Source organism: Anser cygnoides, chromosome Z (assembly GCF_040182565.1).
Source record: "Anser cygnoides isolate HZ-2024a breed goose chromosome Z, Taihu_goose_T2T_genome, whole genome shotgun sequence".
NCBI classification, from domain to species: Eukaryota; Metazoa; Chordata; class Aves; order Anseriformes; family Anatidae; genus Anser; species Anser cygnoides.
Window position 1 is genome coordinate 31,227,931 of NC_089912.1, and position 144,179 is coordinate 31,372,109.

The following is a 144,179-nucleotide window of genomic DNA, read 5'->3' on the forward strand; positions in this document are numbered from 1 at the left end:
GATGATGGGAACAGGAGAGCTAAGAAGACAAGAATAGTTATAAAAGGAGAAGGAGGAAAGCTGAGACCAGTTACAATTTTTCTAGGTCTTTCTTACGATTAGAAGTTATGTAATAAATGCTGGTGAAATGTCAGGGCACACTTTTATTTCGTGGTTATACAGTACTGGTATTCAGTTATGCATCTTGCAGTAGTAATGATTCATTGAGCCTGGTAGTCCCTTGCAGCAAGCATGCAAACAAACAAGCAAACTGAAAGGTCACCAGTTGCAGAGTTCTAAAACAGGTAAAATAGTATACTGAACAGTAATATAAAAGATGGAGCTAGGGGACATTCCATAATTTTATGGCTATATTACATTATGCTATGTATTAATTTCATTAAAAAAATATATATATCCTACTATGAACTGGTCTGCTATGGGCCTTCAATATGCAAGAGACTAGATGGAAGCTGATTTTCCACTGGGTAACTCAAGAGCAGTAGCTAGCCAGTGAAATGCTATCATGCAATATAGAATGCATGAAGTAAAAAGCATATGTGTAATGTAAACAACTCTCTAAGCCATTCTGAAGAGAGCAATTCCAGACACAGTTTGGTTTCATATTAGTTTCATCATATTAGCATTAGCACATATGAGCCTATTATACCGTTTTGGGTTGGGAAGTCATTTCTTAATACCATTCTTTCTACAGCACTGATCTTTATCCCATATTTGAAAAGAAGAGTAAAGCAACTTATTAAAAACACGCTGTAGATTACCTTGCTCCTAAAGGAAGCTTCAACATTAGCTGAGGAAATTACTTGTAGGTTATATGTGTGCATATGCACATACACAGTATTATTATGCATTTATTATATGTATATATTAGGCAATAAAGCCATAGAAAAACATTGGGGACTGAGGTACCATATTTGTGAATAACCACCAATAATCATCTATTGACCAGATGAATTTAGATGGGCAAGTAAACTTTAGATTTAGACTACATCAATGTTATTATTTCCTTAAGATATCAAAGATAAAACATTTCTAATATGTATACATACTTTTTAACGGAAAAAAAAACAAAAAAACAAAAAACAAAAACACCATAAAACAACAAGTTATCCAAAAGATTTGCCACTGGAAGTATAAACCCCTACATCCAAGAGCTTGTTAACACAAGTGGAAACTCTCACTGATTTTCCAGCAATGGAGTGTTATTCCAGTGATCTGCCACTGCCTCCCAGTCAGGCACCCTCACTGGTAGAACCCCTGAGCAGAGCTCTGAACGGCATTCCTCCTTCAGAATACCCTTCAAGAGGGTAAAGATGACAGTTGCCTTAGCAGGCTTCCACATCCTTCTGAAACACAGGATTCTGGCAACAGGGAAGAGCAGATTTTGGCATCTATTAAGATGACACATCTCGAGGAACAGCTTCCACCATGTCATAAATAACTGCTCTTTGAGAGGGTTTAAATGGATTCCTCTGCTGCTGACTAGCAAGCAGTTGTCTTCATGCCCAAAAGTGAGATGCGAAAGTCACACATAGAAAACAGCTGTAGGATCCAAAAAAAGCGAGATGCCAAAGATAACTATTTAGTTAATACTCTATGAAAACTGACCTTCTATATAAGATTTTGAGCATACTTTAAAGGTGTAGACGAGAGGACTAAACACTGAAGGTATAACCCCATGGAAGCCAAAACTTCCCTGTATTTCTGAAAGGAAATGTGGACAAACTTTAGGAGATTTCTATCAGACTTCTGTTAAAGAGGGAAAGATAAATGGCAACTCTACTGCAGCCAAAAGAATTATGATTTTTTTTCCAGTGTGTTAAATCAGGTCTAAATCAGATTCAGAAGATTCTGTCTATGAGACAACAGCAATTTTGCTATGCTTTGTTGCCATCCAGAGACTTGTTTCACAAAAGTCAGTACAAGTGTCTCCTTTGGTTTTCCAGAAAAGACTGTGACAGACATAGCACAAAAACAAAACGTCTAGATGAGTTTCTTGGGAAAAAAAAAAATCAATCCAGGAATGCAAGAATTCTTCCATCCTTTGAGCTCAAGCACACATTTTCAAATATGACAGCAGGATGGGGAGAGAAAGTAAAATTTCAAATGTGAATTAAGTCTCAAAGCTTTCACACAGGATAAATAATCCTGTCCATTTGCTTCAATGTCAAGCACTAGAGCAGATACACATGCAAGTGAAAGATATACTGTAATAGGAATATTTTAGCAAACACACCAGCAAAAAATTTCTCTGCAGAAACATTAATCAACACAGTCAGTGTCTTTTTGAACTTATGACTAAGGTGGATCAAAAGAGTAACGATTGTACAGTCAGGATATCCATAGAGTTCACTATTATGATATTTAGTTCACTAAATGAAAAAACTAACAAAAACAAAACAAAAAAAAACCACTAAAAGTCATAAAATCAAATCTGAAGCTATTTCACGTCTTTTTTATGAGCTTGGAAATTCTCCAGTACTGAGCATACACTGATACCATTGAATTTGAACTGCATTTGGTAGTCTGAGATTTTGGCTGTTTGTGCAAAATAGCATAAAGAATGGAAGCAGTATTTTCTATGCAGTTGGCAATTCTTGAGAAGTTTAACCTTACTTGAGAAAAGTAGATTTAAGATATTAGATATTAATATACGTACTACTGAGATGGCAAACATTTGAACATTTATAATCTAATGTAAATAATAATATATAATTCGCTCACAGAATGCTGTGGTAAAATGAAGAAATAAAGCAAAAATTCCTCTGCAACCATGAGCTCAGTTAACAGCAATATGTCAATGTATTTTAGAATCTTGTTTCTTAACTGAGGAGATCAGGATGTAGTTTTCTCTCATTTACACCAGATTTGAAGGATAGGTTAAACATATGATGGGAGAGTCTTTCTGCTCTTTGATAAATCTAAAAAACATGAACATTCCCAGGTATTCAATACTCAGTCTTTCCAGAGATTAATTTGATGTGTAGTTTGATGTACGCTACAGATTTAATTTACAAGTAATTATCTCAGCAGATACAATTTTGGTATTTATCAAGAACACTATGTTTACACTTCATTGATAATGAAATAGTTGAGGAGGAAGCACAGTTATATACATAGAAATCATATGAAAAAGGAGAAATATCAAATAGGTCTATATAATGAACTTCAAGATTGTAATTAGGCTTTCCAATCCATTAGACCACCACAAAATCTGTAAATCTCTGAGTGACAACATGAGAGAGGAGTTTAGGAGTTTAGGATATAATCTCTGTAGATATCACTGTTCGGAATAAGCCTTGATCAGCCAGATGTGGCAGTTCAGGTGAGAGAACAGCAACAATATTCTCAGAAGTTTGTAAACACTCTACAGTGTCGACTTATTAGCACAGATGATGATGACTCTAAGTATCCAGAATCTCTGTTTGTGCAGAAATCCCAGGTTTAACCCAACGACGGACACTTACTGACTGCAGCACTAATCTCCCAGCTCACAAACCCAAAGATAGATTGCTTGCCTAATTTTGTTCAAGTGGTTAAATAAGGTAGAGTAGAAAAGAAGCAAATTTCCCCCGTCTTTTGGGAGAAAAAAAAAAGGGATAAGAAGCATACAGCATTTGACTTTTTTTTTCCTTGAAACACACACACACATACACACAAAGCTCTGAAAGCACAAAGTCACAAAGACCCCACCAACAGCTTTGAGGAAAGTTACTAATTATCTTTTTAAAATCATTAGTACACCACTGGAATTTTCTGGAGAGGGAAAGCCTCTGTATCATAAAAAGGTGCACTGTTTGAAATCTGTAGCACTGCAGCTTAATGTAGTAAAGAAAAAAGAATGTATCTATTGATGATAATATAGATTGGCCTGACTTTCTCCTCTCTGTTTTTATCTACCTACCTCCTTTGTTTTCAGGCTTCCTTTAATCTTTCTGACTTTAGTCTTACCAATTAACATTTCTCCTCATGCCAAATCATTCAGTTCCTTAGGGATAAGCTAACTGAATTGAAGGAATGAATTTATTTTCCTCTAGTTTATCTGGGTTTGCAATACAATACTCCAACGTGTCAAGGTCTTCAGAGGGACTGTAACTTACACAGCATCATACATCTTGGGATGTGAAGACCAACACTTTGATCAATTTGGGGTGAGGATTAATTAAAATACTATTAATTGCAGTATATTATTAGCATGTAATGACTGAAATGTTGTTGCTTAATCTCAAGATCTATTAAAGTGTACATAAATGGGAAACTGTAAACTTCTGTTTCATTTAGAAAATAATGGTATTGTTGAGTTTGATAAAGGGACAGTGGGGAATGAAAAACCTTTAAATCACAGCACAAACATTAACTGTTTATATCAAGAGAGTTGCAAACAGGTAGAAGCTATTGTCCTCTGTATGCACTAGGCAGTAGAGGAGGATGTGACACTTTGCTGAGTATGTTATACAGGTGTTCGTGAGTTCAGTGTTCAGACCTGGAATTCTGGGTTTTTGAATTAAGCCTGTTCTTTTATTCTGAAAGTGCTTATCCCTAATTGAATATCTCCAAACTGCAATATTACGTACCTCCGCCAGGTTTTGTTTCTTGTTACTGACACTTAAAGATGTTTTGTCTGTGTTGATGGGTTATGGCGTGGCTAAAGCAGGAATTTGCAGCACCTGGCTATATATAAGGAAGTGAAAATATTGTCCAAGGGCTGTGTAGGAAGTAGAAAATACAGTGAACAATCTGTTCTGGTTTTGGTAGCCCTTGTGGTGCAGAAACTGCTTAAGGACTTTGAATACTCAGAAGCACAGGGTAGATCCAGCTTTTTATACCATTCCGGCTGCCAACAAGGTTTCGTCTTCAGCATTTTTTTCTGAACCAGATGTTGTTTTTGTATACTTTTCTGAACCTCTGACAGATTTAGCTTCCATAAATTTGTTCAACCTTTCTTTGAACCCTTGTCAGCTTAGCATCTGCAATACGTTTTGGCCAATATTTCCACAAATCTACTTCCTCCTATGTGAAAAACATATCCTCTCATTTATTTTTAACCAGGCTCTTTCTGTCTTCATGCGCCCTTAGAAGTAGCTGAACTGTTTTCAAACGAAAATTTTCACAAGTAATTTCAGCTAGGGCAAAGAAAAAATGTAGGATATGCTCTGAAAGCAGTGTACTGTGTTAACTTTGGAAATATTACAGCACTTGTTGGTAGAGTCTAATGGAGCGGCAGTAGAAATTCAACTATAATAAGTCAGAAGTTAGCAATAGTTAACTGTCAAATATTTGTCCTAACTCTTATTTTTCATTTGAAACTTGGATCTGTGCTGCTTCTAGTATCTGTCCTTTTAACTCAGTCTCATAGAACTATTCATACAGTGCTACCCAAGCTTAAATATCTCCAAGGTAATGGCAAAGGCATAAGTTAACAAAAACCAAAAATTTACTATGAAAGCGTTAATCTTCATCTTCCTGTGTATTTTTTCCTCCCTCTAGCCTGCACTAAAAGTGTTGGCATCATAAGCAGCCTGAATGCATATATCAGAGGCAGACAGAGCAGCTATTAGCCTGTGGGCTAGTACAGCCATCATCAGATAAAACATGGTATGCTACTTTCAAACCATTGATTGGCCCATTATGCTCCTTTACCTGAGCTTTCAGATGAGAGAAAAGTAGTTATCACATTACAATCGAGTCATTAACTATGATGGATTCCTGGTCTCTATATTATATCAGCATAGCTTTGCTGCAAGTAGGGAATAGAGAATAGGGTAGGAGACTTTAATGGGAAGATTTATGCTCATCTTTGATAATTTTAAAGAAAATTGTAGCAGGTGTCTTGGAATAGATGGATACAATGCTCATTTTGAAGGAGCTGAGACCTGTGAAAATTTATAGTAAGGGGTGAAAAGGATGGAGGGTATAATGGGAGATGGAGGGACAAGACCTGTAGGAATAACACTTGAAAACAGGTAAAACAGGATGTTTACTAGAAGTCTGTTCCCAGATGACATGTAATACCTTAGAATCTGGTGAGAGCTGTGTCATGCTACTTTGTTATTAGTAGTATATTATGGAAAATAAGCTCTTAGTATCCTGTAAAGTATATTCTTCAGTGGCATATTAAATCAGAAACTATTTTAAATGAAATAAAAACACCTTTTGCATACAAACATGATAGGCCCAGCTGAAAATTCCATTATGTAGTGGGTTTACGTGGCAAGGTTTTGGTAGTGGGGGGCTGCAGGGGTGGCTTCTGTGAAAAGAATCCAGCAGCTGCCCCATGTTACATAAGGGCCAGTTTCAGCCAGCTCCAAAGGGACCTGCTGCTGGACAGTCAAGCCAATAAGTGAGGTTGTTTGCACCTCTATGAGAGAAAATTTAAGAAAGGGGAAAAAAAAATTGCCAGGCAACAGCTGATGGGAGAGCGAGGATTGAGAAAGTGTGGGAGAAGCAGCCCTGCAGCCCCCCGATGAGTGCAGCAGGAGGGCAGGAGGTGCTCCAGGCAGGCAGCAGCAGTTCCCCTGTGGCCTGTGCAGGGAGAGGCCCCTGGTGTACCAGGCTGTGCCCCTGCAGCCCATGGGTCCCACACGGAGCAGATCTCCACGCTGCAGCCCCCCCGTGGAGGTGCCCCCGGTGGAGCAGGTGGATGTGGCCTGGAGGAGGCTGCGGCCCATGGAGAGCCCCCGCAGGAGCAGGCCCCGGGCCGGAGCTGCAGCCCGTGGACAGGAGCCCACGCAGGAGCAGGGGGTCTGGGGGGAGCTGCCGCCCACCCGTGGGGGACCCGTGCTGGAGCAGTTTGCTCCTGGGGGATGGATGGACCCCGTGGTACGGAGCCATGTGGGAGCAGGTCTTGAAGAGCTGCTGCCTGCGGGCAGCCCCCGCAGGCTCAGTTCGGGAAGGACGGCATCCCGTGGGAGGGACCGCACGGGGAGCGGGGGCAGAGAGGGACCGTGAGGGAGCGGTGGGGACTAAGTGCTAGATAGACTGACTGCAGCCCCCATTCCCTGTTGCCCTGTGCTGCTCAGGAGGAGGAGAGTGGATGGGGGGAAGGGGTTTTTAGTTTGCTTTCAGTTTCTCAGTGCTCTAGTCTGCTAGTGATAGGCAATAAAGTACATAAATCTTCCTATGCTGAGTCTGTTTTGCCCATCAAGGCACAGCAGATGAAAGCACCTGGGTAATGCCCGTAACTGGGCTGCAAGTTTGCAAGTTGCATATGGCAGGGGCATTGGTGTGGGAGAGCCTCCCTGCCAAAGCACAAAGGAAAAGGTGTGTGGCAGCTCCTGAGGCAACTCTCTGAGGAGTCCAGTTGTGTCTCTCATGGCAGGAGCACCACCACCCGCCTCCTGAGTGGCCTAGGCCACCTGCCTGCCCCACGGCTGCTGGCTCTATATGTCCCTACAGCCTTTTCAGAGGGTCTGCTATCCTACAGCAATGGGCATGAAACGGTGGGTAGCACCTGCCAGTGCCCAGAATGGCAGCCGCCCTGTGGAGCTAGGTGAAGGCCTTCACCACAGATGTCTGATGTGAGGGGCTGCGGGCGAGGGCTAGTGAAGAAATAAGTGCTGGCCACCACCGAAGTGAGCAGAGTGGAGTCTGCACATGCTGTCTGAACACAAACAGTTAAAAGATGTGTGCCCAAGCAAAGATCTGAAAAAAATCTCCAAATTCCTGTTTCAGTGCCTCAACCACATCCACTTTCCTGTCCCAGAGAGAAAAACGTGATAAACAGAAAGACAGATAGAGCACAAAGTTGTTCTGTGGTTTAGAAAATGGCAAGGATATTTTGGAGGCTTAGTACAAATTTTTAATATTCTCCTAAAGTGTACACCTAAGGTATACATATTTCCACCCTGGATAGCACTGCTTTCTACAGAGGTAACAAATGAATAAGTAAATATTTTAAGAAGATTATTAAGAATTTCCTTCCAAATCACCTTTCAGATGGGACTTGCCTGAAGAATAACAGAAAAATAAGAAGAAATAGTTGCCAAATAAAATGAGGCAGAGAGATATTTTTACTGCTGACTGAAATAATTCTGGAATAAGATAGCAGTAGCTTGTGCATTGGTTAGGTTTTTGGTGTTCTAAAGCCCTAAAGCAAGCATTGCTCCCCTTGTCATGATGATTACCCGTTTCTAAAGCACATGGGCAACATCTAGTGTTAGCTGATGGATACTGCACATTCCGGTGTCCATGAATGGTTAAATATTTGAATCTTGCATAGCCAATGTCTATGAAAGAGTTTCTGTGAAAATCAGGCCCTCTTACCCCATGTCAAGATGGTATCCCAGAGATCAGTCAGACATTACTACAAAAGGCATGCTGTATATTTACTTGCTTTTTCTCAAAGCCTGAATTCTGGTAGCGGTCAGTTCTATTGGCATCCTGTTCAGACCTAGTAGTAAGTAAACAATCAGAAGCCTTGGGAAAACAGGTCAAAGGAACAGGATCAACTCAAAATGGATCTGTTTTAGATGAACAAATTTCTTATCCACACAAGTAATACCATGTTGGATAAGCTAGAATAAATGGCAAAGATACTGTCATTCAATCTTCAAATTCTAGAAAGTCTAGGTAGAGGCATGCCTCCTGCCTTGCTGGAGGGGGTTAGCATTGGCCATATCCCAGTCTGCTATCCAGTGTGGGTCCAGCCTTTTCTGGTGTTCCAGAACAATCTGTTGTCTAAGATTGTGAGAAATTCTCCCTTGCCCCGGCTGGGGGCAAAGAAATAAGACTAGGGGAAATATTTGGGACTCCAAAACTTTTACCCAGGCCTCAATACTGAGACAATCTGTTCTCTCAACAGGACATTATACTGCCAGTGCTGACCCAACAATCCAGTCAGGCCAAACACCTTGTTTGCTAGTTTTATATCGCAGCTCTCTACGCAAATAGAGAAACACATGATCTTTGCTGTTTGTTTCCAGGAGAAAATTACTGGGGATGGAGGAGGCAGGATGTGATCAGTTGGTACAATTTTCCCCAGCAACAAAATGTGTTGGTATGGCCGGAGACTAACAGGTCCTGAAGTCCATGATGTATGGAGATGCCTGCTTCCAGATCTATCTTGTGCCCTGCACTTTGCTCTTGCTGTGGCACAAATACAAACTGCTAGCATAAAAATCACTTGTCAGACTGTCATCTGTCATTCTGTCTAGAGAATATCCTGTGTAGTAGGTGTTATATGTGTATGTGGAAGAATGTCTCTCTGCTTCATGAATGTCACCTGGTTAGGGACCTTTTCACTGCAAAAGAGGTAGTAATTAAAAGGGGAAGTGATAAGTAAGAACACACAAAGACACAAACCTAGTAGGCAACACATAAAAGAGGTGATACCAGTGATCAAAAGTATCCAGTTACTAATTGATGGACAGTTGAAAGAAACTCCAGAGACAGTTTTGGAGAGAGCCACCTGGACTTTGTAACAGATAAGAGAGGGAAAACAAGAGAAACATGAAGATTTGGGGGATTCTGTAGGACTATGCAAAATTTGCAGAGGAACATTTGGCAGAAAGGGACTGGGGAAGAACAAAAGAGGAGATACGCATAAAAGGGGATAGTCACTTGAAAAGCATTGCCAACCATTATGCTTGTCTGACTGAACCCTGTGCCCAGTCACTGCATTCTGTCCGATCTCATTAAATCCTTTCATGACAATTTCTCCGCATGATCTTACTCTTACCTCGTGTGTGTACATGTGTTGCAAGGACTAAATGTAAGCTGCTGGAGAGACCATGGTGAGTGGAGGCAAGGCATCTGAGGGGGACAGGCCAGTCTGTGGTGCCAGAGACTGAGCAAGTGGGAGTGAAAGCTACTGGAATGGTTGGGGGTCGTGTCCACCAGCCACTGGGATGAGAACAGCATGTGTGTCCTGAAAACCAGATACCAGGAGGGACTGGGGAGAAGGAAGCAAGCAAGGGACTCATCTCCAGAGGCTGGAATGGACTGAGCATCACAGGTAAACATGCCTTGTACCAGCTGCTGTGAAATAAGTAGAATGTCTGTACCATCCTCACCAAAACTGGTGTGTGGGTGTGTGAGTATGTGTATGCAATTTGCTGGCAAATTTCAGGCTGGATCAGCTGATGAGTGGGAGGTCCTGGTTCTGGGCAGAGGTACCAAAAAGGCAGAGGGTCCCTGCCTGAGTGCTGGATCTGCTTGCTAGCCATCTGTTTGACCAGCCATGTCAATATACTGTGGGTATCTGTGTGTGTGTATTTGGCGTAGGAGCTCAGCTTCTCTACTGGTTGAACCCGCAAATGAGAAAGCAGCAGCTGTGTCCATCGGGCTGGGACAGAGACCCCGAACCAGGCTCCAGCTGCCAGGCAGGAGGAACCTCCAGGTTCTGGATCTTCTAGAGGTAGCGGCCACTCATAATACCCTTTAATGCGTGTCAGTAGGATTTAAGCCTAAATTCTTAACCCACCTCTTTATTTGCCCACTTGAAGGCTGATCTCATCATATGAAAAGAAATAAAACTCACTGAAACTTCCTTGATCTTTAATTTGCTAGTCCACCAATCAGTCTGGATTGAACACTCGTTGCATATAGGAGGGGTCATGGAGTAATAGTTTCCCCAGTGAGATCTGGCAGGATATCTGCAGCAAGACACAGGTGTTTGTATGCATTATATTTCACTTAATAATAATGCATCATATTTTACCTCTAATGAATTAAATTTTACCACATAAAGAGCTCACTGTCTTTAAACATCTTGGGTTCTACAGTACACTTATTCTGAATTAGAAATCAGAACCGATGTATCAAGAAATGCAATCCCCAAATTGCAAGAATAAAGAAATTTCAAAACAAATTTGAGTTTTAATGAAATTCAGGTGTAGGAAACTGAGTCAGATCTTGAAAAAATTACCAAAGGAAATGGCCGAGACTAAACAGATAACAAATTCATTAACGAACTGGATATCTGGAGAATATTTAGCATGTTGCAACTAATCACCACTGGAATTTTGGAAAGGATACTAGTCTTTTTTTTTTTTTTAAAAAAGTTGTAAACCAATCTCTATATGTAGTTCATCATGACACAGGTTCTTGAAAAGATTACTGTGTATTTCTTCACTGTAATACACCCAACATTTCCCTGGATTACCTGTGCCTACTCCTGTGTCCCAGGTACTGAACTGTTGAGACAGAGTTGTCTGTTCTTCTGTGAACAGCTTCATTTGCCTAATTTTCTCAATACCTATTGAGCTCTTAGGCTGATCATAAGCAATGTTTTCAGTATGCTTAACACAACTGATTTTCCTCAAATCTGAGTTTGTAAAACAATACCAGGATTATGGCTTTATCTCCCAGGCAGATAATGGACAACCGCATTCACCATAAATGAGAAATGTTGTGAGTGCAGTTAAATGGAGTACTTTTATTCTGTTTAAACCCCACACATCTGAGCAATTCAAGCTTCAAGCTTGAAGAAACCCAATTGAACTTGAAGAGGTTCTCCTGCTATGCATTTTTTGACAGACTGTCAAAAAATGTGAATGGATCCTAAATCATGTTTGGCAATTTTGGGTGGCAAAGACTTCATATTTTCTTGCATCATTATGAATATGAAGAAACTTCTCACTGGTCCTATGTCATCTTCTGGGGAACAGTATCTCTGCAAAGCTGTGTAATAATGATCATATTCCAATGTCGCAAGCAGCACAGCTGTGCCAGTGAGCCATGTAATCTAAAGAGGGAGTACACACCACTGCAGAGAAGTAACAGGAAGTGCTGGATGATATTTATGGGAGTAACATTTCAGCATTCAGTCTAACATGTGGGGAAAACAGCCTGTGGACATGCATGTCTCACAGTAGCCTGCATATGGGTTGTCTTCAGTGGAAATTCCTGAGTACCTCAGAGTGTGTGGGCGGTTTGCACAGTAGCAAAGTGGTTAAAAACTTTACAGACCCATGACAGATGGCTGTTTTACATGCCCTGCTAAATTACAGATGTGTAACATCTTTTCACCTTTCATGAGAGGGTTGGAGCCTGATATTCAAGATTCTTGTTTCTCACAGCATTTCTGCTCCAGTTCTTTACAAGCCATTGTCAGTTTGATCCACTTAGCATAAAAGCTTATCTTCTTGAACGTTTGCTTGCAGATAATTACCCAGTATGTTCCCAATGTACAGCACAAAGCTGAACATACCGTTTAATCTTCCATGTGGAGCTGAGGCCTTGTACCCACCATCAGAAGGTCTAAGAAAGTTGCCTTACCTCCTAGCAAGCTCTGGGATGTGCCACTAGTTCATAATAATTTGTAATATTACACTGTGTTCAAATCAGATGTACAAAATGCATCTCCTGCTATGTTTTCAAATACCATGTTCCAGATGGACTTGGCAGGTCAGCACAATAACACAATGTGTGCCTGCATGCAGCAGCACATCTATTGCAATGTAACCTGAAAAGACAGGGGCATATTTTCTTCTGTTGCTCACCTAAACATAACCAAAATATGCAATTTCTTCCATTTCTTTAGTAGAGACTGCCTCCTCTCACTGAACTCTATACAAATGTTGATAAGACTATAGTCAATACTCACTAAACTAATCAGGGGCTTTAAATATGCATTCAAAGCTTTGGTTTCTAGAAGGTGGAAGAAGGAGATAAGCACTTTGTGATATTTTTTTTTTGACATGTTCAGTACAGCCTTGTTAAGAGCACTATTTCCCCATTAATCACAGGGCCAGAGCTGCTTTTCTGTCTGTCTGTGTCTGTAACACCTGGTGCAATTCCACAAAGGAAGCACTAGCACTTAGTCCTCAAGGAGTCTAGCTCCACCAGCAGCCTTCAGCCCCTGTCTGTACATCCCACTGTGCTGTCCTGAGAAGATGTACAGTCAGCAGAACCACCTCAGACAGAGCAGATACTCCACAATGTGTGCTGTGTCGTGTGTGCTAGTCCTGAACACTAGTCACTGTGAGTATGCAAGGTTTCAGTCATTCAGAGGGCTGATTGTCTGTATTGCATGCATCTTTTGAGATACTCTGCCACCACCTGATAGCCTCAAACATGTCTCAGGAATGTTTACATGTTGGATCCAATGGCTATCAAACACACAGTACAGAAATGGCCGCAGGAAGGCGCCCATCCCGCAGTTGGGTCAGCTGTCCCAGGCAGATGCTGGTAACCACAGTGCTCATAAGTCCTGTTTGCCCTTTGCTTACAAAGTATTTAAATATTCCATGCACCCTAAACAGGAAAGGAGTACCTCCTCTCATTTAATTTCTCACTGGGTGCTAGGCCCTGGATGAGCTGTGGCTTCAAATCACTTCCAGGAGAGAGCTGAAAAGGAGTACTCTTAACTCCAGAGCTATCTGGCAGCAAAAGGGTGCTAGCTCTGCTTCTTGTTTTTGGGGGACCCCAGAAGTAGCTCCCACAATGGGTGCCTACATCTAGAAGGCAGTTGCCCTGACCTTCTGCTGAAACTGACTAAAATTGCACAAACTAATTCAGAGCTGGAGTGGGGGAGGGAGGGACTGGCAGAGGGAAGAAGAGGAGGATTAAAGAGAAACAAGACGTTGCACATACAGTGACATTTGTCAGGAAACAAAGGCAAAATACATTTTGTTGTTGTTGTTGTTGTCAGCTGCATAAACATATAGTGACTTGAAGGGAACAGTGCTAAAACAAAAAGATGAGGAGATAATGCACAAACCACCTGTAGTCATTTGTCACAAGCATCAGACGGGAAGCTGTGACCGCACCGTATTTGTCATCCCGGCTATTCAATTACTTATTCACCTACTGACAAATGATATGAAGACACACACAAACAACATTTTAAAATTCAAAGCTCTGCTTTTGTTTTGTTTTACTTTGATTTTCAGCGTAGAAGGAGGGAATTAACTCTTCAGGTTTTTGTTTGTTTGTTTTTTTGACCTGTAGGATTAAGTGACTTCAGATACAAGTTGTATGATCGAAGGTAATTTACCCATAATTTTACCGATAGCCAAACAAAGCGTTTGTAGGTTGGAGGCTTTCTGAACTGTCTGATGCCCAGTTGCCCGGACACTAACAGGGGACACTAAACAGCTACTTGCCTGAGCTCAGGAAAACCTAGCTCTTCAGTAAGGTATGGCTGAACAGTGGTGAAAATAATATGCATACAGAAAGACACACATCAGAAAGATTCAGGGCACGAGAGGCTGGAGCCGCAATTCTCTGTCTAGACCACAGGTATCTTCTGAGCAGTCTTCAGAGAATAAATGCTGAATGGCTGTTACTAACCTGAAGCACAGGAAGTGCCCAGCAACACCATATGCTTCTAATTTTACTCCATTTATCCCACTAGGTATAGCTGTGGCCTGCTTGTGAGCAGGAGTGTTATCACATTGTGTTAGAGCCTTTTTCCAACCCTTAGTGATACGCACAGTCTTCTCCAGTAAGGACAAACCTGCACCACAAAAGGACTGTGTTCCTGAAAGTTACATTAATTGCAGCACAAGACCTCACCTGAATAAACCTCACATACATTCATTGGTGGTTACAGGACAGACATCTGGATAGAGCAGGGTAGAAGGGTAGAATATGTTAGTCAGCTCCACCACAGATATAGCAAATTCACCTTTGCTTTTATTAATTTACATGGATTAGGTATTTTATTGTGATAAAGCCAGGTAAGGGTAAGTGACACGAGTTGTCTGAAATTTCTAGAGAACAAGCTGCTAGAGAAATAACATCTTCTAAAGAACATTCCTTGGTTATTCAAGTAAGAGATGTCAGCATGATTTCTACACACTGTGTCACAGCATTTTAAATAACTGATTAAAAAGGGCTACAACAACCCATTGAACTATGCCAGTTATTCATGGAATAATGTCAATTTAAACTCTACACAGAACAGACCAGTCGTAAAACTACCCTAGTGTTTGAAGACAAGTTTCTTCTCTTGTAGTGCCCTGCTCTTATTCCCCGATTGAGGAGCACTGTATCTTCCCCTTAAGTTCTGTTGCAGAGGGTACAGAAGAAGCACAGAGAAGAAAATAATAATAATAATGCTTAGATTTATTCATTTCTATTTATTTACCCACATTCTGTAATCCCTGTACTTTTTCCCCTGATCAGTTTTGGAAGTATGATTTTGCTATAGTAATGGTTTCAAACCGGAAAAAAAAACAAACAGCAACAACAAAAAAAAACAAGCAAGCAAACAAAACAAACAAACAAACAAAAATCCCAATCACCACCACCACCAAAAAACTTTTTAAAGTTTCAGTGAAAAGAGAAATGTGAATCACTGAACAAGGTGTTTTTTTCTTTGTTATTGGTTTTTTTTTCCCATTAATTTGCGATCTTCTATGCCACCGCGCCTTTAAAATAACAAAACCATGCAAGATTCTTAAGGAGTGTCAGAGGTTAGAGTGAGGTAATCCGCACAGCTCATACATCTCCTCTCACATTGTTAACATTAGCACCTAGGAGTGATGTGTACAGTATTTTTAGACCCTATCTGACGAACAATAATTTCATCTCTTTTATTTCAGTAATTTTATTTTTCAAGTCCTACTCTGAAAGGGTATGAAAATAAACTAGCACCGGATCCCCAGCTCGCTAAGGGGCATTCACAGTTCAGAGAAAAGCTGTGTCATAAAGGAGCACATTAATTTTTAAGAAAGTGCACTGGGTGAAGTCCTGCCTCCCACAATGCTTCACAAGAAGTCCAAGTTGCTAATCAAATATCATACCAGAAAATAAAGTCTCAATGTGTTAAAAGCTACAAGGAGCAGAAAAGAAAAGCTGTGAAATTGCAGGAGGTGGCTGTTGGAAGGTGAACGAAGTTCAGAACAAATGGTGTTTAACACATGGTCCATTTCACCAAAAAGTAGAGATAAAGTGCAAAGTCCAACTAAGGAAACACAAGAATTTATGAGCAAGGCCTTTTCCCAAAGGGGATATTTGTCTGCCTTTTTCTCCTAGCTATGTACGTAAAAGTGAAGTTTTATAATGATTAAATAGCATACCCATCATAGCAAAGTAGTCCATTAGCAAAGCTTAGTCAAGCAACAAATATTCACAAGAAATCACAGTATGCTGCTGAACATCAGTGATGATTATAACTTCTTAGGAGCACGGCAACTGCCAAAATAAAGAGAAACCCTGTATTTGCCAAGGCTACAATTTAATCCAGAGGGAAATATATTATCAAACCAGTACATTTTGAACTGAGTGGCTTTTCAAATTCTGTTAATAACTTTGCAGATACCAACCTCCCAGCTGACAAAGAAATCTTGACCACAAGGAACCCATGGCAACAGTCCCCGTCACCTAAAAACAGCTTCGGGAAGGAAGGAAAGATCAGAGTGCACAGGTTAATTACTAAGTACAAAGGAAAGCAAATGGGAAAGGGAGAGTTGGATGTTCAGACACAAGAAAGTACACTTAGAAGATGTGGAAGCATGTAATAGTTAGGAGACAGCAGATTTCACCCCGTACTGAAGAAGGATGTACTTGTAGTTTCACAGTGATTTCTGAATCAAGTCTGCTACTCCAAATAATCCTGAAAGAGTCCCAGGAGAAACTGAAAGGCAACCAAAGCCACCTTGGCTGGTTTGGAGGGACAGACAGTAAAGTTGTCTGGGGACACGATGGGAATGCTTGCTTTCCTAATGCTGTGTTGTCCAGAGAAAGTTGGTAACTTATCAGGCCTTGGCCATTAGGATGACAGCTCGGGCTGTTCCAACTTCTAGAAAACTTTTCTCATTTTGGAACTAGAGCGAAACAGCTGGAGTCAAACCCAGCACTCCACAGTGGCCACTGTTAGCAGCTGAGTAGCACCGTACAGTCAGTCTGCTCTCCACGCCTGTCACAGTTTCAAGACTTCAGTCAGCAACGACTGGTCTGGAAGAAAAGGTGAGGGCTATGAACCACTAATCGAGACCACAGGTGTCAAATCAAGCCCGTAGGACCCTCAAAAATACTTTGAATGAATTTGGTTGCTTTGCAGAAAGACTATTATGTTGCAGCCTTTGTAAGCAAGCAGTCTGCCACAGTTTAAGGATATCTCTATTTTTCTGACATTGAGGCACTTGGAAGCAAGCTACAGACGAGTGACACCACCAGGGCTGAGTCATCCACAGTAGTAGTTCAGGTCTTTGTTATTCCCGGGTGTTTTATAGTTACCCCTCTCTCATGCCAACATAAGAGAAGTGATGGTGGCTGTTTCGCTCAGCACAGAAGAGCAGCTCAGGAGCAACTGTGGAGGAGGAAAGAAAGGGAAGAGTCAGCCTATGACTGTTTTACAAAGAGCAGCCATTGTCTGGTAATGGAGAAAGGACAGAGAAGCTTTCCCTCAGTCCCTTCTTCAAGTGCTTCCAGAGCACTTTGAATATGTGTCCCACCTCATCGTGCACTTCTGAAGGATGAAGGACAGAGGGAGGAGAAGCAAAACCAATGAATGGGCTAGCACATTGCAGAACAAACTCTCACGTAATGTTTTTGGTGGCCCCTCAGATACACTGGTAAATACACAAGTATTTGCTCAGTTTGTTGGGCTTACATTGCATTGTTGTAATTAGATTATCCCCACTCTGATCTGGTCTGCTCAGCCCAAGGGAAATAGGTCTGGACCAACCAATTCTCTGAGAATTTACACCACTGGAAGATCAGCCAGAGAGACAGAGGAGCATATCACCAGCCTGGCTGCTTTGTAATGCCAAGGAAACCAGAATGTCTCTAGGATCCTGAGGTTTTGTAGTATTTCCTATAAGAAGGAGTATGCAACGAGTTGGTGCTGTCTGCTACTCAAGCCCAGATAAACTTACTTCCCCACAGTGCTGCTGCGAACTGCAATAGCACTGCTTTTCTCTGCTTCTTCTGTTTTTCTCTGTTGCCTCAGAAAACTGAGGTTTTGTTTAGGTCCAGTCCTCCTGGAGGTGGACTGGAATTTGAGATCTGGGGATGAAAAGTCTGTTAAGAAAGGCAGAACTTTTTTTACTCCTCCAGTGCATGCAGAAGGATGAGGAAAAGAGGTGCTTCTTATGGGCAATTAAAATTAGTGAAGCACTTGTACGTGCATTGGAAGAGAAACCTGAAAAAATCATATCCTTTGTTGTCTCACTGGGGCAGGTGACTCTTGTGCATGCAAGACACTAGACTCAAATTTGCTCAAAGCCCTTTTTACATCGTGGGTGACGTAAAAAATCTCATGAGACCTTCCCAGGCTATGAAACCCTCCTAAAAAGAGGGAGAGATATGTTGCTCATAGAATCATGGTCACAAGAAAATGTCCTGTACAGAGACAGAATAACATACATCACTACTTCCAAAGCTCCTAGAACCAAGAGTCAATGGTATGCCCTTTGCAAATAGACAGCAGAAGACTTAAAACAATTTCAGAAGTCTGACAACAGAGATTTCCATTTTAATCAGTAGAAAATTTTCTGGAGTGCAGTCTAACTGTGCAGAAAAGTAGTATAAAGGATTTTTTTTTTTCCTGAAGAAAGTGAATCCAACCATAAAATAACAATATAATCTCGATTTAGAAAGATAGGGGAAACCTGAATCTGGTGTTCTCAAATCACCTCTTGAGAATTTCTTATGTTGGAAGCAAACAACTGTTTGCAGATTGTGAAGATCCCCAGGAAATTATTTTTCCATATATATACATTAGTGCTTCAGAGACTTGTCTGGCCATTGGAGGTTCAGGTGTACCCATCTTATAACAGCACTAAACAGAAACAGCAGAAACATTCTGTTCACAAGTCTTTACTGTTTTATTCTATTGTAGAAGGTGTTGTCATGAACCTCTATATATAATCTGGAGCCCTAATAAGCAAGAATTAAAAGCGTTACCAGTAGAGACATAAAATACCAAACTTTCTCCCAGCTGTGCTCATATGACCAAAATACACCATTCTAATAAACAAGTTAGTGGTGTGTAAATCTTCACACAAGGCAACAAAGGTGAAAAAACTGTAATTCAGTTGGGCTCATACAGCTAAACAACAGCTATGTTATAGCGACATTATAAACTTCCCCAAAGCATTATGGGATAACATGAAATCATTCTTCTGCAAGAGAAGGATAAATAACACTTCCATTAAAATACCTTCTCCTGTATTGGGCAGGTCAAACCAGTTAACAGTGTTAATGATCCAGACTCAGGAAAAGGAGGCAGTACAAGAACACCCCAAAGAACAGGCGTCCCTCTCAGAGAGTCTTTTATGTTTATTTTGCCACAAAAGTTCCTTTTCTGCTTCCTAAGGTGAGAGCCCTGCCGCTCGGCTCCCCCTGCGTCTCAATGCAGCCTTATCATATGCACAGCCAAAGTCAGTAGCAAGGCCAAGAGAGGGCAGAAAAGACAGTGAGCGCCGCTGGTGTCCGTGCGAGCGTGGCTAAACCGTCCGTGGCCCCGGGGCTGGGGTTCGACGGTGATGTACCCGTTGATGATGCGGATCCGCGGAGGAGGGTCGGTAGCACTGCAAGGCAAGCAGAGAAGGACGTCAGCCCAGGTTCAGCCCAGAAATGGCTGGTGCCCACAGAGCAGGATATCTCCAGCCTCTGTTCCCCAACGCCCATCTTCTGGCACCCTGAGACAGCAGGCATAGTCTCTTGTACTGTCTCCATGCTCACCAAAGGACTGTGTCACCCAGTGTCAGAGCGCTGCCTCATCAGGTGGTGATGCACCCACAGTCATCAGGTGAGTGAGCACCCCTAGCACCCTGCAGCCTGCCTCTCAGCTAAGCAGAAAGGAAGAACAAAAGCACCTGTGCGGCAAAGCTGTGTCACTGCAGCAGCGCTTTCTCAACAAGGCTCTACAGGAGGAGGCACCTGCCTTCAGCTGAATCCATCTTTCCCAGTCATACTTCTGTACATGCAGCTTAACCTGGACCAAACTGGCTCCTATGCTGCCTGTTCCCTTCCACGGGTCAGGAATTACAAAGGGTTTAAATGACATGTTTTAAGGAGAGGAGGAGTCACTGCCGGAAGCACTCCCTAGAGACCAAGACAGAAAAGTCACAGGGAAAAAAAGATCTCTGCACCCCCAAGCATCTCTGGGAGTACTGAGGGCTCTGAGGTGGTAGTGAACAAGAAACTGCATTCTTGTTCAAACCCTACGTAATGCTACATTCCCACCATGACAGCACATGGTGGAGGAGGAGGATTTTACACTTCATGCTGCTAATACCAACTGCCTTGAGCCAGGTGAGCTCCGACAGTGTTGCACTGCAGGTCAAGATTCAGAAGGGCTGGGTACTAAACAGGTGTTTTTCTCTTTGATCAGTGGATTAAAGCCTTGTGTTACCCCACATCTATAAGGCTGGCATACATCCCAGCGCCTTGTGGTGCTATTTGGAAGCTGAAGACAACGTCTGACAAAGTTAAAAGCAAACCTGTCTGCCAAACACAAAGGAGTCATCTCTCCCGCACACAGTCCCTAGCTGCTGTGCTCCATTCTTGCCTTACTTTGGCTGACTTTAAAGCAAAAACGCTTTGGGAAATTGAAGGCAACTAGTACCCTCTTCAAAAACTCTTGCCCTTCCATATGCAAACGTCCCCACAGGAGGTTTGAACAGCAACAGCAGAGAAGCAGCTGGCAGCACAACAAAGAAATACAGCTGTCAGCTGATACATGCATACAGGAGCACGAACCAAAGCAATTCAGCCAAGCCCTCTACAAGATCGCATTAAATCACTCCAGCTACGCCTTTCACATTTCCATGCTGAGAGGTCTGAAGTTACATGCGTCCCAGGCACATGCATCAGAAACCTGAGCACGCTACCCACCTGTGGCAGGGCACCCAGGGCAGTGCGAGCAGGGCTGAGACCCGTGTCTGGATTTCCGCGGGGACACGGGGCGGCAGTGCCAGCAGATGGGGCTCTCAGCACAGCCCAAGGCTGCACAGACAGCCGGTGCAGCAAGGGCTGCCTGCACCCCTGGGATCTGGCGGCAGAGAGCGTGCCGATGCTCCCTGCTTTACAAAGAGCTATGTCTAAATGACAGGTGCCTCGCTATCATCTAGCACCTGGGTGTATTTCTAGCTCACAGGATGACAGTTAGTAGAGGAAGATAGGAAACATTACAAGCAAACAGGAAAGGAGGAGTTTGCTGCTCCCGTATTTATGCCATAGTTTCCTAAGCTGCCGTCATTAGCTCTGCTTTTACTTCACTATTGTCTTGCAGTACTTGCAGTCCAGTATGTTCCCCTAAAACACCTCTGACTTAGTCACAGTAACTCATCCTCCCATATTCTCTCACTTGAAGGCACTGATACTCACATCAGGGCACCCATATTTGCTCCTGAACATCATGGGAATAGTTGCGTGAGAAAAACTGAACATGTTGGTGTGCAGGTAGGATGAGTGATTGAGTTCAGAAAGACTAAACCATTCTTTACTGTTTCAGCTAAACAAATTGTCTCCAAAAACCTATTCATTAATAGCTGGTATCAGCTACATTAATAGAAATTAAATGTTAAACACTAAATCAGATGTGATCAATATAATGATTCATCGTATCGGTGAATTTTGCATTGTGTACAGGTCTGCCAGTGAACATGCAAACCTCCACGTGCATTTGTCTCCCTTTCTCTCCAAACTACTCACACTTAGGTTGCAAGGAGGTTGCAACAGAGAGAAAGTGCACAAAATTACTCTAGAAAAGAGGGAATGGAGTCTGGTCTAAAAAGTTTGACAATGTCTGAATGCTTGGATCAGAAAAAAAACAGCTGCTGCACTTGTTTGCAGCCAGTCTGAGCAATTTTATTACTCAAGGCAGTGGTAGAGCTGGGACCAAGGTATAAGATATAACACAGCACAAGAGATATACTCAGTACCTTGGGGACCAGGAATACACTTTTGAGGGAGAATAAAATGAATATAAAAACTTCAGTCCCAGAACTGTAGGCTCTTCTCCATCATCCTGACCTCCTTGGTTATTTACAGCACCACAAAAATAAAATGTTTTCAACCTGAATGTGGCAGAGATATAAAAAGAGCTGGAATCAGGCCTGTGTGTTATCCGACAGGAGGGAAACATTAAGGTATACGTTTAGCCACAGGCCTAAGTATAGTTTGTGAAGAAGTACACTTCTTTTTTTTTTTTTTTTTTCCCCAGGCTGCTATAGTTCCTGTAGGTGAGTAAGCTCTTGTGAGAGAAAAGTAGGGGGAAGGTGTGAACCTTCTCCCCACAGCACACTCCATTTTTCATCTTAACTCAATCATGCATTAGGTTGTCATCCCCCTTTCCAGATCTCTAGTAATGCCATGGGGATTGCACATTCTTTAGCACTGGAAGAACACAGCAACTGGAAATGCTGAGTAATAATCATATAGGTCACATAGAACAGCTTGGGTTGGAGGGGACCTTAAAGTTGACCTAGTTCCACCCCCCCCGCCATGGGCATGGATGCCACCCACTAGATCAGGTTGTCCAGGGCTTTCTCCAACCTGGTCTTGAACACTTCCAGGGATGGGGCATCCACATCCTCTCTGGGCATAAATATTGCCCAAATGCAAGGATCGCATGTGCCAGATGTAAGAGTTTCCACATATGCAGCAGCTCTTGGATAGAGGTCCAAGACTGCAGGCTGTGCCATCTACCAGTGGACCCAGCCGTGTGTGATGAAGAGTACTACCATATGCTTACAATCTCTCAAGCTCGAACAGAAAATGGTCCAGGCAAGGCTTCCACCTGTTATGGATAATTTTCCACAAACCTAACCATGCATGAAGAAGCTATTTAATCACTGAAAGCACAAGCAGCCTTAAGGAAATGTCCCAGCAGGAATCATGGTGAGGGAAAGGATCAGATCCTGCCCTCATCATGTACCTAGCCTTTGCAGAAGCTTGGCCTACTCAGCCCAAGTTAAAATTGAGTTTATTTGAAAAGCCCGCCCCCCCTGCCCCATTAGCTACCTTTCTTCAATGCGAACCCAGAGGTCATTAAACTGTCGCAGCCTTTGCTTCTTCTGCTGCTTCTTCTTCTTCTTTTTGTACTTCCTGTCTACCTTCTCCAGCACATCGATGCCGTCAGGGAGCAGCAGGTGAGGCAAGAGCTCTTCCTCCTCCTCCTTCTGGGGATGCAAAGGCGGAGGTAGCTCCTGTGACACTACATAGGGGCTGTGTGCTGGTGAGGACGATGAAAAGGCTAACAAGCTTTTGGGGGATTTTCCGCTGGAAGAAGGAGGAAACATGGATAATGTTTGAAAGGGCTTTGAGGCAGAATCCTTGTACAGATACCATATATGAAACAAGTGTTTCTCCCTGGCATACAGGCTGGACGGTTATTTCTTTGTGTTGTATTCCTATCCCCTCTTCCTAAAGCAAATATTCTGATCAAAATGGTTCTCTTTAATAAAAAAAGCTTTGGAAATAGTTAAGCTGGACCTGAGTAAAGGATGCAGTCTGGCTCAAAGTAGAATAACAGTTGGGAATAACATTGCATATCTAGAAAGAGACAAGAGAGGAATCACCCTTGAAGTCAGAGAAGGTCAAATCATTCTCCTCTAGTCTGACCTGCAGAATACAGCCCAGACTATTCCTTTCAGCAGTTCCTGCCCAGACCCAACTAACTTGATGGGGAGGAGAAGGGGCAGGAGGAGAAGGCAAGCAATGAGCTAGCCCAGACTGTGGTGGTCATGGTTGCAGAAATGCATCTTGCAAATTATTATCTTAGAAGGAAACAGTTCAATATACCATTAAACAATCCTCTGGACCATCTAGTCTGCAAGCAACTAGCTGTAGACTAGCTATAGCAGTGCCAAAATTGCTATCATTGCATTTTCTCTCCCATGAAGGTGGTACAGAGTAGTGAATACAAAGCATTTATAAAGCATCAGGTCAGGGGGCATGTCTGAAACACAAGGGATCAGAGCTCAACTCACTATTGTAGCATTTACTTCTAGTGTAAACATTTATTGTCACCATGCTGATCTGCAGAAAGAAATAATGTTGTCCTGCTATTCAGATAAGCTTACTGAGGAGCATGAACCTGTGTCTTTAGGGGGCTGTTTCAGACAAGTATGGAGGTCCACTTAGTGGGGGAAGGGGAAGGAGGTAGAGCAATCGCAGCTCTACCGCAACGCAGAAGGAAGCTTTGCATGCATTTATATTAAGTAGTGAGGGAGTAGAAGTCAGGGCTTCAGCTTTCTGGATGTGTAGGTCCTAGATTTAGAAATGTCTGGTTATGTCTGGCAGCATTATCTGGAAGTTCAAAGCAGCCTCAGCATGCTACAGTGAGACTATATGCATACACAAGCCCTCTCACACGGGAAGTCTAGGAAGCCCAAGGGAGCACCCAGTCAAGCCTCCAGGAAAGGCTGTCAGGGCTATTCTAACCCAGCTTAGTGTGAAGGTGATGTATCAAAGAAACAATCAGCTCCACCATGATTACTCCAGCTCTGTTTCATTATACTTCAAGCAGGCAACATCTCCCCATCCATACTCTTGAGACATGCAGTCTGCATGCAGTCTCCTGTCCACTCCTGGCTTTGCTGGCCCACGCTTCTCGTTGTTGTTTGGAACAAAGTGATTCCACCCCTTTTCTAATTTGTGAGTTTCCTGAGCAAACTCACATGCTCTATCCACTCCGTGGATACACAGAGCACAACACAAGTAGACTGATCTGTAGGCTATTTCATAAAGAGAAAAAATGCAGCAGTTTTCTGTAAGAGGACAAGGCTGGAGACTGGCTTGAGCTGAAATCCAGAAAAATAACAAAAGAGCACAGGCCACTGTGCAGAAGCATGGCTTCAGTCACTGAAGCCTTCTCAGAATTATAGGCTGTGTTTCTTTTCTGCCCTGCAATGTAATGGAAAGAAGGAAATCCAGCACACGTTTCAGCATGGCTGAGTTTTCAAGCTAGCCCATCACTGTGGACAAATCTCTATTATGGACAGTAAAGAGGGTTCATCCTGAAAGAGGATAAATGAGGTTGTGGACTGGACCATGGGGGAGTGAGCAGATGGAAAATGAAGAGAATCTGATCTTATTTCCTGCAAGGAAAATCACAGACAGATCATATGGTGAGCTTTATGTGACAGAGACCACTGCAGAATGGGTCGTGGGCTACTGATCTCTCTCAGAATCTTTGTGATTGTCACAGTTTCACTTTACCACCTCTGAGGTGTCACAACACTTCAGCTCTCCTCCACAACATCCTCATATCCCCCAGCTCCCCCTGCTGAGTGACACTCACCCAGTTCTAGGGATGCGATTTGATTGCTTTAAAGGTCCTCTGCATATGGTTCCCTTTTCTCTGATTTTGCTTCCCCATATCTCTGTCCTTTACTGGTGAAAATCTCCAAGTGGGCTCCACTACACCTCCTCTCCGGATAAGACTGCCTTCCTGCCTGCATACTCCCTACCAAAATTCATGGCCATGAGATGCTGGAGCTCAGCATTGCTACAAGCACAGCAAGAATAACCTCCAAAATGCATGGCCAGCCATTTATTCTGATACCTGCAACCTCAGAGCACTATGAACAATGGACACTCATGCACATAACCTCCTCTTCAACACTTCCTGCAGGCGATTCTTCCAGAGACCCTTTAAGCAACTGCAGGAAAAGGCACACGGATACAAAAGTGCTCTCATCTTTCCCCCAAGGACTCTGACATACTCTTGACATGGGTCTTACCCTAACCTCAAATGTTCTCCTTCAGAACTCCCATTTTTCTTGAAACTCTGCATATTCTTAAATCAGTTTCCAAGTCATCCAGAAATGTTAATGCCTTTTCTCAATGAAAATAATGAAGGGCCTTCTTCTTCAGCTTGTTCACTCAGTCAGCTTTAAAACCAAGGCTCCTGGAAAGAGCTTCTGTCCAGTATTGCTGATGGAGTGTCTGAGATGCAATCAGTGCCAAACGGAGTCAAAGGCACAGCAGTAACTGGTTGCACAGTGAACTCCCAGGGTTTTGTCAGAGGAAATGGGTGCCTACTTACCCTAAGAATCATTGATCACCTGTGTTCCTGATGGGTGAACAATCTTGCCCTCCTCTCCACCGTTGCCTGCCCTTAATTTCCTTACAGCTACTCCTTTACAGAGCAGCGGAAGATTTTGTTCATTCTCAATTACCTGTTGAACTCCCTTTCATTAAGCTTTTAGAAGCTGCCATGGCTGTTTTAAGGAATACCTAAGCTAAGAATGCTCTTAGATACAACCAAAATAACAACAAAAAATGAGTGTGGGTTTTTGATTATCCCCATAAACACTGATACACTGGGTTGCCTAGCATGACTTCAGTCAGTATTACAGGATCGTTAAGTCTTGTGTGTAAGCACAGAGGGTTTCTCTATGTCAGATTACCTACCCATTGAGGGCAACAGGGCTAGGGGAAGTGCTGATATACTTATAGGGATGAATCTTGGCTGGACACTGTTTCAGTGAAAGTAGCCTTAATGATGTATGTCCACGTCAGGAATCACAGCAAAAACCAGACTTGGTAGAGTTTGAATGTCATGGTCTGAAAAAGGCAGCAAAAGTGCTGCAAAGAGAAAGGTGAAGCAACCAGAGCAGGAGAAAAATATCTGATATTATTTTGCACCACATCTTTCTGGAGCCTTTGGCATAGACCAAGACTTTGAATGTGCCCCCTGGACAATCCACATAGGAGTAAAGGGTCATCATTTATCCTAAGAGCCCCGTATTAGAAGTGTGGGGAAGGAGGAACAGGGAGGCAAGAAGTGAGGGACAGCATGCCTGGCACAGAGGATGAAAGGGAAACAGCACCATAACTGCAATCAAACCTTTTTTCCACTGCGTCTTTTAACAGTGACTATAGTGAAGAATGGAGATATCTGAGAGACGCCAAGGGTGCATGTTTGGTAAGAGACCAAAGAAGGGGGAGAAAATCATTGCAGATCCTAAGCTGGTGGCAATAAGTCCAGGAAGAGGTGAGTTGAGAGCATATGTAATTTTCTGCAGAGTGTAGAGGAGGAGATTTTTTGGCATTCTGTAGTAACTGAAACCATGGAGATAGATAAAGGCACCCAGAGAGAGAAAGAGAGGCACTAAGGGGATAACCTGAAGGAGCTGCAAGATGAACCAGAACAGAAAGTACCTTGGCTTAAAAATGCAGAAAAGAGCAGGGGACGTGAGAGCAGTCATTCATGGGGACAGCTTGGAAAGAGACTAGGTAGACTCTGGGCAGTCAGATTCAAGGCTGAGAGACAGCAATCAGAAAGAATGGAAAATGGCAGTGTAAGGGAAAGAAAGTGTTGAAAGGTAGGGCAACCGAGCACTTATAAGCGATGGAGGAGAAGCCTCTCTCATACCAATGTGGTATGAGACAGCATCCAGATCTGCTGAACCAAGCATGCATACTCTACAGCTGTTAAAGAGTTAAAAACTTACAAGGAAAAATATTTATTTTATCAAAAACCACACAAGCCAAGCCCAATAAAATCTTGTTTCCAAATCTGCTTATGGGGGAGAAAAGTAAACTGCTTGGGAGCACAGAGAGAGCCTGGCTCACTGTTTGGTATAGTTTCAGCTGCCACTACCTCTTCGTGACTGTTTACAAACCCACCCTCCCCGTGGCTGCTCAGCTACAATAAAAGCATGCATTACTTGTTGATGGCTTGTCCAGCTGGAGTATGTTCTACCTCGTACCCTTCTCTCCTCAAAACATCAATCACTGTGTTGTTGCCCATGAAGTGACCTGCAGTTAAGAAAAAAATGACATCAGAACTCAAGGAGCAAAGGGGAAGAGACAGGAGAGCAACAAAGTCCTTCCTGATCACAGGACCCGTGCTGCACTCAGGGCAGGCAGTGTTTTATCACTCCCTGCTAGCATGTACCAGAAACACAGGATCCGCAACGAGTGATTACTGAACTTTCCCAAGGTCTTTTCAGTTACCACATTCTGCCATTTTAAATTGCAGATGTGATTGAAATGTCTCTCATCCAGCAGGCTGTTGCATTCTCAGGCCACTACGGATTTCTTGGTGCAATACAGGATTAAGTTGTGAGAGACCTGATCAGGAGCCGCAGTCAGCCTACGACTGGGGATGGTGCAAACTAGGTCAGCATCTGGCCGCAATGTGTGCGCCATTTTAACATCCTCAGGCATCACGAAGGCACTAACTGAGATGTCAGTCAGCATCGCTGACAATTTTTAACTGATTAAGAAGCGTATAACCACAGCAAAGAGAAAACAGCTCTGAAAGCCCATGACTTGGGTCAACTCTTTTCATTTTTTCCGTATAAGCCACCGGGGACAAAAACTTCAGTTATGTTGACAAAAAATTGTGAAGGATTTAGCTAGCTCTGCTCTAATTCCGTGATTTATGGCTCCACTCCATTTTCAGCCAGATGTGGTGGCTGGTCAGCCTGTAATTTGGCATCATCGTGAATAAATGATTACTAAAAAGGGTGTAGGGATTCTGAAGGACTGTACGCTCTGCATGCTGACTGACTTTCACAATCACAATCAAACAAGGCTGCTGAGAAGCAACAGAGGCCTGGCATGGGCCCTCATAAATCTAGCATTTTGAAAGCATTTGTTCATTTAACAGCCTGCATTAATTAAAGCTAGGCTTGAGCAAATGACTTATTAAAGAGCTCCCTTGCCTTTGTAGATATAGGCAGCACTAAAATTGGTAACTTCAGAAAAACTGTTTTTTTGCTAATATTCTTCAAAAATACATGGGAATAAAACCACCAGAATGATTCTAGTGGACAGGAAAAGCAAGGAGTTAAGAAAAAAAGTCCAGAGGTGATGAAATTAGCAGGTACTAAGCTCAAAGCATTTATGGTTTTCAGTCCAAAACAGGTTGAATGAACTGAAGCATAAAATTCCAGTTTCTCATGCCACAACAGTAAAGGATTTAGGAAATATCAGCTTAAGGCATGATATTTGGATGGTATAATTTGAGCATACATATTTACCTAAACAAGCCTAAGAAATCAAGCAGATCTAGCTCAAATGAGACTTTTTAATGAAGCAATGTAAATTGCACCCAACAGGTAGCATATTTTCTCACCTAATAACTCCATTTTCCTCCAACCCCTCAGTCTACCTTTTGCCTTCAGAAAGAGGAAAGCTTGACTAGGATGTGGACTTAACCTAACACTGCTGCTATCTGTTGGTTGCTAATGTTTCAGTCTCAGGTCCAGTTAACATGTGGAAATTGAGAGTTTCCTCATGTCAGTGAAGAGACCTGATGTACTAGGGAACAGGAATGGTTGTAATTAAACATCATAATCAAGTAAAAGTAGCCATTGGAAGGTCAACATTAAGCAAATAAGGTGACAAACCTAGTTGTTATCTCTTACTTTTAACACAGGGGAGACACAAGCATCAGGAAGAAGGGAGGGGATTAATTTACTGATCTCCAGACTCCCCTGCCTCCAGGCAGCAGAAAAACGCGCATCTCCAAAGAGTGATTCACCCTCTTGTAAAAGAATGGGAAAAAACACTCTTAGAGGACTGTGTCCCTGTTGGTGAGGACAGAGGCAATGTATATAGCAACCTCAGAATAGGTACCCATCTCATGCAGTAGCATTAGACAAAAAATAAAAAATAAATAAAGTGCCAAGGCTCTGAACTTTTATTTTCCTAACCCAAGCCCTTCATCAGGAAGGAGGCAAGATGCAAAAATAAGCAATCTAATTGACAATCTCTAGTGTTAAAATAATTTTCCTTCTGCCAGTTTAGACGCTTAGGGTCTCACGCATTTCAAGATCAAGCTGCTCACATCACACCGTCAAATTCACTGCCTCCCCCTGATCTTCTGTTACCCTTGCTCATAGTAATAATTTAGACCAGTATTTAGGAAATGACTGTAGCACGTAGATGAATCCCATTTCAATCCATCAACATGCTCTAGCGATTTCCTGAAGCAAGGCCTTAATCTTTTTAATTTGATGGAGTGATAAGAATATCTTCTATATCATACTCATGTAGGGACTTCTCAGGAAGCCTTCACAATGCAATGTTATTCCTGCATGTTAAAGAAAAATGGAGTGTAATGGAGCTAATATGTGTAAAAGAGAACAGACCAAATGAACAGACTATGTAAAACATGTATGCGTATAAATACATACAGGTACGTGATACAAGATTGCTCAGACGACATGATCAATCAGGAACAGCTCAGGCTGGGCACATAAAAGGATTATGAGATGTCAGTGTTTTTCCAGCCGAAAGACAGGCCATGCACACTCCATTAGATAGATCTGGCCTGGGGCCCAGGGGACTTACAGGCTCAACCCAAGTTTGGTGTAAAATAAAAACACGACAGATGGTCGAGGGTTTCAGGTACAAGAGGACACCAGGATCCTCTCTGATTTGAGGTAGCACTTTCACCCCTTTTCTGGGCCCTGGCATAAAAAGAGCTTGGTGGTGTGTGAGAGATGTTATCACCAAAAGCAACTGGAAGAAACATGAGAGAGATTCACTCTCCAAGGTTTAAGATCAAGCAGCTATGCTGTAAGGGAGAATTAGCCCAAAGCCATGTGATAGGGAGTAGGCCTCTTTCACCTGTTTTCTATTTTAGCCTAGCACACTTGAATGCACCCCAAAAGAAAAGCCCCAGGCCCTGTCCCATCAGAAAGCCTGCTCTTTTCTTTCTGTACACAGCCCTGCATTATCCTCACACCACTAGGTGAAGAGATGCCTCTGAGAGGTCAATTTAGTCTGGCACGGGGTGGGGAGCCATGAATCTCTATTCTTCTGTGTTCAAGCTCAAAGAGAAACTAAGAAGCTGTTGTGTGCACCAGCTCAGCCATGCACTCTACTGGAGAGTAAATGAGACCCCAGCCTTTAATCTGCACTGAAAGGAGATGGCATGCAGGGACCGCAACAGGCAACGTGCTCAAACAGCTATGTTGTTTGACTATAGTGCGCTTGCAGCTGGGTCCACACACTCCAATGTGTACTGAGTGCTCCTGACCTCCATGAGAAGCAATACCTGATCTTGCAGAATACAGGCTACTACTGTTGCTGAAGGTTACTATGCCACCCACGTCACCTGGTTGCAGGTTTTACTACCAGTGCACATGGTGGTGTTTTCATCTAGGTAACTCTGCAAGGTTTATTGGTTTCAGCAGAGACTCCTGAACTCAAATTTCAGTGGTTGTAAGGCTGTAAGTTTTCCAAATCTAGCCAAATGAACAAGGAAAGACTGTGCAACAGATGTTCTGTTTCTGTTCCTGATTTTTTATTTTTCATATAAAGCAAGATTTTAAAACCCAAGAAAGCTGTTCTTTTCTGAATTTCAACCAAATGCATTATTTCAAGCTGATGCATAAACTTCCTTGTCCTTCTTTTAGAGTTATGTAAAAAGGAAACCCCCAAGCCCACATAATTCTTTGTTTGATGTGTTTTCCTTAGTAGAAACACAGCATTTCCCATATGCCCCACAATTGGACTCAGGAACTAATACCCCAAGACAGTAAATCACTCGAAAAACGTGTGAAGAAACAAAAATGTTTGTTAGGAAACCTGATCTAGATTGCTGCTCTGCAAGAAGTGGTGGGAACAGCTACAGCACATGAATGTAACAGTGCAACCACAAAATGGTAGAAATTATTCAAGACACTGGGGACACCCTAAAGCAGGATGTTTATCTCTCTGACTGGACTGGGAGTTTTCAGATGGTCTTATGCTGCCAGAGTCTCTATGGGTCACTGAAACAAACATTTTCAAGGCTGTTTTAGAGGTACAGATCTTACAATTATTTTGGCATAATTTAGAATATTTTGGAATAAACTTCCTAGAAATGCCTGTGGGAAGGATCATCTGCTAGCATTCCTACTAGACTGCTTCCAAAAATGATATATATAAATGTAGATAACCTGCCCCAGAAGGGTGAACAAGACACCTGTAGGTGGCTGGATTAAAGTTACTGGCCTGTAAAAAAGGCATGACATGAGGCTGCTGACTAAGCTACATGTGAACAAAAAAAAGAGAAACTTCAGCAGAAATTATCACTTGACTGTGAGTCACAAAGGAGAGCAGCTTGTTCATCTGTCTGTGCGCCTCCCATCCAAGTGTTCTTCTCTTACTCTTCAGTAATCTACATGTCCTCCAGTAGCAGTTTGTAAACCAATAAATGCATGGTGAAGGGTCCAAAACTATCAGAGCTCCCTCAAAAAAAAGCAAAGAGAAATGTTGATGGCCTGAAGAAGAGGGACATGTATGACCCCAGTCAGTCCCACAGGCAGCTGCTGTGAAGAGCTGAAAATACAGCATACAGCAGATCTAGCCAAGGACCTCAAGAACACAGAATCATTTCACTGAATGGAAGCCAAACCACAAAACAGACACCCCACTCCTACAGATCCAGACCACTTTACCAGCAAGCTAGGTCCATCAGCCCAGAAGGTGGAAAAAGTGATCCCTACTGACATCAGCACCTTACAAAGTTAACACGAGTTCCCAGAAGACACAGCTCTTAGGACAAGAACTGAGTAGGAAGACACAGAAAGTAGGTTTTCAGTCAAATAGGCAGGGTGGTAGTAACAGAATGGTGTCCCCACAGGCTAGAACCTTTACAGGCTAATTTTCTTCATCCCACTCCACGGCCCGTTATTCCCTGACAGGAGCTGAACAGGATGAAACAGAAACAAATCTGCAGAAAGAAAAGGATGTTCCCCAGATCTTCACTGATACTAACCTTTTTGGCACACAAAGGACAGCTCATGCTCTGTGAGTGACAGGCAAAGCCCATTTTTCAAACATATCACCAAATGACCTGGCTCAGCTCCCATCAGACTAAGTGAGCAAAGAAGGGAAACCCCAATCATGTTTTACTGACAGAGCTTAGCATGCCATATCTGAGGCAGTCATATTACTGCAGCAAGAAGAGAGAGTCCTTGGCTTTGTATAACCACATTACTACGAAACTTTGTTCCTAAAAATCCTGTGCAAAGCTGGAAGAGGCTTCCTACATGGGCTGGTAACACCAGCAGTGGCAAACATTCCCAGCTGAGCACCCTGATGTAGTGGAAAAGAATGCTGTTATCCACGTAGCAGAGATGGGAAAATGAACCTTGAATGATTTACAGACTGAAAGACATGGTGCCATGCCAGGACCAAACCAGCAAAATGCACATTGAGGGGGATGTTTAGCTCTTCCATGGTCTAAGAGTCACACCTCCTCGTTTTATCCTTACACAATATAGGAACCTTGTCTGAGCCAGTAAAACACCCTCCCTAGCTGGATAGAGTTTTCCCAAGGACAATTCAAACTGACCTAGAAGAAGTATATATATTCAAACTGGCCTAGAAGAAGTATAAGAGAAAGAAACCTATCTTTGGAGCTCAGAAACCCAGGGGCAAATTTCACCACTTTGCCTCACACATACACACGGGCATACCTCTTAAATACTAGTTGGGATGAAGAACATCGAGTCATTTTAAAACAGGCAATTGTCTCTCTAATGGACAAGCCTAGAAATAACACACTTCTTGATTATTCTAGCAGTACTTTCCAAGTCATGAAAAGCTCAGGTACAGGAACACAAACCAAGACACCAAAAGCATGGTACTCTTACAAGTGTAATGCTGCCAGGAGAAGGAAATGGGAAAAATTAAAAACAGGGGGTTGGTCCTAGGGATGTTTTAAGTTGACTTAAAGACTCCTCAGTTCACATCAGGTGCAGGTGTGTAAGTATGTTGCATCACAAGACCTCTGCATACGTGTAAGTCAGATTCCCCCCAGCCCCCAACTTCCTGAGTCTGCACGCTTCCAAAAGTACTTGTTCCTGGTTATCTGTAAGCTGAAATATTACTCCATAAATGTTCATTTGAGGTTTTACTCCACTAAGGCTGGGACAAGAGGTTTTTGTTTGTTTGTTTGTTTTGGGGGTTTGTTTGTTTGTTTTTCAAAAAATGCTATTTCTTTCACATTCCATTTTTAGTATAACATCTTAGTGGATTATACTTCACTACTCTGTAACCAAAGGGGAAAATCTGGTGGGCAGGAAAACATTCACCTACAGAAAATATTTTCACTAGATATGGAGAGACTTAAAGAAAGCACCTCAAACCTATATTCACCCAGGAGGAAACAAAGAATAACCTTCCATTTCTTTTAAAAAGTGATGTCCTTTGCTAAGTAGTTCATATATATGCAATTACTAGGATTTATTTTCCACATTTGCTTGTAAGAGAATCATGTAAACAAGAAACGCTTTATGATGCAGGCCTTGCACAACATGGGAAAATTTGCCTAACAGAATAAAAAATAACCTTTAAAGTTACAATTTCATAAGATAAAATGAAACCATTTTTTCTTAGTGCAAGACAAGAAGACACCATTCTATGATTCTATGATTAAATATTCTCATCTACCTCATCTATTCTCATCTACCAGACAAGAGTTTTCTGTCAAAACTAGGTCTCTCAAATGTGTGACTTGACTACATTTGGTTCCCTGGATTCCTATTTTCACTTTTGGACAAAGTCAAACCTCCTGATAACCACCAAAACTGAAGCTGGGAAAAAGTTTTCCACTGTTTATAAGGCCAAATTTGTAGCAAAGTTAACATAAGGAAAAAGTTTACAACCTCATATGGTATGTTTTAGAAAAACCGAGTTAAAAGAAATGGCTTCTGTTCAGGCAGGCTTAGCCACCAAGGCTCCATCTGTACTGACATTTACTGAGAGTTTTCCACTGCTGAAGCCTCAGCTTCATTAGGCAAGGAGACACTTACGTAGGTGACTATGCTAGCAGCCAGCATTATATTACACAACGAGGGAAGGAAATGCCAGTGCTACATCTGAACTGTGGCTCTCACAGTCAACTCTGCCACTGGACCTGCTCCTATTCCACACCAGTGATTTCCTCCAAAAAAAGGTATTAAGGACTTGAAATTCCACAAGCTTAAAAATGTATTACAAGATGAAAGTCTCCCTACCGTTGCTGCCTAGTAGAGCTAGCAAAGGGTAAACCCTTGCATACACAAGAAGCCGATGGTCACCAGACTGTCAGTACCTGAGAAGAAACAACACACAGCTGTTTCACCTGGTTGATTTTGACAGTTCCACTAATACGTTGGAACAGAGGTTTCTGCCTCTAATGCAGAAATGCAAAGCTTTCCTCATTTCATGTGTCAGAGATGTCAGGACTAGTGTCCTTCATGTGAACCCTGGGGCTTTGGATGTGGGTCCTGCCTTCACACAACAGTATCTATTCCCTTTGGGGTTGTTGTTCTAATAAACCCTGTCATTAGCATTCTGCAGACTCAAAGAAGCTACTAAGGAAAACAGTCTCAAAGCTGCTGGCTTGTATCTGGCATTCTCAGATTACAGAGGTACAGGCACACCTTCAGGGACTCAGCTTTTCTTCCCACCCAAAGAGGCTAAAACGATGCTGCATTCCAGAGACAGACAGAGGCAGGCAATCAGCAAGCCCTTTGTCCCTAGGGAGAAGCAAGGTGGCCCCACAGGACTCAATCTGTTTTATCGTTATGTCAGCTACCTGACCCTGCCCCCATTTTTGCCCTCTTTTAGGATCTGCAAAGGTTCAGCTTTGCATGGATTGTTCCTGAACTTCCTCATTACACATTTCAAATCCCTTATACAAGACATATATATGTTTATATTCCCTGTGCACACCCTCATCTCCAGTTCCAAATGTGCTGAGGTCAGGTTCAAAGCTTCCATGTTGGTCTCTGAATTCCCAATGAATTTCATGGCCCAACTGACATCCCATTTACCTGGGTAACTTTCATATTGCCATGTCAGCTTTTTTGTTTGGCTTTGTTTTACAGGTATAAACAGTTGTTTGGCTGGACAGAGACACCCTGGGAATAGCACTGCTGGTAATTTTTATAAACACTGTTAACAGGTCCTTTCTCTGATCTTTTATTTTTCAGAGATCATAAATATTGCTCCTCTTGCATAATTTCCCATGCAAAAATGCCAGACTGAACAAATTTCAAGAAGTAACAGCAAACAGCTTTATATGGAAATGACACCACCTTACACAACATTCAAGACAGAGATTCAGCACAATTCCAATTCCCCCTGTGGCAATTATTTTTTTTTCCAGGATTATTTTGTTTGTTATGAAGTAAGGGGCAAGGGAAAAGGTTACACATATGTCTGTGTGTCCAGTGTACTTGGCACCTGAGGATGACACATAACTGTGTCCCCTACAACCCAAGGACTACTTCAAAACCTAGACAAATCGGAGGAAGCCATTTGGTAGACTATGATAGACTTTGGGGTGACCATAGGTGGTCACATCTTCTTTTCCTTGTCCAAGTGGCTAGGAAGATGGGTTATGCAGCTATCTTCAACTCAGGCAGGGGCAATTACTCTTCTACAGGGGCGCAAAAATCCTTAGAGAAGAGGAGACTGATGGGTGGTCAGGCACTGGAACAGGCTCCCCAGGGAAGTCATCAGGGCCCCAAACATGTTGGTGTTCAGGAAGCAGGTTTTAACTTTTAGGTTCCCCTGTGTTGAGTCAGAAGTTGGACTTGATGATCCTCGTGGGTCCCTTCCAACTCAGGATATGCTATGATTCTATTTTAGATTCCGTGTTTCTTTTGCATGTTGTTGGATTACTTGTCAACCGTCTGAGAGTTAATTTTAGTTTAGAGAGTATCAGTTGACTCAACTGCTGAGAGTAAGACAACTAAGATCCTGGAGTGTTTTAAGTGAATTAACAACTTGCTGAATGGCTAATTCAGACATCGGTTAATCAGCCTGCTCATAACAACTCTTTTGGGAGGTCTTGGGGAAAAAAAAATGGGAAAATAACAGCTAGTCCCTGGAGGTTTGAATCCATACAAATCTGGGTAACATTAAGTAAGTACTTCCATTATTTCCTTCAGTAATTAGAAGAAATGGTAGCTGAAGAAGCTTTCACTGTCATCCTTCTTTTCTTAGCATTAATGGTGGTTTGCTGATATCCAGCACACTTTAAAGTGTCAAAATGATGCATTTTTTCAGGAGCAGCAAAATAATAATAATAATAAAAAAGAGCTCTGAGACAAAAGGGATTTTGACAGTGTTTAAAAGATTAAGAGGGCCAACTTCTGAAGTTCACACATCAGCCAGCATATCTCAGTAAAGTCTGTCATTTCATCAACATGGATATAAGGCAGCTTAGATCCCTCTATACTGCTTATTCATGAGCTGGCAGTTCTGGAGTTTCTCAGCTGTTCAAAGAAGTAGGAGAGACTAGAGGAATTTAAACTCAGCTCCTAGAGACTCTGGATTCACCTGAGGCCTTACCTAACAAAAAGTCTGTCTTATGCCACTAAGTATGCTTCCACCTGCATAATAATAAAAAAAGAATTAAAAAAAAAAAAAAGCTATTTTTTCCTCTTATTCTTTAGCCTCTTAAACAGGAGCCACATTCATCCTGGAATAAAAGTGACCATGTAGAAAGTCCATCTAGAGTTGAGCATGATCAGAAATATCAAGGGAAACAAAGAATGCGTCTATTGTTTACCGCAGGAGTAAAATGTAGACTATATAAAACGTGCTGAAAGGGGCAGGAGACCTGGCAACAAAGGACATGGAAATGGCCAAGGTATAACTGCCTTCTTTACTGGTAAAACCAGCCTTCAGGAATCTCAGGTTCCTGTGACCAGAGGGGAAGCTCTACGCAAGGAAGGCTGAACCTTGGGGAAGGATGGTCTGGTTAAGATACACTCATACAAACTGGGCATGCACAAGTCCTCAGAGGATGCATATGCAGGAACTGAGGAAGCTTGCCAACGTTACTGCAAGGTCAATCTTGATTGGTTTTAAAAGGCTGCAAAAATTGGTGAAGGTCCCTGGAAGAATGCAAATGTCACTCCTATCTTCAAGAAGGGCAAGAAGGAGGATCTGGGGAACTACACACTGGTAAAACCTCACATCTCTTCCTGAGGAAGGTGACGGAGCACATCATTCTGCAAAACATTTCCAAATGCATTAAGGACAAACAGCTGATTGGGAATAGTCAGCATGGATGGTGGTATCTTGGTTCATGAAGTTCAGCAAACCAAGTCCTGCACCTGGGAAAGAACAGCTTTAGGCACCAGGATAGGCTGGAAAACAGCCGGCTGAAGGCCAGCTTGGCAGAAAAGGACCTGGGGTCCTAGTGGACATCAAACTGACCTTGAGCCAGCAATGTGCCCTTTGTGGCAAAGGCCAATGGCCTCCTGAGATGCATTAGGAGTAGTGATACGACCAGCTTGAGGGAGGTGATCCCTCCTTGCTCCTCAGCACTAATGAGACACATCTAGGTCCTGGGTCCAGTTTTAGACTCCCTAGTACAAGAGAGACAGGGAAAAAATGGAGCAAGTCCCGCAAAGGGCAACAAAGATGATAAATGAAAAAAGCATCCAGTGAAGAGAAGCTGAGGATACTTGGGTTGTTTAGTCTGGAGAAAAGGAGGCTGCTAAGAGGCAACCTCATTGCTCTCTCTCTACAACTTTCTGAGGAGGGGAAATGGACAGGGAGGTGCTGGTCTCTTCTCCCTTCGAACTAATGACAGAAAATGTGGGAAAAGCACAAAGCTGCACCAGGGGAGGTTCAGACTGGACTCTAGGGGAAATTTCTATACTGTGAGTGTTGCCAAACACTGTAACAGGCTTCCTAGTGAGGTAGTTTATGTCCCATGCCTGTCAGTATTCAAGAGGCATTTGCCTAATGCCCTCAATAATAATACTGCCCTGAAGTGGTCAGGCAGTAGGACTAGATGACATTTGTCCTTTTTCCTAATGTCCAACTGAACTATTCTGTTTTGTTCTGTTCTATTGTATTTTAGCATAGTAGGAGAGGCTGAAAGAGCTGGAACTGTTCAGCCTGGAGAAAAGAAGGCTCACGTGGGTATTAACAATGTAAAAATACGTGATAGGAGGTTGTAAAATAGATGGAGCAGGACTTCTCTCAGTGGTGCACATGAAAGGACAAGAGGCAACAAACACAAGTTGACACACAAGAAATTTCAGTTGAGCATAAGAAAAAGCTTCTTTACTATGAGAGTGGTTAAAGACCAGAATAGCTTGCCCAGAGAGGCTGTGGAATCTCCGTCTCTGGAGATACACAGAACCTGGTCATACACAGGCAACCTACTCTGGATGACCCTGCTCTGTGCATGGGAGTTGGACCAGATGATGATGTGCCAGCCTCAGCTATTATGTGGCTCTGTGATGGTTCAGCAAGCAGGCAGCACCCTTGTAACAGACCGGTATAAGTGATAAAAATCCACAGCACAGTAGCACAATGCAGCCCTCTCTACTTTGATTTGTATCTGCTGGATAAACCAGAAACCTATACTGCTACTGACATGGCTGTCTCTGGATTAAAAAACTCCATCAGTCACTTTGGCTTAGCATTCAGATCTTGAACACTGCACGTACAGTTCTGAGAAATTAAAAATGAATACAGAAGGAAGACTGCTTGTAAAAGATTAGAGCTGGGTTTGCCCCCAAGTTCTTCCACAGGCAACAGTAAGTAGATCTAACTGGTGACTCTAAGTGCTGCTACATAGAAAGGCCTGTCCACAATTAAGACAAAATCTTTACTGAACCTAGTGGAATGTCACTGGCATTACCATCTCTCTCTTTCCATAAATTTTTGTAATTCCCTCCAACAGACTTCGTTTGGCTTGAGACTTTCCATGTTTGCACTTTGGCCAAAAGCAAAGCTTTTTGGATAGTTTCATCAGAATCTGTTATTTTTTTCCTCTATACGTTTGTGCAAGCTTAAATTACTTCTTAAAAAACTTAAAAAACAGTTCCAGAAATGAGATCTGACTGTGAAGCATTTTCAACAGAATACAGGGTGAATGTGTACGATCTGTTAAAATGTAGTAAAAGCATAAAATACACTGGATTTAACTATCAAATCTATTTCTGAGCAAATTACCACATGTAATTCTATGTAAAAAGCCAAAATCTATAGCCATGCAGCTATATTAAGACCTGAAAAGAAACACGAGTTTTTTGTGCAAAATGCATTACACATCTCTAAACCAAAACAGTCCATTTGGGAAGATGAAATAAATAATAAATCTTTTCTGCTCTTCTCCCATTTAAAATACAAATGCAAACAGTATTTTATATAACCAGAGAGTGTATTTGTAATATCACAGCCATCCACAAACCATGACCTTCTTTGGATATAATTGATGATAAAAGTGTTTTTTTTTTCAATGATGTTTGGTTAATGGAGAATATTGAACTTTCCTTAAAAAAGTGTAGCACTATTAAAAATAAAAGGCACACTAGAAAAATCTGAAAAGAAACAACCAAAAGTCCTTTCTCCCTTCTTGCCTGGAACCCTTTGACATCCTACTACCATTTTAATGCAATCTTGTCCTGCAATTTACCAATCATTGCTGCGAGAAAGATTTTTCACTGGTGGCCAAGAGAGGAAAAGCTACAATGCAATGATGATTTAGTCCCACTTCTATAGTCTTTCTCTTTTCTCTTTTTTGCTACCTTCTGCTGCAGCTCATTGTAATGTGCCCTGTACTATCACTTTCTTGGAGCCCTTTTCCAGAAATTGAACAAGAGAATAATACTCAAGCAGTGCAAAGAACTGGGCTCAAGTTATTAGTTCATCTTCACTACTTGCTGGCATCAAAATAAATCTTATGCAGAATCACCTATCATACAGGAATCTGGATAAGCAAAAGGCTAAATTAGCTCTCTGGAAAACAATAAAAGGCTGCACTCAAATTTGCATTGTGCTCTATGAAAACCTCAGAACTGTACAGAAATTGATCTGTTTTCTGCATTATATACTGTGATGTTACTTAACTAATTTAGGCAATTAATGCAAAACAAATAAAGAAGTCCCTATGCAAACAAACAAGGGGATAATGAGGAATTGTGCTGTTAAAAAATGGGTTCCTGCTATATATCTTTTGCTCACAAGTCTCTCTGCATATTGGTGTTTAATTCCCTAGTGCAGAAGGGGCAGGGGGAAGCTGACACTGTATTTTATGCAGAGCTATTTGGAAGAGCAGATGAGAATGGAGGCCAGACTGGTAGCAAAGCCAGAGTGTAATTAGAGGTAGTTTCAGAGTGGATCTAGAGTCCCCAGAGAAGCGAATGAACCTGTCTGGATTCAAAAGTATGATGGAAAAGTATGCGTGGTGGTTGGAAAGCAAGCCATGTGCACATAAGCCACTCATTAAGTGTGTTCGCATGGGCCCAGGGCTCTAGGCAGCACTGCAGCAGTGAAGTGCTCGGTGAATCTTAACTCTGCTTTACTGAAAGTGGCAACTGGGACAAAGAAGGGAGCAGCTGAGAAAGGGAAAATAATAGGAAGGAGTAAAGCAAAAACCCAGGAAGCCTGGGATGGTTTTTGGGGCTGTCATGATGGTAGAGAAGGATTGGCAAGAACACGGGAGAAAAGGGGAAAGGGAAAGAAGCAATGGGTGCAGACAGCCACACACCTGTCCTGCTCCTGCAGTGCTTCTGGGCTGTGGGGACAGTACTGTGCACGCTAATGACAGTGAAGGAAGTCTGGGGGACAAGAGAGAGAAGATGAGGAAATTGATTGGAAGGAAGACAAATGATAAAAAAGCACCTTGAAGATAGGTGATTTATCCAGCCCAGCTACTGGGATGCAGTGTGTGTGTGCGAGGAGGTGGAGAGGCTCTCCTCTCTCCAACTCTTGGGACAGGACCAACTCAGAGCAAGACTGGCATGCATGTCTGCCCATTTGCATCTGAGCCTGACTGCTCGTTCCTCAGTTGTGATCCAGTTACTGGAGCCCTGACATCCATGACTAGCCCTCCTCACAGAGGAATGGCTACCTGCAACTGATGCAGCTGGCATTCAGGGCAGATGTATCAGGAACTTCAGACCTGCAGGGACAAGTGTGGTCAGAACCACATCAGCTACTGGAGTACAACCAAGCCCCTGTCTTAGCTTCGAGTCCAAAATCTATACAAGCTGTACCTGCTTCACCTTACTTCCTGATAGGGAGCTGCACGTAGCAGAGTGATACAGCAAGGAGATAGCAAATCTTCATGCATGCCTGAACAGACACTATCAGCCACCCTTCATTACCTCTGCCCTCACACACAGGACCCTTATTATGTTAAGTTTGTAACCACAGCTCCCTGCTGCAAGTGAGGAGGTTGTCACAGACTTCAAATACTAATGCTTTTACACTGTTTAAGTAAATATTTTCCTTTCCTTGTCTAGATCTTCCATCCTCACTAAAGCAGTAGCCATTGAGAGCAGAAAACATCACACGGGTCCTGACAGTGCCTTCAGTTCTCCCTCTCTCACAAGGCCCACATGGTTCATGTTGGAAAGGATGCACTGCTTCTGTGGGAATTAGCACCTGCACTCATTCTCACTTTTTCTCTTCCCTGGAGCTAGAACAAAGCATGGGAGTCAAGGCAAAACAATCCTGTTTACACTCTCCACCCGCCCCTAGTCTGAACTACGGGTGTTAACCTCACTGAGTCAGATGTGCACACTAGATGTGCCTATGGATTCCTGCTGGCTGCTAAGGAGCAGATGGGGTAGTTTTTCCCTTTCTGGGAACAATGTTCTGCTCCAAAATAGGGACAGACAAAATTCCATTGTAGTTGTGGAAGTGCAGTGGAAGAGGCAGTGATCTGCAGCAGAAAGGTGAAAGTGTGCCTTGCATCTCCCCTTACATTTAGAAGGTCCCTTAGATTCACACACTTTGGAATGTTATTCTTTTGGATGTGTTCTTGAAAGGTTTGTTCAACTGCTGATGCAACCTCTTGCTACCTTTCATTTCAGTTCTGTGCTTCTGCCCTTCTACTTTGGTTGACAAGAGCATAACCATGTTTGTGTAAGAGTTTGTTCCTTTTGTGTATGCACTACAGTTGGTTCAGTATCTGTGGCTATGTGCATATGAAATAGAAGAAACAAGTCTGTAACTAATAAATATTATAATCAATGCATATGTTGTGAGCTCTTTGCATACTGCAGAAAGTTTTCCTAGTATGGTGCAATTACCAGACCACAGAACCAGGTGTTCTGTGTCCACCAAGGTGAAAGTACTGACCCTTCTCTAAACTGGGGCAACCACTTGTACAAAGCTTCTAAGGGATGTGGAAATAATGTGTTCAGGTTGAAGAGCACTTCAATCACATACCAGCTCCAAATGCAAAGAAGAAGCTCTTGTCTGGGTACTCTTCCAGCAGGTCCTTCACTCTCCTGCCCATTCGCTCATTTCGCTTGTAGATGAGCTCCTGACGGAAGTAGCTGTCTATCTCTTGGGCAGTAATACGTTCATGGGCTGGCAGTGTAGCATTAATGAAATTTGGGACCTAAGACAGAAAGAAAAAAAAGTCTTCAAAAAGGGCCACTTATTTCAGGCAGACATCATGCACAGGCTTTTTGCTCCATCACTGAATGTGGCAATTGCCTTGTCTCTCAACACACATCCAGTAGGACAAAACCCAAAGAAAGCCAAAAATGACTCAACAAACTTCTAATAATGCATAGTGCTCCATTTCTCTCAACACATCATTTCATAAGCCAGCCAGATGATTATTTTTTTTAAAGGCAAAGTCAACACATTTTTCTCAGTTTGCCACACCATAGATCCCAAATCCTGATTGCTTGGCTGAAGAAAGTAAATATTTGCCCCTGGCTATCTTTAACTACATACCTCTTCCTGAAATTGCCTTGGGTATGACATAACTATAATTATAAGTACACTCTTCTAGGAGAGTTTGACTAGTATCAGACCCTTGGGGCTGTCAAAGAATAAGTGCACACTCTGAATTAGTTAACAAAAACATCCCGAAACTTTCTGAAAAAAAGGAGAGCCAGATTTTGTCAGGAAATAAAGTTTTACCAGCTGTAGTTCTCCGGTCTTCAAGGTATTTTTTCAAATACTGAGTACATCTCCTGGGGCCCCCAGGACTGTTGTGGCTGCATACTACCCCAACCTCTTACAACTGGAGAGAATCACAGATTTGGAGTCACAGCCACCCTGCCTTCTCCCACAAGTAGCTCTGGACATTGCAGCTATAGGGACTGCTAAGAACAGGGTCTGCAAGAGACATTTGCTGGGGAGCAGAGTCACTAAGCCAGGTGCTTTCCCTTGCAAGGATGCAGCACCTGAAGAGGCTCTGGAGTGACTCATAGACTATCACCGCCTGTTGCAAAAGGGTGTTTAGCCTACAGTGGGTCAAACACAGGGTCATATACAATTCACAGATAAGTTCTCCTTAAAAATGTAAGCTGTTCAACTTGCAGGCTATTCAGCTTTGCTGTGATGGAGACTGCCCTGCGGAGGAGCCGCTTGTCTAAGTAAAGGGCACTTGCTCCCTTGGAGAGCATGTCTTGGCAAGAGCTGTTCTTTCCAAGGCCCCCAAGGCAACATCAGCTGTCTGCAGTCTGTAACACCTCAGCAGAACAGTGGTGCAGCATCTGTATGCTGTTACAGTGCTGGCCTCCTTTGAGAAGCCCTTTCAAATCTATGAATGAAACACACTGCGTAAGAGCTAAGCATTATTAACAACCAGGTTGCCAGCACTGGCAGGCTGAAGGGTGTACAGGACAGGAAGGTAACGCGCGCACAAAGCTCAGTGCCAGAGAAGCAAGGGTTAGTATGACAGTATTTCCAGCTCTGCAGCACTGCACTGTACGTATCAAAAGGCCATATGAAAACTGTTACTCAGCAGGGAAAGCCCAGTTACCAACACACGCTTGTTCAGCGCTGCGAGGCTAGAGCCTCATTTTCATTGAAGTGCACAAATTGCCAGGCAGTACCTCACACACAAGAATAAAGAGTGGCCTGATGTCTCAGTCTGAGGTTAGCTATCTAACAGCCCAAACAGGCCAAATTGGTCCCTGCTGGGCATTTTCTTGTGGTTTAAAGATCAGAGCATTGCATTCCACTGTGCTGCTTGGGAAACCGCCTCCATAAACGAAGTCTGTGAGGCCTCTGAGGTTTTCTTTTCCTTGACATTCAGTCTAAATCTATCTTTTTCTTTGTTTCACTCCATTTCTCTTCTTTGCGCCTTACCTACAGTGCAGGATCATACTGATAGGAGAAATGAAAAAGCTTGCAACTTGCCCAGCCTTACACAAGTGTCAAAGTCAAGAGAGCATTTCTCTATCACTGTTTGCACAAAAGAGCCTGCTTCTACCCTCTGTTGGCACTACGTTCGCTCCTACCCAAGTTAGCGCAATTCCACAGGATCCTTAAGAAAACAAAGGATTAACTCATAGAGCTTTGATGCTAAAGCAAACACGGCATTCGTCCAAAAGGGAAAGCCAGGTGCGCCTTCACTGCTTGTGTGCAGTAAGACGGCGGTGAGCTAGCGCAGACTCCTGGAAGAGCAGGCACAGGAAAAAGACAGGCTAGCTGTCTTTGGCCCCTGCCTGCAAAGGGCCTGCCTGAGGAGAGACAAGCGTGAGACAGGGGTTAGCGCTACCGGGACGTGTGCGTAGCACAAGGGCTGCGGTGGCAAGACTCACTTGAGAAGTGTCATGGTTGAAGATGATGGAGCTGAGGTCCCCACAGTTGTAATGCTTGATAAGGTCTTCTGTCGTATAGGGGATCTGGAAACTGCCTGCTCGGAGGCTCTCCTGCTGCAAGAGAGTCTGATTCAAAGCAAAGATCACCTGGGGGAGGGGAGAAGGAGGAAAAGACAGAGTTCCTTGTGAGTTCTCGACTCGCTCCTCGAGGAGGTCACAAACACGCAACCGCCCTCTGAGGACTCTCTGAAGCTGCTCCCACTCCGAGTACCCTAATCCACGTTTCACCAACCCAGGCCTCCTCCAGGTCTGCAGCTATTTACTTGCCATGTCCCACAGACCTGAATATAGGAAATTAACTTGCAACACGCAACGCTGAGTAGCTTTGCCTGTGATGTCATTCATACAAAAGAGAGGTTTTTTTATTTAAACAGTCTTTTGAAAGACAGGCATTCTTGCTCCACTAGACAGCAGTCTACCAGTCATCGTAGAGGCCTAGGCCTGACAGGCTCCGATCCCCACACCTCAAATAAGCATGGCTTCCCTTGTTCACCCCTTCTTCCTCATCCACATGGAAGATTTCACCCTGTTGCTTCCTGCTTCATGCTCCCCTGGCTCCCCCAGTTATTCCCAGCACAAATCCTTTCCAGGAGCTGCCTGGGGAGGCCAAGTGGCTGGCAGGGCCCCAGGCTGCTACCTTCCCCAAGGACAGGGCGGCCCCTGACGTACGCTCCCTCCTCCGCAGCATTTACCTTGGAAAATAAATGCTCCCACAGTCTCTCTTCCTAAAGCTGTGCATCTACTAGAATAACCACCAGAGTGGTGGCTGAGCAGATCCTACCCCTAGGGGAGATCAGCAGAGATCCTGTACCGGTTTTTTTGTGTCAGTGTTGCTTGGTGGTGGCCTCAGGGCCTGAGCCAGAGATCTGCCACCCCACTGGCTTCTGGCACAGGCATCCCCACAGATGACCTCTATTTGAAAGGCACAAGAAAGCAAAAAGTTCTCCTATAATTTACTGGCTGAGTATTCTTTATTTCTAAAGAAAGTAAGCTGAGGGATGTCTGCTGATGTCTTCAAACACATTTCAGAATTACTCTTAGGAGAGCTTATTTTCCAAGCTCTGTTTCCAAGATGGCACTGTGCACGTTGACAAGGTCTCTGTGGATTTAACTCCTGGACACCAACAAAAGCATTCTGAAACTAGAGGTATTTGTCAATAACATGAAACTCACACATGAGTCTTCATGTACTCAGGTTGTGTGAACCAAGTCTTGGTTTCCCAGGACAGGACAGATATAGGAGCAAACAGGCATAATTTGCCCTTCCCCAGGACAACAATCCAGAAAAGTGCACAGAGCTTGAAATCATGCTGTCTCCACTACAATGCCCACCTGGATCCAAACCACTGTTTATGTAACTGAATATGAGAACACAAAATTTATCTTTAGTTCTGGAATGGTGTTCATGAATAGCAACACTCACTCCCATCTCGTGTGTTTAAAAGGGGCAAGAAGCCACACTGCACCTGATTAAAAGAATAGCTCCAGGTGGACACTCAGGAAACTTATATCAAACTAACCACTCAGGAAAGTTACATCAGACTAACTGAGGAGATCTGACAAAGGATGTTTGCTTCATTTGGAAGTAAACTAAACAAAAACAAATTGAAACCACTTTATTTCTGCACAAAAGTTTGCATGGAGGCTGGGGTTTATTGCATTCTGAAGCCATTGTTTTCCATTTGTTTGGCTTCACTTCCCACACAGAGAAGCTCTAATGGACGTTAATGACCAGATGAGATTCACTGAGACAGAAGCCAAATCCGTGCTGAAAATGTGAGGTTTCTACAGCCAGGACTGCTAGGTTATGCCAGGAAAAGCTCATATGTACAACCAGTGCAGCCAAAAATATTTCCATGGGTATGGCTGATTTTGTAGGTTATTTGGACTACCATAGCAGGATTCACTGGGACAATGTACCACTAAAACAATATGGTCCTTACTAAATGCTGCAGCCTTTGAAACAATGACCAGATTGACCCTGCCCACGGAGCAGCAAGATCTGCGAGGGGTTCCTGAGCTGGTCAGGTGGCTCTGCCTCGATGCAGAGTATGCACATCACAAAGGCTTTGCAATCTTTACAGTTCGATTTTTATCCAAACACAAACCAACTGAGGGTAGCCATCTTCTGTGGAGAAAACACCAGCCTTCTGGATGAGACATGAAAACAAATCAAACCTTCCAGTGCTCTCACAGCCTGCACTCCTGCTGTCGCTTTATCTGGGCTGGCTCTATGTTTGCAGGCTACTCTTTGCTCCACACACACATTTTTCCTCCAGCCTTGCAGCATGTTTCAGGGGAAACGGACTCAGTCTCTCCCACAAACTGGCTCACCTGGCCGCCTGGCCTGGACTGTAGCAACCAGGCTGAACCACACAGGCATCTTCCTCTCCTCATGCCCACATACCAGCAGCAAAAAACTAGCACACAGTAAACTGTGAACTGCTACATAAACCTGCCTTAAGGGCACAGTTTAAAACTGAAATGACTACCTGCAGTTACGAAGAGTTACCGCACATGTTTACACAGGAAAAGCAACAACCCACTCCTTTCGTATTTCCAGACATACTGCTGGCATGACACAAAGAAGTCATGGCAAGGCAGCTTTGACAGCTGTCTGGACTATGGTAAGGGTGTCTCCTTCTGGTGTGCAGATGCAAGAGTTGGTACTGGACACACGGAGAAATCTCAAGATGGTGGCAGCTGAAGGATGTGTCTGCCCAGCTGGGGAAGTACCAAAGACTTTTCATAATGAGGTGGTTCATGTTTCACCTCCAAGAACAAAGTGTCCCAAGCTTACTCCCTGAGATTTGTACACACTGTCCTGATCACAATTGCCTCTGGACATAACAGGTTGCCCTGGACTGCTCAGCTCTGTCATCTGGCTATTGTGGTGCCGTGTGGGCTGTTTTTCCTTGGCATGGAGGAGTACAGAGGGCTGTTCCCTGCCAGGTCAGGGGACAGGGAAATATATTGGCAGGCTGTTCCCTGCCAGGTCAGTGAAATGTATTGCTCATGGGCTTCCCCATGAGCAACGTATTTCCCAATTTGGTTCTTGTCCTGCATCCTATCACTGTGTGTAGCAGCTGAGAGTAAAACCACACAAGAACCACCTGAAGCCCACCTGGGAGGTGACTTTCACATGGAGGTGTGTGAAGGACAGGGGTGGTCTTAGCTCCCTTGCTGACAGCAGCAGGAGCACACAAAGTCCCTCAGCACCATTCTCAACTACGTTTCAAGCACTTGGAGCTCAAAAAGTCAAGGAATGACAAATGGGCAGGAATCAAAGGAGCATCAATTGCCTTCCAAGTCTTCCCCAATGAGTTATAGTAACTCATGTCAGCAGGCATTTCAAAGCTGAAGGTAGGAGATGCTGTTGCCAAAATACTCTCCACATCAGCTGGTTTGAATTGGATGGTGGCATCTGCTGGAGGGTGACCATGGCACACCCACTGAACAACTACACAGGATTACAGCTTGGCATCAGTGTGTGTAGAGCCTGTCAAGGAACATGATATCTTCTCCTTATTTCTGTATCACTTGCACCTTCCTGGGAGAAGGGTAAATCCCGGGTAGAAAGAAAAGGGACGTGTGGGGGTAGAGAGGGAGGAGCTTTTAGCAGCACCAGGTGTTGCTTAAAGCTGTGCCCCGGTGTGAAGGTTATCTTTGGTAAACAGCAATGGATAAACGCTGTCAGGATCTCAAAAGAAAGAAGACCCCTGAACCTTCTGTTCTTAAATGATTTAATTTGCTGAGGTGGGTCTCGCTCAGATGTCGATAACTCTTATCTGTCATTATTTCTAAAAGAAAACATTAGACTAGGTACAAAGTGGTATTTAAGAAGACCACAGTCATCAAACTTTGGGGATTCGATCCTAGTCTTGTTTACCAGATGTGAAAAGCTGGGAGAGAGTTGACAGAGCACAAGATGGAGAATCAGGAATCAGATCGGCAGCGGATCTGCAACTGCTGTATTTGCTTGGCACAAATAGCACTTGCCTTCCCAGATCCCCTCTTAGTCCTGAAGTGCTTTCATTTCTAATCAGTCCAAGAAGTTAAGAAGAGAACAGAAAAAGAAGGGAAGGTTGAAGAAAAGTTTTCCATTTTGCCCAGAAATCAAACCCAAGAACTCGTACTAATCTGAATTCCTCAAACAAATGTTACACAAACTATGTGTCTACCTTCTGGGTGTCTTTTGCATTGCACTGTGCTTTATTAATTCCAAAATCTTTCCTGTTTTGGAATCCACAGAAATCACCCTACATTTGTCCTCCCTGCAAGACTACTCTTCCTTACTTCACACCTCCCCCGCCCCAGCAACTCTACCCCACCCCGCTCCATTAAGTGTATTCATACTAGCATCAAAGCATCTCCTGAAAAGATGTATTTGGAGAACAAAAGTAACAAGTTTATTATAAAGGGATTTTTTTCCTCCCACCTCCCATTTCCACTGTGATCTCTCTGTCTTCCCCGAGCCCTTTCCCTTTTTGTACTGTGGAAAAAATCGATTAAGCTCTCTGGTATACATATTGCTGCAAGCCTCATTCTGCTCTTGGAGATTTCTTCAGCTGTCAGGAGACACTTGTCCCCTTTGCTAGCATTGTTGGAGTGGCCTGCTAGGCTAAGGGGGTGGAGAAAAGGGGGTTAGAGCCCGGCAGATGCCTTTTTTGTCAAAGACAAAAGACCCCCTGCCATCCTCTCCACTTTTCAGCACTTTCATCCACACTAGATCAAAGTGCTGTTCTGCATATGAAAGGAACCTGGCATTATGCGCCTCAAATTAGCCTATCGCCATCCTGCTAGCCTCCAAGTCTTGCCAACAAAAGCACTCACATCTGTTCCATCATTTGCCTCATCCTCTGTTTTTTTTTTTCTTTCCCCTCTCTCCTCTCAGTTTTTGAGGGCCATTCAGCCCCTTGAATTATAGTCTGGGGGAGCATCTTCCTTGCCCTGCGATCACTCAGCCAGACAATTTGCTTTTAATTGTCTTAAGGAATCACAGTCTGCTTTTGGGCCCTTCCTAGAGACTAACGGCACCCATTACAGCTTCCATTCAGTTCTCTTCCATTCTAGTTCTTTCCTTCTTCCTCCTCCTTCTCAAAAATGTGTTTCTATCCTTGCTCTTCACCTGGAGGAGACCATTGCTTCTCTGGGCCAATGAACCCTAGTGCCCCAAATCAAAGCAAGCCTCAAATCAAAGGCATCATGGCTATGAAAGTCAATAATCCTCCTTTGTCATGGTAATGGTCCAGCAGGCTGAGTGCTGAGAAGAAAGTGGGATTCCTTGCTCCAGTGTGACACAGCTCCTTAGATGTCTGGTGCCCATGCCTCAGCTGCCTTTGAGGCAGAAAGATGGGACTGGCCTCAGACTCTGAAAACCTGAACCCACCTGTCGTGAGGAACCCTGCAAACACCAGCCTGCACATGCAGGCAGAAGTCTGATTTTGGCAGGGGCTGAGAATACCAACGGGAGATTTAATCCACTGCCTGCAACCTTCAGAGGCACCTAAGTCACTTTCAGGGCTATTGCACCAGACGAGATGCTCTCGGTCACCCCTGCAACCACCTTTTGCAAAGAACAGATAAAAAGATGTATCTTCCAAAATCAGGACCATTTTTCTGAGAAAAATTGGATTCAGGTGTCTAGAAAAGACAAGTGATCTGAGGGCTCACCTGGAGGACAAGAGATGAGCAGTTCAAATCATGAAAACACAAGGACACAGAAACTACCCTAGAGGTTACCTACGAGCTTCAAGGTTCCCATGGTCTTGTTTTTATGTATGCAGTTTGTTCTCAGAAGACAGTACAAGTTCTGGGAGCGCCTCTTCCCTAACATCATCATCCAAGGCACTTAGATGATGCTTTGTTTGCCTCAGGTCAGACAATGTAGATGGTGGTAGAGATAACAGCATCAAAGAATTTGGTCTTTGGTCTGCTGACAACAAATTCACCCTGGCCACTCCAGGTGCCTGAATCTTGCTCTATCTCTTTTCAGAACTGAACAAAAAGAAGTTCTGAACATTTTTGATTGTTAATCTGAGTATCTAAATCTCTGATAACAATATTTTTGACTGTTATATCTGAGATTTATGGCAATACACAAACCAACCATTCTCCAACTAGAAGCTCGAAAATCAAGGGTCTTCCAAAAATTTATCAGGCACTGCTGAAGCAGTGAATGAATTTATCCTCCTCCTGATGCAGGAAAATGGTGGATGATGCTGAATCAGGGGAATGCTGTTTACAGTGCTGCTGGAAGAAATGCAACTCTGGACTGTAACAGGCTGCACTGATATACCTTCTGTCTGAGCAATTTACATGGATTTAGAGGCTTTTATGTTTCCACTGACAGTGGGAGAAATAAACGCCCCGTTATGTGCTGAATGTGGAATGAGACCAGCAGTGGAATAGATCATTGCCATTTTGCAGGTCAGCTTGCAGTTCACATGGACGCTTCCATGACCTTGCTGGGACTTGCTTCTTTCTTTCTGTAGAGCTAAAAATGTGTCTGTGAGCCCACAGAGTCTGGCTGCTGCTTCTCCTCCCTGAGAGCTCTGCATCCAGGTGCTCATTAGGATTCCTCCTCGTGCTGCAGGAATGCCTCAGGCTTTCATGAAGTTCATCCAGTTCATTCCAGAAAATCTTCACTCTGTGCTAGAAATGACCTGATGGTCATTTGCATGTTCTAGAGAAGCATTAAACTTTTCTTATTATTATTATTGCCATCTTTGTAAAGGATTTTGTAAACATTAGCAAAGATTTTTTTTAAACCTTCACAAACCAAACCTTCATCAAATACATTTTTTAGCACATCCATTGGAACTAGAGACCGTGCCTTTGTATAATTTTCACATTTCTACAGTCCTGTGCCACAATTCAAAGCAAAAAATGGATTTTCCATAATTTACACTTTGAATTCCTGTCTGTCTCCTGTCCAGCACTTCTTCAGTTAGCAATGCCTAGCCTGTTTTGTGTTAGTATTGCCATATATCTCCTAAACTCAGGTTAACATCAGTCTTGGGAACAATTAAAAAAATGAAGACGACTTGCTTGCAATTCAGATTTCTCTCAGAGTGCCTCCACTTTCCAATTCACAGGACACCAGTCACCAGTATGCTAGTAGAAAGTGTTTCTTTCTTTCACAGTAACCAATGTGCTGCCCTCTTTCCAGTTTACTTTTTTTTTTTTGTCCTGATCTAAATCATGAGACAGAATTTCCTACCCTAGGTGAAACAAATCTCCCAAAGCAAACAGTCAAAACAGCAAATGCTAAGATGATGTTGAATTTGAGGCTACAGGTTCTTCTTATAGGGAAAAAAAATCAGTAAGATAGTGTAACTAAACTCAACAAAATCCTGGCAGACCTAGGATATTTGCAAAAGAGGATACACGGGCTTTCACAAAGGTAAGCTACAGGTCAGGCACTGTTTTTACTTTCATTTCTGCAGAGTCTAATCCATAACTGGCTTCTGCTGATGCTACAGTACTAACCATCACAGAAAAAATGTTACTTTTAAATAAGTTTACAGAAAAGTTCCCTTAGAAAGGAAACAATTTGGATTTCCAAACTGCAGCCATTACTGTAGCTACCACTCTAAGTAGTGAGTCAGTAGCATCGCTAAAGCCTAACCTATGCCCATAGCTTTAAGGGATGCATTTATTGTACTTTTTATCATCCTAAAACACAATTAATGTAATTTAATAAACGTGATGATTGAGATTTGGCCTCTAGTCTTCTTCCACTCAATCACAGTTGTTTTTTGGAGTGCTGCTAGAGGAAAGAAAAAAGTCTTAGAGGTCCCCTTCTGAATGGATTATTTTATCACTTTTTCTGTCTAGCACAGGTTTAGGACTAAACTTGAAAACCATCTGAAAGCTTGCTAGAGCAGTTGCATGTCTCAGAAATGCAGCATACTGAAGTTTTAAACAACTATCACCATTTCTGTATACTTCTTCTAGTGGTAAAAATGGAATAATTCAGAAAATAAACTTTACATTGGGCTGAGTTCTTCTCCTTGCTTCTGTAAAACAGATGTACGTTCCTTGCATAATTCATGTACGCATGAGCAAATCAAGACCATAAAGCTAACAGAGTAAACAACCTACCCTTACAATGTGAGGAACAAGCCTAGACAGTTATCATATGCCTTCCAGTAACCACGCAACAAGATACTTTGGATATTCTTGAAGTTCTGCCAGCTGGGAAAAGCATGTTCCACATAAAACACTCAGCATTGATAAAATATTTTTCCACTCAACAGTACAATTACATTTGGGGACTCTGGCTGCTGTTCCAAACAGAGTTAGGACTTCGAACCAGTGTTTATGGCAAAAGCAACTCAGAGTACCTCTAAGAGAAGCTTCTGGCTTCCAAATGGAGCACAACAGAGCAAGATGACCTTTTCAAGGTGCATAGGTAAAATAGCCGGTTTATATTAGTGGTAGACTTGCCAAGAAAAAATACAAACAAGAACTGCTGAAATGGTCCCTAGCTGTTTTCAGGCTGATCAGAGACTGAAAGATCTCAGTGCAGAAGCTTTCCAAGAGGAACTGCTGACAAAAATTCTACACGGTAAAATACATGCCTAAAACTATGCTCTTCATAGTAATTGTGCACTCAGTCCCATGGTAATATTAGTGTATTCCAAGGTAGATTTGGAATTTAAAAGCCACCAGCTGTGCTGTGCTGCCTCCTTGAGTGGATCTTCTTGGAATGAGGCAGCCGACTCCACTGCCAGGCAGCAAGTACTTAGATCTTATTGGCTGTCCACATCAGTACCTGACCAGTGGTCCTACTTTAGTCAACACACCAAGCTCACACTGTGAAAAAATCTGAAATTTTCTGATTTTCAGACCCATGAAAACTCACCTGCTGTCAGTGCAATCAGGGAACAGCTAGGCATTCAGCACTTCTGAAAGACACTTCTTATTGTTAAAATAAAAATAAAAAAATAATAATTTTTAAAAGTATCTGGTTTAGTATTTTTTCTTGTCTTATAGTTTTATTATTGAAAGGGATTACTATATGCCAGCAACTGTGGTGTGGTTGACACACTGGAGGAAAGGGATGCCATCCAAAGGGATCTTGACAGGCTTGAGAGATGAGCCCATGAGAACCTCATGAAGTTCAACAAGGCCAAGTGCAAGGTCCTGCATGTGAGCTGATGCAATCCCAAGCACAAATACAGGCTGGGTGGAGAACGGGTTGAGAACAGCCCTGAGCAGAAGAACTTGGCAGCATTAGCTGATGAGAAACTCATCATGAGCCAGCAATGTGTGCTTGAAGCCCAGAAAGGCAACCATATCCTTGGCAGCATCAACAGAAGCACGACTAGCAGGTCAAGGAAGGTGATTGTCCCCCTCTACTCTGCTCTCATGACACCCCAGCTGGAGCACTGCGTTCCACTCTGGGGCCCCCAGCACAAGAAGGACATGGATGTGTTAGAACGAGTCCAGAGGAGGGCCCCGAGGATGATCAAAGGGCTGGAGCACCTCTCCTACAAGGACAGGCTGAGGGAGTTGGGGTTGTTCAGCCTGGAGAAGAGAAGGCTCCGGGTAGACCTTACAGTGGCCTTCCAGTACCTAAGGGAAGTCTAATGGAAAGCTGGGGAGGGACTCTTCGGAAAGTGTAGTGATAGGACAAGGAGTATTGAATTTAAGAATCAATTACGAGGGTAGATTTAGATTAGACATTAGGAAGAAATTTTTTATTATGAGGGTGAGGAGACACTGGAAGAGGTCACCCAAAGAAGCTGTGGATGTCCCATTCCTGGATGTGTCCAAGGCTAGGACAGACGGGGCTTTGGGCAACCTGGTCTGGTGGGAGGTGTCCCTGCCCATGACAGGGGGGTTCGAATTAGATGATCTTTAAGGTCCCTTCCTACTGAATCCATTCTGTGGTTCTATGATTCTAAGAACAAGGTTGCCTATATTACTTCTAAGAGACCACTTAATTTCAACTGATTTGCAAGAAACCTCAGAGATTAGGTAAACTGTTGCTCTTCAACTATGGAAGATTTTTAACCTGTGGACTTCTGTGCCAGTTTCAATGCATCCAAAGCCAGAAGAAAGCATACTTATTTCCCCTGTTAGTCCTGTTAGATGATTTATCTGCTGTATAACAGGACTTTATTATTTCCCTTCCCCCACTAAATACATCTTATACAAGTGTATTATCTTACTAAAAAGTAATTGCAGTCCACTAACTTACGAAGTCAGAACAATGTTAGCTCAAATTAGATTGCCATAGCTTTTTAATAGGCATGTACCAACACTGTCACTTGGAATGGCTGGAACAAAAAGCATCACAGACAAATTATCTGGAGATTTTGTCAAGCATGAAAACCATAGAGTATCTATGAACTCATACCCTTCAAAATAACTGAACAGAGATTTCTTAATCAGCTCAATGAAAAGGGTAGACAGCAATCCCTTCAATGAGCTAGCCCAGTCTTTTCACCCTTTTGAGGCCTGCATAGTCAAATTGTTTTGCTAAAGGCTATGGCAGTTCACCTTCCCTTCAGCAGTTCCAGCACATGGTCAAACACACTCACTGTCAGGGTTAAGTGTCCCAGATAAACATTTGCTCAAGGATCCATGAGAAGAGGAGAGGTATCTGCCCATCATTTTCACACAGACATCAAGATGACAAAAGTCTGTTAAGATTAAAATGAACTACGAGAAGGAGGATGGCTTTAGGGTGTGATGAAACATGATGGAAAAAACATGAACAAAGAGCAGCCATATTTATCTCATGGGCATATTGAACTTTGGCTTTGGAGAAGAACACTTTAATAGTTATCCTGAACTAGGAAGGGCAATGTTTTCACTGAAGCTACGCGTAAAAGCTACAGTGCAACCAATAGTAAATCAACAATTGCTCCATGCGTAGAAAAATGCAAAAATACATTAGCTTAAGATCTCTAACTTTCAATACCAAAGCAAAAATTTCCAATGCACTGAGAATTGTGCGAAGCTCAGAGGACATATTCCCACCATAAAGCTCCTAGAGGGTTTTTTTGTTTGTTTGTTTGTTGAATATTCATATGAAAGGATTAAAATGATACTCTAAGCTAATGTACAATGAAAATAAAGTTGGCATTGAGAAACTTGTGTCAAAATCCAACAAATGGAAGAAAAATTATCTTATAATTCATGAACTAGAAATTCCTCCCTTTATCACCTTGGAAAAAAATGCTGTCCTGGTATTTCTGATTAGCTTCACCTTTAGCCTTTCTAACTAGAAACAATTCTTGAAATGAAGTTGTCTCCTTAGAATAGGACTTCTGATATTCTTGCATCTGATATTTGATGTATGATTCTCAAGTAGTGACAGAAGCAACACTCTTTTACCAAAGTCATTAATAACAAAGTGACATTAAGGGGGACTCCATTGGACTAGCTCAATGGCAGATCAACCCAGCATTTCTCAGAGACAAAAGATACCAGTATCCTACAATGCACAATGCTCAGTTATGTTGGTGTGTTTTGCTGCTGCACCTTATCAGGACTCTATTTCCAAATTGGTGCTCACTCACCCTTCAAAGCATCCCTAGTCTCAGACCTCCACATCCTTTCCAGTAGTTACAGTTTTCCCAGGAGCAAGACAAGGAACTCAATGAAGACAGAGAAAAGTCAATTTTTCATTTTCCCAAATTCTTCCAGATTCAGCAGCATTTCAGCTTGGAAGAAAGTCCACAAGAGCCCTGTTGATGTAAGAGTCTTCATAGACATTGTCCTACAGACACTCATCCAAAAACACTCAGACAACATCAGGCACGAGTTGCTGTCAGTGAGGCCAGATTTTGGGCTCTGCACCATTCATGATTAAATACAACTAAATACAAACCTAGCAGGACAACAGAGACTCTGTTCAAAGCATGTTGTACTTATTAATTTAGTAAATATGTTTTAGTGTTGAAAAATAAATCCATATCAAACAAACATTTTGTTAGTGGACCTTACACAGAAGAACACCTGTTTGTCAGAGATATATAAAAAAAAAAAAAAGAAAAAAAAAAAGACTGAAATCACCATCCCTCTGAACAGCATTTCAAAGTCTGTATACATCCAAAAAACCTGCAATGAGGTCAAACTTCCAGGATCCACTGAGCAATTTGGAATCAATGCAAGAAAGAAATTTAAGATTCCCAAGAAGTTTCAGAAGCCCTTGGAAGTTTTGCACATCAACCACATTGGGATCTGTGTGAGCCCAGTGAAGATCTGTGAACTACTGTGGGTACACAGATGAAGTATGGGTAAAATGCTGCTAAAAGCTAAGTAGGTGAACCTGGGTTTCACTTTTAATCTACCCAGAAATAGCCAGCTAATTATTCATCAGCCCTTCACTTTTCCCTACTAATACATTACCAACGTATGTGAAGGAATCTAACTAGTTTCACAGTTAGCTCCGTAATTCAAAATTATGCAGCAAACTCAAGTAACTAATCCTTCCTCTCAGTTTTTAAGAACTGGTTTTGTTTGGATATATTAGTTACAATGATGATTTTTCATACCTTGATAAGGCCTGCAGGGCACAAGGAGGAAGGGTTCTGTTGCAAATTTAGATATAATGCATGTTTATTCATCCTTTGTAACAAATGCTATAAAGTGTCTCTAAAATAGACTGTTTCAGAATCTACTTCTTCATAAAAATATCTTTGCTAAAACAAACTTGAAAAGCAGAAAAATGAGTCCATGTTTTAATTAGAAGTGAAATTGCTCAAAATAAAGACAGAAAAAAATTCAAAACAAAAAACAAAAGTTGAACTATACTCAGCAGCTCAGTAAAATTTTACAGTCAATGCCGATGTATAAAGGTGTCCATCTGAACAAGACAAATTTAGGTTCTTACTGCTAATTTTCCAGGTGCAACTCAATGCCCAGAATACCAGACTTGTTTATCAATTATGTTGCTAGATGTAACCTTCCAGAAAGTATATTCTCTTTGAATTGCGCTGTACACACACAAAAAAAAAAAGGCATCCACAGATCAGTACTAAACAAGCCCTCTGGATTTTAATGCAAATTCCTGAAAAAAAAAAAAAAGTTTCAAACTGGAAAATATGTCAGTACTCTGTGACTGAATCTGCCACCACTGCTCAAAACATCAGTCGTAACCAGCCACAATCTTCCAGCTGAGCAGTGCTGCAAATTACGTATATCACTCCTGCTAGTGTCTCGCTTCATTGCTTGTACTCTCCTTCCTTCACTCAGAAGTAGGATTTCACAATATACCTGCACATTGACCTGGCTCTGACACATTGTCTGAAGCCCGTCATCCTACAGTGCATCCTACAGAACTCTACATAAATCCCCCTTCCTTACCACTTCAAGCCCCCTTTTCCAGAATTAGTCTCCCCCCTTTGCTGGTTTGTGTGTGACCTGCTGGCATGACTGCCCAAATAAGCCCCAGTTACTGAAATTGCCATTGATGGGCTGAAGACCTGACCAGCTCAGCCAGCACTCAGTTCAACTCTCCCCATTTTTGCTGCTCCAAAGGTGAGAAGAGTAGGGTTCATTCCTGACTGTCATGTGCTTGACTTCATATGCTAAATGCTGTCACATTTGCTTCTTATAATCAAGCTGTTCAGACCTTCCAGACTCAATGGTAATAGGTGTCCATGTTTCAGTATCAATTTCAAATGAGTTGCAATGGGGATGTGTCAGATTCTTTTACCATGACAGCACTGATGCTTTGCCAGATGACAAGAAGCATTGAGGAAGGAAGCACTTCCACACCCGACCTTAAACAGTGAGAGTGAGATCCAAGGAAGACAACTGACTCCCTTGGTATGTCCTCTGTCTGGTCAGCATCAGTGCTTAGCACCAAACTCAGAACCCTGATCCCTTGCAGCTTTTACTGCAACCCATTGTACAGTTCCTTCCAGGAGGAGGAAATTCTTGGAGACCTTTCAGATGTAGGAGACAGCAGCGCTATCAGACAAGTATCCAGCTTGTCTAATGTGCACGCCAGGGAACTGTGAGTTTACAAATGTAAAAATAGCAGCACTACTGGTTCAGAGGTGCGAATCTGAGTCACCAAGCCCACAGCTAGTATGTCCGATTGTGTATAGGCTTCCAAACATTTGAAACCAAGTAAAACAAAACCTGAAGGCTGTACAGCCTGGCAAAGTATTCCCTCATTCCTTGTCCTTGGCTATGGACACGGGCAAGTCATCCACACTTTGGGACACTGGACCTCTCCCAGGTTCTCTAATTGCAAGAAAGATAATCAAATAAATGCAAACCCAAATCATGGTAACTGCCTTCTGAGTCTATCTATACCCAGTCTTTTCTGGGGCTATATCACTCCTCTGTAGAGACTTTAAAAACATTATCAGCACATTTATTTTAGATTCAGGCAGGAAGAGACAGACAATTTTATTTATGGTCCAGTTAATCCAGTCCCAAGTGTTCAGTTTATTTGGAGGCCATCAAAGTTTTGTCAGCACAATCTTTTATCTTGAATGACCCCATGTTACTCAAAAGCCACTGGGTCAACCCTAAGCAGACATTGTGTCAAGGATGTATTGGTGCAGTTTGGTGTTTGTTCAACTTGTGGTCAGACAGACCAGTCATCCAAGGACATTCAATGATGGTCCATGAAAAGCCTGCATGTTTTAAAAGCCATCGTCTAAAAACAGATCCAAGCAATCAGAAAGTAAAAATAATTAATGCTTTAAGGCCAGCATGATTTTCCTCTGCTCTGATGGAATCCTTGCAAAAGCACTGCACAAGACGTCCAGCGTTTTACACCAGCAGAAAGAGTTAATTCAAGTTCAATTTAAAATAGTTGAAAAATGTGCTGACATGGTTGACCTTTTGTTATTTTTGAGAATGTTTTTTAATTCAAATAGTCTGTTTGACGATTTCCTAGGGCATCTTTTTATCTTGTTAAAAGTTATTACTACACTTACCTTCTCTAGTTTTCTTGAAACTTACCTGCTATTCATGAATTTTCAAATATGCTGGCTACCAGTCCACGATATTCTGTGCTAGTTCCTTTAAAAGCCTTTGCTGTGCATCATCAGGTTCTGTTGGTTTTGAAATATTTAGTTTAACCATCACCTGCTCACCTTCCCCCCATCAATAAGTTCTGCTGGTTAAACCTATATTTATTTCCTTATTGTCCTTAACTGTTTTATTTTTTAACTAAAATATTTGTTTGCTTCAGCCTGTCCACCATCCTCAGATATTCCAAAGCTGTTCTTTTGTGAGCTTCTCTTTTTACTTTTTTTTCCTACCTCCACAATCAGTCTTTAATGTTTTTTTCTTCCCCTTCTACAAAATGGGGCAATGAGTATTTCTGCATCACAAAGGACTTCACACCTGTGCAGACCTGCTGGTGGAGGGTTCTCAAAAATCTGGTCACCAGAAGATCAATTTTAAAACACTTTTTGCTTCTGCCCACTCTATTTTCTTATCACAGCCATTAGACTGCATAGCTTTATCTACCCTTGAAGGAAATTCTGCATTTAACAAGTCAAGTAAAAAGTACTGGATATAAATAAGCACAAATACATACAATTTCTTTCATTTGGTAGAAAACACGAAGCATCAGCTTCAGCAGTATCTGTTTTGGCTGGACCATGAGAAGTCTTCTCTGAGACTCTTCCATAGTTACACGTGGCAGCTAGACACCTGCAGGCTCCTCAGAGCTTGTGGTGGCAGGGGCTGAGCGGGAGAAGGAGAAGGGAAGTTCCGTGCATACTTCTGTAAAGTTTTTTGGTAATTTGGTAAATTCCTGACTGCTGACACAAGATAACACCTCTGCTTTTGTCATGAGGGTCTTCCTCCTCAGTCCCTTTCTCTTTAAAAGCCCCTTGATGGAGAATTGGATGTCTTTCAAAGGTGCTGGCAAGCACTACAGCCAATGCATGAAAGAAGGCTTTGCAGTAAGCACATACTCTACAGCAGAAAAATAAAACAAAAACCACCGGACAGCAAACAGCTCAAAAGACTACTATCAAGTTCCCCTTTCACACACAGCGACTGGACGGATGCACCAGGTCAGATGAAACATCTCACCAGGAACTACCAGAAAGTTGGTCCACGGGCTGCTAGCACTACCACTTCTCAAACACACTGATACAGCTCATTTAGAATAGCTATCCCAAAACATTTGCTTCTACTCTTTTCATAGAGTGACACATATCAGTCTTTAGCCAGAGCTCATGAACCACCTTGTGCTACTAGCCCCAGGTAGGTGTATCACAGGGTGGGGAGTCCATGATCACACACGGCTTGTGAAAGCTGATCACTGCATGATCTAGTATAGCTGAGTGCTTTAAAATATAACGATCCTTCCTTGTTTCACTTTATTCTTGATATGCTCTAACACAGTTTAATAAATATTTCCTCCCCAGCAAAAGCTTATAGGTTATAGTACATAATGGAATTGAATGCATAATTACAATTCATTTGCAACATTTATGACAAATTTGGGTCTGACGTCCATCACAACTCCTGAGCTTTCAAAGCAAAGAGGAAACTTTATCAAAGGACTTTCCACACTCACAAACAGTCAACATGTTTAAGCAAACTGATTCATAAGGTCTTCCCAGGACAAGGGCTCTCACTGCAAACTGAATGTACCTTTCTGTAATAGGCTAAGGAGCTCAAAATTAATTGTGCACTCTTGTCTCTCTATCTCAGTACAAGAAGATTTATTATGAAAAATACTTTTTTGTTTTCCATTGTTTTTAATTCCAAGATCAAAAAGGTCCTCTGGAAAAAGAAATATTTCATAACAATTATGGTAAAATAATACTCTCAGATCAAATAATAACCCAGGAGGAAAAATAAAATAGTACACAAATAAAAGTGATAAATAATTGGGAAGGCAGCCATACTATCAGACAGGATCTGGGGGTGGCAGGGCACCATAAAATGTACAAGTAAACAACATGATGCTTTTGCAAAAGGCAGTTTCCAAGAGTGTCATAGGCAAATACTGAGAAGTAATTATTTTGTCCTACCCAGCCCTGTCAAGGCCTCTGCCAGAGACCTGTGTTCAATTTTGGACACTGCTGAGGCAGAAACAAAGTTAGAGTCCAGAGACAAGCAAGATTATTCATCGGTCTGCAAACACAAGCTACAGGAAAGGATGAAGAAACTGGTTTAATCAGTTTAGAAAAGGGAAGCCTGAGGAAGGAGAGAGGCATAACCACAATTCACTCTACCTGCAACAGTGGTTACAGTGGAAAATGCACTGAGTTGTGATCTGTAGCTAGCAGGTGGCAAGAGGACAGTTCAGCTTGAAACAGTGAATGTTTTGGGTACGGGGGGAAGCTGAGAAGGGATGAAGCAGTGACAGATTCTCCAGGGTCACTGGAAGTCTCCATCTCTAGATTAAAGACATCATTATCTCCATTTCCCAGTCACCCTTTTGGTGTACTTCTCCTGCATTGGGACAAGAAGATGAATTAGATGGTCTCCACATCTTCTGCATGTCTTTTCACTCTCGCTCCCAAATGCCCATGCACTACAAGTAACTGCTTCTTCAGTAAGAAGCAAACAACTGCAGACTGGAAGATGTATTGCTGTTAGGAAAGGCTGAGTGTACTCAGCAGAGACAGGATGTGGGATGCACTTGGTCCTCCTGCCTCTGAGCTCCAGAGTTCATTCAAAGTTCTGCTCTCCGCCTAGCAGTTGCAGAGTGTATCCATCTAGCCTACTGTGCATTTCTAATAAGATAAATACTGGTCTCGATAATACTCAGAAAATGATTCCCTCATTCAACTTTCCTTCCTACTCTGATGCCCTAATAGACAACGATTTGTCTTCTGCTGGAGGCACAAACTCCATCTGCAATACTGTGAGATTTCACAGCCAGTGTCCATTGTCTCTCCTTCCATCTAGCTATTCATCTACCTGACATCTTGCTCATCTAATGTCTGTTCATCTGATGTCAAGTCATCTCACTTGTTAAGTGCTTCAAGTAGAAAAGTGGATTCAGAAGTGAGATGGTCATCTCAGAGGTCTGTATGTGTTTGTGTGTATGGCTCAAACATACAGTTGCATTTCTCAGGTTAGGATGGAAAGATGGGACCGTGGGCAGAAGGAATGAGATACAGGAATGAGCTCCCAGACACACCTTGTGGGTCTCTGTAAGGTGCTTGAACAACTTCCCAGGGAGCCACCAGCTTACCGCTCCTGGCTGCCTCCTGCCTTTAGCTGTCACTGCCAGTGCATCGGGAATGCCTTGATGCGGCCTAACACTGCCTGCTGTAAAGCTCTGTGTGGCAAGGCATGCATGATATTTTTTTCAGCTTAGTCATATGGTCTGAATTTTTGGGTAGACCTGTGTAGTGCCAGGAGTTGGACTCGATGATCCTTGTGGGTCCCTTCCGACTCGGGATATTCTATGATTCTATGATTCTCTGACCATTTAACCTAAACCATCACCTACTTATCACCTGCCTCAGGCTACATCTTTCAGGCTATCATTTCAGACAGTGAACTGATTAAAATACAGGTACTACTTGTGTCCAGCCAAGCAAGTTCTGTTTTTATTAACTGTATTAGAAAGCATGAGCAAAATCAAGGAAGGTGCCTCAAACTGGCATTTTCTACTATAATAGGATCAAATGAATGGCTCAAATCATTCTGCATTTTGAATTGACACAACACTTGAGGATTTTCTCTTTTGTAAACATGTATTGCCTTATCTTCCCAGCTAAGTCTGTAACATTCTCCATATTCTAGGCCTACCTACTTCGCCCAGAACTTTCTTGTTTCAACAACACCAGAATATTTTATTTCTCTAGCACTTGAAAACTGAGCACTGAGACAAAGCCAACAATCGTATTGATTGGTAGGCTGCTCCAATTTGTAGTCTTTTTTTGTACATTTATGCCTCCTTATTTAAAAAGTTCCAGATGCTGCTGTAATGTGAAACTGAAATTGGCTAAAGAACAGAGTATTATATGCACAATAATCAATTTAGAGTCATCTAGTGTGGGGGAAATAACTGTATGTGGAGAGGCAGTGTAGAAATTAGTACAATAATCTTCCCAGAGAATAATTTCAGAGAAGAGAGTCTCTGGAAAAGTACACCTTTCCTAGTAAAACCGTTTAAACTCAACACACCCATAAGATCAGAAACGTTTCTATTTGCTACATGGCAGGATAATTTCATCTTGGAGATTACCTACATACTGGTGGTTAGCATCTTCTCTGCATAATGATGTCTAACGGCTAAAAAAAAAGCCCTATCACCTGCACTGGGTACCCACAGAAGCTGCCTGCAAACCAGCTCAGTTAGGAGTTTTAATAACTGGCAACTACAGGCAGTTAACAGGTCCTTCAAATTTTGATTTTATTAAATTACTTAAATAAATCAAACTAGTATATTTATAAATCTACCTCACGTGCCAAATGACACTGTTAAATAAGCTATTAATTTAGCTACAGAACAGAAACCATTCACACATATCCACAGGGCTCATGGGTCCCTCAACTTGCTCTTAGAGCAGAGACAGATTTCTGACACATTTCTAGCAACCAGAAAGGGTTGCTAAAAGTGTGAATTCAGCCAAGAGACTGCTTTGGTGTCTACCATGCACCACAACAGGCTGCCTGACTGCTTTACCTGAAGACAGCTGGGAAGCAGGACGAGAATATGTCACCACACACATGCCTGGATATCAGTGCTGTCTTGTCGTGGAGACTGGCAGAGGGATAAACAAGAACCAGCAGTTTGTCTTCATTTTGCCATGTTGCCACAACGCCAGCTCCCACATACAAAAAAAATTGGTGGTTGGAGGCTTGACATTGTCAGCAGCAACCAGAAAGCTACGGGAAGAAAGGCTGCTGCTGGAGAGGGCTGGCAGGAAGGACTGTGGAGCAGAGGCAAAAGCCAAGTTTAATTCTTGGCCGAAGACAGGATTTGCTGCCAAGGTGTTGCAACATGCACAGTCTTACCATGCGTGCATGTTTCCCTTGATTAGAATGACATCAGCCCTGAATTGTAAAAGCTCACAGGATTACAGAATAGGAAAGCGGACATAAAAGGATTCAGTCCCATGGCATTCACACAGAGCTCAAAGTCTCCAAGGAATTGCCTGCAACTTCCAAAAATCTGCAGATGTCTTCTTTCAGTGTAGAGGATACATCTTTTATCTCCTTCCACAGTACTGACTTCCAGAATAATCCTCCGGCAAGAAACTTGTCTTTCCATGCTGCCTTACACAAGCAGCGACTTGGAAGCCCAGAAGAAATGTGCATTCACAGTTGGATCTTTAAATGCCAGCCAAGACAGCAAGCAAACAGGTGATCTGGGAAATGCCCAACAGGCAGAAGGAAATCAAACCTACTACAGTTACAGAACTATCCCAGGAAGTCAGCACAAGGCACGTTCTGCCAGTTTTCTCAAAGGTATAGTGAGTATTTTCAAATCTGGTTCTCCGAAGTCAACCTAAACTCCGGTTTCTGTATGTAAGCACCCTACATTTGAAAAAACCTTCACCCCTCTAGGCCAAATTCAAATCACCAGGAGTCAGTAGACCTGAAACAAAATTTAACTTTTGCAAACAAATATAATGGTATAATAATTTAAAAAATAAGTCATTTTGGAGCTATCAAAGGGATTTTCAGCTAAGTCAAAGTACTTCTATGTCTTCAGTCCCCGTAACATCGAGATTAATTGCCATGGAAAAATAAACCCTTTCCTGCTCACTTTTACTCGTGATATTCAAAGGCATACCTCAGAAAATATCATTCCTTGGCTTTGGGCTATAAACAATCCAGTAGAGACAGAGAATAAGCATCAACTACTGGAACTCTGCTGGCAGGGAATATGCTGATGGACCGTTTAAGCTGCAGAACTCAAGGACATGGCTTGTCTTCCCCAAGTCAGGCACCCTTGGCTTTTGCTCCCTCTTAGTATAATGCCCAATAGAAGTCTTGACCTGTATATGCAAAAGGTCCAAATTGCCTTTGTTCTGTGCTATACCAATCCCATGTTTTCAAGAAGTCAAAGAAAAACCTAAGATCACTTGGAGATGCTTGTTTGCACCCGTCTTTGTCTATCTTGCTCTCTCTTCTGTAACCATATTCCACAGAAAGGACACTCGGGAAAGCACTTGAAAGCAAGCCACAACCTTCACCTCTGCCTCAAGCCAAAAAGCATGGAGATGCCTTTCCTTTGCATCCTTGTAATATAGCAACACACCTGAGAGCAAAGCAAGCCAACAGGAAGCAGACAGTCTCCTCCTCACCCCCAGAAATCTGAGCACATGCACTGCACTTTTCTAACAGCTGGAAAAATCACTTGTCCACAGCTTTGCATTGACACTGACAATGAGGCTGTCACAACACAAAGTACCTGTGAAGAGATTCAGACATAACATCCTCATATGAACTGTGTCACTGAAAAGAACAAGAGCACTTTAAATAGCTCCTTCAAAACACGGTACTATGCGGACTGGTTTATCCCAGACAGCCTAATGAGCAAATATTTTCAGATGCTGACAGGGGAGTTAGAAGTCTAAATCCTATTAAGACTAAAAGGACATGCTCTTCTAAATCCCTCAGCGTTTTCCAAAATCTGCTTTAGACAACACATTTCGTTACCTGGCAAGCACCAAAACTAGGAGCAAAGGCCGTGTTCTGCTTTCACACTACAAGAAGCCTATGGGAAAACATCTAGGTACTTCAGAAACACTTTCAAATAATTTCTCAGGTTACTTCTGCAATCTGATTTGCTAGGTGGTGTTCAGCATGTTGCCAAATGATCTTCTCTTCAGCTTTGCACTTGCAGTGCACTGGGCACCACTCCCTGAAGATAGCACAAACCCAGCATAAGCATCTTGAATTAAAACTTACTGTGACCTAGCATCATTCACTTGACTACGAAAGAGAATGCACTCAGGGATATTAAATTCAGGACACATACTAAAACATCTTCCAGAAAACCACTGAACTTCTTTTGTATTCTGAGGGTTATATCCTTGTGTTGCTTTTCAACATGACTACTGGTGACAAAACTGTGAAATGTTGTTCCAGTCTCCACAAAAAATGTTTAATTTACCACGATTAGAGCCCTGAATATAGAGAAAATCTGAGATATTACCTAATTCCCTCCCAAAAAAAGTATGCAGAGAGTCACTCTGGTGACTCTGGTACAGCATTATGCTCTAACATAACAATGTTTTAGAAGATAATCTTCTCAAAAATGACAATTTAATCCCTATTAGAAGAACAGAGATCTATAAAGGGGCAAAATATAATGAATACATGCTACAGCTCAATCTCTGCAATGTTCAGGGCCACTGTCAATCCTAATAAATTCTTTGCTAAAAATAAACCACCATAAATCAACAGAATCCAGCTTCACTAAATCATTTAAGGCGGAAACATCTTCTAAAACAGAAAATAGCACAAACAAGAGCAGCATCACCTGAGGTTAATAAACCCATTAACCAAATAGTGGAGAGAGTAAGCAAAACAGCTCTGCTCTGGTACTTCCATTTCTCCTAAGCTATTTGGTTGTTGCTTGCAAAACAGATTTTGTATCCATCTACAAAAGCACATCTGCAAGCACGTCTTGATTCATGTTTTCTACTTTTCTCCAGTCCAAAGAGGCATTCCTAGATCCTGAAGTAAAACATTTGAAATCTCTTTTGCTCACATAGTTCCAGTGCATGTGAAAAATCCACATTTACTGGAGGACTAACTCCACCTTCACTCAGAGCTTTGCAGTAACAACCCTACTTCCACCTCTCTAAAAGATGACCAGAATGGCTTGTAATTGCTCAGGAAAATAGATTCTCAAGCTAGGAAAGGATCAACTTCTTGGGATTCCTCGAAAAAATGAACCTAGAGTGTGACTAAAGCATCTGCACACACTGTACCCACTTTGAATAGCCAACAGCAGAATGCTGCTACCACCCCTGATTACTTATTTCTCCTGATTACCAAAGCCTGCCTCTCCTCTAGCCCTTGTTTTGCAAGCTCTGCTTGGCATCCTAATACATGTTCTTTGGTCTCAGCCTCCTTTCATTATTATCTCGTGGCAACTCTCTGGTATGTGTCAGAATGTGTTATTCGGGGGAGACAGAAACAGAAACAGGTAAGGAAGAAAGGACCATGCAACCTGCTGTTCTGACACCAGAGCATGCATTTGGAGCATCTGATGCCTTCCCTCCCTTCTCACACAGCCCAACTCTGCAATAGTATAGTTGCTCCATGTTCTCCGTTTTTCAAAGGAAGATACATTTTGCATGGGTAGGACACTTGCAAAATGTTCTTCACTGCAGTGCAGAGCTCAGGACAGATCAAATTATATAGAGACACTAAAGCTGGACACTTTAGCTTGCTGTTCCTTTGAACAGAAAGCTCATAATCTGATAGCATTTATTACGCTGCATTTCATTCCTATATGGGATCATATCTCGTTCAACTCTCCCCCTCATGGAAACCAGGACAAGATGCTAGCCAGGCCCCAGTGGGATGTCCCAGCTGTGCTACCGGCTCTCCTGTTGCTGGGGGTTCAAAGCCTACCCTACTGTCTGCTCTTGTGCAATCACATTGAGCCCCAGCTGCCTAGTAAAATGCTACACTGCTTGCCCGCAGCAGACAAAGTAAAAGCTAGAAAACAGTGACCTTAGAGGATACTAAACCTGGAAGAAATTTAAGTAGAGGCCAATACTTATTTAATTCATCTGACTCAATTGAATCACATGTTTTGAACATGCTCTGTTTAATCAGCCAACGCTGTTTATCAGCAGGTCCAGACAAACACCCATAAAAATCACACTAAAAGGAAGACAGTTGAATAGAAACTCTTCTCTCAAACATGTATCAAACCAGACCCTTTTCCTGGACTGCTTTCTCACTTCTAGTGAAAGATTTGAAAGATTAACAGAAGTGACAGATGAAAGGCTTAGTCAGTTACACACGCCGTGCTCCTGTAGAAGATATGGAGACCTATTTTAACAGTACACCACTGATATGGTATTATCTGGCTCCTCCCCTCATTCCCTTCTTCCTTCCTTGCTCCCAAGTGTATTTTCCCCCCTGTTGTCTCTGTCCCTACGTTTGGGAGTGACAAGCCAGCAAGGACTTCAAGGTCGTCAGTGATAAATTTCCCTACATCCCAGTTGTACTCCCCAGTGCACAGTTTTCTGCTGGGTCCACTCTGCCTACAGCCTCCTCTCAGCAGTTCTCCTCTGGCTAAGGAGCCCACTACGTGTTTTGTACCTCCAAACTCAGAATGATTTTGATATGTGGCTCCAGAAAAGTTATCCGCTCTTGCCTTGCTAATGTTAGTTGGTTTCCTCTAATTATATTACAAGGCCAAGTTCAGCAGAACAGCTATAATGCATTCACTATCTCAACAGTAACAAAACTCTAGCTCAGAAAGCCCCTAAGTTGCTTTCAAGCAGAAAATAGAAGATGAAGCAACGAGAAGAACATTTATGCGCATTGTGTTTCTTAGGGTCATTCCCCAGGTACCCAGTGGGTGATATCCAGCTAGAACCACAGATACCCATTTTTATAGCTAAGCAGTAAACACAAAGCTGTCATTAAGGAGTTACTCTGATCTGGGACAGTGAGAATGACCACATTTACTATATGTCCAAGAATTTAATGTTTCACTGCTCTCTCCATCTCACTGGAAAGAATGTAAGTGAATGAAATTAGTCTGTACATTTTGCAGTTTAAAACACTCCCAGCCCAGGCAGAGGGAACTGATCTGCAGAGTGGAGCCGGAGCCTTCCCTAAGATATCTGATTTGGTGGAAAGTAAAGCTGCACGTTAAATTCAGCAGAGTCCACAGAGTAGCGTCCTGCAAATCAGGGGAAGCCTGACAGGTTGTTTCAAGAATGAAACAAGAGAGTGAAAAGGTGAGAAAGACTTTCACCAACTACACAGTAAGAGGACTCTGCTGTCATAGGACACACTGCTAAAAATTATTGACACAACACTAGGCAATCTTTAGCACACTTCTCCAGACAGCTTGCTGTACAGCGTTATAAGCCTGCACTCGAATGCAAACCACGATGGGCTGCCCTTGCATCTGTTTCTGCGGTATGCCCCATCTCTGCCTCTCATCGCAGCTGTACTGCTCCTTCGCAGCACACTCCTCTCGTAAGGCACTCAGCCTGAAAAGCTCTGCCCAGCTACACATCAGCACAGGGGGCCACTGGCCAGCTAAGCCACTTGGTGTCCTTACTCTCACTCCAGGAGAAATTGTGAGGGTCTCTGCAGGGGCCTTCAGAAGACCCACACATCTGAAACCCTAAGGGATACAGAGTGATGGAGAACGCTAGCAGTTGTACACTCTCTCTTTAATTCTGCAGTTAAGCACTGCTTTCTCTAGTTGCCACTGCATTTGCCAGATGATGTACAGCATAACAGCTAAGTGACTCACCTCTATTTCTACACAATTTCCCCTTGGCCTAGAGAAGGCCAAGGCCAGCCATGTTGAAGAGTCTCAGAGCCAAATTCTGCTAAGTTTCACCTTTCTTCAAAATTAAACAAAAACAGTATGAGCACGTATGCATGAAGTGTAAACACTTAGAAGAAAACAGGCCTATGAAGTACATGTCAGACACGCAACTGGCATAGCCTGCAGACTGGAGGAGAGGATGGGAAAGCAGTGGTGCCAAGCCTGGGAGCTGGTCTCTTGCACTATTTTCCCTGCACACACTCACATACTCAATGACTCTGCAACGTGTCTGAGGCTCAGCAGCCACTGTCCTTGAAGGATTTGACTTCTGCCTTCTCCACTCTGGCACTAATCATTTCACAACCCATTTTCTCATTGCTCATGCTGTGCAGTTTTGAAGCCTAACTGAGCAATCCCTGTGCTGTTCGACTCATGTTGAGACAGAGCTGTTTACCAGAACAGTTGTGCTGCTCATTAAAAAATAACTGAAATAAGATCAGCTAAGGTTGACAAACAGATTGGCTTCAGGCACTACTATCTAAGAGCTAAAGACTTTACCTGATTCTTATTCCTGTGAGTCCTGGCAACAACTTTCCCTGCACCTCAAATTAGAAATCATACCAGAGATACAGGACTACTGCTTTTACCCAAATCAGCGTGAAGCAAATAGTTTCTGCCCCCATTAAAAGCAGATGCACCACAACTTTCAGAAAGAGGCTTTCCCAAACAGCTTTAATTATCAGCTATGACAGACCATCAATAAAACCCACTGCTGGAACCTTCTGCGGCCAAGATAAGGATGTTGTTATCACCTAACTAATCTGCAGTTACTTCCTCTAGGGGCTGAAGTGGATGGAGGAAAACATCTTGACCAGGGCAAATGCAGTTAGAAACACTGTGAGTTATCTACAGGATGTTTAAAAGCCCTGCATAATGCTCACAATACTAAGGTAAAGACTCATACATTGGTGAGTCTCTATGTTTCCATTACCTGACCTGTGACTGGACTCTGGATGATAAATTGGCTGGACTAGGAATCACTGGGAACAGAAAACAAACCAGGATTCAAGCAGGCTGCAGTTCCGAAGGACAGACATGCTCTGGCAGTGTAGAGGCAGGCATTCGCAAGCAGAGGTGCTGTGGTTGAAGAGGATCTTGTTCAAACAGGTGTGAGAACCCAGCTTCAAGGCAGATGTTCCTCCTAATTCAGCAGATCTGCACCTCTGCCTGGCATGGGTGACACAAGAAGGGAGGAAAGTGCTTTTTACCAAAAGCCTCAAGACAGGCTCTGGACCAGTAACAAGAACGTAAGTATGGCCTTGTCCTCTGGGACAAAAACGTGAAATGGGCTATCTCTGGTTCACTCTGAAAGACCTTAAGAAAGGCAGGTGAGCACAGGAACCAGGAAGCCTAGCTGGATAGGGAACGCCATAGCACCAGAGCAACTGCTTTCTTCCCAACCTTGGAACAAGCTACGTTTGGGCTCCCTCCACCAGGTAGAAGTTAGAGGTGCTTGCACAGCTCCCACCACTGCAGACAATGGAAAGCTCTTTGACTCTCTTCAGAACAGCATGGTCTATCTACATGTCTATGAGCCCTGGTCTCACCACTGATGCTCAGTCCTCTCTTTCATATCTGGAGGAAACAGCATTCCTTTAAGCATTATGACTGGTCCGCAAGTGGAAACCTGAGCCATAACCCCACATCCAGGGAAGCTGGATTGCTTCCCTGTAGCTCTGACTGTGCCATCTGCAGAGCATGCAGGGGTGGTCATCAGGCCAGGAACACAGCCTAGATGATGTCCTGGCATAGTCAGAGATGGCAGTGGCAAGGGACCTGGACTTGGTTGTCTCCTGGCAAGCAGGACCTACACATGGAGCACGCATACTGTGGGCAGGAATGCAGCAGGAAGACCTGCTGTCCCCAGCTCTGCATCCCTCTGCCAGCACCTCAGATGTGCCTGTGCCAAATGCTGGCAGAGGAAAACCCTGACAGATATCAGCCCTCACCCGGCGTGCAGTGCTCCCGGCATGGAGCTGAAGCATCTTAGTGACAGCAGAGATACTTTTGTGGAGCAGACCCCTAACATGTAGTGGTCCTGGGGATGTCTGCTTAACGCCTGACCTTGTTTTTACATATGACCCTGCCGGAAGCTGAAGTGCCTGCCTGGAGTTATTCCTTAGGCACAGCACTGGTTTGCGTTAGACCCTGTCTAATTGCCTTGGGAATAAATGTGTCTGCATCTTCCAGAGAAAAAAATAAAAAGAAAAAAGAAAAGAAAAAACAAATACCCTGGTGATTTGCAACATTGAACTGGAAAAAGGAGCCAGGCAGGAACACAGTTAAAAACACAGTTCTAGCTCTGCCCCCTTGTGCTTACTCCAAAAAAGGGCATGAGCCCGGTATTCGGGGGAGAAAAAAAAAGGAGGAAAAAAAAAAAAGAGGGGAGGGGAGGGGAGGGGAGGGGAGGGGAGGGGGAGGAAAGGAAAAGGAAAAGGAAAAGGAAAAGGAAAAGGAAAAGGAAAAGGGAAAAGGAAAAGGAAAAGGAAAAGGAAAAAGGAAAAGGAAAAGGAAAAGGAAAAGGAAAAAGGAAAAGGAAAAAGGAAAAGGAAAAGGAAAAGGAAAAGGAAAAGGAAAAGGAAAAGGAAAAGGAAAAGGAAAAGGAAAAGGAAAAGGAAAAGGAAAAGGAAAAAGGAAAAGGAAAAGGAAAAGGAAAAGGAAAAGGAAAGGAAAAGGAAAAGGAAAAGGAAAAGGAAAAGGAAAAGGAAAAGGAAAAGGAAAAGGAAAAGGAAAAGGAAAAGGAAAAGGAAAAGGAAAAGGAAAAGGAAAAGGAAAAGGAAAAGGAAAAGGAAAAGGAAAAGGAAAAGGAAAAGGAAAAGGAAAAGGAAAAGGAAAAGGAAAAGGAAAAGGAAAAGGAAAAGGAAAAGGAAAAGGAAAAGGAAAAGGAAAAGGAAAAGGAAAAGGAAAAGGAAAAGGAAAAGGAAAAGGAAAAGGAAAAGGAAAAGGAAAAGGAAAAGGAAAAGGAAAAGGAAAAGGAAAAGGAAAAGGAAAAGGAAAAGGAAAAGGAAAGGAAAGGAAAAAGGGAAAAGGAAAAGGAAAAGGAAAAGGAAAAGGAAAAGGAAAAGGAAAAGGAAAAGGAAAAGGAAAAAGGAAAAGGAAAAGGAAAAGGAAAAGGAAAAGGAAAAGGAAAAGGAAAAAGGAAAAGGAAAAGGAAAAGGAAAAGGAAAAGGAAAAGGAAAAGGAAAAGAAAAGGAAAGGAAAAGGAAAAGGAAAAGGAAAAGGAAAAAGGAAAAGGAAAAGGAAAAGGAAAAGGAAAAGGAAAAGGAAAAGGAAAAGGAAAAGGAAAAGGAAAAGGAAAAAGGAAAAGGAAAAGGAAAAGGAAAAGGAAAGGAAAAGGAAAAGGAAAAGGAAAAGGAAAAGGAAAAGGAAAAGGAAAGGAAAAGGAAAAGGAAAGGAAAGGAAAGGAAAAGGAAAAGGAAAGGAAAGGAAAGGAAAAGGAAAGGAAAGAAAAGGAAAGGAAGGAAAGGAAGGAAAGGAAAGGAAAAGGAAAGGAAAGGAAAGGAAAGGAAAGGAAAGGAAAGGAAAGGAAAGGAAAGGAAAGGAAAGGAAAGGAAAGGAAAGGAAAGGAAAGGAAAGGAAAGGAAAGGAAAGGAAAGGAAAGGAAAGGAAAAGGAAAGGAAAGGAAAGGAAAGGAAAGGAAAGGAAAAGGAAAGGAAAGGAAAGGAAAGGAAAGGAAAGGAAAGGAAAGGAAAGGGAAAGGAAAGGAAAAGGAAAGGAAAGGAAAGGAAAGGAAAGGAAAGGAAAGGAAAGGAAAGGAAAGGAAAGGAAAGGAAAGGAAAGGAAAGGAAAGGAAAGGAAAGGAAAGGAAAGAAAGGAAAGGAAAGGAAAAGGAAAGGAAAGTGCTTGCCCTGAAGGGGAACAGGAATTTATTTCCCAATGCCGTGGAGTTCCGAGGAAGAGAGGAAAGCAACGACGCAGCAGGAACATGCATACTGAACTGGTACCAGGGTGCCAGGAGAGCCAGAGCCGACCAAGAGTTTCTGAGAAGCAGAGCCCTGGAGGAGCAGAGCAACAGTACAAGGAAGAGAGCAGGAATAACACAGATCCCTGTCCCTTTCCCTCTTGCTGCACGCAGCACACATGCCTCAGGGACTGGCGCTGTGAAGCAGCATTAGCTTTTGCATCAGCAGCAAAGCGTGCCCCAGACCACATTTATATTGAGATGGGGTGAGGGGGGGGAGGAGGAGAGAGAAAACGTGAGTCAAGGGAAAGAGGAACTGTACAGCATTTTTCTTAACCCTAGGTCTGAGGCTCTTGACCACATGAACTGGTGAAATAGTGAAGTTTCAGTGAAAACAGGGGAAAGCTGATTGATCTGACAGAGCAGGAAACAGGAGTCTCTTTTCTGACAAGCTGAGATTGTTTGAGCCCGTCCAAATGTCAGGTATGGGTACTCATACAAAGACTAAAAAGTGAGAGTGGCAAACTCATATTTCTAATAAAAACAAAACAAAAAAAATCAATGCTGATTTGCAATCACTGAGTATTTGACCTAGTAAACAGTTTTCAGGATGTGAATCTGCATGACCAAGGCACTACCACGTGATAGCACCAGGACCCTGCAAACAGAAGTTTTTTGGTAGGTGAAGTGGGTGCCTTGCCTCTCTGGGACATGTTGCAGGGAAGCAGTCTGCAGGGAGGGACAAGAAGCAAGGGTCAGCCCCACCGCCTGCACAGAGGAGCAGCTACAAGCTCACTGGATTTCACCAAGGCTGGTCACAGAGAAAGAAAAGGAAAATGTCACCACAGCTTACGGTAGCTTCCCTGCAAAATTTAAAGCAGCTCTGAAGCAGCTCACATTTTTAGGCTATGCAGGTCCCTCCGGGCACCACTCAGGAGCTGCAGGACTCCTTTTGTGCAGTCTCTCCTAAGCCAAGACTGTTCTGGCTTGGCAGGCACGTTGTGGATCTACCACTCTGGCTTCACATCACATGGCAAACCCCCTTATTTGGGGAAATCTAGCACCATGCAGCAGCTCTACAGACATTTGACCATTCTGTGCAGACGTGGACAGCCTCTCCAGAGATCTCTAGCATATACCCTAAGTGCCAGGCACAGGGTTCACAACTGCGTAGCTAGGCAGGTAACAGCAAGTCACCACGATCAGTTCACTGCAGTGTCTGGGGATCCACCAGCATAAAATAACCACCAAATTTTAAGCAAAGGAAACTGGGTTACTCTCAGAGGAATCACTGCAATGTTACTGTGCAGACATGCTGTAGGTTTCCCAGACAGCACGAACAAGAAGAGCGACTCCCGCTATTTATCAGCATCGCTGATGCTGCGTTTTCTCACCTGCACCCCATCAGTGTCTGCTTGTCCTTGTCACTATCCCAGTAAGCACCACAAAACGCTCTGAGGACCGACTCAAGCCCTTTTCACAGGAACATCCATGAAAGGCTCTGGTCTTCCAGAACAGCCTTGGACTAAAGGGGACCCGGCTGCTTGTTTTCCATGCCACCAGTCAACAGCAAGCCAACGGAGCCCACAGCAAGCGCTGTGTGGTCACGTACCAAAACCCCAGCCCTCGACTTGACAGCACAGGGGTAAGGCAGGGGTGTTTGTGAAGAAGAGGGGAGCGCTGCTATGCTGCATGCTCTCAGGGTGCTCAGTGCCCACCAGCCATGCTTCCCATGGCAGCCAGCCTTGGAGACCTACCTCCCCATCCCTGCTCTGCACCAGACGGGGACAGCAGTATGGCTCCACCGGGGTCTTCCTCTGCAGGTGTTGCAGCACTGAACAAAGCTCAGCAAGTCTTTTGTCCTGCTCATACATGCACATGCATCTGCTTGATGCTGAAGGGTATTTGCAGCGGGATAGCACGGCCTCCAGTAGGTAAAGCACACACAAGACCTCTCCACTTTGTGTCATTGTCGCAGTGCTGCTGAAATCTCAGCCCCTGAGCAGAGGATGTAAAGCAGAAAGCACTCAGCTTTGAGCTACGGCTGCCCTCCCTCCACTTGTTCCCACTCTCAAGTCACAGTACCTCTCTTCCACAACAATTTCTTCTCCTACCTGTCGTTGACAAAAGAAAATACAGGCTGGCTTCAGGTCAGCATGAAAACAGTCACAGCAGCACAGAAAACAAACTTACAAAGCTCTAGCCTGAAAGATAAAGAACTACAAAAATAGATAAACAAATAAGCACAAAAGATCAAGAATCTGGAGGCTGCTTGAAACTGCTTGTCTAGCCTTAATTGCAGATGTCTAAATGTCCAAATTAGTATTTTATAAGACAGAATGAAACGTACATTGATTCCATGTATGCATCAGCAGCCCTTGAACTCTACCTAGCAATCTTTTCTCTTTGGGCAAAAATATTACTTTACAGAGAGCTATTTGGTGGCGATTTAAAGCCTGAATGATGGCAATTCCACCAGGGCCTGAGGAAAGTTGTTCAACCGGCTAATTGCCTCCACTAAAAATCCATGATATTTTCCGGCCTGATAGTGTGAATCCTCAGCAGACAGGCCACTAGGCCTGGGTCTTCTGTTGCTTTTTCCTTCTCCCTCAGACAGACACCCAACCATGCTCATGAATGGCTTGTCAGTTTCTCTACAACAAACTTTATAGATCAAGTTTCTATATTGCCCTTTTGTACTGGCGTCCTTCAGACCTCAAATTGATTTTGTAGCTTTTTTCTGACCCTGTTTGAGTCCTTCAGTACTCCCTGAAGTGACGGCACCAGGACTGGGCTCCCTAGCACGTTTCTCCCCTGCTTCCACCATTCACCCCTCCGAAGACTGCCATCTCCCTCCCAGCTGCGGCACTGCACTTGTCACTCACCTTGGCTAGATATTTTCCAAGCCCCCGTGCATTTCAGATACGGCCCCCAGACACGCTAGCTTGACCTCCATGCTTTGCTCCTAGATGTATGGCCTTGTATGTGGCTGCATCAGAGAAGCCCAGCTTTCCGGGTGGCTCAGGACTGCTCCCACATCTGACCTGCTCTTGTTTACCTCCCCTCCATCTCCTGCATGGCCTGCATCTCTGAGCAAACATTATTTGTTATTTACAGCACTCACAAAGCCACTGCGTAGAGCAGAGCCGTGAATAGATACCTTTGGTCCTTCTGTACGAACAGCTTCCAACTTCTCTCCTTCCTGGTGGAGGATGACTCCCAGTTTGCAGCCATTTCATGAGAATGGTCACTTTTCCTGGGCCATTTGCAATAGGTCACTTTGATTTTTATAGTGTGTACTCCTATACCAGAGTATCACCATGAACTAGGTCAGAAGCCTTCAAATCAATGTGTAATTATGTCAGCATGACGAATTCTGTCATCAAAATTCGTATCAAAAACTGGGACCACAAGCCAGACAAGGCCCACTTCCCTTACAAGAGAAACTGGCTATCATCGTGCTGCCTTTGTTCAGCTCTTCACCAGCTCCAGTGCCTATCAGCCTTTTCATGCTTTGACCAAACTGGTTTGGTTGGCCTGACGAGCTACCCACTCACTGTCCCAGAATAATGCTGACACAGTGGCTTTTTTCTATTCCCCTGAATTTTTTCAAGCACTTATATTAATGATTAAAAGAGTTTCTTGGCTTACCCTCTGAATATTCTGGACTGTAAGTTAACCATTGTTAATGTTTTGTACATTTAAAAACACTGACATTTAATATTTTTCCTAATTACTGGAACTAATTTCTTACTGGAGCAGAAAATACTCCCTTATGACCACGCTATGAATGCAACGTCGTCTTCTTTCCAAAGACCAAGAAACAGTTACTGGTTATTTCTGACTTGTCTACTTCATAAGCAACAATTCTGCAACCCTATTCAGTATGGAGCCCCTACCACTGCTAGCATTTCATGAGTCCCTGATACATTTAAAGAATCCCTTCTTATTGTTCCAAACCCACTGCCCAAAGGCTCTTCATTGGTTCTCTCCAGTTCTCTCATCAATTGTCTGCATTTCCTTGCAGATTACTTGTCTACTTTGCTTCCTCTATTTTTCCATTCATTGTATTTTGGGGTTTTTATTGCTGCTTTCATCTCCTCTGTTAACCAAAACAGCTTTTTTTAACTATAGAAGTCATCGCTGCAAATGCAGAATCGTGGTTTCTCAGGGATCTAATATAGGATTCTTGAACAACTACCAATTATCATTCACATTTTTATGCTTGAGTTTTTCCTCCCACTTTATTTGGCCTATAATTATTTTCAGCTTGGGGAAATTGGGCCCCTTTAAAGCATCAATCATACATATTACTGGTTGAGACTATATATTCTCTTTTCACATTGCAAATTAAGTTCAGTCACAATTACTTGTACCTAAGCAAACATTCTTCCAGTTCAGTTCCTAATCAATTTTTTTTAAGTTGGATGGGGTCTAAAATTGCATTACTCCAAGCCAGTTGTGATACCTTCTGGACAGACTGCTATTCACCTATGCTTTTTAGGATGTCAGGAGAAAGTTTCTTCCAGTGCTGTAAAAACCTGCTTGAAAAACCCAAATGGAAGTACATTTTTTCTCTTTCTTTTTCTCTGGCAGAATTTTAAGGAGCTGCTCACATAAACGTGTGCAATACTGCTAACAAGTAGATCTGTCCCCTGCGGTGGTGTTGATCAGCTACAACCCCGAGCTCTCCAGGTCATCATCTTTTGACTTGCCAACAGCTTCAGAGCAAATAAAGACTCACAGTGTAACCCTCCCCTTTTTCTCCATTTTGTGCTTCCTAGAAAGCATGGCTGTAGATGCTTTATTTTTAAACATCCCAAATATGCAGCTCATCCACCAGACCCCATCTGTAACAATAGCCCATTTATCTCAATAAACAGGCCTTATAAATTCACCCAAGGCTGAAACTTGTGATCAAATTACCCTAGCTTAACAAGTTACTGTATGCTGCCTGCATGGCAGAGACTGTCCAGGAGTGCAGCCTTGGGCTGTATTGTATGATTTTTTATAATAATTATTATTATTATTACTTTTTAGCAATAATGCCTGTATTAGCAGCTCCCAGCCACTCCTTCCATCACTGTGCTTTGCAGGATCAAGCCTTTGCGAAGGCATGTGGGAAACTGGAAATGTACCCAACGCAATTTGTTCAAACACTCAGGTTATCACAGAGCACAAACTGGTGAGGGGCTGGGAGCAAGACACCAGACTGGAAGGAACGGGGATGCACACTTACAGGCTTCTCACCAAGGCAAGACACCACCTGGCCAACAGATACATGCCAGAGTCCCAAGGAGTGTATATATACACCTCAGCTCAGGATGTCTGCAATCACTTGGGTAAAGAAGCCTCAGCCCTAAAAATCCTGAGAGACCATTCTTACACATGTATCAACAGCAAGAGGACTTCAACTACTCTCTCAAAGAACTACAGAGGAATTTGGCACGCTTGCACTTTAGCATATACCCCAATTCTTCATGGTCAGAAATCTCCCCAGGCATATATGGAAGCCAGGGAGAATTCTTGTAAGATTATAGGCATGGGATATCACAAAGCTGAAGTTAACCAGTACACATGGATGATCATACTGCTGCAAATTCCCAGCAGAATGAGTTGGTTTGGCCAGAATAAGGTAAGAGCTCCAAAACTGAGCTCAGTCCATCAGTAGCAAACCTTTTTGTCCGGTGCTGGCTGAGAGCTGGTCTTCCCCGCTGAGACAGCCCTGCTCAAGCATGCTAGCAGCTACAATACACAACCTCCAAAAGCTCCACAGCCCCAGGATGTACAGCAAAAGACCTGGGACAGTTAGTTTTGTGCTGATCCTGTGCAACTGTGGAGAGCTAGGCTGCTTTAGCCTTTTTTACCACTGATTTTGAGGTAACTTATATGTCCTTCTGGGTGCAAAGCATTCTGCTGGGTAAAACTGCAGGAAGATGCCAGAGGTTTTTGAGTGCCTGAGTGATTTGGGCAGCTCTCCCCTGCAAAGCAAGGAGAAAGGAAGCCTAAAGCAGGAAAAAAGCTTGACTTCCATGCTGTATCTTCAGGTGTGCCAGGGAGCCAGATCTCAATGGTACAATGAAAGGTTTGCAGGTAGAGAAGTAGGGAGTTGCTTAGGCAACATCCAAATAAAAGTTAAAATTTTTACAGAAGTGAAAATCTTCAAGTAGGTAATCCACCACTCCCAGCAGGAGTCGAGTTTCCATGTGAAATCACTGAAAATTCTGCCTATACTGAGTCAGAGGATGCAGGGATGTATTATCAGTATCAGGGTCCTCAACACCCAGCCCTGGGTCACATCCAGCAGCACACATCACTGCAGGGCTCCAGCCCTGCTGCTGGTTCAGAGTTCCTTTATTTATTTATACAGTTGGTTTCCACAAGAAGTCCAAACCTTTCCTCTGAGTTTGTGGGAAGCTCATCAAAATGCCACAAGGTGCACACTGGAGAAGTAAAGCCAGAGAGCCGCAGTAATGCAATCCCGTGCTGTCTTCCCTCAGGTGTGAGGCTCGGTCTTGTCTTCTTGTATTTGATCTCTGCTCGAAAAGAATAAGCCTAATAAAGAGGAGTGAAATGTGGATTTCTGAGCACTCGTGCTCCTTGGCAAGGACACTGCCAAACTTGTATCAGCTGGCCTGTTTGTCACCAACTTCCAAGCTCTTCTCCTGCTCTCAGTGAGCCCGTGGAGCTTGGAAGCTGTTATGTCTGAGTACCAACTTTTACACTGCCTAGCATCAGCTTGCTTTTCCACCAACTCAATCCACTATGCAGAGATCACATTTGGAAAGGTGCACTCAGCATCCCACTCATTCATTCCCACTCAGCTCAGTCTCCAAGCATCCATCCTTGTGAGCCAGCACATAAACTGGCACTGCATGCTGTGCAAGCCAAGTTCACACTGCTGGCTCTCTAGGACAGGCTGGTGGACAGCAGTGAATGCACCAGGAGCATCATGAGTGCTATGGTCAGGCTTTGGAAAGAAAAAAGACATTGTACCAGCCAGGTACTGTCTGGCCTCCTGGAAAGACAAGCCACTGCTTTCCTAGGGCACAGCACATTCAGTGGGGTGGGGAATAACAATGCAAAGCCCAGCCTTCTGTGGTGTCTCTGTTCTGGAAGCGAGCAGGAGGACCAGGAGGAAGACGGGTGCTTGCCTGCAGTGCGTTGTGGGCAGCCAGTGGCCCGCACACCCAGCAGAGCCCAGCTGCTGGAATGGCACCAGGCGAGCCTGGTGCAAGACACCTGGCAGTGCCCAGGGGCTGCACACGCACTGTCCCCACCAGCATTGCATGCGTTGCTCCGGAGCTGTTAGGCCCTTCACTTCAGCTGCTCACCACTGCCACCCCTCTGGAAAATATGCCTGTTATGTTTTGGGAACAGCCTCCCCATGCCTGCCCAGGGGTGCACAAGCCCAGTGCCCTATCTCCAACCACAGCAGAACACCGACAGAGCGGTTCTTCTCCTGGCACCTGTCCCCACTTCATGCTGCCAGAGGCTGAGGCACGTCCTGAATCAGAGACAATATCTGGGACATGTGTGAGGCTCCCTGGTGTGACCATCCTCCAGGGATCTGCCTAATCCCTTTCAAACGGCTCACACTTCTGTTCACCAAGCATCCATCATCCAAGCATGCTGGAAATTAATGATTCCTTGTGTGAATGTGCATCTACCTGCTAAGGCTGCTGCCTGGATTTTATTGAGGGACCCAATCCTTCCTGCTGCCAAAAACAGTGAAGAATTATTTGTGTTGCTTCCTCTCTGTTAGACCAGATAAAGCAACAGATATCTGGAGATTGTGTTTCGGGCTCCTCATCCTACTTGCAAATCAACCTTCCTAATGAAAGGGACTAATGAAAAGCCTCCATAAAGATTATAGGAAATAATTATAGGATTACAGAAAATTGTGAGTCAACAAGGACAGATGGAAACCATACTCCATCTACAAATCTTGATAGCTTTTTACAAGCTTGCAGGCTTACTTAGTAATGGCAATAGCATAAATGAGCAGACTTCTGAATAGAGTATATGGCGGTAGGAATTTACAGAAATTCAAAACCAACAAATCATGTGCTGAAGATGGGGAAAACAGAAATGGTAGACAAAAGAACTGAAGACGTAATGGCGGATGAGAAACAACTGTGTAATCTACTGATGATCTTTGCAGGGGAAGTCCTTTGTCCTCCAGTATTCAACATACATATCAACATCCCGGGTGTGTGTGTATCTGTGTGTGTGGAACGGACACAACACACAGAAAAAAACAACCATCATTAGTGGATTTTGCAAATAAAGCAAAGCTCGGGGAGCAAAATAATTAGGAGAACAGAGCAGAGGTACTGCGCAGTCCAGATCTCTTGTTAAAACAGATTGTCTGCTGGCTTGCAGTTCATCTTGGCAAGGGAGCAGAACAGGGACTGCAGCATGATAATAAGGGTACCACTCTCTCTTTCCTAGGAAGCAGTCAGAGTGAAAAGGACTTTGAATCATCCAAGCATAAGCTCTCATAAAACTACTGTCTCTGAATGAGCCACAGAAAATATTGACATGCATAAAGAAGTAAAGCTGAGGGCAGGGACATTAGCACTGGGCACACACGACTGCCACAATGCAAGACAGATGCTGCTCAACCACGGAAAGCCTGGGAAGAGCTGAGAGAACAGCTAATGCATAGAAAACGTGCACTGCTGGGAAAGGATCAAGGAGTTGGGATGGCTCCAAAGGCTGAAATGTTGTAATGAAATGATACAGGCTCTTTGGAAAGGACAGGCTGGGGAGAGGAAGAGAGATGTTGCTCTTTTATGCAAGAAAGCAGCTAGAGTAGCTCTGCCTCAGCTGCTCTATTCCTCATCTCCTGATGAGGAGCCAACAGAGTTTATGGGTTAGAGGTAAAGGGAGGACAGAGCTGGGTGACATTATAACAGGTGCTTGCTACAGGCCACCTACCCAGGTAGAATAAACAGATGAGGCCCTCTTCAGACAGACAGGAGCAACCTCACAGTCATAAGTCCTGGTTCTCATGGGGTACTTCAACCACGCCAGTCTCTATCAGAGGGACAACACAGGAGGACGTGAGCAACCCAGAAGATTCTTGCAGAGCATTAATGGTAACTTTTTCCTCCAAGTGAAAGAAAAATTAACAAGGAGAGGTGATCTGCTAGACTTCCTCCTCACCAACAGTGAGAAGGTTGTTGGGAATACGAAGGTCAAAGGCAGCCTTTGTGGCAGTGACCATGAGATAATGGAATTCAGGATCCTGAAGGCAGGAAGAAGGGTGAAAAGCAAGCTCACAACCCTGGACATTAGGAGAGCAGACTTGTTCTCTCACTCAGCAGTGAGTGCTCCTCTCTTGAGAGGCTCTTTCATCAAGCCACTGCTCTGCTCATTGCTTCAAGTTTGGATCTGAACTGCTCCTTGCACAGCTCCCACTGTGTGTCCCTCCTTGCATTTCCTTTCTCTGAGACGCTCTGTTACTTCTGTTGTCAAACACGATACTGAAGAGGGATCTCATGAATGGAAACACAACAAAGTTTGACCTCCTCACCCCTCAAGTTAAAGAGAGACATTGTAATTTATCAACTCAATGCAGCAAAAAAAGCCCTTGGTTTGTAAACAGCGGACAACTCTCTCCAATTTCATATCTTTTTTTTTTTTTTTTTTTAAGTGAAGGGCAAGTTCCAAGCCATCACTGCTGTTTCTCTATCTTCCTTATAAAGGCAAAGGGGGGAACAACAACAACAAAAAAAAAAACAACCGCAACAACAAACAAACAACAACAACAAAAAAAACCTCCCTGCTCCATGCCTAACAAGGCAGGGGTCTCTTGGCTCCAAACTATCCACAGAGATGTGGGCTGCTCCTAAATGATAGTTTTATACCACTGGCTACTGAGGGGGACCCTTGCACTCAAGGGTGCATAAATTAAACAAGAAAAATGACTATGTCAGGAGGTTTATATTTACTAAGCAGGAGTCTACAGCTCTAAATGTTGTGTCAGTGGTCCAGAACTTGAAAGACATGGAAATCCTTCAGAGAAAGGCAGGAACCTCTCAGTGTTTGTTGTTGTTGTTGTTTGTTTTGTTTTGTTTGTTTGTTTGTTTTGTTTTTGCTTGCAGAGGTTACTTTGAGTAGAGATATGAACAATTAATGTCCTAATTAATGCAAGACGATCAACCTTTCAGGCTTCTGCTTCTTTTTCTTTCTACAACCAACTATACAGGGAAGAGTTTGAAAGATGTAAGATGAGTCTCAAGTGCTCAGTCCCAGAGCTGGAGCCAGCATTTCAGGAGCATTCAGTCCTTAGGGGCTCCCTGAGTTCTGCTGCCAACTAGCAAAAGCCAAGCACCTTTGAAGATGCAACTATGCACCCTGATGCTCAGGTAGGATCAGAACACTGTGGCAAGGTCCAGATATAGGACGGAAACGTGGAGAAAACACTTACCAAATCAAGAACTGTTAGGAGGTAAGGTCTTCCATGAATAGTGTCTCAATCTTACAGAAGCCAGACTGGCCAGGCCTTGGCTGAGAAGTGTCTACATGCTTATGCCTTGGTCCCATGCAGATGATAGACACAACAAGTCCAAACTTCTTCCGTTCCAGCTCAAACCTGGAGACAAAAAGCCTGGGCACCACCCAAGTGTGCCAAAGCACAGTTCCAAGGTCATGGCACAGCACTGGCCAAGGCCAGCTCATTTTCTGAGCCAGTACCAAACTGATGATCACAACACTACGGCTGGAGACAAAAGCAAAGCTCCAGAGTCTTTACACTGGAGCAGTAACACCTCCAATCCACTAAACACATAGCACATGCATAACTGTAAAGGAGCAGCTGGGAGGTCTGAGGGACTCACTCCAGGGCTGGGAGTCAGTATGTAGCAGGTTACTTTTAGGCACAAAAAACTGCTAGAAGCCCTGATGGAACTAGGAAAGAAACCTGCATCCTTGTAGGGTATTGCAACAAGAGAGGCACTGCCAATGAAAGGAGGTGGGGTGGAAGAAGAAAGTCTGATACAAACCACCCTAACATCAGCATGGAACAGGACAATAGACACTATGACCCCACCATGGAGACACACTGATCTTTCCCATATTCACCAAAGTTGCCTAGATCTTGGAACAAGAGAGAGGGATTGAGGAGGCAGTAAAATACTGTATGGGTTGTGCACACAACATGATGTACCATATAGAAATGATACTTTTACATCCTAGCTATGTGGGCAGCCAGCCCAAGTTGAGCAATAACAGAGAGACTTGGCAGGTAAAATAAGAGAGTCATAAAACAAAAGATAAAGAGGAAATTGGAATAAGTACAGCCAAAGAGAAAGAGCCCCATGACAGGGAGTGCTTACTCCTTCCACACTGGGAGAAGAGGGAAGTCGCTAGCTTGGGTTTGTCTGGACCCTGCAGTTCCTGGGAGTTGTGCAGCCCCAGGGAGGTAATCAATGCTAAACTGCTTCAAACCTTCATCTGCACTTGTAAAACCAGACCAACAAGGCCTTCTCAGATCATACAGGTACAAAAAGGGACCTAGCTAATAGCAACATACTGCTTGCAAGTCCTCATCACCAGGTAGCACAACCAGCTGTCAGAGCACATCACAAATGGAAGAAAGAGCAAGCCTTGTGCAAAAATGTAAACTGAGAGTGCTAAAGTTGTGACTCTGCCAAGTAAATCATCTCTCTGTGACTCTGCTGCAACAAAAAGCATTGCTTTCAAAGGATTAGACCACTCTATATGGTTTTGCATCCTCATTCTCCTAAGAGTTTTATAAGTCATCCCTGTGTATTTGTTGTTCACTTGAAAGGCAGACACAGAAGTGGTCTGATACTGGGGGTTCCCAAATAGTGGCATAAAAACAAAGGAAATCAATTTCAAAGAGCCTATTTCAAAGTCTTTGTTTGATTTATATTAAACACATAATTAACTCAACTGCTTGAACAAACTGAGAAGAAAGCTCTTAAATCAAGGATTTACAGAATTGCCAACCATAGCAGTTCGCAAGTCAGGATGTGAAACAACCATGAAATTGGCTTAGAAACATAAAAAAAAAAAAAAAAAAAACATCCTGTGGTTCTTTTTCCTCAAGCTTGCCTGTACGGGAAAGTTAGTAGTGGGCAGAAGGAAGGGAGTGAATTTACGGTGCATTAGTTGCTCCAGACCTGCTCCCACACGGGAGAGCATGCTCCTTCTCCCTGCAGGTCAGCTGCTTTGCCCAAACAGTAGGCACGGGAGGAGCGGCATCTCACATGCACTCCCCCACTTAGCAGGGCAATCAAAGGCTGTGGTTTTTCACAATAGCTGTTTCCTCTGCAGTGCTGGTTACCCTGACCCCCTCAGCTGGGCTCTGACGTCTCACAAGGCTTTCAGTCAACATCACAAGGTTGGGCAACTCTCTGTGTGCTGCAGGTCTGTGTCCCCACCCCACGTGGCTTCCTGGCTGATATTTTTCCTGCTTGGAAAACACCACACCAACAGACGCTCTTTGAAAAAGGCTGTGTGAAGGCCCGAAGTAAATGTCAACAGTTGCGCGGGCTTAACCAGGCCGTGATTTGCAACCTACGTTTTCCAGCCTCCCTGCCACCGCCTTGTAAGGCAGTGGAGAAAGCACACAGCCCACCCTTTCTAATGTGCTAAACCAAAGGGGCACTGCCAGCCAAAGAAAAACACAGGGAATGATGTTAATAAAGCCTCAGCCAGATAGGAGGTGGAGCAAATGGGAATGCCCGGCCTGTTCTTGGGGCAGCAGCAGCTGAGAGCGGACAGTGAGAGCACAGGGACTCGGAGCACAGATAAGCAAGGCTGAAGACTTGCAGAGGGGCTGCTGAGCTCCAAATGATGGAAGTGAGAGTGATTCACCCGCAACTAAGGACTGTATAAGTGATACACCCTCTGCTCCCTGCACTGGTGGGCCCAGGGAAGACTGGCCAGGGTGGCTGCATCCCTGATGTTTGTCCCAGCCCCTGTTGGGCTGCACCTCCCCTTCTGCTCCTTCAATTCCACCATGGGGAGACTGCAGCAGTGACAGGACAGGCCTCAGGATGCAGGGAGAAGGGCCAGGCATCAGTAGTGCTCCCCAGATGCAAGACAAAAGGTCCTTCCAGCCTGGGCTAACAGGGTATGCTGCAACACCAGGCCTCATCTGTCCCTAAGCACGTGCTGCTTTCTCTCCCTCAAACGGCACCTTCCTGCAGCAAAGCTATCCCAGGCCAGAGGATGACCTTCTGGATGCTTGTGATCCCACCAAACAGGCTGGGGCCACAGCACATACTGCTCCCTGCCATAGTTAGTCCAGATGGGAGACCCCATGACTGATCTGAGGTTGTTCAGCTTGCCTGGCATGACACTGCATGAACACCTGTGTTAAAATGCAGCTGGTCTGAACACACACGTTCACAAAAGCCTGCACTAACCCATGAAGCCCCCGACAGGAGGGAAGTACTGACCCTCACCTGGCTTCAAAGGAGAAAAAAGAAAGAAAAAAAGAAGGAAGAAAAAAACACTCTTTCCAATAAAGAGGGTGGGCCCCTATTCCTCAGGGCACTGAGAAGTCCACTGAGCTACTTTTGCAACCAGCAGTTCGCCCCAAATTTACTCACGGTGCCCCCTCTCCCCCCAGGCAATTACACCTTTCTCCTTAACTAGCTATTACAAAAGCAAGTTTAGACACTGAGTCCCAGCCTGCCCCAGGCTGCTGCTGTGAATGCGCCTGGCAGGGTCAGAGAGCAGACATCCAAAGGTCCAGTGTCACTCAGGGTGGAGCCTGCCCGAGGCTTCCCAGGGAAGAGGAGAGGGATTTCCCCAGGCCAGCTCTAAACGAATTTAGGATGTGGCCTGTACTCCTATGGTTAGGAAACTCTCCCCAGGGCAGAGGGAGAGGCGTGGGCTGGGGGGAACAAGCGCGAGTCTCCAGGTGGCATGTGTGGAGAGCACCTTCCCCACACCCCTGCCCTGTGCCCTTGCTGCCAGGATGTCCTCCACCGCAGCCAGCCTGGCGCCCCGTGCCACCCTGCAGGCCTCTCCATCTCACCTGGGAAAAGTTCAGCCCATTCAGCGGGTGGCACTGCTCCTCCACTTTCTCCACAGCACCGGTTTGCTTCCTCAGCCGCTCTGCTTCCTGGGCCAGGTAAAGATCCAGGACGGGAACACCTCGCGACTTGATGTCTACCTCCGTCAGAGAGTTCACCATCAACATCACCCACACTGGCCTCTTCCGCTCCCAGTTGCCAGCAATGGCATTGAAGAGGTAGTCAGCGTACAGCCCTTTGCCCCGTTGGTCTGGGGTCATCCAGGATGGCATCATGAGCTTGACGTACTCCAGGTGTCGCTTGAGCCGGCGGTAGATGTCACGGGGCAGCACGTCCTGGAGGTTCTCCCCCTGCGGCAGGAGCTGGCAGCTGGTGAGGGCAGAGATGGTGTAGGGGTCAGTGAGGTCCAGCTCGAAGTACACAATGTGGCTCTGCTGGAAGGCCTTCTTGGAGTTCTCTGGGATGAAATCCCAGACACGGGTGTACGGGACGTGGATGGTGCCAAAGAAGTAAGATGGGGGATCTCTCTTGATGGTCCACAGGAAGGAGTTCAGTTCGCTCTGCCGGGGTAGAGGGAGACACAGCTGAGTATAGACAGACATACATGCCAGGCCCCCAGCTCAAGGGAAACATAGTGCCAAACCAGCAGGCCACCTGGCTCTACAGCTTGCCAGCATGGACTTTCCCTGAAGAGGCTTCGCTCATACAGAGTCCTTTTGACTACCCTTCTCAGGCCTTGAGACTTAAAATCAATTTTCATTAATTAAAAGCATAATAAGCGTGGCCCCAGCTTTCTCCTCCTGAAAGGCAGCATCACGGCTGCTCAACAGAAACGGCATCCCAACTCATCACCCCAGCGTATGCCAAAACTAGCAACAGGGCACAGCCCAAGCAGGCCATGCTCTTGGCAGCATACTTATCCAGCTTGCACCATTTATCAAGTCAAAAGCTGCCATCACTTTGCTGAAGTAGAGTGGGTCAGCAAGGTTTCAGTCATCTTCACCTAGGGACCTCTCACTTCAGCACAGCAAGGCTTGCCTCAAAGAAACTGCCGTGACACCCGCTCAGAGGGTGCCGCAGCATCTCTGGAGAACTTTCCACTCTGAACAAGGCTCTAAACAAATCAGTAACACAAGATATAATTTGGCAGACAGTCTTGATGGAGCAGGTAGCAATACTGTTTTACAAGCATGTGGCACATGGCAGATAAACACAAAGACATGACCCATTGGCCCAATTCTCCTTCTTGTTAAGGAGGAGAGAAGCATATGTAATACCTTGGAAAATACTTAAAGAAACTCCACAGGCCAAATCTAGCCTGTGGTTCCAGGGCATACCCTTTTAAAACAGGGAACAAAAAAGCTTATTTCTTTAGATTTGTCTTTTTTTCAAAAAAGTGTCTCAAAACCCTCATGAATTCAGAATCAGATGCTGTTTGTTCTGTTGCAAAATGTGCCTCACACCATCCTTAAGAACATCAGTGTGGTGGGGGCTTAGGCCCTAAGCAGTCCCCCAGGAAAGGAGAGCAGATAGGGCAAAACAGATCCTGCTCGGATCCTGCCAAGTCACACTACACCAGCAGCAGGCACGACACCCACCACTGGTGCAGTAGTCCCTGCTAGAATGATGGACACAGTTTCTATCTCTCTGCGCAGACAGGAGCCTTGGCTTGTTTAAGTAAGAGGACAGGCTTCCAGATGCACTCAAACATCTGGTCAGTCTTTAGCCAGCAGATAACTTTAACCTCAGCTCCAAGGCTAAGTGTGCATGTGTGCTGATCTAAGATACCTGCCTGACTGCCAAAAGCAGAACAGGCTGCTTGGAGGAATTTATTAGAAACACATTGCTTATATATTTCTGCTGAAGAACCAGGGTCAAAAAGGTTAATCTTAAAGATCAGTCTGCAATGGTTCATCCTGGACAAGCCTCTCCCAGAGCTCTCTATATCGAGCCCAAGCTGCAGATCAGGCAGAACTTGAGAGAAGTGAGCAGTGTAGATCACCAGCACAGACTGAAAAGCCAAGTAAATACCAAAGAGGTCTTCAGACACTTCTGTGGCACTTCAAAGGTCTGAAGGATATCTCAGAGACCCAAGTTTTGGTAACACTGTGCTACATCTTTGCATCCTATCAGATGGTCCTGAAACACCCTTCTAAATTGCAGGCCATAAAAACATTCCTGAAGACCATGGGAGGAAGAGAATGAATATAATGCAGCAGTGAGACAGAAGGAAGATACAGTATGAACTAGTATGACTAGTATGAATCTGACATAGACTGAGAAAGAATATGAGAAAACAAATATAGACAGGAAAGCAAGAAGGAAAACCAGACTGGGTTCCCTCTTGCCCTTAGCCAGCAGGTAAAATGTAAAGACACACCTTTGTTGTGAGAAACAAACTGGACGTAGACAGCAGCCAGCAAGTAAAAAGACAGAAGAGGCATCTGGGACCAGTATGAGATTAGGAGGTCAACACTCCTTCACTTCACGCAAGTCTGATCATGTACATGCAGGAGCAGGCATAACCACAGGAATTGTAAGGAACAAGTGGCCACCGGTCCTCTTACATTCTCAGTTCAGCTCCTGAATAAAGCCACCCGGCAGACTCAAGCCCAAATGGATGGCACCAGCCAGTGACAGTGCTGCTCCAGACCACTGTACACAGCGCAGCTGGAAGGGTGTTTGGCACTGCAGCCTCATGATTTTTTGCTCTGTAAATCCCCATACCTTTTGCAATCTGATACTGAAAGCAGGGTAATACTGCTAGCTATTAGTGGTACCACTGTCAGACTACACAGACCACCACGCACAGAGCAAACCAGTCACACTTCGGAGCCTACAGCACAGGTAGCAAAAGAAAGAAGGCTGAGACCCAGCGAACTTTTCGCTCCTCTTGTAGTGACCGAGAGCTTGCGCAACAGAATGTCTTAGCACTTTGCAGGCACTTCCACACCAACAGCTGCAGCCTGTCCCAAAGGCAATGGAAATCTCTCTTCTCAGACTGCCCAGGGTCTCACACATTGCCCAGAGCTGGTGTGAGGGCCAGAGGACAGGTCTGCTTCCAACCTGGGAAACCTCTCACGTCCCAGTGTGCCTCCTGGAGCTCACATATGTTTCAGTCCAGCTTCAGAAAGGGAAAGGCAAGGGCATAATCTCTCCCCAAGACCGTAAAAGGGGAGCTGTTAAACAACGCTCTAGGTGGCTGTGAGATAGCACAGGAGCAGTGCCAAGGCTTGCTCAGCATCGCAGCATGTGCCGTGACTGGCAGCCCCTCTCTCTCACCTCATTTCCCTAAGAACGTGCAGTAGATAAAGGTGCTACAACCCTATTTCCCTTTGTAGCAGGATCCTTCTACACAACTCTTACCTCAGCAAGGGGTGCTTTAAAACCAGCATAAACTGCTGTGAAAGTGGTATCCTGGAGGCTGAAGGGAGAGTTGGGTTGGGCAGCTCCAGGAATTTCACTTTCAGTAGTGTACTAACAAAAAAGCCAGGTTCACATATAGACTGTTACGCATATTTCTGTCTCTGCTCCGCAGTTTACGGGTGGTACACATTGCACTACACGTTATAGCAAAAACATGGAGCAAGGGAAGAACTGGAGGAGCAGCATAAGGAAGAGAGTGGCAGTCCTGAATGAGGTCTCTCATTTTGTTGTTGCACCAAGATTTGATGTAACACTGCACAATGCATAGCACATGTTCTCTGCCATAGCATATATCCTTTGTGCCTAAGTTTAGCTGCCCGCTAAGGAGTCCTACATCAAGTTATTTCTGGCTGCTCAGTATGATGGCATAGTGTCTTCCGCTACCTCATCTCCCCAGGGGAACATACTGTGAACTGGTTAGGGAACCACAGATTGCTTGGAACAAAACCAAAACAAAACAAAAAACAAATGAGGAAGAAAAAGGCTTTTCTCCAGCCAGCTCGGTTTCTTAAGATTGACAGCACATGAAGCACTATGAAGTGGCAGTGGAATGAGGGAGAAGGAAAAGGAGCTGCTTAAGATAACACTGTCAAAGGGACACATAGACCTATGGGACCCACCCCCTGCCATGAGATGGCAGTGACCTCACCACGGCTGCACAGTCACCCACTCCGAGAATGGATGGGGGCATGTACAGATAGATAACGCTTCCTCAAAGCGAGAGGACAACAGCATCAGGCATTGCAGAAACCCTGGAAAAATGTGGTGCACATCAAGGTCTTGTTCCCCAGCAGCTGAAGAAGGGTCCGAGAAAGAACAAGAAAGCTTGAAGAATGGGAGAGTAAAGTGACATACTATGGAGTGGTAGCTCAACCCACAGCATGGTAGCTCCTATCCCAACATCGCTCTCAAACCAGGAAGCCAATCATTCATGGGTGGCCGTGAAAACTCCAGTGACCCCTTGCCTTCCTTCTATCTGTTTCAACAGAGCAGAGGCTATGACTGGGAGGTATTTTCTTTATATTTCCGGAATGTTTCTCTTTTCAGATTTCAGAAATAAAAGCACCAAGACTCAGATTCAGTTCACTGTAATTACTCCCAGTAGCTTGCTTTTCCAGCAGCATTTCTAGGACCACCAGGGAAAGCAACCTGTGGTCTTCAGGTACGCAAATTCTACTGCATTTGTCAGACAGCACAAATCATTTCAGGTAATGCAGCAATAATCCTGCTGGAAGAGTAACGCCAAGCAGGATCTGTCTTCTTTATTATGAGAAACTAGTTCAAAGTGGGCCAGATGATGTACTGACCATAAAATAATGGTAAACATCCAGAAAATAATTCTATGAAGAACAGGAGAAACAAAGAATGCATCTAGTGACAGTACCCTGAACATCTAGAAAAGGAGTAACAGAGTGATGAAAATTAATAATAATATTAATGAATAGTCGCAAGAGGAAAATGTTGTGGGGATACCAGGAACGAAAGCCCTGAGGGGAAGGAGAGCTGCTGTCCAAAGAGTTAGGAAGTGGATATGAACTCCAGGCACAGGAAACCTGGCCAAGGTCTGCCTACATGACTGAGCAAGGCACATCACTTCTGCTGGCTTCTATCTTCTGTCTCTCATTTATGTTTACTATAATTTTTTCAGCTCAAAGCACATCACACGCTGTGCAGATAGGTGCTTTCTTCTGCTTCAGTGTCTTTCAGGACCCTGAACCCTCATACTCGGCTCCACAGCCATGTCTTCCATACATCAGCCCAAGATTGCCTTGTTTCTCAATCCACAATATGCTCTTAATTTTTTTTTTCTTGCTACAGAAGCCAGAGCATGTGGCATGCAGTATTTCACCCAGGCAGAGAGCCCTATAGCCCTCCCTATATGGCTTTCTCCCTTCTTCTTACCTGTCCTGGTGTCGTATCTTGTCATGTTCATTTATACCTAACTGAGGCAAAGACCATGTCTTTACTCACTACATAAAGTGCCCCATGCAGCTACAGTAATGCATGCAGAAATGCTAGGCTCATTTTTAACAGTTGTTCTCTTGAGTTTTTGCCCATTTACATTGCTGACACTCTAAAAGTCAGCTAAGACTGTAAGCAGAACTCACCCATGGATAAACACTGCGCTGACTACAGCTATTCACAGAACACAAATTCAGTCTCCACTTGCCAGAAATGAAAAATAAAACACAAGTTTTTAACTAATAAGTTGAGGACTGACAGCAGACATCACTTACTCTACTGAAGTAAATATGTGGGGGAGAAGCAGCCATTTAAATTAACTGGTCCCTTATCAGAAGCAACGCATCATAAAACATTAACCACCTACAACCACAAGCATTCTGCTGTAAATCTCTGGATTCTGGCTTTAAATTTACCAATACACTCCAACGTTTAGCTAAAAGAAAGCACCACCAGACTGCATTACTTAGTAACTGCAATATAATCCAAAGGATTCCAACATACTTTATTTTAGGTTGTTTTCAAAGTCTTTTTTTTTTTTCTGTGAAAGAAAGAATGATGGGGCTCATTATTGATTGCAGCTTTAATTATAATATGGAATGATGATGAAAAGGCCTCTAAAGAATTGTATGCTCACTCTTTAAAATAGCAATTTGTCTCTTTCAGACACTGATGCACATATTTCATTCACAATAGGAGCTTTAGGTGACTGACAAGAAGAAGAAAGGCATCCCTGTAATCTAGATAGGTAAGAAAATGCACAGAAGTTCCTATCAAGAATTTGGATAAAAACGAGCACAAGAAAAGACTTCCTTGATAATGCAGGGGCAAAGAGGAACATTATTTTTTTTTTCAGGGGTTGGTATAAACACTTCTAAGGACATGTTTAACACCTCTGCAGATAAGGCAGATGCTGTCATTCCTAGGTGACATGGTTACCACCGCTCTCCTAATGACCCCAGGAAACAGCCTGCCAATACCAGAACTACAGGTGGCCTCGCATTTTAATGACAGAATAACCAGCAGGTAATGAGGTGCCATTAACATATTTCACCTCCAGTTTTGCCAGCAACTGACGCAGGTCCCACCACTGGCTCCTAAGGAAAACTCCCTGCATTGTCCTACCAAATTAACGAATTAGCCACGTCTGTAACTACAACTTTTTCTGCACAGTTTCTTCCTTTTTTTTTTTCCTGTTCCCTCCAGCTCCTCACGGCAGAGTCACACTAGCCCAAGCTGTTACGCTTCATGCCCTGAAGAGGAAGGGGGCACCTGCTCCAGAGGCTTGATCTGTGCTACGACTGTCACAGCTGGCCACCTACAAAACCAGTTGACAGCGTGGTTCCAGGCACAAACAAGGTGCCAAGGCATCCTCCCCAAGGCAGGGGTCAGGCTCTGCCTAATCCAAGCTCAGGCAGATGCTTCTGGTGAGGCACACGTAGATTGACAGACAGTTGAGTCACTGTGCCCTAACTCTTGGGTCACCAGAGGAGGCATCTCAGCTTTGGTGGCTGCAGGGAGACCAGCATGATCAGACGGAGGCAGCGAGGGAAATGGGATTCATGCAGGAGTGTGAGCAAGTGAGAGACAGAAGAAAGGTCACCGAGCATCCCTTGCCTTTCTTGTAGCTACCAAGCCTTCTCCCTCAGCACCTACCCCGCACTGAGCCCACTGTGCGTTTGGCACCTCTCTAGCGCAGCAGCTTTGCGCTCCCTTCTAAGGGCTTCTTGTTCCCTGTGTCAGCTGTGCTGGTGCAGGTAACCCCGTCCAGGGAGGAGAACAAAAGTGGTGTGAGATACATGTCCCTCACTGCTGGTCAGGCTGCTTCCAGGTCCAAGCAGATGCCACCAGAGAGCACGGACGTTCTGTCAACTTTAACAGATGCATTAAGGCAAAATGAGTCCAGGAAGACTTTTCCTACATGATTTCTTGTGCTGTCAGTTCAGAAACTTCAGTGAAAAGTTATGAATCTATGAAAACTGTTTTGTTTTTTTTCCCCTCTGTGCCTGATTTTCAGTGGAAATGACACCCTACACGCAGGGCTCACGCTGGCCAGAGCATCACTCCTAACTCGCAGCACAAAGCACGCTCGGCTGTGCTTTCTGTCCACCTGGGCTGGTTACAGCAGTCAGGTTCATCAACCGGGAGCACAAACAAAACCCAACACCACTTATAACTGCGTTTCTGCTTACAGGGCACCGTCACTCGCTGGTCTGAACCTGCTCCACCGTGCTCAGGGGAAAGCAGTCAGCCAACAGGCTACCCTGAGAGGGAAGCTGGCAGCAAATCACGCAAAAAAAAAAAAAAAAAAAAAAAAAAAGTCCTGCTCGGGCTCCTCCCGGGATCTCCCTCTCTCCCACCGGGCCGTCGGGCCTCGGGGCGGCTCCCCACGGGCGGAAAGCGAAGCACGGGGCGCGGATTCAGGTGCAAAGGCAGCGACGCGCCCCTCTCCATCACTCCGCTCCCCAGAGCCCCGCGACGCCCCGAGCCCCGGCGCCCCCGAGCCCCCAGCCCCGGCGGCTCCGCGCCCCCCCGCGCCACCTCCGCGCCCCCCCAGCGGCTGCTCGGGGCCGGTCCGGTCCCCCCCCGGTTACCTTTCCGCCGAGCGGGCAGGCGCCGCGGCTCTGCCGCGCTCTGGCCAGCAGGAGGAGGGAGCTGTGCAGCAAGCAGACCCAGCCGGGGTGCACCATCCCTGCTCGCTCGGAGTTGGCACAGTTTGGGGACAGCTTTCCTTTCCTTTCCTTTTTTTTTTTTTTCCTTCCTCCCCTCTTCGCCTGCTTCCACCCCTATTTATTTTTTTTAATTCCCTTTCTGCTTTTTATTTTCCTTTTTTTTTTCTTTTTTTTTTCTTTTTTTTTCTTCCTTTTGCCCGGGCGACCCAATCCCGGAGCCCTCGCAGGAGCGGCCCCGTCCCCTGGCCAAACCCTCCAGCCGCTGCCCCCTCCTCTTAAAGGGTCCCGTTCCGGGCGGGGGGGAGGAAGGGGAGGGCGCGGGGCCAGCCGCACCGGGGGCGGGCGGTGGGGCTGCGGTACCGGGGGAGGGGGGGGGGGGCTCCCTTACCCCCGCTCCCCGCCGCCCACATCGCGGCGAGACCCTGCTCCAGCCCCGGACCGGCCCCGGGGGGCTGCGGCGGCTGCGCCCCCCGTCCCGCCCCGGAGCTGCCCGCCGCGCGCCCCGGCCCCTGCCCGGCCCCTGCCCTGCCCAGCCTGGCCCCTGCCTCCGGGCCCTGCCCTGCTACTGCCTGCCCCTTGCCCTGCCCGCCTGCCTGCAGCTCCCCCAAAAGAAGACACTACTGGGTGTTGCGGTTCTTCCCCAAAGCCCCCCTTCATTGTCCGTCTGGCTTCAGACTGACCCTGGCATTGCCTCTTGACTCGATTTCTTGTTTCGGGGTGCCTGTGCCGTCTTCTGATTCGGGATATCTAGCAAAACTGTGCCCAGTGTGCTTTGCACAAGCGGTGTGGTTGGTCTGTTAGTGATAAAAAGTGCGCTAAAGGGCACCTCTACCTGCAAAGTTTGCCCACGCTGATGCGCATATAGCCATCTCTACTTGTAAAGTTTGCCCATAAATTCTGAAGAGACTGGTATTTAAAACCCTGGAAAGCCCCTATTGCTATTAATCCGAGTCTTAAAAATACTGAGTGAATCTGGAATCTGCCAACTTTGTGTATGCATGTCAGGTGCAAATGATAATAGTAAGCTTTCACACCTCTCAAAATATTTATGGTAGGATCTTCCTAACAATTTTAATATGGCACCTATAATTCACATATAGGAAAACTATTCGCACTTTCAGGGCTTATTGCAAGTAAGCCTGTAAAGTTAGAAAACTGCCCACCAACGTGTATGGAGGTATTGTATAGAGTACAGTGCTTCTTCCCTCCTGCACCACCCCCAGTTGTTTTAATTAAATGCCATGCACAAAGCAGTGGGCAAACTGCTGACTAATTGTTTCGTGCTATTTGCAGACTCAGGAAGTCATTGTTTCTTTAGCTTTATCTTATTCCTACTTTCAAGCTCATCCTTTTCGATCCCAGAGATCTGAATCTCTGTCCCTAGGGTTAAATTCTGGTTCAGAATCAATGGCAAACTTCCCACCAACTCAAAGAGAGTGAAAATGCCCGTTTTTACTTTTGCTTGACAGCCTGGTTTTGCAGTACAAAGCAAATTCCTCCCGAAGAAGGTAGCAAGAGCCAAAATCCTTCATTGTTTTGCCTTTTATGTGCATTACTGTATTTCTGCCTTTGATGTGGAGAATGATACTGATAATATATTAAAAGCATCTTCTTTCATTAGGTCATGCTAACCATTTAGAACAAAAACATTATCTGGCAAAGAATATTGCATTTATGCAATATATGGTAGTTGTAATCCATACCTATTTCCTATTTTAATTTTTTTTTTTTTTGACAGGGAGGGAGAATACTATGTGCCATTTGCCAGCCCTGCAGAAGAATCTGTACCTATCAGAGCAAGAATTGAGTTTGCGGCATCTTTCTTCATTTTCTTCTCAGAATATGGCTGATTCGATCAGTGGGGGTACAAACAATGAGTTTCCCCACCAGACAGGTAGCCTTTCCAAACAAATGTAACTCTTAGGAGACAGGTGTAAAACACAGCAACAAAATGTTTCTGCCCTGGAATGCAATAAGCCAGACCCATGTTTGGTTGTATGTATTTCTGGGCATGGAAGCTAGATAGCATTTATTCTTAAAGTGCCCAGATCAAGTTGCAAAGAATAAGAATAAATCTTCCATGGCACAGAGATGTGCTGCCAAGCTGATTAGGTACCTTCTGTCTGGCTATTTTTAGTTTCTTTCAGATCTAAAGTGGAAAATAGTAGCAACACTTTCTGAAACACACAGCTCGCAGGCATACAGACAATGCAGATTAAGATGCTGCTTGGCTGTATTTTCAAATTGGTGGGAAATGCATTCTTTGTGGTGAACTGCTGATGGAAAATAGCAAAAGAGGAAGGACAAAGGGAATATTTCATAGAGACTTTCAAAGTAATTTATACTTTCACTGAAACATTTCAGTAGAAAGCCACATCCTAGACCTATTAACAGAGACCTAAGAGATAAAAACTGCATTTTTATTTAACAAAGATCCATTTGTAGAGTTGCTGGGTTTGTCCTCATCCCTTGCAAAATGATTTCAACAGAAGTTCAGCATGTGATTAATGTTAAGGACATGCTTCTGTACTTTGCACGGAAAAGGCAAACTGAAGCATATCCTTCATGCTTTCCTGGATCAGGGCCTTAAGGTCACGGAGAGCTCGCAACCTCAGTTGTCAGTTTGGCAGTACCATCAAGGTAACCAGGGGGGACAGGCTCTGTGACCACCTCTCTTACAATGGTGTGCTGGTTCAAGCAGCTGCCGTGCACAGGCAATTGCTCATACTGGCATCGCAGCCCTTGGCTGCAGCATACCTGAGGCCGAGTAGTGGACTGGGCTGTACACAAAATTAGCTACTTTTTGTCATTTTGAGGAGACAGGTGATGTTTAATCTAAATCCGTTTCCCAAGCCATAGGAGCAGTTACATGGACATGGCCAACAGGACATCAGAGGCGGGAGACTCCTGGAGTGGGTGTTCCTGCCAGCACATCTTCAGAGGAGTACAGCCCAGAGCTCTCACATCCACCTGTGCACGCAGCACAGCCTGCGTACAGTATGACCATTTCTGAGACCTCTAGAGCTTGTGCATGTGCCTTTGCTATCTAATATTAACTGGCAATGTGAAACAAAGTGACCTCGTACAGCCAAACACAGCCGGTCATGTGTGAAAGAAGCTAGTACAAAGGAAATTTGCACAGATTTTTTGGGGGCAGAATATATTCAATTCTGTTAACAGGCAGTTCAGCTGATTCACCCACTATCAAATACAATTAGACTACTTTTCAATTCAACACACATTTTAAATGCCATGGAAGATAACAAGAGGATTTCTCGCCACTTAAAATTATGAAACAGATATCATAAAGCAGATAAGAAAGAAGGCAAAGGAGCTTTCTTCATTGAGTTGAGAAAAAGTACTCTACTTTATCTGCATTTGAAAGGAAGTTTGCTTAGAAGGATTGATGTGGACTTCAGAGATTCAGAAACACAGAGCCCCAATTATGCCTCAAGATAAAAAGGGTTAGTGAACTTTGTAGTATGTTACTGTATGAAAGTGTTAGGTCAGCTGGAAGGGAAATATGGGGAATATATTACAAAGTGAAGTGGTTACATGTAATTATCAAGCATAGTCAGCCAGAAGCCAAAAATAAAGAGTAAAGAGTGGAATTCTGTTCTCTAAACACATCTTAATAATAGCAATCTCAATTTGAATGGAGAGAGAAAGCTAAACAAAAATAAATCTCCAGGGCACTGAAAGGAGGCAAAGAGAAACTACATGACCAGAACAGGGGGTTCTGAATTGCACTAGGCCCCAGCACTTCAGAAATAAAGCAGAGGATCATTTTAAGCCAGTCTGGAAAGAGTTAAAGGGTAGCTTATAAACCCATTTCTCTCATAAAATGAGGGAATAAAGTGAACTGTTCATAAGGCAAGAATAAGGTGTTAACAAAATAGCATAAATGGAGTGAATTATTCAGATATTAATTCACGATTTTAGGAGGAAAAAATACAGATGACTATCTAAATAAATATTGATGCATTATTTTATGAAATGCAGTAAATAAGGACCCCATATCTTATGCAGGTAGAAAGTATTATGTATATGGAGCATTTTAAATGGTGACTAGTTCACGTAGTCATAACACTGCAGCTGAGAAAGCAGAAAAGGAGTACAGCTCCATGGTGAAGCTCAAGTGGTCTGAGTGAATTTAACTGATTTTCTCCAACAGAAGGCATGTCCGTCCCATCCTGGTCAGTCCATGGCTTAGCCTCTCACCCAATCCTCTGCATTCAGCACGGCTGTATCGTGAAATCACACCCTGGACAGTGAGCGAGGTGCCAAAACTGGCTCTGCAGTGTTGGAGGGGAAACACAGGTTTCCAAAGGCTAATTTGGCTCTTCCTCTGAGAACCACAGCAGCACCACCAGCCCTCAGCCCTGCTGGCTGGAAAAACGGCTGCTTAGGCAATGGAAAGGGGGGATGCAGCAGTCCCTCTTCTCATCCCACTTCCTTCTCAAGCCCTACTCTGGGCTAGAAGGAAAGATGCAGGAACAATCAGTCCTGGAAACACCAGGTGGATCCTGGTGCTGTGTACATAGGCATCGATCCAGGAAGCAGTTGGGAAGTCTGATCACCCCAGGAGGGATGCACAATGTGTAAAACCTTCTGTTTACAGAGGTAGATGTCTGATGTCTTCCAGGGAATATCAGGAGAATTTGTCTGTGGTATAACTGAAGAAAATCTGAAATGCGTACAAATGTATCGAATTCAGCTTATCCACTAAATTAGTGTGATTTCTTCCAGGATGTCTTTGGGAAGGAGGAGGGGAGCTGGGGGGGGGGGGAAGGAGAAGAGGAAAAATAAAAAAAAAAGCTGTCCTGATTTTTTTTTTTTTTGCAGCTGTAATTAAAGATTTCTGCAAAGAGGGAAGGAGTTTTCTGAGTGAAAACACTGATTTTGTCCTAGTTTTCTAACTGGCTCTGAAAAACGTTAGCAAAGTTGTCAGGCTGAAGACACCGTGTAGGCAATGCTGTAACTTGTTATAAAATGTAATCTTAGCATTGACTAAGGTGGTTTTTTTTCTTTTTTTTTTTTTTTGTACAAACAGATAAATATGCGGTGAACATCTCCCTGTTGTTACTAAGGCAGAAACAGACTCACGGGGGATATGATGGAAGTGAAGCTTCAGGATACCAACTTCAGTGAGGCTGGGATTTTTCTTGCAGTGGTGGTGGTCAGCTGTCAGCTCAGGCAATTTGTAGCATCAGGAAGTTCCCCTGTATGTGCAAAAACATTCAGACCTGGCTTCAGAGAAGTACCTGAACGTGTCCTCCTCAAGGCCATTGATTTGCACAGCACTAAGCTACTGGTGATCCTCCCAGCTTATTTGCTATACACACATGCCCAGAAGATGACTGTCCCTGCTTCAAGACACTTAGAGCTCAGATAATGCAAAGATTTACATAGACGGCTTGCTTCACATACTGCAAAATGTCCCAGGAAAAATAAGGAAACAACATGGTGAAAATGTTTCAAGCAATTTGGGTTTAGCCTTGAGCTCTCTTAGGAGACCACATAGCTGGATATGAGCCTGTCAGTGATTATCCTCTGTGCGACTGTAAAGATACTTCTTTCATGACAGCCCATCAGTGCAGCAGAGCTGAAATTAAGTTTCTATTCCAGCTTTATTTTCATTGGTAATTTTCTTTAAGTCAGTACTTGCTTTACTTTCAGCCAAGTGGGAATTTTCTTTCTCCCCACTAAATATTGAGGAAAATTACTTCAGTTTCTCATCAGAGGGGAAAAAGAAAAAAGAAAGAAAGAAAGAAAAAAAAAGAGCCAATATACACTTTCTACTTGTTCCAGGAAATGGCACAACTGTAGCTTGACATACAGTGCTTGCAACTTTTAATTCTGAATTTATTTGCTGAAATATCACTTCAAGGTGAGGGTGCTAATAGTTGCCCTTCAGACATAGCACCTAGTTTTTTCAGAACAGGTAATCCTGAGAAGCTCGAGCAGTTTCCAAACCTTACCAGGTAGGGTGATGATTTCTACTGGGTATGCTGTGTACTGTAATGTAAACTGCTAACTAGTCTAGACCCGATTTGCACTCTCTTCACGGAGAGCTCTGTTCAGTACTTCAGTGACCCCTATGTCCTGTGTTAAAGTTGTGTCTGTGTTAAAGTTAAGTCTTTCTAGGGAATGAGTTGCCAGACACAGTGAAGTAGCAGGAAGATGTACAAGCTCCAGCCAGGAGGGTTCTTGATTGCATGCTTAATTTGAAGGAGATGGGCAGTACCACATCTGAACCACATCTCCTTTTCGAGGCTGAGAGCTAGCCAAACAGGTTGTTGTGCAGAAAACAAACCAAAAATACAGCAATCAAAAGAAGCTGGAGCCACCATACCTCTGTGCGGCTAACACTGAATACAAGTAAAACCATTTAGGAGGGAAGTTCATGGGTAGACACTTCTTCCCCAAGGATCTCTCCTCATCGTGTGAAGGCAATGGTTCCAAGCCATCTGTACCAAAACATTAGCAAGCAAGCCCATTCTGGCCCCTAGGCCCTTCCTCTAAAGATACTTCACCCCAGTTCTTCACCTTGCAGCGGTGGACAGGACTCCTATTTAGTTACTATTTCAACTATCGGCTATCTGCAACTATTTCAAATGAAAACCTCCTCTTTTAAACTTCAGAGGCATCTGCTAGGATGAGCCACGGGCTTACACACTTCCTAGTGTGAAAAGCCCAATTTTGACATAGGAAACAGAAGCAGGAGGACCTGTGGGTCTGATGTAACTCTTCTTTCAGCCAGGCAGGAACACATGCCCATAGATAAATAATGCAAGGAGTTTTAATAAAAGACTTCCCTGAATTTCCCAGGCGTCCTCGTCTCCTCAGTGAGAAGTAGTCAAGCTAGCTGCTGCTCCTGTCATACACAGTCCTTGTTCTCCCCGTGCCACTGAGTGTTGGCTTTTATCAGTGACAGGAGCCAAACCACAGGCTTATCTCATGTGGTTTCATGAAACAGCACACAAAGGGTCTGAGTCACTTTCCTGATTCAGACTGCACAGGACTGCATCCTAAGTACATACCCATGTGCAAGACAGATCCGCACAAGATACTGAGGGCGACTTTAAAAGAGCACTCCACATTGACTCCAGTCTCCCTTCTCTGAGCCCAATAGTCATTTGCAGAAAAGGAGACTTGGGATATGTTCTTTGCCCCTGCTCCTCTTCGGATATAGACAGACGGCCTGAGCAGAACATGGCATTGTGATTTCTGTGGGTGCTTTCTAAAGGATAGGATCATACTTTTCCCAGGCTGGTATTTTCACCCCTATCCATCCTCATGAGAATCAGGCCATTTCAGCAGACTTCAGACTTCACTGAGTGGCCCAGTATCTTGAAGACATTATGAACCACCTACCCCTGGGTCCTTCTGCTCAGTAGCTGCCAACATCACAGGCCGGTAGCAGGGCAAGGTATAGAGTCTGCACAAAGCATGCAGAGGGGTAGCAAACATTCAGTGCCACAGAAAGCTGGCTCTCACAGCTCTGCACAGAAAGGAAGGAGGGCCATATGCTCAAGTGAAACCAATACAGTGCAGCATGGGAATCTTGCCATAACTGATTAGAAGGAATAAGAAATATACTAGGTTTTATTCCGGTTAGGACCTATATGGTCCCATTTATAAATGCCAGACTCTTCAGTACAGAGCATGTAGGAAAGCGGCAGGTAGCATTTTAAAACCTGTAGGAGAATGTTTAATTCCTCTTTTCTCTTCCTGATTGTATCTCTTTTCATTGCCAAAACAATATAGAGGCAAAGCAAGAATGATCAGTATCTAGATGTGTCAGGCTGTCTCTGGACAGGTACAGCAATGAGATGGAGTGACATTCATGCAACTGAAGCATCCAGATGGACAGATAATCTTTTAATATCAACAAACAGATATTGTGTTCCAAAGACTGCAAGATTTTGGGAAGAGGTGGCTATTGTCTGTATCAAAATTTCATTACCGATTCCACAAAGTTGGTTCTCTAAAAAGCCATATGCAGGCTGAAGTACGAAGTCATCCACAAAAATGAGAATCCAGGCAAATGCACTGTAGCAGAATTGCAGTTCCTGCTAAGGAAGGGGGAATGAGACCAACATACCTGTATTGCACTTTGGGACCAGGGCACAAAAGTTTTCCTACAAGTCACAAAACCTGTGGTGCCGGAACATAGCTGTGTACATCACCTCTTAACCCCCCTAACTGCTGCACACACTGCAGCCTTGCTGCTTCTCCCCTGCCTTCAGTCTTTGCATTGCCTCTCTGTCTTTGCATTGCCTGCACAACTTCTCTCCTGGACTGAGCTGCCGAGGGAGAAGCTTTCTGTCTGTTTGCACTTAGCATGCCCCCAGGTTACTCTGCTAATAAGGACTTTTTTCTCCCAGCCTCTTGCTCCTTCATCCTGCCTGGCAATTCTGACAGCATGCCAACTCTGGCCTGGCAGGGCTGCAAACCCAGCAAGATCACTTCTGGTCCCATGCTGGTCATGCGGGACCCCCTGACGTGACTGCTCACCGGCAGGGTTTAGCTGCAAACTGACTAAGCCATAGTGGACATTGGAGCATCAGCTTTGTACTGAAAGGGCTTTCCTTAGTGTGTGTTGCATCTATCATTTTTTCACAAATTGTCAACATCTCCACCTAAGACAGTCACTTTCAAAAAGCACCATCGTTTAAAGGGCAGGCATCTGGTGGGGAATGAGGGTGAGCCCAGTGCCTGGGGATGGAGCAGGAAGATACCACCACTCTGTTTTTGACGGTGTCTCCTAGGTGTCTCAGGATAGCAAAAGGTAACTGTGCCCATGATGAATTCATCTCCGAGGTGGGGACGTTGGAAACACAAGGGCTACTTCAGTGGTAGTGGTTGCCAGCCTGTGCTAAAAAACAGCCTGCAAGGAAGTTCCCCCAGCTGGCACACCATGGCGTTTCACCATGACTTGTTCTTCCTGTGATGGCACAGCAAGCTCCCCGCTGGGTCTAAAAATGGCCCGCAGGCTGTAACCCTAAACGCAGGGAGGAGATTGCACTTCCACATGAAGCATGCTCCTGAGCCCCCATAAATTACAGAGACACCCTCGATGGAGGTTAGAGGGCTGACTATTTGTGTTTCCTGCAGAGCCTGGGCCAGTGCTGATTCATGACAGTTGCTTAGAAGTTTCCTTCATCTGCATGAGCTTCTGGCAGCACATGGGCCCTCGCTGGTATGAATGGCACCACAAGACCTTTCCTAAGCAAACAGGGATGTTAATCCTTGGCAAAACCCCAGAGGAGGAAACGAGAGGTCTTATACCATGCTTCCTAGGATTCTCCCCACAGATCCAGAGGACACAATTATAACTTGTTACTTCCTGCCCTATGTATGGGTCAAGTTCTCCTGGCTTTAATGAGCCCTCCTCTATCCCCAGTCCCTACCCAGGGGCCAGTTTCTTGTTGGACTCCAGAGGACTTTACGGGCCTGCTCCCTCTGGCCATCTTTGAGGAATTTTGCAATGTAGGAATGGAGAATTAATGTGGATTTACACCTTGTTTTCTAATCATAAAGCAGTGCCTCCACACCCAGGGTAGGCTCAGCTCTCCAGAAGGGCTGACATGTTTTCACCCATTTTCCTCAGACACCTTTTCTGAATCCTGAAAGCAGGTCTTGTTTGCAGGTAGTGAAAAGCTGAAGCAACCTGTTTCATGTGTCACAACAGTCTAGACAGCTTTTGGGATTTGTCACCTTGCTTTAATCACCAGATCACACCCTATGAAAGAAATCGGATAATATCTTTATGGTCTGGGTTTCCAGGAAAGTTAAGGGATGCAGCTTGACACACTAATGTTCAATTTTCCTTGAAAGCAACAGGGGTTCAGGGTCCCTGATGCACAGAGGAATAAATAGACTGTTAAGTGTAATGTCATGTTGAGATAACCAAGTCAGTTCAAAGGACGGTAGGGCTGCAAGCTTCGACACTGCATCATATTCAGGGATCAGGTTACATAGCCGTGTCCATATGGCATTGTGCTGAAGGATCTATGCTACTAGTGGACCTGCTTCTGTCATCTGCACTCCGCTTTGGTGGTCAGGGTCACAGAGCCAAGAAAACTGAGGGCAAAGTGTCCCCATGGTAAAGCACTGCAATCAAGAATGCTGATATAACAGCCACCACTGTCACAAATGATACTATTCATTATTGGAAAAAGCAGAACAGGAGTTTAGGACTAAGACTTGCCTATGGTAGGTGCCTTACAGACTTAATGGAGACAACCTGCCCTCAAAACTGGGCAGCTTGAGAGAGAGGATGGGAGTGTTTCCTTGGAAGTTTATGATTGAATCCAAGAGCTGTCTCTGTTTATACAATAAGTAGCTGCTTTAGTAAACTCACTGAAATATTAGCAAGAGACAGAATGTTCTAGTTACAGCCAATAGTCAGGAATATACAGAAACTATCTGTAATAATTTCTTATTATGTTCCAGTAAATAAGCCACTTTACTGAGATAACTACCTCAAAAATCTGTGTACTGAATGTGGTGGTTTTACTTGGGTGGGCAGCCGAGCTCCACCGCGGCCACTCTCTCATTCCCCCTCCTCAAAAGGAAAGGGGGAGGAAATATGACGGAAAGGGCTCAAGGGTTGTGATAAGAATTAAGAGATCGCTCAACAATTATCATGATGGGCAAAACAGACTCAGAGTAGGGAGATAGTAAAACTTGTTACCTATTACGAACAAGCTAGAGAAGTGAGAAACAGAAGAAAGAAACTAAAAACGGCTTCCCCCCATCCACTTTCTTCTACCTCCTCACCCCCAAGCGGTGCAGGGCAATGGGGGAATGGGGGATGCAGTCAGTATATAGCACTTTGTCTCCGCCACCCCTTCATGGTCACTCTCTGTCCTAGCTCCAACGTGGGGTCTCTCCCAAGGTATACTGTCCTTCTCGAACTGAGCCTGAGGGGGCTGCCCGCAGGCAGCAGCTCCTCAAGAACAGCTCCCACATGGCTCCGTACCACGGGGTCCATCCATCCCCCAGGAGCAAACTGCTCCAGCACGGGTCCCCCACGGGTGGGCGGCAGCTCCCCCCAGACCCCCTGCTCCTGCATGGGCTCCTGTCCACGGGCTGCAGCTCCGGCCCGGGGCCTGCTCCTGCGGGGGCTCTCCATGGGCCGCAGCCTCCTCCAGGCCACATCCACCTGCTCCACCGGGGGCTCCTCCACTGGGGGGCTGCAGCGTGGAGATCTGCTCCGTGTGGGACCCATGGGCTGCAGGGGGACAGCCTGCTCCACCAGGGGCCTCTCCCTGCACAGGCCACAGGGGAACTGCTGCTGCCTGCCTGGAGCACCTCCTGCCCTCCTGCTGCACTCACCTGGGGGGCTGCAGGGCTGCTTCTCCCACACTTTCTCAATCCTCACTCTCCCAGCAGCTGTTGCCTGACATTTTTTTTCCCTTTCTTAAATCTGCTCTCACAGAGGCACAAACAACATAGCTTATTGGCCTGGCTCTGGCCAGCGGCTGGCCCCTTATCTAACATGGGGCAGCTTCTGGATTCTTCACACAGAAGCCATCCCAATGGCCCCCTGCTACCCAAACCTTGCCACATAAACCCACTACACCCAAGCCTAGGACCATTTGCCGTAGCTGTTGTCACCAGTTGTGACAGAAGAGATCACCTCTCCCTGCAAATATTGAACCTGAAATCAACGTTGCTGAATTACTGCCTGATACAATTTTATACTGAAGTCTTTCCCCCAAACAGACTAGCTTCAGCTTACATTAAGATATCCTTTTAAACTGATTACACAAAAACACAACGGCAACTCAATTCTTAGAATGCTATTTTCGCTTGGCTTAAATAAAACAGGAATAAATCCAGAAAAGTATATCCATTTAGTCTGACTTGAACACCCTTCAGTTCCTTCATGCAGAAATTCCCACTGCTACATTCAATATTCTCTCTGCATTATGCCTCATTTGTCAGCTAATTAGTTCCTGCCCCTAAAGACACATCACTCTTCTGCCTGACAAGAAGGGCCAGTGCTATTGGAAAGCTGATGGCAACTGCACTTACTCACCTGTTAGTGGCACATTGCTCACTGGAGTAGTGCAAGGCAGGTGGCTCCTTTCTTGTGTCCAGTTTTACTGAGATTTTTCTTCCCAAAGGAACTGAAGAAAACTGCTGCTTTCAAACTTCTTGAAGACAGAAGGCTGATCTTCTCTGCCTACCACCTCCTGCTCTGCAATGACTTTTCCAAGACAAGGGTTATGCATTTCTGAATGCCTTGAATGATCCTTCATTCAGCTGAGACATGTTGCAGAGCTGCTCTCAACTTGTATGGTCACATTCACTAAAACTGGAGTTCACCACTGAGCAAAGAGTCTTTTAAAGCCCTCGTCTCAATTCAGAGAACATACACTCTTGTCAAAGTCAGCCCATTTATTTTACCCCCAGAGACTCTCTGAAACCCCCTCCTACACTTCCCTAATTGAAGCAGTACTTCAAGCCAAGCTAGGCAGGCAGAGGATGTAGCAGGCTCACTGGAGCTCACATAGCTTTCACTGGAGCAGGTTAACACCCATTTCATTTAGCAAGGACAAGGACAGAGAAGAAGATCTTCTTGTCTCAGGAAGAAATCTTTGGATGACAGGAATCATCTTCTGGCACTGTCTGCTTGTCTGCACTGTGTATAAAGTAGCCCAGTGGCTCACATTAGCTCACACAAGAAGATTGACTTTTAGTTGTTAAAAGTTGCAAGACAAACTCTCTCTCTTGTACCATTGACTCTTCCAGTGTCTTCCCAGCATTCCCCCAGTGCCCAGCAAAATCATTAGGTGGTTACTACAGTACCAACAAATTTCCCACATCTGTAAAAACCATGGCTCCACCTCCACAAGCATGAATAACAGAGGTCACCCCCCACAGAAACCATGCTGTAGTGGTCACCTGAGTATTAAGAGGATCTTTATTCAGCCAAAGTCACCATGCTGCTCATGTGCACATTTACATCTCTTTTAGCCTTAAAGGCTCTACTAAATCTGGGGCATGGTTATCTTGAAGGCAGTCCGTAGCTACCAAGAGTGAGAACATGGGATCTCATGTAGGGCCTAGCTGTGCAACTGGTTATGCACAGGCTAGGCTGGCCATGGCCCAAATTAGATTTGCCATGTCTGCAGACAGGAGAAGACCCCTCTAAAATGGTATTTGTGTCTCATGTAACGGGTGCTCTGAGGCAAAATTCACCTTTGGGTCAGCTTCAGAAACTCCATGTCTTTGGATGCTTTTCACTGTTCTTCTCTGTGCCTGTGTTCTTCTTCAAGAATACCTTGTTAGTGGTGGAGAAGATCCCCAAAATTGTCACAGAACCAAGGCTGGCTTCCACCAGCAGCAAACTGTCTTGGTCGTAACACTGCTCTTCTTCATTTCCTGTGCTGCTTGTTCAAAACAGTGAGTGGGGTTTAACCCAGAGAGGCATAGGAAAACTGCCCCATCAGCATACCTAGAGAATGAATCATTCAATATCGGGGCTGTGCTTGGGGCTTAGCTTCCAAAAATTACCCCCAAATGAAGCACAGTAAGAGCCATCTCTGAGGCCTTATTGTTATCTTCCATTTTTTATTTCCAGCCAGGCAGTTACTGGACACGTTGTCATTACTTATTCTTTCAATCAGTTAAAAGCATCATTTTAAAATATATCCAGTCCACTGGATTACTGTTTGCTACCAACAGACTGTGCAAGCATCTGGAGCACATTTCCCTCACATTGTACAAGAAAAACATTTTTACTGGCTTTGCGTGCTGTTCGTGTCACAGAATTACTTAGTTCTGAAAGAAAACAGAACAAATCTCTGCTTGTGTTTCAGGTGTAATAGATTGTAACAGGTTGTTACTACTGCTGATTACTTGTGAATATTTCCAGTTGTGTTCCTCTTCTACTTCTAGGTGGTATGTTGGATCTGAGCTGCTCTTTCTTCTAGCAATCGGCAGTTTGTCAGGCACTAGACAAACTGCCTCCAAGCATAAACTGTAGAAGCAAAAGGAACATATCTCAGAGTGTTTTTGTTTGTTTGTTTTGTTTTCTGGGAGAAAATGCTGGAACACATTTCATCTTTATTCCCAAGGAGAGCATTGTAAAACTACCTCACGCACAAGGTGGCATTGCCTACTGCATTGGCCTGGGAAGCTGTCTTAGATCTAGGTGACTCCAGGTCAGCAGATTCACCTTTCCAGTGCTTCAGTTTTCCTTGCCTGTTAAATGTGGTTAATGTGCTTCCATGTTTCTAACAGCAAGGAGCTGCAGAAGAGTGAGCATCACTACTAACACAGTATCCTGTCTAAAGCTTTTCATTGCCACATGCCACTGTGCTGACAGACTCTGATACCACGACCTGGATGGGGATCATGCTCCACATCACACAGGTCTGAAGCAATGCCCTCACTCACCATTACAGAATCACAGAAAGCTGAGGTTGGAAGGGACATGTGAAAGTCATCTGGTGCAACCCTCCTGCCCAAGCAGGGACACCCAGAACAGGTTGACCAGGACCATGTCCAGGAACCTTTTGAATACTTCCAAGGAGGGAGATGGCACCACCTCCCTGGGCAACCTGTGCCAGTGCTCAGTCACCCACACAGCAGAGAAGTGCTTCCTGTGTTCAGAGGGAACCTCCTGTGCTCCAGTGTGTGCCCACTGCCTCTTGTCCTGGCACTGGGCATGGCTAAAACCAGCCTGGTTGCATCCTCTTTGCACCTTACTTTAATGTATTTGTACACTTTGGTGAGAGCCATGCTATTCTCCTCATTTGTGCTTTGCTGATGGTTTTCAAAGCAGGAAGATCTTTCCTCCAAAGGCTACTTCTTCCTTCAGCTAACACGATTGTACTAAACAGATCGTGCACATTAACCTGAACCACTGCCTTAGATGGGAAGATTTCCTCTGTTGAAGATATTTGTAAGCTCACACAGGGGATGCCTACAGAAAAGGAGTAGGCATCATTTGCTAGGACAGCCAGCTGCTGAATGACTGCTCTGCTCCTACCAGGAATCAAAGACAGTCTGCAAAGCGCTTACCTAGACATCACAGTCATCCTGAGAAGTTTTAAATACTGTGCTAACAAGCTACCTTCGAGTTGCAGAAAGATCATTAAAGGGGTGATGGCTCTGATTTTAAACTGTGTGGCAGATCCCCTCTCTCAGCTATAATAGCCACAGAGTCCCAGCAGGCTGTTAAAGCAAGCCTTCATCTCCCTTTGTCTCAGAAATGCTGGGGCCTTACCAACACTGCCTGTGCAGAAACACTACGTTCCCATTGCTCTCAGAGCAGCACAAGGAACAAGAGCATGACATGACCTCAGCAGAGGATTTGGTTGCTCGTTGTCCAGATATGGCAGATAAGAGCAGCTACAGTCAGAAAGATGCCTGTATAAATCTGTCACCTTCTAACTTACTGCCTGCTGTCCATACCATGCCTGTGTGATCACATCTGCCTGAAGACCTCATGGAAACACATAGATATCAATTCCCACGGTGATACAGAAGCAGCACAGAGATAAGCAAGAGAGACAGATTTTTATTTTGTACTCTCAGGTGCTGTTAGGAGACCTACTAAATTGAAAATATCTGAATCCTTCTCTAAGGAAAGGCAAAGGTATGCCCCAGGTCCCGGCTGACTTTGCAGTATGTGGGAATACTGTGGTTACTATGACAGGTTTATAAAAGTCATGAGCCAGGCCTTACCACCTTGCACATTATATTCAGAAAGAATCTACTTCGTCATCATCATCATGAGTGCCTGCACTTTCAGAGGTCGCTAAGTGAGCAGTCAGAAGGACAAGAGTATTACTGGTGGAGGCTGCAACAAACGGCATATACCTGGGGAACTGGGCAGTAGGAAGCACAGGGAGCGGGCGTGATCTGCAGGGATCAGCAAGACAGAAGATATGAATTCAGAAGATATGAATTCAGAAACAGGGATTAGCAAGACAGAAGATATGAATTCAGCCTCAAACAACTAATTCTGGTACCAAAACTATGTTTGATTCAATGTGTTTTAAATACCAAACGAAAAGTTAGAGGAGAAACCCCAAACTTTAAAAATCTGTAGTACAGAAACACACCAAAAAAACTCTCCAGTGTTCCTACTAAATCCCACATCAGTGTCTGGAAGATTTTGTAACATATTTAATTTATGCTTCTGGTGATGGTAATGCAGATGCAGTTATTTTTGCTAGGAACAGCTGTGTTCCCGCCTTTCTGAAATGTGGGCTTGCACTCTCCCATCCGTATTCAGCACCACAACTGTACCATGTAAGAAAAACAATTGGAAAAACGTGAATGGAGGAATAAAAATGTAGAGCCAAAAAGAAGGAGGAGTGAGGGGGAACAGCTCTGACTCTGCTGTGTAGTTTTTCTTCTCCTGCTGGTCGGTCACCCAGGCCAATCAGATGCAAGTCAATCAACTGCCATCTGATGTGTTTTGCAGATGGATCAGCAGCGATGCGTATCTGATGCACAGATGTTTCAGCTTGGAGTTTTTAGCTATCCAGCAATCAGGCAGAATCCTGACGCTGATCATTCACAGATGTTGCAAAAAGAAAGAACTCACTCCATCCACTGCAAACAAATTTATTCCTCTTACTCTTGGTCAGCCGCAGCAGCATTCTCCTGTGGAAAGCAAAGTGGAGCTCAGTGAGGATGGCTGGGTTTTGCAGTTGGATGCATTGTGGAAGTTGCTCCTTTGAAATGAAAATCCCTGAAGCCATTTCTGAAGCATGGGAAGCTTTGTTTTAGCGTTTCAAAAGACACCTTTGACTACTGCCAGCACTGAAGGCTGTATTTGAAATCAAAGTCACAGCTGCTAAACTGGTTTCTTCATGCAGCAGGGAGAATCAGCCAGCCCACTGGAGAGCACGTCCAAGGGGCTGTGGCCTCAAGAGGCAGCAGCATTCAGGGCTGCAGCTGGGGTGACACACACCACCAGCCAGGCAGTAGTATTGCAAGCACTAAACTCACGTGTTTAGCATTGATATCTGCACCATCAGTTCTGATTCATGGAAAATCACAGGATGGGCCCAAAATATCAGATAGAAGAATAGAGGTGTAATTCATTTTATTTGTTTTTGGGTATGAAGGCTGGATGAGTCTAGTTTTCACATTGTTCTTCATGATCAAAGCTGTCAAAACTATTTGCCTGTTGGAGGGAACGGCAATCCCCACTAGCAGCAGGGACAGTGATGGTTTCAGAAGCCTCAAGCAGTGTATTTCCTACACTGTTTCCATTCCCTGACTGTGTGAACCTTATGAAGTTCAACAAAGCCAAGTGCAATGCCCTGTATCTGGGCCAGGGCAATCCCAAGCACAAATAGAGGCTGGGCAGAGAATGGATTGAGAGCAGCCCTGAGGAGAAGGACCTGGGAGTGGTGGTTGATGAGAAGCTCAACATGAGCCAGCAGTGTGCGCTTGCAGCCCAGAAAGCCAACCGTATCCTGCCTGCACCAAAAGCAGCGTGGCCAGCAGGGCTGCGGAGGTGATTGTCCCCCTCTGCTCTGCTCTCATGAGACCCCACCTGGAGCGCTGCGTTCTGCTCTGGGGCCCCCAGCACAAGAAGGACATGGACGTATTATGACAAGTCCAGAGTAGGGCCATGAGGATGATCAGAGGACTGGAGCACCTCTCCTATGAAGGCAGGCTGAGGGAGTTGGGGTCGTTCAGCCTGGAGAAGAGAAGTCTCTGGGCAGACCTTACAGCGGCCTCCCAGTACCTAAAGGGGGCCTGCCTACGGGAATGCTGGGGAGGGACTCTTTGTCAGGGGGTGTGGTGACAAGACAAGGCGTAATGGCTTTAAACTAAAATAATGTAGATTTAGATTAGATATTCATAAGAAATTCTTTATGCTGAGGGTGGTGAGGCACTGGCACAGGCTGCCCAGAGAAGCTGTGGATGCCCCATCCCTGGAAGTGTTCAGGGCCAGGCTGGATGGGGCCTCGTGCAACCTGGTCTGGTGGGAGGTGTCCCTGCCCATGGCAGGGGGTTGGAACTGGGTGATCTTTGAGATCCCTTCCAACCCAAACCATTCTTTGATCCTATGACTGGCAGACTGTTGGCCTCCCTGACTTCTGTCACACTCAGCAAACTCAGAAAACAACAAATTCAACTCTTGCCCTTCCCTGCTTTCAAGGGTCAAAACCAGGCAACATTGGACCCCACGGAAGCAGTCAAAGTGGCATTGAGGGAAATGATTCATCTTGTGTTTCTCCTTCAAACATGCAGTATGTCCATCTCAGACAGCTACCTCCCAAAGCCAAAGCTGCCTTTCCTGACACAACCAGGTGCAGACAAAGGCCACCATCAGTTCATGGAAGTGAAGCTGATCTTCAGCCCTCTCACCTTGATTCACATTACCATGAAGATATTAAACATTTTCAAAGAACTGTTGGATAATCTCCTTTTGACAGTATATAGAGAGACCAAATCATTTTTTTTTCTTACTCAATAGCATTTGATTGCTTGCTCACCATCAGACCTGGCCAGTTCACTGCAGAGATGTCCCACAGGAACTGCTGAAGTGTCAATAGTCCTTGACTGTGGAACATATTCAGTGAGGGTGATGAGCAGCCACACCTCCACCACTTCAGCTTTTACATGGATTCCTGAAGTGCTCAGTGCTTCTTCTTGTCTTTTTTGACATTTCATCTTACCCACTGTGGTCATACGCAGATGATAAGCAGTTCTGTGGCTGTATCGCTTAGGCAATAATCTCACATTGTTCAATGCTTGGGACAGGAGCAGTGGATATTGAAACAGCAGTCATGGGTACAATAAAGCACTGGGAAAGTCTCCCCAAAGCACAGGCTTCAGATACCAGTACTGCACATTTAAGGACTACTGTTTAAGTAAATACCACACATTTTTGGAGCAGGCAGATGAGGTATAACTGATGCAATGGTTTACCTCTTTTACAGAAATTTCCCCTTTCTTCTGTTGTTACTTCTGGAGCTGCACAATTAAGGCCCTTAAAAAAAAAAAAAAAAAAAAAAAAGAACAGAGTGTGACATACATACATAGACTTTTGGTTGGAAATGTATCATTTAATAAAGAAGACACAAAAAAATACTTAAGGAGTGCAGGTACATGAGATCAGAGTAAAATAGAAGGGGATTGAGAATAGGAGAGGATGTCTTAGGCCCCTGATTCCACACCCTCCTATGATCTCAGAGCAGGAGATGAAAACACCCAGCGCATATACATGCTGTGTGGTATTCTCAGATTGACAAACCTCAAGACAATCAATCCCTACAGAAGCATATCCACCAGGGTACAAGGTCCTCCCAGCCTCTGCAAAAATCACTTCATAGGGTTTGATGGCAGGAGTTTTGCCTCCACAGCAAGAGTGAAAACAGATCTATTTCCAAACTGTTGGACCTGGTGGCACACAGACCTGATGACATGAATCAGTATGCAACCATGGAGCTGTCATCCCAGAAAGGAAACAGGCTCTTGATGGGCACTCTTTAATTCACAGACCTAAAAAGTACAGAAAATCCTCTTGCCTTACCTTGTTTTGGCCTTTTCTCTCCATATTCCTTAGATACGCAGAGTAGCCAACAGGGGTTTTCATGTGCTGAAAAGCTGGACAAAGGTGCTGAGGCAGTCAGGAACGTGATGCTATGGTACTGCAGTCTCACTGACCGCTTCCTCAGGACTCCTGCAGTAGGTTCAGACCTGTGCAACCAACCTAGGCTGCTACACCCCACAGGGGGAGGGCGAGAGAACAAAGGCAAGAAGCTGTTCGGTCCTGTTTGAGGTACAGACTGTGCACAAGGAAAATTTGTCCTGGAACCTGGAGGCGCTGCAGGGAAGAAGTGCAGGACATGTTAGGAAGCTGAGCCCTTTGCATTGCCGTCACCAGACCAGCTATGGCCCCATATGGACAAGTCGGGTGTGCAGTGAAAGGCAGCGCAGCCCTCACCACCAAAGAAGGGTATTTTGCACTTACAAGAGGGAGTTATGGCATCCTTACATGTGTGTCTAGCTCCTTCTTGTCCCCAGTGACATAGGCAGGCATTGAGGTCCAGCGGCTGACCTGAAGATGGGGGAAGCAGCACAGATATTGCTGCACAGAGGGACCACCAGGGAGACAGGACCAAACAGTTAGTGGAGGAAGAAAAGCTTCACATGAAGGTGGAGATCCTTGTTTAGGGATCTTCACAGCCAAATGAGACAGTAAGCCACTGAATTTGAGACTTGGCTTATTTGCCACGTGAATGTAACACTTACAGATTGGTCCTGCGACGCTGCCAGCCTGAATTTCAATTTCCAAAGAACCCAACTCACCCAGTCCATCCAGAAACCAAATCTCAGAGTCCCGTGGGTGCTCTGGAGCATGGCCTGCTGGGGAAAGGGAGGGTGATGCTGGGCTCCGCCAAAAGATGTCACGTGGAGGAGATCAATACCAATGCTCCTGTCCCCCACAGCGCTGGCAGCACCAGCTGGCAAAGGCATAGGGTCCACATGTCCAGAAAGAGGCAGAGTTAGTCACTCCCTGGAGCTAGGGCACAAGGGCTTTCTTAGTACATGTTCATATCCAGGCAGCTGCTGAAAAGCTCTGCTGCCTGCCACACTGGCAGGGCTTCAGCATACGTGTAAAATTCAGCCTCTGCTGGGCTGAATTATGTCCTTTGCTGCAAAGCACTTGAAACCAGCACAGGTTTCTCCATTGCTACTTATGCCCTTTACAGTGTTTTTCTGAGCTGATCCGCCACCCCCTCAGAAACATTTAATAAAAGTTGTTCCTCGCAGAGGAGGAGGAGGCAATACCCTCTCTGCCCCCAGCAGATCCTCCAGGAATGCACAGAAATAAACCAGTATCAGTGGTAAGTATTACCACTGCCTCTGTGAGCCAACTCAGAGGAGTCCAACTTCACTCTCCTTTGAACACAAAAAGAAGGGAAAAAAATCTCAGCTGCTTGTTTTCCATCTGGTGCTAGAGGAACATTTGACTTCTCCCCTCCCAAAGCACTATTTCAAGGGCTGTTTGTAAAGAAAGCTCCATGGTTATAAATCTCCCTGGAGCCACTTGCACACACAGCCTTCATGTTAATGTACCATGACAATCTTTTCCTTTTTCTTTTAGCAAACGAAGGGTGAAGGTGTATAAACTGAAGTTTCTGAGGTCACTGGCTCACAGAACTAGGGATATGACATATGCTTTACATTGCTTTAAGCTTCAAATCTGAAGTCTGTGGGGACATTCACATTTGGCGCTGGGCTCCCACCCGCTCCTCCCCCCTAAGTCTTCTCAGTCTCTTTTGGGTAGGATGCTTGACACTGGTGCAAATCATCAGCAACATTATAGCCAGCATAAGTATTTTTCATGAATGCGAAAGCAACATAAACAAGAATGGCATCAGGCCTCACAATCTGAAAATAAACCACTTCTGGCAGAAACAGTTGTTTTTTTTTCTGGGTTTCCTTATCCTCTTGAAAGAAAGAACACAAATTATTCAGACATGTTGTCACTTAAAATTCTGTTCAAAGAGGCCTCATGACACACAGACTGACATCATGGTTCAGCAGGAACTCATTTTAGGTATCGTGTCCCCACTTGCCTTCTTCAGCCCTCTCACCCCCTTGGCTTCCTCACACCCTTGTCCCCACTCCTTTTACACATGGTTTTCAGAAAAGCAGTATATTTGCGCTTCCTAATGCTGGGAATGCTACATTTCTTCACCAAATCAAGATTTTATTTTTATTTTTTTTTCCAGCTCTCCCTTCCAAGGGGGCATTTAAACTCTCTCAAAGTCAAGGATTAAGAGCAAGAAGAACATTAAGGAGTTTTATGCATACTGGAGTGTGCACTGGGGCATTCCATAAGAGGGGGCTACAAGTCACAGTATTTTTGAGGAAAACCAGTCTTAGGTATTGAAATCCCTAAAGCTCTCAGAAAGACCTGGAGGCACAGGAATCATGACAATATTGTCTTCTTCCTGTTAACCGTCTGTTCACATCAAACAACTTGCAAAGGAGATCCAAAGGCAATTTTCCATCAGATGCTTTTGGCTCCTTTCAGGAACAGTAATTTTCCAGGCTGGGAATTTGAGGTAAGAAATTTCAAAAGGGTACTTCTTCCACCTATGCATATAAAAGTCACAAGGCTGAAAGATTTACAGACCAGGAGGTTGTTAGGTTTTCATTATGGCTGTTGAATATGTGTTGTTTGTCTCCAAGAGGATTAAAAAAAACCACACCGGGAGTCAAAGGAATTCAATGTAGTTTTTGTTTTTGTTTTTCCTGTCCAAACACAAAGCAACCTCTTGACATGGGAGACCTATTTCAGACACATCTAAGAGCCTCAAGGACAGACATCTGGATTAAAAAAAAAAAAAAAAAAAGTCTAATGAAGCCCTTAAAACAGAGAGGAGGATAAGAAGGATGAAAGGTCTGTCTTCATTCAAAGGCCCACTGATGAGCAAATCCAGCTTCAAGTTTCTCTGGCAATGTGACACTGAATATCTTGAGAAGCCCACGCATCCCAGCTCACAGCAGAGTAACTTGGGAAGAGCTGCTTTCAAGCCCTTCTCATTAATAGGACTGCATTTAATTTAAGCAGAAGTTCACTATGCTTAGTGTTTGGAGGGTACCTCCAGGCCTCCATGACATATTGGCCTTGCATGTCCAGCCAGGATCCAATTTACATATTATTCTGTGTTTCTAAAAGTCTCCCAGGTCTTTTCTGTAGGGCATTTAAGCATTTATATGGCCCTGATGAAGTCATGTGTCTAAGCCAGCCAGATTAGTTACTGACTTTTTAAAAAGTGCAAAACAGAGGGCTCGTCTAAAATCATTTCTGGAGACAGCATTTAAAATCTTAGGAACTAGTTGCTTTCTTGCTCATTAGGCAAAATGTGCAAGTGATATATGGAGGCATGGAGAGAGGCTCCAAACATTACAAAGAATGTAATGAAGGGATGAAGGGATGTTTCTAACGCATTTACCATAATTCTCCCACAGATTTCAGTGATGAAACTCCCATTGAATTAAATGGGGGCAGAATTAGTCCAGCAGCAAATGGTTTGTTAAAGCTTGTATATACTTAGTGATCCGATAAAATGGCAGTGTGCTGCAGCAAAGCCTGACTCGGTGTTTGGCTAAGTGTATTATGGACCAGAAAATGTACGTGACATTGAACACAGAAGAGAAATTGGTGCTCACCAGGACACAGAGGCTGCTGAGCACTCTGAACTGAGTTGATTCATAACCAAAACAATGGCCACATCCAATATCCCAAGTGTTTGGCTGTGGGGGACTCCAAAAGGTCTCTCCTCAGGCTCCAGAGCTCCCTGCTTCTCAGATGCTTTAGGGTCTGAGGCAGATTTTAGTGGCAAAATTACACTGTGTTTTATGAGTGTTCTATCAAGTTTTTGGAAAATAGCTTGAGTAAAACACAGCTGAGAATCTCTCCAAAAGCTGCTCTGTGAGCTCAGTGCTCTCCCCTGCTACCAGCCCTCCAGATCACGCTGCAGTCTGTCACAGATGCAGGACATTTAATTTCTATTTTGCCACAGCAGGGTGAATATTTACTTCCAGGTCCAAAGTATGTACCCCGAGCTCAAAAGCCTGAAGCAATTCTTTCTGGCCCTTTCATGTGCCCTTGCAGCAGTTACTGGTGTTGGGGAGACACCACACCAGAGCCCCACAGAGATTTCTAAAACAAACTAAATGCAGCTCTTCCTAACTTGTACCAGTGCCAGAGGGAATGGCTTTTGCCTCCTGCCAGTGGACACCTTGCTGCAAAGATGCCAAAAAGGCCAGAAGGGAGTCTCAACAAGTATGCGTTTCTGATACAGCTCTAATGCAATCTGACTGCTTTCCTGCTCCATGGTCCTGCGTGGGAATCAAACAAAAGCAAAAATCCCATTTCCCAGTAGATGGCACCACCTGTTTCACTGATTCTTTTTTTTTTTTGTGGTTAGGACAACAGCAGCTCACAAGCAACTGAGCTTTCACAGCAAGAGCTTAACGGTCCTAGGCCACCAGCTCTGGCCTTAATGCAGCTGGTCACAACAGCTTAGCAGAGCAGGATCAACACATAAATACCATGCCTTCAAAAGAGTGAAGATGCACCAGCTTTTAAAGCAGCCTAGCCATAGATGATATAAAAGCACTTAAGGGCAGCCTTCCTCTGTACACCACGGGGATGGCTGCATGGCAGGATTATGGCCCACGATCCTCAAACCCACTCCTTGCAGGTCAGTCACCTGCCCAAGGGCACCAGGTCTCCCTCCTGAATGGTGTTGCAGCTAACCGTGGGATGAGGATGAGCGTATGGCCTGGGCAGTGCAAGGCAGCATGCTCCAGATAAAAAGTTCCTCACTTGCAAGGTGGTAGAGAAATGCACGATGCCAGTAAGGCACCAGTGCCTCTGTCTCTCACTGCCTGGCAGTCCAGCGCCTGCTCCAGGCCAGCAGTTCCCAGCTTTCCTGGGGAGGCGTTGAGTAAATAGACCCGCAGAGACACACATACATCAGAGCTGTAATAGTTATTTTCCATAAGGATTTAAAAATTCAGCACAGACATTTTAACAATTTATTCAGGAGACCTACAGTTGTCTAAACACACAGCAGGCTGAGAAAAAATGGTTTTTCTCAAAGAGAGTAAATACTTTTGTGCTAATTAATTACAGGGGAAATAGGAAGAAGTGCTAGTGTTTAAGAAGACAAAAGCCAGGCTAAAGGCAGCAGGGTGGATGGTATTGTGGAGATGTGGTGTCCTGGGGGGGATCTGGGCACCATTTCCAGCCCAGACACAAGTTCTGTGTGATTGTGGGCATTGCACACAGTCTCTCTGAGCCTCACTTCAGTGCCATTTTATGCCACAGGGGTCAGAGGTGGGTTTGCATGACACATTACAGCCCAACTGTGCATGTGCTGGTTTGTACATGCTGTGTCCTGTGTCCCCAAACAGTTGCAACAGCCTGGCCTCAGCTCCCCTCTTCCAAAGTGGGCCTAAAATTATTGATGGCTGCAGCCCATGCCTTTGAGGGCACTGGTTGAAACAAGCATACATTGGCTTTCTCTTGACACAAAACCCAGTTCAGAGTCTCTGTTCCCACATTTAAAATGGCTCTCATGAGTATTTTGAAGAATTTAGCAGGCCTACCTTCATCAGCAAGTTTGATCTACCATGATAATTCTCCTTCCAATGCACTATCTGATCCCGATTAATTAAAAGGCAGACTCATGAGGCTGAGGTCAAGCTCAGGACGTATGCATAAAACATACTATCAGCCACTCACTTTCACCAGCCAGGAAAGAAGAGAGAGAGCTAATTGCTTTTTCCCAAATGGGAAGAGCTCAGATCTCACGACAGCGTGCAGGACCACTGGTACCTCTGTAAATATAGATGAATGTTTTATCAAGTCCAGCTCTTGTCTGATTTTCACTCTGGCACCTGGAAGCTTTAAAGACTTGCCTAAGAAAGCTTTAATGGGAGGTCATGAACGGCATGTAATGTGAAATCATTCATTTTCCCAGCCGTGAAAGTCACCAGGCCCCCAAACACATGGGCAACACTTGCCAATACCACATTACGTGGCAGAGACAATGTATTTGCTTCACCTTCCCTGCCTGTGAAACACCTAGAAAAAAAAAATCATCCAGTAGTAGCTTTTTCCTTTGAGGCTGGATTACAGCTGATTTTTAAAGAATGATCTAATCTCATTTTAAAGCCCTTGACCACTGGTGAGTCCCAAACCTGCTCTGCTGCACTGTTCAATTATCCTCATAGCCAGGTGCCTGCTGAGCCTGGTGCCTTCTCCCTGAGTGCTGAGGGAAGGCTCCTGGCTGGAGGTAGACTGCTGGTGGAAAATCTCATTTCCAGGGGACAACAAGTCAATAGCTTACTTTAGAAAAATAGCCTGGCTTCAGCTGCATCATTTTTGCCAACATCTTGGAGCAGTTACTGGGCTCCCCTCCATTGTTGCTGATGATGGAAGCCCTATTTGCATTGACACCCCGCATTTGGCTTTATTGAATATTTGCAGGATGTCTCCATTTTACTCCAAATCACTCCAATTTATCCAGCAGTTAATTGTCTGATTTCACAGCTTGCATGAAGGCAGATGAACATTTGCCAGAGCTGAGACTGCAAGTTATGCAGTGCTGGTTTCCCAGAAGTTCACGCCACACTGCTTTTTCTTCTGCCACCTAGTCCACAAACAGTGTTCTTCAGTCCCTTTCCTTCTTCGTTTGGGTTTAATTCCACTTAAATCCTGGTGCCTTTTCCACCTGCAGTAGCCCATGACAGCAGTGTCCCACAGACAGTAATATCTATTCCTACAGGTACTTCCTTCACCTGGCAAGGCAGTCTCTGTTGTGTAGGGGGCACTATTGCTCTCAGCGAAAGCCCGCTCGCCTTAACCACCCACCTTATCCACCCACCTTATCCCAGGACTCCAACTATCTCTTGGCTGTCTACTGGAAGGCCTGAGTCCAGCCCAGTGCTAGAGGGACATTATGACATCCATCAGCCCCCACACACTGCATGTTCTTAGGACACAGTCTGTGCTGTGTTCCCTGGTTGTGTCACCCAGCAGGGTACCTCTTACTGTTGGGCTCCGATGGGATAAGTTGTTGAGCTGGGCAGGTGCTTGCTGGGGCAAGCAAGAATACTTTGATAAAAGCCAGATGCTCCCAGCATCTCCTGCCTTCTAAGTCTGTGTATACACTCTGCAACGGCAAGCAGAGCAGGTTTTCCCAGAACTCTGTATCTCAAAAGGCAGATATAATCCCCTTCCACAGCATGGGAGGCCTGCAGTGGCCTGTTGTTTCTATCCTAGCATAACAGCTGCTTTGTGTCACAGCCGTGCCAAACACATCTTTGCATACACATACTAGTAGTGCCTCCTTTCAGGGTACTCTGCCCTTTTGTGCCTGGAGGGCCTGTGTTACTACACCTACCCAAATATCTTCTGATCAGCAAACAGCCCTGTGGTAACTGACGATGTTCAACGTGGGTCATTTTCTTCATGCTAGTTTCAATGGGCACTCCCTTGCTTTGTTCAGTGTTTATGACTACTGACAGGTTTCATCCTAACGACTTGTTTTTTCCTTGCCCTATCTATATCTCCCCACAGGACAACAAATCTCATTAGTTTTAGTTTGTTTGTTTGTTTTTCTGTCTTTTATAATTTTCTACTCTTCTTGCCTGGATCTCCTTAAGTACCTTCTCACCTCCATTTTGTATATCTTTTCTTACCATACCTTTCCCTCTGACTGCAGAGTACCACAAGCTAGCGCCCCCCACCCTTTCCACCTTTGAAACTTTGATGAAGTTCCTGCCCTGAGCTCAGCCCAGCCCCACCACCACCAGATAGATCTCTACCCTCTCTATAACTCCAGTAGCTCTGAGTGGCCAAGCTTGTTCTTGCAAGGGAGATCTGAAAGTTCAGGAAAACCAGCTGCCTTTTAACTCCTGAAGTACAACCACAGTGATATGGGGAGACTGGCCTTCCTGGAAAAAGGAGAACAGACCTGATGCTCCTTGCAATTACACAAAATTTATGATCATATGTCTCCCCTGAAGTGTGATTTAACTCAGGTGAGAAAATGAGATATTTATTCATGCCCATGACTTCATTTCTCCATTTCACCTCAAACTAAATTTACTCCATGGGACAAGCCCCCCATCTTCTGAGTCTGCTTTTTGGCTCTACAGTAGATGAAAACTCAGATCCAGTCCTTCGATTCTTTTTGGTCATATTCAATTATCTTCGCAGAAGAGAAGAAATTTACAGGTGCTATTGAGGACAGGTCAGAGCTGAGAAGGCAACCTGGCTTCTGTAAGAAAAGATTTCTTCTGGTAAACAAAATGAATGGCTTTGTTTGTTTGTTTGCTTGTTTGTATTGATTCTAGCATTTGATAGGACTTACACCATGTATTGAGAATGATTTTTATTTCAAAAAGCTACAACTTATGCCACAGATTGAGAATGATTTTTATTTCAAAAAGCTACAACAACAAAATACAAAAGAGATAGTCAATATGAAGAAACCATCACAATAGCCAGTTCAACCCTGGGAGGGGACAGCAGAAGTAAAACTTCTGCAGGGAAAACAAAATATTTACTAGCATAAAAAAAAAAAAAAAAGAGTGAACAAAGCAAAGGTAACAAAAAAGCAGTCTAAACTAAAGTCCCTCTACTCATCAGTGACTAGCAAAGGAATCCAGCTCTCCTACCATTATTTCTTGCAACTGTGTGAGGTTCCAGTGAAAGTAGAATCCACCACCATGCAAATACATATAGAGAAAAATTCTCTGCCAATGAATCTACTGTCTAAAAGCACAGGGCCAGTGAAGGATTTTAATCTACATTTTGAAGACAAGAAACTGAAGCACCAAGCAACAACATGATTTGAGCAAGATGATGCACAGAAAATATCTACGGTCATAATGCAAGTCATTTGATGTTGCCTCAAAATACCATTTTGAGATAAAGTGGAAGTCTGAGAACCATGGAGCTATACCAATGGAGACTGTGAAAACAGCTACAAAGGTCCAGCCTACACCGCGTCTTCCTAAAACTGTTTTCAGCTAATGCAGATGTTAAGACCTCATTCTTTCTTAATGCCAAGACAGTGCAGGCTTATAGTGACACTTCCTTTCTCTGGAGAGGCTTTGAAATTACTGAGCCATCTGTCTGCTGCCATCTGTTGTTGCCTTGGAAATGAATTTGTCAGGTCAGTTGGAAACAGGTTTCAAATAAACCACTGCTCTGAAAGATAATGCACGGCTGTGGTTGGTGATGTCATCCTCCCATCGTGGTGCATCTGCCTCCCAGGAATTCCCAGCTGGCGCCTGCTTCTTCTGTCTGGAAAGCGGTCTTGTTCTCCAGCAGGACCACTGCTGCTGGCTCACATCTCTCCCTTGAATGACTGGTTGGCTCAAAGGCCCACTGTGCATCACACTCACGCGCAGTTCCCTGTGGTCTCTCTACCCTCCCTCCTGCCACAGCAGGACCTAGCCCTTTGGCCCACATTTGATGACATGCACAGTGATCATGCAATGTCTGCCTCTGCTGCGTTCTCCTCGTCCCCTCAGTGCTGGGGAGCTCTACTTATGGTGGTCCCATAGCAGGCTGAGAGAGGTGATAGCCCATGCAGTCCTTGTCTGCATTCACCAAGTTTTGTGATGGATTTCTGAGTTACTCCATAAATCAAGCAAGAAACTGTTAGTGCTCAAGGAAGAGGTCAGCCGTTCAGGCATAACACTGAAGAAAGACAGTGGAGACCAGAGGGAAACTAAAGAGAGTTATCCAGTTGATGAGAGGAAAATCATAATGTAAGCAGTGCACAAAGACTGGGCAGGTCCCTCCATTTCTTCATCAGAGGAGTGGCAGACACCACAGTACGAGGTTTATTCTGCAAACCCTCCATCACTACTGCTCTCAGTGTCTCCTCTCATGTTGTCTCTGTTCTCCGCAAGTCTGCAAGGCTCCTCCTTGGGATGTTGAAAAAAAAACTTGAATAGCACATGTTCCAGGCAAATGCCTTATCCATCAGTTGGGCACTGGGATCCCTGTATCTGCCAAAGAAAAGAAAGGCACGTGAAAGAGCAGGAGTGATGGGACCTGCCTTTCCCCCCACTGTGTACAGCCCTGCACTTAGAACTGGGCCACAGAGCCAGCTCTGCACATGAAAGCAACCTCAGGACAGGGCTTCAGCCCCCGTGGGGCAGTGGAGGCACTGACAGGTGCTTTACATCTCTGGCTAACAGTGTAAATAAACCTGAGTTTATTTAGATATCGTGGCACTCACAGAGAACTCAAAAATCTGCCTGGGGATATGCGTAGGCTGGAATACTTTCCCTCAAGGCTTTCTGCTGTCCCAAGGCACTGACAGGAGTACTCACACCACCTCAGGCACTATGTGTGCACAAGCTGGAGTCAAGCTCTCCACATCTTTGCTGGGTAAAACTACCTACACCACTCAAACTCACATGCTGGTGAGTGACAGGAGCAGTTCCTGTCCACTGTGGTGTGAGGAACATGTAATCATGTCTGAACCTTCCTTGAGGAAGATGCTCCTTTAATGTAGTGACAGGACCATTCGAAATATTTGTCTGTAAGCACTTTCTTTGCAAGTGTGAGCTGTCCCAGAGCTGCTGCATCTCTTCTCATATGGTGCTGAGGTTCACAGAAATGGTCAGAAGGTAAGGAAACATCCTGTATTGCCTCTGGGCACGGACCAGACCACGTGCAAACTCTGAATTTGAAGGTGGCTTTAGGTACAGTACTAAGCAAGTAGTCACCGAACTGTCACCTCCTGGAAAATGGAAAACTGCTTGTCCTTTCTTTTAAGTTGTATTACTTTACTCTTACCCAACAAAAGGCCAGTCCACTCGGGCTCAGCTACCATGGCTGTGAAGGAAGGGGAAGAGGAGCCATTATCAGCACCAGTACTCCTCCCATTCCTCCCTATCTTGCAGCAAGGAGACAGGAATCTTCCTTTAATTCCCTTTGCCTGGACACAAGATCTAAGCAGAAAAGGCAGAGGGGCTGACCCAGGTGGTGACATGTTACTGTTTTGCACAGAAATCAAGTCCTAGGCACAACCCTGCCTTGCTGCAAATGTCAAAGAGTCATCCGAGATGATGATAAAAAACTATTAACTGTATATTTCCTGCAAAGGGGAGCAGAGTGGAAGGGATGATTCCCAGTGAATAACTTAAGCAGAATGCTTTCTGGAGGGACACTACACCTGGCCTGCAGCCTGCTTCCCAAGTCCTTGAAGCTGACTCCCCACAAAGCTACACACACCGGCGATTCACACCTCCCTCCAGCCTTTGGTGCCAAGTCCCACTGGCCTCAGCAGCAGCTATAGGCAGAATCAGAACCAACCTGCACACAGCTTGGCCAGGTACTGGTGTGCACAGGTGCTAGTCATCCTGAGGTGGGATGGAGATCAGTTTTCAAACTTAACAACCTATTGTTTGAAACCTGAACGTGAGGTCAAAACTCATGACAGTTCCTTGTCCAGCATGGTCATCTCCTGTTCCGTGGAAGTAAGGGTCACCCAAGTGGATGCCCTGCCTGCAAGGTGGGAGGTCACAAGCAGATGTTTGCTATTTTACATTTAAAAAAGAAAGGACAAAGTCTACTGGGACAGATGAGGAGGCTCACAGCTGAAAACCAGAGCAGCAAAAATTGCCCGGGTGTCTTTTGGTTAAGACTGTGAGCATTTCCTTCTTGCTGCCTATACCCTCCGCTCCATGTGCCAGTACCTGCAGATCCTGCACCTGCATACCAGCTGTCTCCAGGAATTACAGAGGTTCTCGACTCCCTGTTGAAGAGGCACAGGCAATTGTACTCCCACACTGTGTGACTTCAGAGCTTTCAGGAAATAAATGTACTTTATTTCTGAAATTGGAGGTAGATGAAGTTGGAGAGGTCCCCGTAGGTAGAACAGCTTATGCTGCTGTTATCCATAAGATAGAGTGGGTATTTATAAAGCTAAATATGAAAGTGATCCAGTTGAAGCCATTTCATGATATGGATGAAGAGCTACATCGCTCAGCTGTGTACAGTGATGAAGCTTCTTGGGAATGAATGAAGCAGCAGCAACTGCCAACACACACAAGCAGCTCTCTGCCTCAAGCTTAATTACCCATCCTACCCTTTTAAGCAAAACAGTTTTCTTCCCCTACCCAACATGCCCAATCTGTTACTGAACCGTTCTTTATCTTCTGTGACTTGCCATGGCTCCCTAACACACAATTTAAATAGTAACTTCCATTCCTTAACTTCCCTAGAGTTGACAAACTAATTTTTAAATTCCTGTCTACACCACATGCCGACATTTCTTGACGCTTTGCTGCTTCTATACGTGTTTAGTGCCCTGCTAAGTATCACTCAATGTCTTCCTTTTTACTAGGTCTGATCCTTTGTTTGTATTCTCCTCCTGAGATGCTTTCTATAACATTTTCTTTACAAGTCATTCAGTGTGGAAAATTTGTCTTCCAGAGAAAGACTTAAGAAGCTCAGGCACTTTAGCTTACACAAGAGAAGACAGAGATACTCAGTTGCACTTCTGGGCTATATGTACTTGGGGAGCAGACTGTCAGAGTTTGAGGTCTTGTTAACCCAAAGAAACTCCCCCAAACTCCCACCTCTCCAAGTTCCAAACCGCAAGCTCTCTTAGCTTTCCTCTCACCCCAAATCAATATGCTTGAACCCAAATGCAGAGAACAGAGCACAAACGTGACTGCTGTGATCTATCACTGGGGTGATGTCTCTGGCACACAGAATCTGTATGTCTCAAGGATTTTAAGACACAGCTGGTATTTCAGAGCTGCCTCCCTTCAGATGGAAGGTGAGGGATTCCTACAGGATTTTCCAAGTGCAGTTTTGAAGCCTGAGCTATAGATGTTAGAGGAAAAAAAAAGGATCACTCCCTTATGGTGGCCTGGTGAACGACACCTTTATGCTTGCCTTCCGACGTATTCATTCTTCTGGCTATTGACACCCAACTACACAAAATGCAGCACCCATACATTCCAAGCTTTCTACTCTGTAGCAGACAATAAGCAAAAAAGTTGTTTAAATTGGGAGTCCCCCAAATTGAGTCCCTCACCCAAATGTGAATCAATGCTAGTAGGCAGCATCAATAAGGCCAGAGCAAGTATCCCAGCTGTCAAAGAGCTATCCATATGCAGTAACAAACATCAGGAGGAATTTCAACTGAGACATGCTCTGTGGTAGACGTTTATCCATCTGCAGTCACAAACTTCAGGAAAAATTTCAGCTGAGACATGCTTTGTGGTAGCTGTTTCTATTCCACAATTTGCAATGTCAATTGAAAGCTAGAGATGACAGCAATGTTGGGCTGCACAGCTCAGAGGTATAATTGGATTTGAAATGAGAATTGGTTTTGAGGTAAAAGGATATCACAGCCGCATGCCCTCATACACTTATCGTGCTCTCACCCTCTCCCCAGATCTCTTTATTGTTGCCTTTTATGGAGCTGTTGAATCAGAGCTCCATCTTCTTTTTTGTGCCTGGGCACTGATTGCTTTGATCATGTTGAAGTGTGGCATTGCACTAATGATTGCTAAACCCCACCTTTGATGTTGGTTGTGAATATGCTGCTTAGAGAGAGCTTAAATGCTTTTGTTTTCTGATTATTGTCTGTCATGTTTAGAAACAACAACAGCAAGACAGGGGGAAAAAGCGTGAATACTTAATGGAACGAAAAATTCAGCAGCTGCCTGGCTCCCAGCATCGTCTTTCAGGCGGTTTCTGCAGAGTAGAGGCAAGGCGGGTGCTCCGCTGCCTGCTGGATCACGGGGATGAGGCTCAGCCCAGTGCTGTGCGATGGAGAAGCTCTGCCCTGGTGAGGGCAAAGGCAAAGTTCAGCTATTCCAACGGGGCACTGGCTGGCGTGGAGGGAGCCAGCCACCCCCCCGCACAGCTATGTATTGCCTGGCCATGGTCCAGCCCTTTCCAAACCATCTGTTTTGCTGTAGTCTGTCTTGGTGTTGTTAACACCATGCTTATCCCCACGGTATCCGACTGCTTTACAATATCAGAAAGTCCACACTGTGGCTAAATCCGTCACCAGTGAAAAATGTCATTGTTATAGGAGCCCTCGTTGCTTCTGTGCACTTAAATAGTCCTGATGGATGGAGCTCCAGAAAGTGCAGCACAGTCCTTGGGCCCTGCAGGACCAATGAAGTATGTGCTGTGCTATGAATAGCTTACGTGTTGCAGCTCTCTGGTCTGAGAGTTTCCTACTGCCTTCATCAGCTGAACAAGCTCAGCATCTCACCAAACCATTAAAGAAGCTGTTTTGGAAAGTAAGGGCCCATCTTTGTATTTGTGCCAAGGCCTTTCTCCATCATCTTGTTGCTGTAGATTTACTTATGTTGCAAGGGTCATTTGAATTGTCACGTCCCTGTAAGACAAGTTAAGTCTTTCAAGTTAAGTGAGACTCAGATTTTCTCTGCCACCATCCAGCTGTTTCTTGCCTTGCAGGACAGATGTTTATCATGGAATCCAATGCAGTCAGGATACAGCAGCCAGTCACCTCAGAGAAAGCAGAGAACCCCATCACAAGAAAATGCAGTGAGGCAGCAGTAAGAACTGAGTGAGAGATCTAGGCTGCCTGACAGCTCTGTTACATGCTGTAGTAAATCCTTTCAATAATTTTAAATGTGCTTCGCCTCATTTGGTTATGTCATTTTCCTGGGTCCTGTCATATCGCACGCACCAACTTTCAGATTTGTCACCTCAAATAACTTCTTTCAAAGCCATCTTGAAGAAGGGCAATACTAGTGTTCCCATATGTCTATAAATATTTAATGCTAGAAAATTGTTAACTTTTTGCTGAAGATATCTTTAGAAAGACATTGCCAATGAATTTATTTTCCCTCTTTTATTTTAAGGACAGTACGTTAGCTTCAATAATGTATTTGTTGCATCAAATATCAGGAATGTTTTTGTCCTGTACTTTCCTTAGGATGACATGCAGCATGAACTTCATACCAGTGCACACATGCTACATATGTGATGTGCTCCTATCGGAGCAGCCTGAACCTTTCAGGTAGAACATTTCCGTAACATAATTATACCAGTAGTCAAAAAGTAAATATTTCAAAAATAAAAACACTGATTTCAGCCAGACTATATCTCACAGAATCACAGAATGTTGAGGTTGGAAGGGACATTTGGAAGTCACCTGGTCCAACCCTCCTGCCCAAGCAGGGACACCTGCAGCAGGCTGCCCAGGACCATCTCCAGGTGGCGTTTGAAGATCTCCAAGGAGGGAAACTGCACAATCTCTATGGGCAACCTGTGCCAGTGCTTGGTCACCTGCACAGTACAGAAGTGCTTCCTGTGTTCAGAGGGAACCTCCTGTGTTTTAGCTTGTACCTATTGCCTCTTGTCCCATCACTGGGCACCACTGAAAAGAGCCTGGCTTCATCTTCTTTACAAGCTCCCTTTAGGTATTTATAGTCATTGATAAGATCCTCTTGAACTTTCTCTTCTCCAGGCTGAACGGTCCCAGTTCTCTCTACCTCTCCTCAGAGGAGAGGTGTTTCAGTCCTGTGACCATCTTGGTGGCCCTACATTGGACTCCCTCCAGTGTGCCCATGTCTCTCTTGTACTGGGGAGCCCAAACCTGGACACAGTACTCCAGGCATGGCCTTGCCAATGCTGAAGAGAGGGGAAGGATCACCTCTCTTGACTTGCGGGCAACGTTTTGCCTTATGCAGCCCAGGATGGCATTTGCCTTCTTTGCAGCAAGGGCACATTGCTGGCTCATGTTTAGCTTGGTGTCCACCAGGACCTCTCCAGGTCCTTTTCTGCAAAGCTGCTTACCAGGTGCTTGCCCTCTAACAAATACTGTGCATGTGGTTACTCTTCCTCATGGAAGCAAGCCAGGAAGCACCCACAATAGAATCAGAGAATCACAGAATCATCTAGGTAGGAAGAGACCTCCAAGATCACCCAGTCCAACCTCTGACCTAACAAGTCCTCCACTAAACCATATCACTAAGCTCTACATCTAAACATCTTTTAAAGACCTCCAGGGATGTTGACTCAACCACTTCCCTGGGCAGCCTATGCCAATGCCTAACAACCCTTTCCATAAATAAGTTCTTCCTAATATCCAACCTAAACCTCCCCTGGCACAACTTTAGCCCATTCCCCCTCGTCCTGTCACCAGGCACGTGGGAGAATAGACCAACCCCCACCTCGCTACAGCCTCCTTTAATGTACCTGTAGAGTGCAATAAGGTCGCCCCTGAGCCTCCTCTTCTCCAGGCTAAACAACCCCAGCTCCCTCAGCTGCTCCTTGTAAGACTTGTTCTCCAGACCCTTCACCAGCTTCGTTCCCCTTCTCTGGACTCTCTTGAGCACCTCCATGTCCTTCTTGTAGCGAGGGGCCCAAAACTGAACACAGTACTCGAGGTGCGGCCTCACCAGAGCCGAGTACAGGGGGACAATCACTTCCCTAGCCTTGCTGGCCACGCTGCTTCTTATACAAGCCAGGATGCTGTTGGCCTTCTCGGCCACCTGAGCACATTGCTGGCTCATATTCAGCTGCCTATCAACCAGTACTCCCAGGTCCTTCTCTGCCAGGCAGCTTTTTAACCACTCATCTCCCAGCCTGTAGCGCTGCTTGGGGTTGTTGTGCCCCAGGTGCAGGACCCAGCACTTGGCCTTGTTGAACCTCGTACAGTTGACTGCGGCCCATCGGTCCAGGCTATCCAGATCCTCCTGCAGAGCCTTCCTGCCCTCGAGCAGATCAACACACGCACCAAGGAATCCTGCAAACTCAGCTCCCAAGAAAGCATTTCATAATAGACATAACAGCAGCTGCCAGGCTGCCAGGCACGACCTCCTAATTCCACCAGGTCAGGGAAACCACCGTGTCTCAACATACAGATAAAGGCTCATGGCCTTTCTGCAGAGCAGCATGCTCATGCATATTAGTTAACATCTCAACAGGGCTTTTGAATCCACTGGTGAGCTACACCATGCACCTAGAAACCTCAGCTGACTGTCCAGCCTGTCTGGAACCTTTTCAGGTAAAAGAACACTTATGAACTTATAAGAATCCCCCAAGGCCAAACTATGTCATTCTGTCATTTTGGTTTTCTTGGTGCTGTCTGGAAGACTTCTGAATTCAGTCTCTTTGGGGAAAGCTGCAGGGAACTGTGCTTTCCAATGGTTCTTGCAAGACTTGGAGCTACTTATTCTGTGCAGATGCTTACAAGAACGTAAGGTTAACAGATCTCTGAGCCTGGCAGGATTGCTTCAGATTCTGCACCAGCAACTTTCAGTCCTGAGATTGGACAAAAGTTTTAAGTAAGGATACAGACTTCCTCTCCAGGTGTACTTCATTCAAGGAGCCCCCCTCAGAGACCCACTTGCTCCTCATCTCACTTCTCCCCAAGAGTTAGCACCCCCACTATGATCGCTGCTCTCATGGCCTACAGTCTTTCCCAGGAGACTGCAAATGTAATGCACCTCAGACCACAAATGGTACCCTGAGCTTGCTTAATACCAAGGGGAAAAGTAGTGGCTACATGGCAGAAAGGGGAATACCACGTTCTAGGAAGAGGTCAGAGCTGTTTAACATTGCTGATCACTCACCTGCAGGGACTGACACTTAGGCTCCCAGGTCCTTCTCTCTTTAAGGGACTGCTACTGCACCATGCTGAACATGGAAACCACGGCTTTCCAGGGCAGTTGTGAGGACACAAACAGCATATTGATGCAAAAATGAACAAGTCAGACTCAGAGCGATGTTCCACCCTCAGCGTGCTGGTTGCCTCTCCCTCGTGTCCTTGCACAAGCAACCCACACTCCCCACTTCACTCTCAGGACACACAGGACAGTCTCCCTTCATTCACCTGTTAGGAAGTGTCCCTAACAACAAGGGGAGCTGCTTTGGAAATGAAGGGCTCCTCGAGGAGAAATAGGCCAAAAAGGAGAGCTGGAAGGAAGAATATGGCAAACTTTTGTGTGGTACAAGAAAATGCTGAAGACGGCTTTTGTGTCTGTATCTCTGAAAGCATTACCATGCACTCAGAGGACCTGGATCAAGCAGGAAAAGGAAGAGAGGATATGTGATGACTCTGGGGTTAGGCATTATGCAAGTACGTGGTAAGAAAACAATCATTTTATGCATGACTCTGGGAACAGAAAAGGGTTGACTGTAAAGGAGACTGGTCACAAACAACAGGTATGAAGGTATGGCCTCGAAGCAGGAAAGATTAGGGGTTCAAACAGGTGGGGCTGCTCACTTTTCTTGTGCTGCACCCAAATGTACCACACTCTGTAGAGCATCGTGCCCATCAACAAGGTCAAAAGCTGATGGTAGCTCTAGAAAAATTATCTTCTGCATGGGGAGGATTGGGATGTGAAAACTACATAAGGTAGCACAAATTTGTAAAAAATATATATATATATATGTATATGTATATATATATATATAACAAGATTTGTCAAGGGTCACAAAAAAATAAATAAATAGACAGTAGACCAAAGGAAGAAGAAAAGTGCCCTTGAACTCCAGAGGCAGTCTTCCCCAATGAAATTCATATTGCTCTTCCAGTCTTGTGCCAAAAGAAGCCATAACCACTCTAAGCAAGTGCAAAAACATGCAACAAATGAAAAAAGGTGGGCAGCAATTCAGGGAGAACTGTTTCCAGTAGAGCACTACTCGGCTGTGAAGGCTTCTGTGAAGAACTATGTGAAAAATCAGAAGTTGAGAAGCATTAAAATAAGAGACTCCAAGGCCATAAAGGGCAGAAGGGATTGATCAGCAACCTCGCATTGCCTCCATGAGAAATTTGGTCATAGCCAGCTCTCTCTGAGCTCACAGAGGCCCAGGATGGAGGACAATATGGCAGCATGGAAGCTGAATGGAGACTCATTAGAACTGGAAATGTAAGCTTTTTGATAGAGAGCAGCTATCAACCACTGAGATGGTCCAAGAAAGACCGTACTGGGTATATGCCTATTTAAGCAAAGATTCTGAACTTCAGGCAGGTGTGAATACAGGTAAATATTATGGCTTGCTTTGCCAGGAGTAAAATCAGGTGACCATTTTTGACCATTTAAACCAGAGAACATATACTTGCAATTCTTTTTCTTCCTCGAGGCTGTGATATAAATCTGGTATTCTGATGATAATTTTTCAGTTCAAGTTTTCCTTGATAACACTAGAGTTTTAGTAATGTTTAAGTTTCCCCCATGTTATATAAAAGAGGGCTCAGGCTGTTTATTTACATGCAGGGTGGAAGTAACAACTTAATTATGGCTGTATTTCCCAGTAGGACTCTCAGAAATAAGATCATTTTTAGTTTCTGTAACAGTCAGTCTTATACCGACATCCTTAATTACTCTTGGTACATGAAAAGACATTTTACAGGACCTAGAGTTTCTATTGAAACATTCCACCAGATCAGATTTTCAGCTTCTCTCATCATTTGTACGTTTCCTGCTTCCCCCACTGACATTCATTAGAATTGCTTAGTCTCGATAAATTGATATTTTCAGCTGGAGTAGCCAGGTCTGTTCAAAACCATTCATGTGTAGTTCTGACATCTAAAGTGAAAGAGCAGTAGGTAGACCCAGTCAATATTGCTGTCAAGAATTCACACTGTAGGGAAGCAAACGTCCAAGGAGGTGTTCTGGATCTGAAGAATTCTGTAGTTTTATGAAGTTATAGAGGAATGGATTGAGCAGTACAGGTATCAATATGCAAACTTCCTGTCCTTTCTTCTCCCACTTTGTTCTTTCCTCTGAGACCAAGAAAATTTACACTGTTGCCTTTGTTGTATCCTGGGACAGACTAGGCCATTTTTACAGGTGGTAGTGTTGCCCTTTGACTTGAACAGCTCTTTTTTCTCTGCATATTTCTTCGTGTATTTACTGCTAAATATGATTTCTCCAAGCCTTCATTTTGCTAGGCAAAACAAGCTAAGCACTCCTCTTGGATGAGATGCTCCTTGTTCCTACAGCTTCCATCAAAACTTGTGCAAGAAGGACTCAGCTTTCCCAAACACTGGCAGTTTTACACAGCCTTCTGGAGGATGTCTCACCTGTTTCTTGTATGATGACTTCAGCACTCCTCCAGGCTGACGGGAAATTACTCCCTTGTTGGACAAAAATTGCAGCAGAAACTGTTGAGGGAAGTGACATAAAAAGTGGGAGAGTTGATAAGGTCTTCAGTGCTGTGGTCTTGTCTGCTCAGTCCTGCCTCCTGTGGGGTTTTAACCGACAGATTTTATATCAGGTGGCCTGACATCGGGCAAGCTTTTCTGCATTGCAGCATGATCAGAGGCCTAACACCCCTTCAGGCTACTCTTTTCCCCTCTTCTTCCATAAGTGTGCACTTGACTCCAAAGGTAATGGATGTCCCAGATATCCCCCAGTTCCTGGAAGAGAGAAAACTGTGCAAAACAGAGAAACTCAGAGAAAACTGAGTGCACTGGAACTAGAAACTGCCGGACATGCTGCTCATCTCAGCCCATGTTAGCTCAGTGCTGGGCAAAATCAATTCTGATGTCTGAAAAGCAGTATCACATTATCAGTACAAAGTCTGATGAAATTGTTTAAAAAGCGTCTTTGTGCTCTGCAGGAGGAATGATGTAATTGCACAGAGTGAGCTGCACGAAGTAATGAGCTTTCAGAGGAAGGCTCGTGTGCTGAGACAGACACCAGGCAAGGCAGCTTCAGCACCCTCTGCTCCTTCAGAAATGTCAGCAAGTCCAAACTGAGTTCAGTTCCAATCCATAAAATGGAAGTGACAGTAGAAATCAACTCTGCTGGGAGTTCAGGAGTACAGAAGCATCAAGGTCTCCTTTGATACTACAGAGAAGAGGAGGGAGGGGAAATCAAAGAACCTTTGATAAGTAGGACATCAAAATGATCCTCCTTCCCTGCCATTTGGAGTCATGAGGAGTCAGACTCTTGGCTATATTATGCACAAGGTTTGGGCCAAAATTTTCTAATAAATTCAAAACAGCAAAACCCTGATTTCTTAAAAAAAAAAAAATAAAAAAAGAAAGAAAAAAAGCACGAACAACCAACAACAGAAACAATCTTTTTTCTTTTCTTTTTTTTTTTTTTTTTACCAGAGGGGGGGAAAAAAAAAAGAAAACACAACACACTTGATATTGGATTAATTGTTCATTTTCACTCATGCAACAAGGCTGACACATTCTTAAATACCATTGCTGTTATCTGGTATTGTCACCTTCTGGTCTTAGAGATGGCCAAGGCTGAGGAATTGATTCCTTGGCAATAAATAAATAAATGAATAAATAAATAAAAACCCTAAGTTTGGTCTTTTCCTGCAAAAGTTCTAGACCATCTCAAGGTAAGTAGTCATCCAGCTGTCTTCCCACCATTGAAAAGTCCCAAGCCAGTATGCAGACTGGAAATTTAGTCTTCAGATTTTAAAGCAGACCGGTCCACTTGACCATATAATTTTTAACTGGACCTTCAGTTCCACTTTAAATTTATAAAATTATATATATATTTTGTAAACAGCTTCAGGAAAGAGTGGAAGTGTCGAAGTGCTGTTAAGAGCTCTAAGTTTTTGCTGTACTGCTGTTCCTAACAATGTCTGGCTAATCTGCCATCTTTCAACCCAACACCAGATGTTGCTCAGCCTATTTCAGCGGTAGCAGAGATGCAGCACATCTCTCATGCTGTGGTTTCTGTTGCTTGAAGCTAGTAAGCCATCCGTAAGTGCAACAATTACCTTGTCTTCGGCTGTCCTCCTTGACTGCTAGAAATATGTTAATACATCTCTAAAAATAATACTAAGTAACATGGTGTGCTGGTATAAAGCCATCCAGATGGTTTCAAATACAAATCAAAGATCACAAGAAGTAATAAAGACAGAATAAAGACAGAAACAATTCAGTGGTCCCCAACGCCCATAAACACATTTCTGAGAATGGTTTTTGCCACTTAATGTTAAGATCAGCCAAGGAAATGTGGTAGGACTGTTTTGATTAGTTTAAGTTATCCAAGCAAGCAATAATTGTTCCTATGCATTTATTCTGGGACAACATAAACCCAACATCTTCAAAATCTCCTAGTGCTCCTTCAAAGCTGCTTGCCAGTCTCCATAAAAATAAAATAAAAATAAAAATAAAAGAATAAAAAAGAAAAGAATAAAGGCCCTGTTACTTTTGAATCTGCTTTACCTGCTTTAAACTCATCAACGTTCAAAGTCTTTGAAGATGTCCCACTGCCCATGAGAATGTTTTCATTCCTCCCGATGCAAAAAGCTGCCACATCTACCTCCATAAAAGCCAAAATACAAGATTAAAATGGCAGACTCAAGAACTGAAAAAATGGGAAATCCTTATCTAAAACATGCCCGTGCTTGGGTAAGATAAATAAATAAATAAATACATCCTATATTCCACAGGGCAAATGAAGAAGTTTTAAAGTTTCAGACATCAAAACCAAAAGTGCTGAAATTTTGTTCTGAAATCCCTGTTTAGATATTCAAAGTGAAGTACCCATGCTGGAAAACACTGAAATGTGACCAATTTTGCAACAGTATTTGTCAAGCTCTTATTCTACACTCGGAGCTGTTGACACCATGCCTCAAGGAAGGCTCCATACCAGCTCAGGGATCAGGACCCAGGCCGGAGCCCTGTGGATGAGCAGGAGCACCAAAAGATCCATATCCCAAAGGAGGCCACAGCTGCCGCGAGTAGGCTCCAGAGAGGGGTTTACCAGCGGGGGACCATGACTGCTGTAAAACTAAACCAACACTGCCCTCGAGTGTTGGAAATCGAAATCACATCTGGGTTAATACGGTCCCGCCTCCCCACGCGCTCCACTCCAGATACCCGTTTTGGCTGGACCATGGCAACAACTGAAAGGTAAAAAATAAACAATGAAAATAAAATAAAATCAATAAAATAAAATAAAGTAAATAAAAATAAAATAATAAAATAAAAATAAAATAAAATAAAATAAAATAAAATAAAATAAAATAAAATAAAATATAAAATAAAATAAAATAAAATAAAATAAAATAAAATAAAATAAAATAAAATAAAATAAAATAAAATAAAATAAAATAAAATAAAATAAAATAAAATAAAATAAAATAAAATAAATAAAAATATAAAATGAGGCAAATTCAAAAGATGTAATGAGAAGGAAATGATGAAGGCCAAAGGTGTACTGAGATCATACTAATTTTGTTCTTTGCCAAAGCCTTCTCTTTCACAAGCCTTACCCTGATATCAGTAGGATCCCTTTCCTTCTCGGGCTGATGCTCTTGTCACTGTGCATACACACAGACTTCTGTCATAGGCTTTTACTTCCTTTAAAACCAAAACCCAAACTTGTCATTCTCCTCCTTGGAAGATATTCATGGGCTTCCTGATGGCTCTTGTGCCACAGTTTACACACCATATTGATTGTCCCTTACCTTGAGGTTTGTGGGGACCATCCGGACCAAACTTTACAATTATTGCTAAAACCTTTCTTTGTCTTCTCAATGGCATGAAGTGGGGGGGTGGCACAGCAGGTTTAAGAGAACTCATGGTACAAACCAAGAGTAGTACAGGAAATTAATTATCAACATGATATTACCAAGACAAGAAAACCAGTTGCTCTACATAGGAAAATAGTAAAAATAGAAAAAGCCCATGTAAAGGACTGTGTAAGATTTTTTCTGACATACCTCTTTAACACTCACCCCAAGGTGGTTACCTGCATGTCACTATAATGCTTGAGCATAGTCTGAGAAATCACTGGTTGTTAGCAAATTACAAGGAACAAATCATTATGAATTATTACAAGTTTACAAGTCATTTTTTTTAAATTAAATCTTTATTGCACTGTACAGCTCTTCATGCCTTTGGGTATCTGTATAGAGGGGATTTTGTTGGTTTGTCTCTGAGCCCACAGAGAAGGGCGAATGGCACCTTAGGCTGAGCATGAGAAGTGTGCAGCACAAAGCTACGAGGTCTTTTATACGTGCTCATGGCCATTTTTTATTCTTCCAACAGATGGCAACTAAATATTTTTGCATTGAGAGAGAGCATTCATTGATAATGAATAACCTGTACTGTTCTTGATTCCCTTTTTTTTCCTTAAACCTTCATTGTAGTGTACAAGTATGCATGCGTCTGCATGTGCACACACATGCTTTCTTTCACATATTTCCTATAAAAAATTGTTTGAGAACTCTGCCAACTAAAAAACATTACTGTGACACCTGTGCCAAGGGCTTTTGCACATACTGTAAACTTATCTAAAAATTAAGAAGTAGGTCTTGACACATAAAGTATTTAAAGCACAGCTAGACACCAGCTCACCATGCTGGGGGGCAGAGGTGCTTCTCAGACCTTCTTCTACAAACTGGAGTCCAGGATCAGCCAGAGATGGGCTGAAAGTTTTTAAAGAGTTTTTTAACCTTGGAATCTTGTTGCTACATCACCAGTGGTAATAAATCTTTCTCCAGGGTGGATGTTGACCTGTCTGAAAAATGAAACAGAAGTCAGGCACAAGATTTGCTTAACTTCCTCCTCTATTCACTGACAAATGGAATATGGGAGACACCAGGAAGCTTTGGGCTTTCTCCACTGAGGAGGAACTTCTCTTTACTCTTTGCTAGGAGTGAAACAGTTTCTCATGCAACTATCTTCTGACCATGTGCAGAGGTGAGAGCAAGGAAGGTCAAGAAATGGGAAAAGGCAGTCCAAACAAAGCTTTAAGTGGCAGCGCTATTAACTAGAAGGCCACGCAGGAGGGTGAAAATGAGCAAAACCCTGAGTCAACGTGAAGTGCCTCTAATCCCAAAACATAATTGAACTAGTGGTGACACAGGAGTCTGTATTTTTGAATTTCTCTGCAGTTATTATCAGCGAAACTTCAGGGGGTGGAAGGCTGGCTGTATTATCCTCAACCATCTTGAGTATTGGCTTCTCAAAGGGTAGCTATCATCTGTTTTCTTTCGTTTTATAACAGAAGAACTGTTCACATTTTCCATCACATTTTCCAATTTGTATGATGGGTTAGCCTATATTCTTGTAGAAAGAAAACTAACCATTTTCACCTAGACAGGTGTTGTCTCAATTAGTATGTAGCATGTGCTTCATCTGAGTGAATTTTAAAAGATAACATGTTCTCTTTTAAAATTATTTTCTGTTGTTGTAGCTATGACTGCTTGCTTAACCACTGTCTTCATGCAAAAATAGCAAGTAAATAAATAGATGTTATTACTCTGTCTCTGTGTTAATCAGTAAATAGGCCTATTTTTCCTGTTAACATGCTGCAACACAAGGAGAACGTCACAATACCTAAATTCAGTTACCGCAGGTTACCAACTCTTCCATAGTCCCTGCTCTGTCACATTAATGTTCACTAGATGAGGCATAGTATCTCACAGGCAATTAAAAATATCATTTTCAGAGGAAAAACTATCATCCGAGGATGAAATGGCAGGTCAGGCAGACAACAGCAGCACTCTGTTCTCTTCAGAGCATTTTAAATTATATCTCCTCTGAAGAGCTTTTAGAACACAGTCATCAACATCCCATTTTTCTCTTCATTAAAGAGTGGGATTTTTCAAAAGAGCTCACTATTGGCCTAATTCTCCTCCTACTGATCCCAAGGGTAAAACACTCAGTGATTTCAGTGGCAGGAGGGTAAAGCAAGTGCCTGTGCTTCTAAAATCCCACTGGCTGCTATCCTCTCCAGGGACAGACTGCAAGCTCTGGGGATAAGAAGTCTCTGCTGATTAGCAATGAAACTGCAGGGGTGCAAGGATCTACTCACTGCTCCCCCAGGGATGGGATCCCTGGCCTAAGCCAGGCCTGGAGCATCTATAAACTGAACAGACATTTCAAGGAGCAAAGCATCTATGCTGTTCTGCCCTAGCTGTCTGTAGTTCCTTCTGCTGAGAACTTCCCACAAAGTGCAGGTCAGACTTTCCCAAGTTGTGACAGATTTAGAAGCACAAATTCCCCATGATTCTGTAGCTGAAACTCAATGCACATCTGAAGCACATTTGCAGGGCTAAGCTACCTAACTTTTCAAGGTGCTAGCGCTATTACATAGCAAAAGAAAATGTAAAATAATAGAGCGGCAGAAATTTTAGTAATGGACCATGTGCATCTCTGGAAATAAAATCTATTCTACTTTTCTGGCAGAAGCACAAACCTCACCTGGTGCTTTGATGATGCAGACCTACTTGTATCTCAGCTAACCAAGTCATGTTATAGTTAGCATGGAAATGCTGCACTGTTACCACTGATTTCACCACTTTTCCCTGATAATTCCCCTGAGGAACTTTTGACCTGAGAAACTGCTGACCTTGCTGTGTCAAGAAGAAGACTGAATAAAGTCTGTGATTTTCCTGCCCAGGATGGTTACTCCTCTGGCACAAGTCTGTCTTCTTCACCATCAGAAGCTAATATGTTAGCACTCGATGCACCCGTACTGACACTCAGAGAGCACTGTCGCTAGCTACCATGGTCTTCACCATGTAGATGTTTTAACCTGCTGAAGGACTGGAGGCTGCAGGACTATGGGGATCCCTGAAAGCACGTGAAAGATGACTAGGAGCCAAAAGTTCACCTGTGTGACATCCCTCAAACTGCAGGAGATTCTATATTTCATATCCATTAGGCTTCCTGCCCAAAATATATAGGAGTCCTCACACCTATTTTAAGAGAAGCCCCACCTGGCAATGAAGAGTCCCATGGCTACTCGAACACCTGAAGTCCTCTGGTCTCCAAAGTTCATCCTCTTCTTCAAGGTAAAAGCTGTCAAATAGTAACAAAAATAGTAAAAGTATATATATTATATATTTATAATACATATTTACTATATATAATACACATATTACAATATATATGTTATTATAATATATACATATATAATTTACTATATTTTTTATATATTTACTATTTATTATTATAGTAAAAATATATAAGCATGTATGTAATATGTCTATATGTAAATATATATATACAAATATATATACTATGTATTATTATAGTAAAAGTATGGATGAGGCACACAACACCTTTCTGGCCTCATTGCCAGAGTGATGGTCAGTCTGGCAGCTGGTATCATATTCCTGCCTGTAGTGCTGCTGTGCTGACCTCCTCGTTCTCTATAACTCTAAAACAGGTTCAAACTGTTTATCTTCCTGAGACTTCCCAAGACTTAATGATCTGGAATGAACCTAAGAGCTTTCAACAAATATGTCAAAACTATTTTTTTTCTCAACATCCCCCAGCTTTGCGTTTCTCAAGCAAGACATGGTCCTGACACGCTGTGAACCCAGGACCAGTCTGTGGCTGAAAATGAGATGTGAGATCCTGAATCTTTAACAGGGAGAATACAGGAACATCTGTCAGAGCCCAAAAATAAGGTTCACCAGCACTTTCCTGAAATAAGCAATAGAAATAAGTGCTTACAAAAACCATTTACAGACATGACAATGCTGGCTCCAGTGTGACAGCTGAACAATTACTTCAGTGATCTAGTAATGCAGGACTGAATCTTGAATTCACAATTCACACATACTTCACTGAATGTTAAGTGGAGAAGAAATATTGTCTTATCCTGGATCCTGAAGACAATCTGCAACTGAAACTTCCTTTGAGACAACTCAAATTTCAAAAGAGCAATCTAAGCCATTTCTTTGGAAGTGATGAACCAGCTCCCAAAATAGCGGGCTGTAAAAGCTCTCTATGATGTTTTAAAATCAAAATAATCCCAGGGTGTCGATAGCATCAGGAGACAGAAGATAGTTACACATTGGTTGAAATACGTGGAATTTCAAAAATTGTTCAATTCCATTGGAAAAAATGAGTA

At 44.0% G+C, this 144,179-nt stretch overlaps 1 protein-coding gene across 5 annotated transcripts; it reads right to left on the reverse strand.

Annotated features, from left to right (window-relative positions):
• Nucleotides 1-18,424: 18,424 nt before the first annotated feature.
• On the reverse strand, nucleotides 18,425-97,175 carry TRABD2A (TraB domain containing 2A). 5 transcript variants are annotated; one of them, XM_066988246.1, is made up of 7 exons: nucleotides 96,750-97,173; nucleotides 88,770-89,327; nucleotides 45,330-45,476; nucleotides 42,991-43,165; nucleotides 27,516-27,606; nucleotides 22,861-23,118; nucleotides 18,432-19,421 (listed from the first exon to the last, which is right to left on the reverse strand). In XM_066988246.1, exons 1-7 carry the CDS (start codon nucleotides 96,843-96,845, stop codon nucleotides 19,241-19,243), a joined length of 1,506 nt encoding a protein of 501 aa, XP_066844347.1. In that variant the 5' UTR covers nucleotides 96,846-97,173; the 3' UTR covers nucleotides 18,432-19,240. The 5 variants fall into 5 exon arrangements, with proteins under 5 accessions (XP_066844351.1, XP_066844349.1, XP_066844347.1 ...); XM_066988248.1 differs by lacking the exon at nucleotides 22,861-23,118 and having other exon boundaries at nucleotides 18,429-19,421; nucleotides 96,750-97,174; XM_066988247.1 differs by lacking the exon at nucleotides 45,330-45,476 and having other exon boundaries at nucleotides 18,433-19,421; nucleotides 96,750-97,171.
• Between the last annotated feature and the right edge of the window lie 47,004 nt (nucleotides 97,176-144,179).

Bases quoted from the DNA above. Each gene is read 5' to 3' on its own strand.
- TRABD2A (XM_066988246.1), bottom strand. From the start codon at position 96,845: ATGGTGCACCCCGGCTGGGTCTGCTTGCTGCACAGCTCCCTCCTCCTG. The intron at 27,607-42,990 runs GTATGTGATTGA...TCTTAACTGCAG, and splicing joins CTTCTTTGCATTTGGAGCTG to GTCACTTCATGGGCAACAAC. The intron at 23,119-27,515 runs GTAATGCATGCT...TCCTTCTTCCAG, and splicing joins GCTGGACAAGCCATCAACAA to CGGAAAATCCCCCAAAAGCT.